The sequence below is a fragment of the Schistocerca serialis genome, chromosome 3 (genome assembly GCF_023864345.2).
Source record: "Schistocerca serialis cubense isolate TAMUIC-IGC-003099 chromosome 3, iqSchSeri2.2, whole genome shotgun sequence".
Classification (NCBI taxonomy): Eukaryota; Metazoa; Arthropoda; class Insecta; order Orthoptera; family Acrididae; genus Schistocerca; species Schistocerca serialis.
Window position 1 is genome coordinate 1,009,434,407 of NC_064640.1, and position 130,331 is coordinate 1,009,564,737.

The 130,331-nt window shown below is 42.5% G+C and overlaps 1 protein-coding gene across 2 annotated transcripts; it reads left to right on the forward strand.

Moving 5' to 3' along the window:
- Positions 1-20,239: 20,239 nt before the first annotated feature.
- Positions 20,240-120,389, forward strand: LOC126471465 (uncharacterized). 2 transcript variants are annotated; one of them, XM_050099658.1, is made up of 8 exons: positions 20,240-20,464; positions 20,606-20,977; positions 34,510-34,785; positions 73,973-74,061; positions 74,154-74,310; positions 94,526-94,593; positions 107,345-107,414; positions 119,935-120,389. In XM_050099658.1, exons 1-8 carry the CDS (start codon positions 20,387-20,389, stop codon positions 120,001-120,003), a joined length of 1,179 nt encoding a protein of 392 aa, XP_049955615.1. In that variant the 5' UTR covers positions 20,240-20,386; the 3' UTR covers positions 120,004-120,389. The 2 variants fall into 2 exon arrangements, with proteins under 2 accessions (XP_049955615.1, XP_049955616.1); XM_050099659.1 differs by lacking the exon at positions 107,345-107,414.
- Positions 120,390-130,331: the final 9,942 nt, after the last annotated feature.

The window sequence follows — 130,331 nt, forward strand, 5'->3', positions numbered from 1 at the left end:
ACAAGTAGTATATATATATATATAAAATTGGAAGGGAGACTGAATCTGTATTGTGTTGCTGGCTGATGTAGCAAGGTGGCACAAACAAAGTAATGCTGAGAGAATCTCTATACTGATATCTGAGTATTTAAAGTATTCACAAATCAGTAAAAATGGTTCCACACTAGCTACAGCAATTCTGATTACACAATAAAACGACGATTCCCGTAAAATTTTCACAACCATGTGATACCATATTAATAATAAAAATATTCATGATGTACATACTTTTGATTCACAAATGAAATCCCGTATAAAACAGAACAAGGACAACTATAGAGTAAGCCTTTGTGACATAGTATTACACAAAGGAGGAATTGTTATAAACAAAACACTGTAATACTGTTAAGTAGAGGCGAAACAGAAAGTTCTCCACAGTTACACAAAAGGTTAGCCTTAGCATAAATTATTGGTACCATTATATTATATTTTTTATGTGTATCAATAAGAAAATTTGGTTAAATAGTTTTTGTTTCTACTATAAACCAAGTGGTGCATTACATTTGGTTCACTTTTGTCAGAAAATATAGCATTAATAGCATACATGAAGTTGCCTCTGTATGCCATGCATTTAAATGCATTTGCTATGTTATCAGTTCATTAATCTTTAACTGACGAAGGTCATGAATATTTAGAATGTACATCTACAACACTTAATATATATTTGTAACCTTTGTTAATTTCTGATATACATTTTAAGCAGCTTGATTCCATTCCAACTAAATGAACTTTCCGTAAATCAACAGTCCCATATGTTACAACCTATTTCTATTCTATGTTCATCTCACATGCTTATATACTTCATTTCTAATATTTTCTCTGCTAGTAAACCCCAAAAGTATCTCTTTTTAAAAATTTACTTTTCTTATATTTACATATTGCACATAAATCCTAATCTCTACTTTGACCTAATTAATTGTTATTCAGTATTGATTATATGATTCATTACATTTTTTTGCATTTTATACACCAGATATGACTATTAAATTATATAGATTAAAAATGGTTAGTAAATCATGTCAGCAAACATATAAAATTTATTTCTAAATTAATTATATTTCTTATCCTTTATAGCGACACAAAATCTCCCAGAATTAGGTATCAAATGAGGAAGTTTAGTGACAAGTATAAACTCTTCCATTGAAAATGTACGTTTTGCAAAATCATTTAGATGTTATGGTAAATCACTATCAATATATACATTTGAAGAATTCTCTTAATGTTAATACCAAATAGAAATAGCTGTTTACAGTCACCATATTTATCACCAGAGAACTCAAATTCTATTTTATGATTTAATTTAACATTATTTTCTATCTCTTTCTTTAATTTTGTTTTGTTTACGTAGTTATTGAGCAGTGTTAGAATGATTGTGTGTTCAGTTTTTCTAAAAAACATGCATTAATTTCTTTTTAAGAGTCAAGTACAATTTTTGTGTTAAGTATTTTATAGTAACAAATTTAATGTGTGCCATTATGATTTGAATTTCCTAAATTAAGAACTACACATTCATATTCTCAAAGATTAAAAGGTAATTCATCAATTATGTAAACAACATGAAAGTGTTTAATTATTAATTTCTTAGTAACTGCTTCTATATCGAAATTACTTAATGCATTACAGTACACATCAGTTAATTTTTGCAATTATTTTTTTTACTTCTTTGTCCTTCTATTCCAATGCTAGGTAATGGCTCTTTGATCTTCTAACTCTGCATTTTATCTTTGTTTCTTATGGACTGCACTTGAAATTAAAACAGCTGCAGCACCTTATGAACCCCATGCACTTAATGCAGCAAAGAGCAGTGTCAAAATCCACCTTCATGCTATTTTAGTGGGTTAGTCTACTGCCTTCTTTCTTTTTCATGAGATATTCAATAATCTTTTTCACAACAGGTATGTGTAATGAATTGAGTAAACTTACACCTTTACTCTTACCTCTGTTTCTCTTCAGAGCATCAGTTAAATATTCAACAGTACTATGTAATTTCTCCTTATTGAGTTTAAGTTTCATCGCTCTAGTTTTAGGGTTACCACAAAGCAACACACTGTAATCAATGCTAAATTTATTCTTTTATACACATGGAAAGTACTATAATGTCTACCCCTTGTCATCAACATCATCACCCAAACCAAGTTTTCTCTTTCTATTAATTACACCTCTAACTAATGTTGCAGCTAATTTTTCACCAAAAGTTGTATTGTTACCGTGCATTCATTCTTTTTCACTTTTAGAAGGCCTTTATCTCCTTAATGCCTATGTTCTTATGGCATCTGTCTGAAATATCATGCCTTTTACATACTTCAGCTAATGGATTGATACATTGAACTCCTTGTGCTAATCTCTCCTCTAACTTGGTACCAGGGATACAGTAGGAATGTCAAAGTCAATACATTTAAACTGCTGATTTCTTAATTAAGGTTTGTGCAATTACTTTTCCATATTTTCCATTCCTCCAAAATGTAAATGGTAAATTATTTAGAAATTTAATTAAATAAAGTGTGTCTTTTAGGATTCTTGATCAAAAAGTCATTTAATTTAAATTCATTTAGTTTACTTGTTAGCATATATATCATACAAAACCTTCTCAATGTGAAAATTATTGTTACCTGCCATTTCCTCACCATGATATACCATTAACCTGTAAATTAATTGTCATTCATTATTTAACCAAACAATTCAACAGGTTTATCACTGCACTTTTTAATAAATCTGTTTACTCTGAATCCTTTGTCTTCTATCCTCTCTTTGCAAATTGGTTTTATAATGTACATTCATTGTGTACATGAACTGTATCTTACACAGTTGGTATCAGACTCACAATTTTTATAAATAAAATTTGTATTCTTAACTGTTTGCTTATAATTTTTGGGCTCATCGGCTATATATATACTAAGTAATTCACCTTACTCTTCTTTGCTAATGATGTCAATAAACCATTTATGCTATTTATCTTTTACTATTTACAATAAGATCATCATCACTGAAATCAACTTTTGAATTCCCAATGCAGTACTGGTCATCTGCTGGTCTTAGGGCAAATGTCTTATATTTTCCACTTGTGAGACTTAAGTTATGAGGTCATCAGTCCCCTAGAACTTAGAACTACTTAAACCTAACCAACCTACGGACATCACACACATCCATGCCCGAGGCAGGATTCGAACCTGAGGCCGTAGCGGTCGCGCGGTTCCAGACTGTAGCGCCTAGAACCGCTCAGCCACTTCGGCTGGCATAATATGTTATATTTGTATGAACTTGAATGACAGATGTAGGCGCATGCAATACTCCATTTATAATCATTCACTCTCTTTCTCTGCTTCTATTACTGAGGCAAGGTAATAGCAGCCCACACACTCTTTGTCATTCGCGCAGGTCACTTTTGCCTTGCCCTCCACTGAGCTGCCCTGTTGTCATATTGATGCTGGCAAATTTTAAAGATTGAGGCACTTCTTCTTTACCTTTTGCTCACCATAACACTGACGACATTCTCTGAATAGTAACTTTTGACTAGGAGCAATGGGTATGCCTATGATCTTTTTACGTTGTTCACCTGATGATGTGGCCTAAAGCCATGAGACTGGTAGTGTTCTAATAAACAAAAATTTTACCAGCTGTGAGCGGAATTATCCCTTACAACATGCCTTTCAACAGCTGTGATTGCCCAGAATATAAAATAGTTTGTGAATTTAATTTTAGATGATAGAATTAATGAATATACACCTGTTTCATTTATAAATACAGTATGTGATTGTAGGGTGAAATGGTAGATTACCCCTAATGAATCTTCTTCAAACTTTTTTGCGTTTTCATATTCCACGATTTCAACTACATCCTTGCATTATGCTTATCGTCAACAGTAACTATAATTGTATGTAAATCTGTTCTTGAATGGCTCCATTATTATTCAGGTAATATAATATACTGGTCATATATAAAGGTTGACATCGACATATATGTCACCTTTAAATTCACACTCTCACATCTTCAGACCATTCTGCATCAAAATTATTACCCTCCATACTTTCTTTTATCAGGTTGTGTAAGTTAATTGAATACGAATGAAGCAATCGCCACACTAACATGGCAGAAATCAAACCACAGCCACCGTGATTTGCCTCATTTTTACAAGACATATCACATAATAGGGCTGTCCACATGCAGGCAGCTGACCACCACATGGTGCCACCATGGTTTCACAACTGTGCAACATCTCCTGCCACACCACCATGCTGCCATGCCATTGCACTGTGTATGTGTTTTAGATGCACACATAGGAACTAAATATTTTGACGAAAATGTCCAGTTAAAAAATTTGATACTTTCATATCACGTCATTGGTTAGCTGTCAACTACCAATATTTCATTATTGATCATAGCTAATATGATGTTTCCAATTTAACTAACCCATTAGTCAGATATACAATGAAAAATGTAGTCAGTGACTAATTTACCTCTAGTTCATTTTAGCATATACATTGTTGCATAAGAAATGCAGCTAACATATTGAAGTTACATTTAAAACAGAAAGCAGTTATGATATCTTTCCAGTCTAGACGATTTTTAATTGTGCAGGAATGGCGCACCACACTGTGATAGTCCTGTAGACACCTATATAGCGCGGTGTATTTGTCTGTATGAGAGGTATTCCATCTTATTGTCTGCAGTGTGAAATCCTTATCCACAAAACAATATTTGGTAACTGTTCCTGTTAGCGATACATGAACAGTAATTTTGAAAAAGACTTCCATAGTGTTCAATACAAGCAGTGTATAATCTGAAAGGGAAAAGTAACATTAAAAGATGGGAACATGAGCACCTTTTCTTCTTTTTATTAATGTAATTTACAAGGGATCAATCCAGCTTTCTACTAAGAGATTAAAAAGAAATTTCGTATTCTGTTTAGAAAGTTTCTAACAAGATACCAAGGTGAAGTAAAATAATCACAAGTCGTTCTAAAGTGGGTATAAAACTGTTTCTCACCATGACAATGTGTTCTCCACATTAACGTGACACAAATACCGCTGCCGCCTTAGCGATATGACTGAGATTTTTGTGACTTGTGTTGGGCAGTTGATTGCGGACACTGGTCTACTAGGTGGTGTCGCTGTGGTGTCGCAGCATTTTCTGCCACCAAGCCTCCTGTTTGCTGTAGATCTCGTATTCTATTGCACCGCCTCAGAATCGGACCAGGTACTGCCTGTACCCACGTCATATGGACGTGTGTACAGGGTGGAGATAAATTGTGTCATGAAATTTAACCCTGGATAGCTGATGCCAGTAGGAACTAAAATTACTAATGTTGTGTAGGTCGATAACGCACAATTTTTAAACTATGGAAACTGGCCATAGTGCTGCCCATCAATGAACGAACGGCAACAGGACAATCCCACAGCCAATTGGGGCGCGTGGCGCCTAGTTTCCGTAGTATAAAAATTGTGTGTTGTCAACCTACACAACATTAGTAATTTTGGTTCCTACTGGCATCAGCTATCCAGGGTTAAAATTTTATCACACAATTTTTCTCCACTCTGTAAAGATAATCTTATTGCAGCAGTGAAGCGTTTTCTGTTCGATATGTCAAACAGTAACTATAAAAATACCAGGAAGAATAACGATATATGGAATGTAGCAGCGAATCAACTATGAAGCAACAGCGGTATATGCAGAACATAAGTGCAATATGTAGATGCAAAAACCATCAGTCATTCGAAAAATAGCTTGAAATATCTGTCAACCACCAAATCAAATTTTATTGCCAAATAGTAGGCTAATCATTTCTTCTCTAGAAGTCCTGTCGTGTACACAAATTTTTACTTTAAAACTAGTGGCATTTGTAATACTTCTGACGTTACATTTTAAAATATTATATAATTAGCATGTGTAACATGAATAGAGTAAGATGTTAACTTCTGCATTAATAACAGCACAGTAGTATCGACTATCAATGTTTTCACCTTCATTATAAACATACAAACATGTATCCTGTGCCTGTAAACTGCCTCGCTCCACATAATTTTGATACAGGTAGCACAAACTATTTATGTTATGTGGAATTAACCAACTAACTGAGATCAAAAACCGATTTCAGACTTGCAAATCAGTGATTTTAATGGTGACACATATATTGTAGAAAAATAATAGTAATAGGATATGATAATACAGAAATATGTGAAAAATAAAGTCTATATAATTTTTAACACGTAAATATTGTCAACAGAAAGTTCTTAAAGAATGAAATAATTCACAAACTTTTCCCTACTAGCAACTGGTACTGTGATAGCCCATTCTAAATTTCCAAAGGCTTCTAGTTCTAGATTTGGAGAGTCTAAAATTCAAAACATGAACCATCTTTATAAGCTGAATTGTGATAGATACTGCTGTTTCTACTGGTCAACAGAATTTTCCATACTTATGAACTAGTGCACCGAAGGCATTTTCAAATATCCTTCTAACAATACCCAGTCTTGTATTGTACTTTCCATTTCAAGGATCATTTTTAGAAGTCCCCCATTCGGATCTCAGGGCGGGGACTGCTCAGGAGGAAGTCATTATCAGGAAAAAGAAAACTGGCGCTCTACATTTCGGAGTGTGGAATGTCAGATCCCTTAATCGAGCAGGTAGATTAGAAAATTTAAAAAGGGAAATGCATAGGTTAAAGTTAGATATAGTGGGAATTAGTGAAGTTCGGTGGCAGGAGGAACAAGACTTTTGGTCAGGTGAATACAGGGTTATAAATACAAAATCAAATAGGGGTAATGCAGGAGTAGGTTTAATAATGAATAAAAAAGATCGGGGTGAGGGTCAGCTACTACAAACAGCATAGTGAATGCATTATTGTAGCCAAGATAGACACGAAGCCCACGCCTACTACAGTACTACAACTTTATATGCCAACTAGCTCTGCAGATGATGAAGAAATTGGTGAAATGTATGATAAGATAAAAGAAATTATTCAGGTAGTGAAGGGAGACGAAAATTTAATAGTTATGGGTGACTGGAATTCGAGAGTAGGAAAAGGGAGAGAAGGAAACATAGTAGCTGAATACGGATTGGGGGTAAGAAATGAAAGAGGAAGCCATCTGGTAGAATTTTGCACAGAGCATAAATTAATCACAGCTAAAACTTGGTTCAAGAATCATGAAAAAAGGTTGTATACATGGAAGAACCCTGGAGATACTAAAAGGTATCAGATAGATTATATAATGGTAAGACAGAGATTTAGGAACCAGGTTTTAAACTGTAAGACATTTCCAGGGGCTGATGTGGGCTCTGACCACAATCTATTGGTTATGAACTGTAGATTAAAACTGAAGAACCTGCAAAAAGGTGGCAATTTAAGGAGATGGGACCTGGATAAACTGACTAAACCAGAGGTTGTACAGAGTTTCAGGGAGAGTATAAGAGAAAAATTGACAGGAATGGGGGAAATAAATACAGTAGAAGAAGAATGGGTAGCTTTGAGGGATGAAATAGTGAAGGCAGAAGACCATCAAGTAGGTAAAAAGACGAGGGCTCGTAGAAATCCTTGGGTAACAGAAGAAATATTGAATTTAATTGATGAAAGGAGAAGATATAAAAATGCAGTAAATGAAGCAGGCAAAAAGGAATACAAACGTCTCAAAAATGAGATTGACAGGAAGTGCAAAACTGCTAAGCAGGGATGGCTAGAGCACAAATGTAAGGATGTAGAGGCTTATCTCACTAGGGGTAAGATATATACTGCCTACAGGAAAATTAAAGAGACCTTTGGAGAAAAGAGAACCACTTGTATGAATATCAAGACCTCAGATAGAAACTTAATCTAAGCAAAGAAGGGAAAGCAGAAAGGTGGAAGGAGTATATAGAGGGTCTATACAAGGGCGATGTACTTGAGGACAGTATTATGGAAATGGAAGAGGATGTAGATGGAGATGAAATGGGAGATACGATACTGCGTGAAGAGTTTGACAGAGCACTGAAAGACCTGAGTCAAAACAAGGCCCCGGGAGTAGACAACATTCCATTAGAACTACAGACGGCCTTGCGAGAGCCAGTCCTGACGAAACTCTACCATCTGGTGAGCAAGACGTATGAGACAGGCGAAATACCCTCAGACTTCAAGAATAATATCATAAGTCCAATCCCAAAGAAAGCAGGTGTTCACAGATGTGAAAATTACCGAAATATCAGTTTAATAAGTCACAACTGCAAAATACTAACGCGAATTATTTACAGACGAATAGAGAAACTGGTAGAAGTCGACCTCGGGGAAGCTCAGTTTGGATTCCGTAGAAATATTGGAACACGTGAGGCAATACTGACCTTATGCATTATTTTAGAAGAAAGATTAAGGAAAGGCAAACCCACGTTTCTAGCATTTGTAGAATTAGAGAAAGCTTTTGACAATGTTGACTGGAATACTTTCTTTCAAATTCTTAAGGTGGCAGGGGTAAAATACAGGGAGCGAAAGGCTATTTACAATTTGTACAGAAACCAGATGGCAGTTATGAGAGGTGAGGGGCATGAAAGGGAATCAGTGTTTGGGAAGGGAGTAAGACAGGGTTGTAACCTATCCCCGATGTTATTCAATCTGTATATTGAGCATGCAGTAAAGGAAACGAAAGAAAAATTCGGAGTAGGTATTAAAATCCATGGAGAAGAAATAAAAACTTGGAGGTTCGCCGATGACATTGTAATTCTGTCAGAGACAGCAAAGGACTTGGAAGAGCAGTTGAACGGAATGGATAGTGTCTTGAAAGGAGGATATAAGATGAACATCAACAAAAGCAATACGAGGGTCATGGAATGTAGTGGAATTAAGTTGGGTGATGCTGAGGGAATTAGATTAGGAAATGAGACACTTAAAGTAAAGGAGTTTTGCGATTTGGGGAGCAAAATAACTGATGATGGTCGAAGTAGAGAGGATATAAAATGTAGACTGGCAATGGCAAGGAAAGCGTTTCTGAAGAAGAGAAATTTGTTAACATCGAGTATAGATTTAAGTGTCAGGAAGTCGTTTCTGAAAGTATTTGTATGGAGTGTAGCAATGTATGGAAGTGAAACATGGACGATAAATAGTTTGGACAAGAAGAGAATAGAAGCTTTCGAAATGTGGTACTACAGAAGAATGCTGAAAATTAGATGTGTAGTTCACGTAACTAATGAGGAGGTATTGAATAGAATAGGGGAGAAGAGGAGTTTGTGGCACAACTTGACAAGAAGAAGGGACCGGTTGGTAGGGCATGTTCTGAGGCATCAAGGGATCACAGATTTAGCATTGGAGGGCAGCGTGGAGGGTAAAAATCGTAAAAGGAGACCAAGAGATGAACACACTAAGCAGATTCAGAAGGATGTAGGTTGCAGTAAGTACTGGGAGATGAAGAAGCTTGCACAGGATAGAGTAGCATGGAGAGCTGCGTCAAACCAGTCTCAGGACTGAAGACCACAACAACAACTGTGAAATGGGTACATAGGTATGGCTTAAGAGTGAAGCCTTTGTCACCAATCAGTAGGAAAGGGTAAGGGGTTTTCTACCTGGGAAGAGAAGATTTTCAGGAGCTGGAACATTAATAGAATTCTCTTAGAATCTATGACCCATGTTAGATCCCTCCTAAATACCGCTGTCACTTTCTGTTTCGTAACCACCTATACTGACACAAATAAATTTGTAATCTTGTCTAAAAACGTCAAAGAGCACAAAGCAAATTTGTTTAAGTAGCATCAATAATTTGACCACTTTTTCACAGATGTGTGATACTAACATGTGTCCAGCAAATACTACTGATACAATTTGGAATTCCCCTAAAATATTCAAATCTTTCAACAGTTTTCCAGATTTCAACATTGGGTTCTCTCAAATGTATGGGCTTCGTTTATTTGACAGTTTTCTTACAGACTTGCGCAACAATTGCATCCACAGTTGAAAATCCCACTTTAAAATGGTAATCTATGGTATAAAACGTATCACCTGTAGTGAGATACCCCCAGAACAAAGCATTAATAGAAAGGAATATTAGTGATGTATGTTACTGATAATCAGAATACCAATAAAATTAATAGCATCTGCGAAGCAGTAATGTTTCATAATATATGGCTCATTCTTACTTTCAGGGCAAGAACTTCAAAAAAGAGATGGAAAAGTTTGACACCTATCATAAATTCTTAAGATGCAAAAAAAAGACTGTCTAATGTAAATAACAAATGGTATGTGCTAAACAAATGAAGATTTTCTACCCCTTTTTGTCATTTGCATTAACCACTAGTAACATATTGGCCCCTCAAATCGAAACACCTTCAGTTACTGCAGACTGGAAAGACTGTATACCTGCACCAGCACCTTTGACATGTATAAAGAAATAACAAAGGGATTAGAAAGCTGACTTTCTTCCCCAAAATGCGAGTTAACAGTCTGTGACACAGAAAACAGAAGAAGTGAAATGCCTACTGTACCTGCATGAGCAGTATCAAGAGAATCACCACTATAAGAAACAACTGGCAAAGATTGCATGCCACATATCACTAAGAAAAGGAGTTTGAGAGTGTCAACAGAATCGTCTGTTTTTATAAAAGGTGTCTTATTTTTTCGGCATATGCCAAAACAGTGAAGACATTTTCATGAACGAAACAGGACTGAAAAAATAAAAATGCCACAGCTAACAGCTGAACAAGAGTTCTTACATCAGGAGGAAACCAAGGAAATGACAGTACATATTAGTAATGTCGCCACACAGTCAACTTCAAATAATGATGCAAAGGATATGCTCTCAACATTTCCCATCAGGAGTGTGAAACCATACAGTTGAGTAGCGCAATGTCTGCTGCAAAGTATGTATAGTCATTCCTAAGTAATAACATTCCACAATACATCTCTGTCATTTAAAAAATCAGTTTGTTATTTTTGTTTTCTGTATAGTTCATTTGTAACTGTATAAATAAAAAAGTGTTTCTATGCATATCTGGTTGTAGTACTACTTACCATAAAGTAATGACCAACGGTTCCTCAGGGGCACTTGGTCCATGAAAAGATGTGTCCTGTTTTCCAACAGGATCTTTAATGAGATCTGGAATGTAACTGAAACATTCACTGGTCATTCTAAAGTACCTGATATACCTTTCCTTGACTAGACAGAGCTGTGGCATCCGCATGTGATATTTATCACACTTGTATCTTTCCAAATTGATATTATACTCCCATTTCAGTTTCCTGGAAGAGTTTCAACGGTAACAAGCAAGACTTACTGTTTCTGATTTGGAATAGTTTCAACAGTAATAAGCAAGACTTACTGTTTTTGACAACCTAATGTATTTAGTTTCTAAATGAATGTTTACCCAATTTTCGCACATTTTCTATGATAGCTAGTAACAGAAGTTCCTCTTCTTCATCAAACACCATTTCTTTGGCTGGCTGCAGAGAACTACATCATGCCACTGTAGCAGACTTTGCACTAGTGTGGACAGACGAGAGAAAACACTTTGCTGACGGTCTGGTGCCGCCAGGGCATCGCTTCGAAGCCTCCATGATAATGCTGCGGCAAATATCGCTTTATAGTAAAGTGTGAGAAGTATTTCCATTATAGGGTAAGCTTATTGACGCTCATTTATTCACTGAGCATTTCTGACATCTGATATCGTCGAGGTTTCCCCACAAATGACTTTCCTTTATCAAAATGAACTCCTGATATTTATCTGAGTAATGTATAGATGGTGCCGCATACCTTTAATTATTTTTTCTAGTTCATTAATGATAACCCCTACAGTATTGTTAGTATATTTCGTACTTTCTGTCTTATCATACAAGTCACCTATAATTGGTTCATACTTTAGTTTATTTTCACATTTACCATCTTTACGAATTGATAGTAACATAATTTTATAATCCCAGTCTTGACAATCTTCTGTAAAAGGCATATTCGAATTAATTACAAAACAAGGGTTATTGGTTAATGTTGTGCGAAGATGCAGCACTAAAATGGCGGTGTTGAAGTTTTCATACTTCTTACAATATTTTTTTTTATCATGATCATTAAGTGCATTCCTAGGAGGAAAATATGCTAAAATATCAGCAAATCGACTAGCATAAAACCACGGACTATTTTTCTCATCCATTAGCACCAACACCCGATTCATTGCATGTAGGCTTGTTGTTGATGACACCTATGGATGGGCTGGCCGCAGTGGCCGTGCGGTTCTAGGCGCTGCAGTCTGGAGCCGAGCGACCGCTACGGTTGCAGGTTCGAATCCTGCCTCGGGCATGGATGTGTGTGATATCCTTAGGTTAGTTAGGTTTAATTAGTTCTAAGTTCTAGGCGACTGATGACCTCGGGAGTTAAGTCGCATAGTGCTCAGAGCCCTTTGAACACCTATGAATGTCTCCATTTACTTAAATAATTGTTATTCATATTAGGAGTAGAATGCATTTATTACCATATATAGTAATTTTTTTATAGACATAACAGTATTGGAACCCATAGATGAAGAGCGAGATTTGTACACTACTGGCCATTAAAACTGCTACACCATGAAGATGACGAGCTACAGACGCGAAATTTAACTGGCAGGAATAAAATGCTGTGATATGCAGATGATTAGCTTTTCAGAGCATTCACACAAGGTTGGCGCCGGTGGCGACACCTTCAACGTGCTAACATGAGAAAAGTTTCCGACCGATTTCTCATACACAAAAAGCAGTTGACAGACGTTGCCTGGTGAGATGTTGTTGTGATGCCTCGTGTAAGGAGGAGAAATGCGTACCATCACGTTTCCGACTTTGATAAAGGTCGGATTGTAGCCTATCGCGATTGCGGTTTATCGTATCGTGACATTGCTGCTCGCATTGGTCGAGATCCAATGAATGTTAGCGGAATATGGAATCGGTGGGTTCAGGAGGGTAATACGGAACCCCATGCTGGATCGCAATGGCCTCGTATCACTTGCAGTCGAGATGACAGGCACCTTATCCGCATGACAGTAACAGATCGTGCAGCCATGTCTCGATCCCTGAGTCAAGAGATGGGGACGTTTCCAAGACAACAACCACCTGCACGAGCAGTTCGACGACGTTTGCAGTAGCATGGACTATCAGCTTGGAGACCACAGCTGCGATTACCCTTGACACTGCACCACAAACAGGAGCGCCTGTGTTGGTGTATTCAACGACGAACCTGGGTGCACAAGTGGCACAACGTCATTTTTTCGGATGAATCCAGGTTCTGTTTACAGTATCATGATGGTCGCATCCGTGTTTGGCCACATCGCAGTGAACGCACATTGGCAGTGTGTATTCGTCATCAGCATACTGGCGTATCACCCGGCGTGATGGTATGGGGTGCCATTGGTTACACGTCTCGGTCACCTCTTGTTCACATTGACGGCACTTTGAACAGTGGACGTTACATTTCAGATGTGTTATGACCCGTGGCTCTACCCTTCATTCGATCCCTGCGAAACCCTACATTTCAGCAGGATAAGCATGGCCGCATGTTGCAGGTCCTGTACGGGCCTTTCTGGATACTGAAAATATTCGACTGTTGCCCCGGCCAGCACATTCTCCAGATCTCTCATCAATTGGAAACATCTGGTCAATGCTGGCCGAGCAACTGGCTTGTCCCAATACGCCAGTCACTACACTTGATGAACTGTGGTATCATGTTGAAGCTGCATGGGCAGCTGTACCTGTGCACACCATCCAAGCTCTGTTTGACTCAATGCCCAGGCACATCAAGGTTGTTATTATGACCAGAGGTGGTTGTTCTGGGTACTGATTTCTCAGGATCTATGCACCCAATTTGCGTGAAAATGTAATCACATGTCAGTTCTAGTATAATATATTTGTCCAATGAATACCCGTTTACCATCTGCATTTATTCTTGGTGTAGCAATTTTAATGGCCGGTAATGTATATTTCATTATTTATTACTTTTATTATTATTATTCACATTATGATCAGGAAGTTAATAAAATTAGATTCATTTTATTCATATTTTTAGATGTGTAATAGGATGACTGGAGTGGATGACATGGTCGAGGTTGTAGGGCGTGGCTGGGTAGAAGAAGGTGGCTGTTTATAGCAATCTTCCTCTTTATTGTTGGTTCTTCCAATACATTTTCCGGTAGCTCAGCCCCACCGATCGTGTCACGATGTAAACGTGCTGATGTGCGCAGCCCGGGGAACGCGACGCCATGCTCGGTCAGTGGCAACGCCCTCCACCGGCCGGTCCTCGGGACAGCGTCACTGATGACGACGACGTAACAGCGACCGAACGCCCAATCGGTCGAACCGATGCCGACGCCTACCTCTGATGCCTTTAAATAGTGCAGACTGCTGCTGAATTCGCCGGTTACGCGGCGCCGTGTTTATTAGAATGTTCTCGATGAGTTGGCTAACGCAACCGCGCCACACGCGGCCCGCGCCTGCGTAATTCTGCTAATGCAGCGGTCTGGCTGTTGATGGCTGCCGCGCACATACACACATACCGACGCTCGTTGCAAAACTGTGTCACCTGCATAACGCGCTGGCCAGCCTTCGTCCTCCAGCTGCTGTGAGGCTGGCACATTGCGCACTGAAATACACTAAATCACAATATCCTAAAGATAACCCCTTGTCCTCTACAGATGGCACTGAAATGGTTTTATTGAAATTCCGTATCCTTTGCAATATTTTTGTTTAATGTGATCTTAGATTACTTATATATATGGCGTTTATCTCTAGCATTATCTAAAAGTATCTAATTCCAGTGTGTAAGCTATATGTATTACTCTTTCAATCAATAATCATTGTGTGACTACATTTATATTATTCGATGATATTTTAAAAATATTACATTATTTATTAAATTTGTTGTTATTATCATTTTTATTTATATTATGATTAGGAAATTAATGCAATTAGATTCAATTTAATCATGTTTTCAGATAGCACTGTAATGGTTCTATTGAAATTTCTTATCTTTTACAATATTTTTGCTTAACATGATCTCAAAATTGCCTAATTCCAATATCTTACCTACATGGTTTATTCTCTTTAATCGTTGTTATTAGTTGACTCTATTTGTTTACATACACACACAAACATATACACACACCATTCATATCTATATTTTTCAAAATACCTTGATATTACATTCCTCCATCTTTAGCTTTCGACCAAAGATAGTTTTTTTCCTTCAGTTATTACTAATATTTGATTACCATTATATGAAAGATTTTTTAGACTTACTCTATTTACATATATAATTATTGTTCAGATAATTTATCTCAGGAAGCAAATGTTTTTATTAACATATATAAATGTTATGGAAGTGTACTTTTTGTGGATTTATTTATATGAAGAGGAGATCTGTGTATTACGATTTGTTATTATTATTATTGTTATTACAGGTTGGAGCATGAAATTTTAGATCCTTTAAATGGAAAGTTAGGATTGAGAATTTAAAATGGGAAATATTTAGTGTAAAGTTAGAAATACGGGCAGTTGGTGAAGCATGGTGGCAGGAAGAATAGCTTAAGATCTGGTGATTATAGGGTCATAAATAAAAAATCGAATAGGGATATGCAGAGATAGATCTAATAATGACTGATAAAATAGAAGTGCCAGTAACCTACTATTAATAGCATGGTGAAAGTATCATTATAGCCAAGACAAACAGACATCAGTAGTACAAGTTTATAAGCCTACTAGCTCTGCAGAAGATGAAGAGATTGGAATAATGTATGATGAAACAAAAGAAATAATTCATATTGTTAAGGAAGACGAAAATGTGATTGTCGACCAGAATTCGATAGTAACAAATGAAAGAGAAAGGAAAGTATTATTGAGAAAATGGACTGGAGGAAAGGAATGAAAGACAAAGCTGCTTAGCAGAATTCTGCACTAAGATTAATTTAATCATTGCTAGTATTTGGTTAAAGAACTGTGTAAGATGGTTGTATATGTGGATGATCTAGAGACATTAGAATGTTTTAACAGTAAGACAAAGATTTCGAAACCACGTTTTAAACTGTAGGACACTTCCAAGGTCAGATGTGAACTTTGACCATAATTTATTGATTATGAACTGCAGATTAAACATCAAGAAATTGCAAAGGGATATGCAACTTAGGAAATGGAACATGATTAAATAGAAAGAACGAGAGATTGTCGGCAGTTTCAGGGGGAGCATTAGACAATGAATGACTGGAAAGGGGAAAGGAATATAACAGAAGACAAATAGGTAGCTTTGAGAGATTATATTGGGAAGGCAGCAGAGGCTCAAATAGATGAAAGGATTAGGAATGTTAGAAGTTCTTGGATAACACTGAGGATATCTAATTTAGTTGACAAAAGAGGAAACTATAAAAATGCAGTGAATGAATCAGGTGAAACGCAACACAGATGTCTATAAAACGAGATTGATGAAAGTGCAAAATGGCTGAAGAGGAATGGCTAGAGGACAAATACAAGGCTGTTTAAGAATGTATAACTAGGGAAAATACACCCATAGCAACATTAGAGAGAGTATTGGAGAAAAACCAGTACCAGCACTAATCAAAAATGGAAAGCTGAAAGGCAGAAGGAAAACATATAATAGCTATATAAAGGAAATGAAGTTGAAGACAATATTGTAGAAAGGGAAGAGGATGTAGATGAAGACGAGATGAGAGATATGATACTGCTAGAAGAATGTGTCAAAGCTATGAAAGACCAAAGTCGAGAAAAAGCTCTCCTAGAATTATTGATATTTACACGAGCCAGCAATGAAAATCCAGATCGTATGCAACTATATGATGTAACTGTAATAATCCTAGACACAAAAAGAATTTAATGATTCCAGTTCCAATCAAGGCAGGTGAGGACAGGTGTGAATGTTACCAAACTATCTGTTTAGTAAGCTATGGTTGCAAAATACTGACATGAACTATTTAGAGAGGAATGCAAAAACTGGTAGAAATTGACATCAGGAAAAATCAGTTAGTGTTCTGGAGAAATATAGAAACACATGACGCAATACTGACCCTGCGACTCACCTAGAAGATGGGTTGAAGGAAGGAAAGTCGACATTTATAGCATTTGTAAAATTAGAGATACCTTTTGATAATGTAGACTGGTGTGCCTCTCCTTTTGTCCAGTAACACACTCTTGGGATCAGGAGTAGCTGTCATTCATGACATTAAATGAAATGTCTAAAAAAGTTTTTTCATATTTAGCTCACATTTGAAAAAAGATCAGCACCTTTATACATACAAAGAATACAGTGTAAATTCAATTAATGGAAAATTAGGTTGTAGTCTATATGATTAGATTAGATTCAGTTTTCGCTCCATAGACCCAAAAATGAGATGATTCTCGTGGGTGTGGGACATGGCAGAAAGAATAACATAAAAAACATAAAACATTTGAATACAGTACTTTTTACCCTGAGCATTTATCAGGAGATTGACAGAATAGGTGAATATGTTACAGTAAACTATAACCGCTAACAGAATGAGATTTTCACTCTGCAGCAGAGTGTGCGCTGATATGAAACTTCCTGGCAGATTAAAACTGTGTGCCAGACCAAGACTCGAACTTGGGACCTTTGCCTTTCATGGGCACTTGCCCGTGAAAGGCAAAGGTCCCGAGTTCGAGACTCAGTCCGGCACACAGTTTTAATCTGCCAGGAAGTTTTATAACTGCTAACATTTACCTCTACACCTACATGGATACTCTGCAAATTACATTTAACTACCTGGCAGAGGGTTTACTGAACCACCTTCACAATTCTCATTATCCCAATCTCATATATGCCACGGAAAGAATTAACACCTACATCTTTCCGTACAAGCTCTGATTTCCCTTATTTTATCATGGTGATCGTTTCTCCCTATGTAGATCGGCATCACTGGCCGCTGTGGCCGAATGGTTCTAGGCACTACAGTCCAGAACCACGTCGCTGCTACGGTCGCAGGTTCGAATCCTGCCTCGGGCATGGATGTGTGTGATGTCCTTAGGTTAGTTAGGTTTAAGTAGTTCTAAGTCTAGGGGACTGATGACCTCAGATGTTAAGTCCCATAGTGCTTAGAGCCATTTGAACCATTTTTTCTAGGTCGGCACCAATAAAATATTTTCACATTTGGAGGAGAAAGCTGATGATTGGAATTTCGTGATGAGATTCCTCTACAACAAAAAACGCCTTTGTGTTAATGATGTCCATCCCAAATCCTGTATCATTTCGGTGACACTCTCCCATATTTCGCGATAATACAAAACGTGCTGTCCTCCTTTGAACTTTTTCGATGTACTTCCTCAATCCTATCTGGTAATGATCCCACACTCCACAGCAGTATTCTAAACGAGGATGGACAAGCATAGTGTAGGCAGTCTCCTTAGTAGATCTGTTACATTTTCTAAGTGCCCTGACAATAAAACGCAGTCTTTGGTTAGCGTTACCCACAACATTTACTATGTGTTCCTTCCAATTTAAGTTGTTCATAATTGTAATTCCTAGGTAGTTGAATTTACAGCTTTTAGGTTTGAGTGATTTACTGTGTAACCAAAGTTTAATGGATTCCTTTTAACACTCATGTGAATGACCTCACACTTTTCGTTATTTAGGGTCAATTGCCAATTTTCGCACCATACATATATCTTTTTTAAATCGTTTTGCAGTTTATTTTGGTCTTCTGCCGACTATACTAGACGATAAATGACAGCGTCATCTGGAAACAACCTAAGATAGCTTCTCAGATTGTCTCCCAAATCGTTTATATAGATAAGGAACTCCAAAGGGCTTATAACACTACACTTACAGAATTAATACACCGTCAGAATGAAACAATGTTATACACTTTTAATAAATTTATCATACACAACACACCTAATCTTGACTGTTGTGACAAATTGCTGTCAAAACTGAAATATAACAGACATTTTTACTTAAGCTGGTCTGACAGTCCATGTTAATATATTCATCTATAGAGTAAAAAGAGTTGCCTATCAAAAAGTCTTTCAGTCTCTGATAAACTGTGCTTTATTCAAAACCAAGTAATTAATGGTTGCTGGCAATTTATTGAAAATGTGTGTTCCTGAATATTGGACCCCTTTTTGGACCAAGGTAAGTAATTTTAGATCTTTACGTAGATTGTTCTTATTCCTAGTAGTGATAATATGTATTGAGCTATTGGTTGGAAATAGAGATGTATTACTTACAACAAATTTCATTAAGGACTAAATACACTGAAAAGCAGTCGTTAGAATTAATAATTCCTTGAACAGGTTTCTATGTGATGTTCTTGAATTTACACCACAAATGATTCTTGTTACGCGCTTTTGCATACTAAAAACTTTTTCTCGGTTTGATGAGTTACCCCAGAATATGATGCAATATGACGTAATACAATGGAAGTAAGCAAAGTATGCAAGCTTTTTTTATATTTATGTTATCTACATCTGACATCATTCTCACTGCAAATACAGACTTGTTTAGGAGCTTCAGAAATTCTGTGGTATTCCCTGTTCAACTGAATGTATTATCGAGTTGTAATCCCAGAATTTTGACACCGTAAACCTCTTAGCTCTGCATATGGTGTAACATGACATGTTGCCAATAATAATTCTTTTACTATCGTTATGTTTGAATCTGGACCCCCACTGTTATTACATGGCATGTTAAACAGCATAAGTAATACTGTTATTGTCAGGGCATGTTTTCTATAAAAATGTACATGGATTTAGGTTATATGACGAAGAGGCAGAAAACCAGTTAACAATAATAATAATAGATATGAATCTCTGCATTCTTTCAGAGATACCTTTGTCTACTCTGAACACCTTCCAGTCTGTCAAAACTTATTCTAGAGTTTCTGCCTATTTCAATGGTTTTTTTTTTCTCCACCATAACAGCCCTGTGAGACTGCAAATTATATATTTGACACATGTCTCCAGCGCAGCGTCAGTTACATCTCCTACATAATAGAGTTTTACAATATAAGATGCTCGCCACGACGCACAAATTTCCTTTTTTATACTTTAAACATTTACCTCTAAATTCTGACATTATGTTCCAAATTTAGTAACAATTTTAATAGAAATCTTAGTATTCCTGAGATTATGCATTTTATATTTATATAACGCAATACTTTAATTAACTAATTCTTGACGAATTTTTGATTTCATAGAATGTTCTCTTCAAATAATAGTCTTCGTGGCTGTTCCCACGCCCAAACAAGTAGTAAACTAACTTGTCTTTCAAGTGGAGATCTTTGATTGTAGAAGCGATCTGAGCAGTAGTCTGCTTGAGGCGGTGAGAATGGGCTATTGAGTTTGTTTGCTGTAGGTTAACGTGATGTACGCAGATTTTATGAGTGTGACTGTTCTTTGTAAAGAGCCCTGGTTATAGGGTATGCAATAACAATGTCGCAGAAGCAAATCACTTCTGCGGCATTTGCGAAAAGGCTAATGACGCTCTTGTCGGGATCACGATTTGGAGAGGTTTGTTTGAAATTTGTGAATGAAGCTGGTACAGTGGAGTCTCTGTTTGTAACTTATTCTTTATTAAATCGTCATAGCATATAAAAACGTTGTTCTGTAGGTGATAGTTGTGTTGGTAAACAATTTAGCCGTCTGTTACAGGTGATGTGGACCCGGTGCAGTACAAGCGCTCTTGCTAGTGGTCAACTAGTCGTGTATGAGCCCGTCTCTGATTTTGTTAGACATGTTAAGAGAGCGTTGCAGTTAAAGGAACGTGTTGTACCACAATTTGAGAAAAATTACTGCTTGCTTTGCGAGACTAGTATTACCCACAGATCTCCATGGGTCAGATCGCATTTAGAAGAAAATGACAAGACGAGAAATCGTAACGATGTGCCAGGGTGTACTGCCAATTATGAATTTAAAATTTCGAGGAGTGTTAGAAATTTTACGAAGAAACTTGAGTTATTTTCCAGTGATGGCCTAGGGATTATGATTTTGAAACGCAGTATGAGTAGTGCTGTGGCACGAGCTGTGAGTATAGAATTATATTCTTAGATTTGTGTGTCAAGGTGTTATGGACATTTCAGAATTGTCACTATTTTTTATCAAACTAGAAGCAAATATGTTCGTAGCAGTCATACACTGCATCATAACTTACGTAAATATCTAACACCAGTGCAGTATTACTGTGTCCAGTTTGATTTTTCTGTTACTATTTAGTATTATTGTAGTAAATCCAGTTTTCGCAAACTGTAAATTTTCTCACGAAAAATCATGTAGGCCCTAATGCCTAAAGTATTCTCTGCATAAAGATATGGAAATGTGCACAAGAACGTAGATTAATATAATTTACTATTTTGAGGATGTAGTTACAAAGTTTATTCATATTTAGGTCATTCAGTAGAACAGTATAGGACATGCCAGACATATTACAGTAATAATATATAGGCTACATAGAGAGAAAACTTATACATAGTAGGATAGCATTAGTTAAGGATAGAGCAGGATACTACTTATGTTTTATGATTTGAATAGTTAATTTGGAAAGTTAAGATGATCAGTATCATTTTAGCTACACGGGATACCATTTGTATATAGGTGTTGTTAAAGATTTTGATTATATTTGTATTAAGTGACTTTTCTGTTGACAGAATTAGGAACTTTCAAACAATACCTACAAACGATTAAAATATATAAGAAAAACAATTCAGTTCAAGATCGTCCGTGGCAGGTTACACTCAATGTTGTTATCTGCTCCTACCCTAAAATAGGCTACTGAAAAGGTCAAAGGTTTTACAACTACTTCAGAGTAGGCTACTTTTAATGTGAACATATATTTTACATACATTTCCTATAAATATTTTGTGCTGTGTATGTATGGCTACTAATGAGCTGTAATGTTTGTTAGAATGCGTCAACACATCACTCGTCAAATGATGTTGCATGGCCCAGTAAAACGTATTGATAATTTGACAGTTTTTAATAAACTCCAAGTAACAAATAGTGCAGAAAATGTCAAAAATCTGCTTGGTTTAAGTATTTATATTTTGTCAAAATCTGACTTGGTGAAAATGTGTCGGAGCAAAAATACAGTAAAAAAACCACTAGTGATATTGGTGTTTATTACAGACATATTACTACTACTGCCTGTTTTTGAAAAGAAAGATTAAATCCTCACTGTATACTTTTGTGAGAATTAACCTGTGTTTAAAGGTTGTGCTTGACTTTGAAACACTTTTATTTTCCCCCAGTGTGAAGAAGGGTTTGTTCCTTGCTAAGTTTGTGCACTAAAAACATATGTATTGCTGTACAGTTTATACAATTGAGAGCAGATTTTTGTGTGTTTAAAAGATTTATATTGGTCATTCCATGTCAATTCAACCAATTTGAGAAAATGTTCCAGCTGATAATCTTAGGTTTGGCTGAAATTAATGCACCAATGCTACCAATTGTGGAACACTCATGTACAAAATTTTAAGTTCCCCTGCCAATTAGTTCCAGAAGTATGACTTGTGAAAGAAGGTGGCGTGACCCAGAAATTGCAACCTGCATCTGGCAATCTATCTTCAGATCCAACTTCAGGTCTTAATAACTTCGGAACTATTTTGCACAGCCCAGTGAAATTTTTACAACCCAGTAACATCCACTTAGAGAACACACTCTATGAATCAAAACACCAACAACATATTTCTGAGGGAAAATAAAAAATTCCAAAATGTGATTAAAAAAGTGTAATACGTTAAAAGGTACATATTGTAGGTGCCCTCTATGCCAAATATAATTCACTCAAAAAGGGTATAATTTTTTTGTGGTAAGCTTAGTGTGGCCTAAACACACACAGAACGCATCTTGCCCATATCAGTCGCACAAACAGAGGTACATGCACACAAAAATACAAAAATTTGAAAAATTACCTGAAAAACGTGGATTTTCGGAGTGTGGTAGCACAAAAGGGAGAAGTGATATCCAAGCCAAATTTCAAACACTGCATAAGTAGACACATAATATAATATGTGGCAAAATTTAAACTTGTTATTGCAAGGCATTTGTGTACAATAAAAGTTGACAGAGATGTATTTGGTTAAGTTTCTTTTAACACGATTTAGCAAGGAATAGTGATGATGCAGGCAGCTTGTTTCAGATAAAGCTCAAGCAATTGTTGAGAACCATTAGGCAAGAGAAAGTTAAACAATGGTAGTTATCAGGGACAGAATGAGTCATTGTTAGGCAGGAACAACAAAGGAAACAAGCAACCATTACAGGTTACTCATGTTTTTTAAGATTCTAGTTCAGACTGGTCAGTACTGTTGTGGGAAGTCAGTATGGAGGCAGAAGAGTGTACTAGTGGTGCTTTTGTTCAAACAAATTGCAGTATTGGTAGAGCAGTAGCATCTGAATGTCATAAAACAACATACGGAACAAAATGTGGCGTTCACTTTGTACTGTATGATCTGGATGAATTGGACCAAGATTTGTTGCTATGGAGATCCGAGATACACCTTGTGGGCACAAGAAGTACAGTTCCAGGAAACTTTAGTGTTTGTTATCATCATATGCAAGTGTTTCTGGATAATTATTCTTTCCTACAAAGAAGTTGTTTCGATCCATTTCGGATTCATAAGAAGACAGTGAAGTGTAGCCTCAGAGAAACTGATATAAAATCAGTATTGAAAGTGAATCAGTGCATGGGACTTATCATGAAACCATGACAAAAGTTATGTTCCAGGTGTGTTACACTGTTTAAAAAATGAAGAATATTCTGATAATTTACATGACAGTGACGAAGAGTATCAGCCACCTACAACCACAGCGAATGAGCAATTAAAATACATCAGTGACTGCTCTTGTCTCCCATGAAGACACACAAAGTTGGGAAAAGACAGGCCCAGCTATGGTAGAAGAAAACTACAAGAAGCTCTAATGGAATTAAAACACAAAATAGCTGACACACTAATGGTGGAAGAAGAAGAACTATCTGATCCAAAGGAACAGAAATCATGCCAGAAATGCTCTGATTTGGACAAAATTGTGCATGATTTGAAAGAAAAATGTGCCATATTCACACGCCAGAAAAAAGTAGCTATTCTTACCCTTGCACCTTCCAGCTGGTCTATTGACTACACTGCAAAGGAATTAAGTGTTTCTTCATGTATGGTAAAGCAAGCTAGGAAAATAGAAGCAGTCCAAGGAGTGCTTCTGCAACTTCAGCAGGCTCAGGGTGAGCAATTGAGTTCAGAAATAAAGGTACTAGTGTCGGAGTTTTATGAAAATAATGACTAGAGCTGAATAATGCCTGGAAAAAAAGACTATGTAATGGTGAAAATGGCAAATGTATGTGTACAGATGCAAAAAACTGTTGCTATGCAACGTATCAGAACTATATGTAGAATTCAAGGAAAAGTATCCCAATACCAAAGTAGGTTTATCACCTTCTTTCAATCTTTGGCCAAAATGCGTTGTGCCTGTACGTACAAGGGCACACACAATGTTTGTGTATGCGAGACCCATCAAAATGCTAAGCTGATGTTTGCTGCTATAAAGGATTCTGGTCTGGATTACAAAGGTGCAATGGAAACTGCTAGTGTGTGACATCAGTTCCTACCAGTGCATGATATACAGGCATGAAAAGTGTCCTGGTAAGGCAAATCTTGCAGAACACATGAATAACAAACTGTATGGTGAACTCCTTATAGATGACGATAAACTTGTTTGTTATAAACAATGCACACACATGGATCACGCAAGTCTTGAAGCAAAGCAAAGTACAGTGAAAGATTTTGTTGAAATGTGTTGTCAAAAAACGGACAAACCGACCACACACAGCTTTACAGCAACAGCACAATTGGCTTATCTCCAGTTTTGAGAGGATGAGTTGAAACAAGATGAAATTATAGTAATACTAGACTTTTCTGAAAATTATGCATTTTTAGTTCAAGATGCCATCCAAGGATATCATTGGGACAACAGCCAAGCAACTCTCCAGCCATTTGCGATTTACTATAGAGGTGAATCAAGTGATGTGTCTGTCATGAACCTGTGCATTTTTAGTGACTGTTTCTAATTCATGATGCCATTGCAGTTCATGCCCACATTCGCACTGTCATGGCATATGTGAAAAACAAGCTGCCTCACATACATTTTGCAAAATACTTCAGTGATGGGGCAGCTAGTCAGTACAAAAACTGTAAAAATCTCAAAAATTTATGCATGCATTACCATGATTTTCAGATTCATGCAGAATGGAATTTTTTCACAAGAAGTCATGGTAGAAATGTATGTGATGGTATTGGTGCTACCATTAAGCGCATGGCATCACGAGCTAGTCCGCAGCACCCTACAGAAGGTCACATTCTAACACCTCTTCAATTATTTACCGGGGTACAGAAAAATATCTCTGGCATACAATCATTCTATGTTTCGAAAGATGAGGTGAAATCAGTCGAAGAGTAGCTAAAAAAGCAGACTAGAACACATTAAAACTGTTGTAGGCACAAGGAGCCATCATCACTTCTCTCCAGTGGACTCTGACAATGTGCAGATGAGCAGACTGTCCGGTTATAACTATAGGTTCATGCACAACATGTCTTCAGTGTGTCTGACTCAGGATTCGGAAGCAAAAGCAGCAATATACAGCCAGTTTGCTATGTTATTGCTGTTTATGATGACAAATGGTACTTAGGATGTGTTGCAGAGTGCTGTGAAGCAGAAGGTGATGCATTTGTGAACTTCATGGCACCAGCTGGACCAGCAAGATCATTTCATTGACCACGTTTGGCAGACAGGTGTTGGATTCCTTTTGAACATAACCTTATGACAGTTCCAGTTCCTACCACAGTGTTAGGAAGACAGTACAATTTGCCACTCAATGTACAGAGTACAGTAGCTAAAGTGTGGGAGAACTTCTGTTTGAAGCACAATCGACTGGTTTTTAGCAGCTGAGGTGCAGTAAACATTAATGATAGGTTGTGTTAATCTGTCTATATGTTGTTGCTTGCCGGCCGCGGTGATCTAGCGGTTGTAGGCGCTCAGTCCGGAACCGTGCGACTGCTACGGTCGCAGGTTTGAATCCTGCCTCGGGCATGGATGTGTGTGATGTCCTTAGGTTAGTTAGGTTTAAGTAGTTCTAAGTTCTAGGGGACTGATGACCACAGATGTTAAATCCAATAGTGCTCGGAGCCATTTGTTGTTGCTTAGTTAGTAAACAATTGTGGGAGAGGATAAGAAGAGGCAGAACAGTTTACGATATGTTTTTACAAAATTGTGTTGTGGAACAATGGCCACATCACCAAATACATCTGTCAACTTCCATTGTACACAAATGTCTTTCAATAACATGCTGAAATTTTGAGATATATATCATTATGGTCTACTTATGCAGTGTGTGAAATTTGGCTTGCATACCACTTGTCCCTTTTGTGCTACCACACTTAGAAAATACATGTTTTTTCCAGAAATTTTTCAAGTTTTTGTATTTTCGTGTCCATGTAACTCAGTTTTTGCAACTGATATGGGCATGATGAGTTCTGTGTGTGTTTAGGCCACATTAAGCTTCCCACAAAGTTTTTTTACGCTTTTTGAGTGAGTTATATTTGGCATAGAGGGCACCTACAATATGTCCCTTTTAACGTATTACATTTTTTAATCACATTTTGGAATTTTTTATTTTCCCACAGAAATATGTTGTTGGTGTTTTGATTCATGGAGTGTGTTCTCTAAATGGATGTTACTGGGTTGTAAAAATGTCACTAGACTGTGTGGAATAATTCCAAAGTTATTAAGACCTGAAGTTGGATCTGAAGATAGATTGCCAGATGCGGGTTGCAATTTATGGGTCACACCACCTTCTTTCACAAGTCATAATCCTGGAACGAACTGGCAGGGGAAACTAATACTTTGTACACAAGTGTTCCACACATGATAGAATTAGTGTACTGAATTTCATTCCAATCTGAGACTATGAGCTGGAGCTCCAGGTTGATCTGACATGGAATGAGCCATATAGCTACAGTGTCCTTTCAGACAAGTCACTACAAAACCACAGATTCATTGGAAATATGCCAACAAATTGTTAGCCACTTGCTACACTGAATTAAATAAGGGTGGTTGAATCACTTAAAATTGTCTGTACCAGAAGTTCTGATTCCACCCTTCCGCTGTGACCCATGACATCGCTAGAAGGCGCACACTACTATTCCAAGCATATACAATATGTCAATAATAATCTGAATAAATTTATATGTGATAAAGATAAAAAAATATGAAATATGTAACTCCAGGATTAAAATGAAACTAAGGGGTCCCCACGGGAAGTAGAGGGTTTGGTGTGTGGGGGAGTGCTAAGTGTAAGACAGTACAAGTAATGGGACCATGTGAAAACAATTGTAATCCACAAAATAAAGCACAAAAAATCCTCAACATTCCACACAACGTTACAAAGACAAAAACCATGGGAATCATATATTTCATTCACCTGTATAGCTCAAATGAGGCCAACCAAAAAACCCCACACCCAACTCAATAACCTCGTACCTAAATGTGACTTGATCTCAATGAGGCTGTACCGATATTCACTATACGTTCAGAAATGAATACCAGAAAACACTACCAAGCAGTTGTGACTATTGCTCATTTTCATTTGTAGGGCTTAGAAGAGCCAGTAAACTTCATAGCAAAATTGCTCTGAATTGCAATTTAACTACACCATTTCAGTGACTTTACTGGTCTGACACTGATATGGTTTTATGTATACAGACTGAAACAGCGTATGAAAATTTGTACCAATGCCGAGAATTGAACCCAGGCCTCTTGCTTATTATGCAGGTGCTTTAATCACTAAGACACATTGGCACAGTGGTTGTTATATAACCTTAATTTATGTCAGACTGCTTAAAAACCACTAGAAAAAAGTAAATATTCTAATTATACAGTTATAAATATAGGCCTAATCCAAAAAATACTGTAGATAGTAATAAAGTATATACAGAAGTGAACTTGTGTGTGTGTGTGTGTGTGTGTGTGTGTGTGTGTGTGTGTGTGTGTGTGTGTGTGTGTGTAATATTATAGGTGGTTGATGTGTGCCTAATTGCTTCATTTCTAGCTTCTCTTCAATATCGAATAAATTAAAGAGCATTTTTAGCAAACTATCTACTTCACTGTAGGAAAGGGGGTATGTGTGAGCTGGTCTGTCCAGCAACCTCACCCAAGATGGCCTACACTATGCTATGGGAGGACAAAGTAGAGAAAGGGGAACTGCATGGTCACATCAGTGTGACTGTAGTTCTATGAGTTGAGGGTATAGAGGGAGTATGGGCCCCTGGCACTGGTCGAATGGCCCGGCTAGCGGGAGCTCAGGATTATGTCATGTCTCTGTAACGGAGCGGTGGAAACTGGTCCTGATTACCTCTGGTCTGTCACTCATACTACATCAAAGTCATGATGTACTCGCGGGCTGTTTTATAACCCTAGGTAAAGACTCCAAATCAAATTATATCGCAAAATTTCTGGAGGGGCAGGTCCCCTGTGGCGCTTAGGCCAGTATTACACTATCAAATTTCTTTGTCAAAGATTTGGTCAACGATGTGATCAAATATTCCATCAAATATATTTGACAAAGATCTTTGACGTAGCGCTAGAAGGAGTATTACACTGTCATCAAATTTTTCGTCAAAGTTCAAGATGGCTGACAACAACTTGTTATTAACCGCAGCAGTTGCACGTACCCCAGTTGCATTGTGTGCACATGCGGAAAAGAAGTGGGGGAAAAAATGGAACCATACATACGAGGTTGAGAGTCTTAAATTCGTGGGATTACAACTTGATAATAAATTCAGTTGGGAGGAGCACACCACAGAACTGCAGAAACGCCTTAACAGATCTGTATGTGCAATTCAAGTGTTAGCAGACATAGGCAACATAATAATGAAAAGGCTTGCATACTTTCATTCCATAATGTTGTATGGTATAATATTTTGGGGTAAATCTTCAAGTCAAACAAAAGTTTTCAGAGTCCAAAAGCGTGTAATACGTATTATTTGTGGAGTAAATTCACGGACGTCCTGCTGAAACCTCTTCAAAGACCTGGGTATACTGCCTCTCAGTATATTTACTCCGTAATGAAATTTGTTGTAAATAATATATTTCTTTTTCCAACAAACAACTCAGTTCATACATACAATACCAGGAACAAAAATGATCTGCACAAGGACTTAAACGCACTTACTTTAGTTCAAAAAGGGTTCCACTACTCAGGAACACTCATCTTCAATAATTTGCCAGCAAACATAAAAAATTTAGTTACAAATAAAGATCAGTTTAAACGGAGCCTGAAAGTCCTACTAGTGGCCAACTCCTTTTACTCCATTGACGAAATTTTTAATAGAAACAAATGATGTATTGTATTTATTCATACTATTAGTATTGTTATTTCAGCTTAAAAAAATTGACATGTTCCACATCCACGAGGATCTCCTCAGCACGGATCTATGGAACGAAAAACTAATCCAATCTGGGTGAAGCCGTGGGTTTTACGACGACACAATAAAAGCATTCAACAAAACTTGTTACGTGAGCTTACAGTGGAAGACGTCAAGTCGTACATCAATTACTTAAGAATGGATGAGCATACATTTCCATATGTGCTCAGTGAAGTGTAGCCTCATATCACAAAGGCACAATATTCACTTAAGAACTGCTACATCTTCAGAAGACAGGCTCACTGTTAACACTCAGATTCCTTGCTGCAGGAGAGGGTAGGGTTAGGTTAGGTTAGGTTAGGTTAGGTCAGGTCTCGTCTCCAATCTCCTTAATCTATTTTTGTATTCAGGGTGCCTCACATTGTAAAGCGCCTCATCAGTTTCATACATCTCTATTAATTTTGTAGTTGTCAGCACACACCAACTGTATTTACCGGCATGTTTATAAAAACACTACAGATGACAAAATGCTGCAGCGATGCTAGCACTCCATGTGGTAACATGTCACATTGCAGTGAACAGAAGACAAGCGATTTCTTTGATCAAATCTACAGCGAGGCCCTAGATTTGATCAAATATTGGACGACATTTGACAAAGTTCCTATTACACCATCAAATATCTTTGACAAAGATTTTGGACAAAGATATTTGACAAAGAAATTTGATAGTGTAATACCGGCCTTAGGAACTGGGTCTTCCTGCTACCAAGATAACGTATAAAACTTGCACCATGACCAATTACAATATGCACAAACAACTATAAATGTAAACACATGTACAGTACATACTGCGATAAAAAATGAATAAATAAGAAAAATACACAAACTTAAACCAGCACCATCTAAAACTAGCCCCCCCCCCCCCCCCACACACACACACACACCTAAAAAATCAAATAAATATCCTCAAAACCACCCATATCTCCCAAACCCCCCACAACGAACCAGCCCCACCCAAAACCTACCCCATCCTCCACTAACCACACGAGCATTTTTGGGCCCCTTTTTGATTAAAAGCTGACCTGGCTGTCCCATATTTACCGTCCAAAGACTACCTGCATGCAGAAACTTAATGCTCTCTGCTACCTTGCTAACACATCTTTGGTGCAGATTGTGCTACTCTTATCCATATTTACTGGGGTGTGGTATTGTTTCATCTGGACTATGATTGCCAGATATATGGCTTGGCAGCTCCTTCAGTTTTAAAACAGTTAGACCCAGTCAACTATCATGGCATGTCTGGCCCTCCGGTGCCTTTCAGACTAGTCTTGTAGTAGACAGTCTCCTTGTTGAAGTGGGTATCTTCCCTCTCCAGATTCGACAGTACCAGCTCTTGGTCTCCTATGCAATTCCCATTCAAAAATTTCCTTACCATCTCACGTATCCTATTCTCTTTACATGTGAGGGGTGTCATCATCCTGATTCAGTTGGGATATCCCTTGCTTCCCTCTGCTGAGACCTCTATCTCCCCTCCCTGAACTGTGCTCCCAATGTTTTCTTGTGCACACGTGTGCCCCCCCCCCCCCCCCTCCCTCCTATAGGTACGTCCTTCCAGCCACTGCAGTGGCTTGAAGTGACTCAGCCTGGTCTAAAATAAAATGGTGTGTGCTGATAAATGGATTCCTTTTGTTGCACATTTTAGTTGACTTATCATTTGACAGGGGCAGCTGCCAGATTACCACCTGGTCTGTTCTCTATACCTTGAGTGAGTGTGTACATTTTACACTATTATTTATTGTTTTAACTCTCTTCTGATTAAGGAAATATATTTTAATGAATGTTCTTTGGTGTTTGGTTTATTTGATGAGTGGTCTGCCAGCTATAGTATCTTGATCTATGTTATTTCATCCCTGCTGGATCTTGGAAACTCTGCAGCCATCAGTGATTGTTATTGAATAATACAGCCAACCACAAATACTTTTAAATTGCTTCTATTTCTGAGCCATAACTGGTTTTGGGCATTCATGCCCATCTTCGGATGGCTAACATTAATGTAACTGGAAATGTTCGTCAACTGAAGATGGGTATGAATGCCTGAAACTGGTTATGGTTCTGAAGTAAAAGCATTTTAAAAGTATTTGTGACTGGCTGCATTACTCACTGGCCATCTCGATCTATTATTTTAGACTAACTTTGTTTTATTTTACGTTTTAAAAAAGAGACTGATAAACTAATTTAAATTTTTGATGAATGAAAAGTGCTATGTGAGATGAAGGCCTTGTAAGCCGAAAACCGATTAACACAATAAATCAGTACTGCAGAACAAAAGCAAACTAGTACTTTTAGTGTATTTTGATATTGTTCTACCAGGAAGCAACAGAATATTCAGTTGACATTAATTTTTTTGGTTGAATTCAAAAGTAGGGTAGAATGTAAATGGGTGAGAGAAAATTATCCAAGTTTATTCTGTCTTCGAAGTCTTAAGTTTTAGAACTTGTAGCTGCCTGTGCCTCTGATTATTTTAACAAGGCCACTGATAATTGACATTTATTTTAGTAGCAGTCTTTATCTATAATCCTTATTTTGCCAGCAAAAGGAAAGCTGTAGAAGTATTCATTACTCCATTGGACTTTTGTTGTTAAGAGGCTTGTAAGGGTGCTGTTTGCGATACTTGGACCAGCGATTGCCACAGCTGCTCACTTCTAAAATGTTCTAGACAGTTGTACTTTGCATGAACTGCAGCTTTTTCTGGATGTCATCAACAAAAGGTTCTGGACTTTCTATGGAGGAAGAGTCCCCGATGGGACCTTGTCCAGGGCAGAAATGTCATCTGTACGTGTGCAGTGGTAATTAATGGGCAGAAATGATTTCAGTGAATTATTCTTAAGTGTTGAAGACTGTGACAGGATACATAGTAATTTTTGAGAATATTGATTGCATCGTTATGGTGGCTTTAAGGGGGACATTCAGTAAGTAATTCAATACTTTTTTTTCCTAAAAGAAAGTTAGTTTCATTCAGAATTCCAATGCATCATGTTATTCCCCATTCTTCTGGTTACAAAATTTTTATGTTATCTTCATTCAGTGCAACGGACTTGCACCACCATACTGATAGGGCCTTTGTGCCGTATGGTACCACTCTACTGCCCGATGTGTCTGAGCCATCGTCTTGCTGCATCAATAACCTCCCCATCAAGTATTGCTTCCCATGCAGTGCTTCCTCCATTGGGCCAGACAGATGGAAGTCAGAAAGTGTGAGATCCAGGCTGTAGGGTTGATGAGGAAGACTAATCCAATGAAATTTTGTGAACAGCTCTTCATTGTGCAGACTTGAGTGAGGCCTTGCAGTGTCATGGTGAAGGAGAAGATTACATTTTTCTGGTGATGAACATGTTGAATTAGTTTCTTCAATTTCCTGACTTTAGCACTATAAACTCCAGAGTTGATTATTGCACCATGAGGGAGGACATCAAACAGAATAACCCCTTCAGAGTCCCGGAAGACTGTTGCCATGACCTTACTGGCTAAGAGTATGGCTTTGAGCTTTTTCTTCGGAAGGGAGGTGGTGTGGCGGGGCACCACCCTGTGAATTGCAGTTTTGTTTCAGGTGCGAAGTGATGAACCCACGTTTCATTGCCTGTAATGATGTTCAACAAAAAAATTGTCAGCCTTGTAACGATCAAGCAATTCCATGCTGATGGTCCTTTGTTACTCTTTATGGTCTGTTAGGTGGCAAGGAACCCAGCGGGCGCACACCTTTGAGTACCCCAAATGGCGGACGAATGTGTCAGCATTACCAGCAGAGACTTCCAGTTGTGCATTGAGGTGTTTGATTCACCTCAAATGTGTGTGTCCACATGTTCCAACATTGCTGAGGTCACAACTGTGTGCAGCCGTCTGGCATGTGGGAGATCAGACGGATTTGTGTGATCTGGTTGCAATGATGATCCATACCTTGCCCAATGGCACACCATGCTTTTGTTCACTGCCAGGTCTCTGTAGACATTCTGCAAGCACTGATGAATATCTGCTTGGAACCATTTTCATCAGAACTTCATGAAACTATAGGGACTGAAGTGGAAATTTTCCACAATGTCCCACAACAAATTCCACATTTTTTCAACCGAAATTGGCTGAGAAAAAATGTGTTGCATTACTTATTGAAACTCCTTGTATTACTCTCAAGAATTTTTACAGCATAGTGAACATTTTATGAATTGCTCTAAGTGGCTGTTATATAAATGTGAAGTATGTTACCTTCTCTTACATCAGCCAGTGAGACATAAACCTCCCTCCTTCTGACTCCCTTTCCTATTACGAAGCAGAAATCATGTTAATTGTCCATATTACATAACCTATTTCATGTAAATTTTGTGAGGGCTTTCCTTACAAATTGTTTTAATTTAAATTACATTAAACAACTACTTTCAATATAATGCAAGCTCCTGAACAGACACGATTAAAAATGCCATTTTATCGTTCTGAAGATACATTGGTAGATGCCTTCAGAGGCGCATATTCATGACCACCAGCAGAAATGAAAAAAGGGGGTTAGGGGGGGGGACGTTTATGATCAGAACAGTTGGCCAAAGTGATAATTAATCTGGTTAACTGAATATACTTTCATTCTTTGATGTTATACTTTGTTTTCCACATGTCTGCAAGAATAAATGGTTCTTAGTTGATAAACTGCATGCTTTTAACCTGAAGTTAAAGCTTCTCTGCTGTTAAACTCATATTTTCAGAAGGTGTACCAAATATGTATTTAACTGTGATTGCTACTATGGTGAGTAGAATTTAGGTGTTATTGTTTCGTAATGAGGAATCCAGTTTTTATCTGGTTCAGCAATTGTGTGTTTTTCCTCCACATGAATTGCCCAATTCATTCTAGTCAAAGGCTGAAATGGAATAATCAAATAAAGATTATTTCTTATGTATTCGATATTAATAGATGGGCAGTATTTGCTTGCTGCTAGCTTAATATTTAGAAACATTATTTATTTTAGTTTGGTGATTATTGCATTTATTTACCTATTTATTTTGTTTTCATGATGACTCGAAGATTCAGATAATATAAAACTCCATAAACTGTAAATTTCATTAAAATTTGATGTTACATACTGCCTTGTTACCCATTTATGATCTTTTTCAGCCGCTAGCAACAGAAGTTACTTGTTCATCAGTATTGAGTGTGGTTGAGCCACAAACACCTAATGAAGAAAGTGGGAATTTTTCATACAAGAATAATGGTGAAAAACTTGAAAATGAATTAGTAATGTTACAAAATGAGAATTATGCTCATGCTACCTTAATTCCTGAACGCATTCTAAGATCTGTTGACCAACCTACCACAGACTCAGGAAAGCCAACAAATGAGAAACCTACAAAAGAGCAGCAGCAGCATGTTTATGAGACACTGAAAAATACAGTAAGCACTAGTGTAACTATGTAAAACATTTATTTCATCATACTGAAGTATTATTTTTGTGTGTTGGTTTAACATTGTGAGTATTGACTTTTTCCATATTTCATTGCAATCTCCCTGCCAACAGCAGGTATATAAAAATTTCGCAGGTGGTTAGTGGCTCTTGCATGAATTTCTGAATCATATTATCTACCTGTGCGTAAACTATTCTTCCATTGTTCCTTCTTTCTCCATTCTACTGCTGTACTATTACTATTATCCTGGAGCACTTTTCTATTGGACTGTTTCTTGCATAGTTTTTCTTCCACTTCCTATCTTATGCAGTGCAGCCAAGGAGCCAGCCATGTGTCCTGCTTTCGCCCCCCCCCCCCCCCCCCCCCCAAAACATATGTAATTGGCATATACAATTAAAAATCGTAGTCCTCTCCAGTACACTGTAAAAAATCTGTGTAAGTGAAGAAAATTAAATGTGCTATACAATGTTTATTCAATAATTAGTGGTTATGAATTTCGTCAGTTCTTAAAAAATCATGCATGTGTAACAGCGAGTAAAAAACTTGTCAAAAAATGGAAGTTGGTATCTGGATACAAGGTAATCAAGCTATTGTCTGACCTGTTACAGTCACAAATTACAAATCAAATGTTTTTAAGAGATATTTCCTTTGTACTCACCCAGAAAAATGCAAAGATTGATAAACTTTGTGAGTTAAATTGAAAACTCTGAAGTATGGTGAAAGGTGTTTGAATATAACATCTTGGGTATGTGTTTCCTTCTCGTGATGATAGAAACGGAAGTGAAAAAATGAATTTACTTCACCAATTGACGTTAAAAACTATTAAGTCATCTCAGTGAATTCCTGTATACTATGTAACATGTAAATTCAAAAGAACACTTAGGTGCTGCAGTTTTACTTCATGGGGCTATGAATTTATCGTGTAGAAATGCCAAAAACTTGAAATCAGAGAACATAAAATTGAAGTACCAGTGTACTGTACTGACTGTCAGTCAGGCTCCAGCTATCAGCTGTGATGAGAGTACGTCTGGAGTGCAGCAAGTTAAGTGTTTATCCTTTGCTGTGTTTTCCATGTAATATATTTATTAAATTTCATGCATGTTTCTCTGTCCAAGAGTGTTAATCTCGCATTTTTGTAAGTAAATTCATGCAGTTGTTAGTGCAATTGTTGCTCACAGAACAGCCAGCTACATAGCTCTTTAATGCATCACCGTCCTTTGGTGACACATCAGGAGGATAACAAGTCACATATCTAGGATTGTATCCTTTTATGGTTAACTTCTTCAGTTAGTCTTAATAGGCTGGATAGGATGTGCACATGCTGTCTGCAGATGCAGGAGGAGCTGTCTGCAGTTCACAAACAGCTAAACATGCTGTTGGCTACAGTCAGTCACCTTCAGGCTGCTACCTCAGGGTGTAGGAGGGGCTGAGAATCGGGCACATCGCAAGGGACACCTGAGGTGTCACTTGTTTTATCCATGGGCTCTGCTTCCGAGGTGCCTCATGTGCAGTGGATCCGCCCTCGCAGCAGGGCGAGTGGTGAGTGGTAATGCATTCGCGTCACTCGAGGCAGAGGGCCAATGTGGAGACTAACCGCCTGGCCTCCCATTCACCCTGTGAATGCACAGGTGGTTGCTCCTTCAACAGGCTCTGAACAGGTACATAGGGAGAGGGGTTTACTGGTTATTGGTAGCTCCAGTGTCAGGTGCATTATGGAGCACCTTAGGCAGATAGTGTTCAGGGCTAGGAAGAAAGCAAATGTGCACTCGGTACGTCGAGATGTGGAGGCGGTCTTGTCTGTGGTTATTGAGCATGCAGAGGGCAGTTGTCTGCATGTTGTGGCTCACGTCAGCACCAACAATGCTTGTCACATGGGTTCTGGGTGGTCCTCAATTTGTACAGGCAGCTGGCCACACACACGGGGTGCAAGCAGAGATCACAATTTGCTGCATCATTCCCAGTGTTGATCGGGGTCCTTTGGTTTAGAGCCAAGTGGAGGGTCTTAGCTAAATGCTTCATTGGCTGTGTGACAGTCTTGCCTGCAGATTTCTAGACCTGTGTTACCATGTGTGGACTTGTAGGACTCCCCTTGATAGGTCAGGGGTGCACTACACAAAGGAAGCAGCTACTCAGGTAGCAGAGTACTTGTACAGTGCACACGAGGGTTTCGTAGGCTAGGTGAGGTGCTCTAATGAACACTCACCAGTTGGTTCACAGCAAAGGAAGTCAAATGGTGTAACTCTTCAGGCTTTCCCGGCAAGATCTTGACATTTGGAATAATTGGGTCTACTGCCAGATGTTAGTGTCGCTCTGGCACAATATTTCGGCCACGTAACTCGTTGCCTTCTTCAGATGCTACCTGAGACTGCTGTATTGGAGGATCTTGCCCAGTGCGAAGACAGGAACTACATCCCCCTCTCGGCATCTCAGAAGAAAACTGCGAGAACTCAGCATCCTCAGGCGAACACAGGAACTACATCCCCCTCTCGGCATCTGGACAAGATCCTCCAGTACGGCAGTCTCGGGTAGCACGTGAAGAAGGCAACGAGTTACGTGGCCGAAACATTGTGCCACAGCGACACAAACATCTGGCAGTAGACCTGATTATTCACATGTCAAGTCAAATGGTGTTCAGAATAAAGACGTTTTGTCACAATTTTATCAGTAAACTGTCAAAGTATTTGTAATAAAGTTCCCGAATTTACTGCCCTCCGGGGAAGTTCTTTGTGCTCAAATTATTCTTGGGACTGAGAGCTGACTGAAGCCCAAAGTGGAAAGCTCTGAGATATTTAGCGAGTCATGGAACATGTATTGGAAAGACAGATTTAGAGGCCATAGGAGGAGTGTTCATTGCAATTGACAAAAAATATTGTCTGTATTGAGGTCGAAGTTGATTGTGACAGTGAAGTCATCTGGTCATGTATAATAGGTGTAGGTGAAACTAAGTGAATTGTTGGCTGTTTTTACACACTTTTACTGGCCACCCAATTTGCTGTGACAGCTCTGGAGTCATTCTAGGAAAGTCTACAATCAGTAGCTCGTAAATACCAAGATCATAGACTACTAGTTGGAGGCGACTTTAGCCTGTCGAGTATAGACTTGAATGTCTATGGATTCATTTCTGGGGTGTACAGGCAGCCATGCAAAATACTTTTGAACACACTTTCAGAAAATTGTATTGAACAGCTAGCTCAGTAGCCCACACACAATGGGAATATCTTATACCTTGTAGCTACAGATAGGCCAGACCTTATCAACAGTGTCAGTGTAGAAACAGGGTTTAACGATCGTCATTATAGCAACTATGATTATGAAAGTTAATAAATCAGTCAAGAAGGTTAGGACAGTGTTTCTGCTAGATAGAGCTGATAAGCAGTTACTAGCATCTCACTTAGACATTGAATTGGCATCACTTAGTTCCAGTAACATGGATGTAGAGGAATTATGGGCAAAGTTGAAGCAGATTGTCACTCATGGTCTGGAGAGTTATGTGCCCAGTAAGTGGGATAAAGGATGGAAAAGAACCACCATGGTTTAATAACAAAATTCGGCGGATGCTGAGGAAGCAGAGGCTGTTGTGTTCTAGGTTCCAAAGGGGACGCATAAATGATGACAAGCAAAGGTTAATAGAGATCTATGCATCTGTGGAAAGAGCTATGCGCGAAGCATACAACTATCACCACTGTCACACCTTAGCGAAAGATCTGGCTGAGAACCTGAGAAAATTCTGGTCATATGTAAAATTGCTAAGCAGGTGTAAGGCTTCCATTCAGTCCCTTCTTCACCAGTCGGGTGTGGCAGTTGAAGATAGCAAAACAAAAGCCAAAGTTTTAAATTTCATGTTCAAGAAATCGTTCTCACAGGAGAACTGTAAAAACATACTGTCATTTGATCACTGGACAGACTCCCGCGTGGATGACATAGTAATAAGCATCCCTGCAAAGAGAAACAACTGAAAGGTTTGAAAACAAATAAATCACCAGGTCTGTATGGAATCCCAATTCGATTTCGCAAAGAGTAATCTACAGCATTGGCCCCTTACCTAGCTTGCATTTGTCGAGAATCTGTCACCCAGCATAAAGTCCCAAACAACTGAAAAAAATGCAGGTGACTCGAGTTTATGAGAAAAGTAAAAGAAAGGATCCACAAAATTACAGACCAATATCCCTAACTTCTGTTTGCTGCAGAATCCTTCAACATATTCTCAGTTCAAATACAATAAACTCTCTTGAGACTAAGCAGCTTTTGTCCATGAATCAGCATGGATTTAGAAATCATTGTTCGTGCAAAACTCAGCTTGCCCTTTCCTCACATGATATACTGAGAACTATGGACAAAGGGTAACAGGCTGGTTCCTTATTTCTAGAGTCCTGGAAAGCATTTGACCCTGTGGCCCATTGCAGGCTATTAACTGAGGTACAAGCATGTGAAATAAGTTCACAAATAGGTGAGTGGGTTGAAGACTTCTTAAAAAATAGAGCCCAGTATGTTGTCCTCAATGGCAAGTGTTCATCAGTAGAAGTGTGAGAAGACTACTGTTGTTCTCTGTATACATAAATGATTTGACGGGCATGGTGGGCAGCAGTCTGCAGTTGTTTGCTGATGATGTGGTGCACAGTGAGGTGTCAAAGTTGATTGACTGCTGGAAGATACAAGATGACTTTGACAAAATTTCCGGTTGTTGTGATGAATGACAGCTAGCCCTAAATGTGTAAAAATGTAAGTTAATGCAGGTGATTAGGAAGAACCAGCTGTAATGTTCAGATACAGTATTACTAGCGTCCAGCTTGACACAGTCAAGTCGTTTAAATATTGGGGCGTAATGTTGCGAAGTGATATGAGGTGGAAGGAGCATGTGAGAACTGTGGTAGGGAAGCCAAATGGTCAACTTTGGTGTATTGGTAGAATTTTAAGACAGAGTGGTTCACTTGTAAAGGAGATTGCATATAGGATGCAGTTGCAATCTATTCTTGAGTACTGCTAAAGTGTTTGGGACCTGTACCAGGTCGGATTGGAGGAAGACATTGAAGCAATTCAGAGGTGGGCTGCTAGATTTGTTACCGGTAGGTTCAAACACCACCTAAGTGTTATGGAGATGCTTCAGGAACTCAAATGGGAATCCCTGAGTAGAAGGCAACATTCTTTTCGAGAAATAATATTGAGAAAATTTAGAGAACTGGCATTTGAAGCTGACTGCCAAACGATTCTACTGCCCCCACCATACATCTTGCTTAAGGACCAAGAAGATAAGATACAAGAAATTAGGGCTCATATGGAAGTGAACAGGTCATTTTTCCCTCACTCTATTTGCGATTGGTTCAGGAGGGGAAATGACAAGTAGTAATAGGGGTTACCCTCTGCCACGCAACGTACGGTGGCTTGTGGTGTATCTGCGTAAATGTAGATGTAGAAAGAAAATCACTAGTAAATTCATTATTATTTTTTTCCCTTTAGTTAGAGATGCTACAGTGTGATGAATTTCATTCTGCACCTTTATGCACTCTGCAGTAACTTTGCTAGCACAATACAAATTTTTGTGATTTATTTTCGCACTAAGTCCATATACTTGTAGATTCACGTGTCACACTCCCACATCCAGTAAATCAGATCCATTATTGCCCCCAAACTGGCTATACAACACTAATATTTCCTTTAACTCTATTGGCTGTAACAATTGAGTCTATGTTTATATCTGATTAAAAAGTCAACACTTATTAACATGTTCATAATAAGAAAGTGATGTTCAAATTCTGTCTTTGCAGTTCTTAAGGTAAACAATGCTTGATATCACTATTGTTGATAGTTTATTAGCCCAAACGGTTTGTCCCCATAATGGGATTTTAACTATTTTGCTTCCTTCTGGTAGTGATTTGAAAAATGTTTGTACAGTAGCTGAAATTTTGGCACAGTAGCTGAAATTTTGGCCGCATTATCTGCCAAAGCATGTGCCTTTATGATGCCAGTTTGAATAACTGTTAAGGTGTGAGCAGTCTTTCCTAGTCACCTCATCGTCTTCTAGCAGGTCACTTATTATGACTGGATGACTAAACTTGCTATTACAGCAACCCTACACATTGTGGTGTTATTACACATAGTGCCTCCTACCTTGGGTTTGTCAGGTGTTAAATCAATAAAGTTGTGACTGGGTAACTGTAGGACTGTATTGATTAGTCATCAGTTGATCCCTAGCTGAGGCAAGATTTCTTGATGTCTATTACTGCTTTTCAGATCGTTGTCCCGTTTATTACCTTCTAACAGACCACCAGACTCATTACAGTTACTTCATCATTGTGTCAAAGTAATTTAACTTAGTCCACCTGTACTCCCAAAAACTCATGAGCCTCACTTGAATTCATACCTATACCCACCCACTCCAGAATCACAAGTATCTTTTTTACATATCTTTTGATCTGTATTCACAAAGATATTTGTATGGAAAACCCTGTACAGTGCTACAAGAATCAGCAGTGTGAAAGTACCCACCTGACTGCACCGCCTATTAAATGACTTATAATAAATGAAATTTGTTCCTTGTGGTTTCAAGTTACAAGTAATACACCAGCAAATTCTTGTGTATGAGAGCCTCTGGATGAGCTGTACCCCAGAGTTTCAAATTGATTAAACTTTTTGCATCTGATGAAAGGAGCTTCTGCTGATGCATTATGCACTGTCTACAGGATGAGAACTCTTTAATATTGTCATTAAAACATTTTTGGGGGGTTTCTCACTCCCCCACAGTGACACAATTTATTTCTTGCTAATTACTCGTCATAACTCCTTGCTCCTACATAATTACATCCTGCACCTTTAGAAGCTGGTCTGAGTCAGGAGCTTTGTGCTGTAACAGCCGAGCATATGCAGCAGAGGAACAATTTTGGAAGGAGCTGTTATGAATTTCCAGCTCTTTTGTTACTTTTCCCTGTACTTCTTGCTTAAGTCACACATTCCTGGTAGGCATTTAATTTACTATCAAATCTTGAGTTGAGACTGGCAACTTTTGATCTCAAAAGTGTATCAAAAATTTATACTTGTTTAGTTACCTATCCTTTCACAACAATAATATCACGGCATGTATCAGACATTTATCTTTGTGAACTAGATACTGACACTGACACTTCAGATTCAGAATACGACAGCCCATTAGTGGTTTACAGTAACAGTTTGATCAGTCTTCAGAACCAATGCTTTCTAATTTTTTGAAGTTATTTCCTCCCCAACAATATTAGTTGATTATGTATGACCATCTTATTCAGTACCTCAGTTCACAAATTTTTTTCTATAATTCTGAAACTTGCTCTTCGTTCACTTTAACAGCTGGAGGTTGGGCCTACTTGGATTGCTTTATCTGCCCTTGCCAGTTGTTTCCTTGCAGCTGTGTCAAGCAGCTGCAGGAAGAAATACCTAGCTTGGCTGATGGTGCTGCACAATGTGGCATCTATTTTCTTACAGCTATGCCAAGCAGCTGCAGGAAGAAACACCTTTCTTTGCTGATTGATACTGCACAGTGTGGTGTGGAATAGTGATGTCATTGCATTGTAGTGGCAGCGGTGTCTGACCTGCAGCCAAAACAACTGTTCGACTTCAGCTAGCAAGTTGCCTCTGCCATCTGCTGCAGGTCTGCTACCTGCTGGTGCGGGTGTGTGAACAGTGTGCAAACTGCCCAATGTCACAGGTGCTGAATTGCTGATCTGAAATGCTCAATTTGGGGCCTCCCGGCAGTCTGCCAGAAAATGTCACCATGATGTGAATGCACCTCACTGTGGAATAGCTGTCAGTCCCCCCCTCCAAAATCTTCTTCTTAACAACCAGCGTCTTCCAGTCTGTTCACCATCATACTGGGTCTTCTAGAGTGGTTGAGTGCTGACTCTACTCACTGTCCATTTTTATTTTTATACGAGTGTCAAGCTCATTCTCTAAGTGATTTATTAAATCGAACAAATTCCCCAACCAGTGCACCACTTGTAATGTACCCACTCGTTCTCCCCCCCCAGGGGGTCCACAACTCTTTTGTGGACACGTGCGTAGCGAGCACGGGACCCCGAGCTAATGTGGTCCTCCTTCCTTTCCGGGCTGCATACCTTCCCTTCCCTTTCCGCATCCCTCCCCGTCCCCCATCTTCGCCCCCCCCTCACCTCTGGCTCTTTCCTTCCCTTTCTCCCCCTCTGGGAGTATGGTTTGTGCCTACGTCCGGAGACGGACGCTTGAAACTGTTCCAAATTCCTTGCTTTTACACTTGCAAGTCCTCGTCCTTCCTCTGTCCTTCTCTTTTCCTTCCCTCTTCTCCTTGCCCTTTTCTCCGCTGCGGCGTTTGAGACCCCCTTTTCTTTCCTTTCCCTTTCTCTTTTTTCCTCCCTGTGCATGTCTGAAGGCCGACCCACGCACTTCCATGCGTAGCCGGTGACGGGGTAACGCGTAATTCCCTGCCCCGGGTAGACAGGTAGGACACGTACGTACCCCCTGGTAACGGCCAGGCCCAGGGAGGGGTGATTACCCGAGCTGATACCTTCCGAAAGTGCCGATTGGTCCCTCCGTCCGTTTGTCGGGAGGTGTGACCTGAGGTGTGAACAATCACCTAAGGCGGGTGTGCCCTCAGTGAGGGCCCCCACAAGGGAGGACCGCGCCATCGGAGACGCCGGTAATCATGGGGGATTCTTCCGCAATGGTTTCCTCACCTTCCACTATGTCTGCTCACAAACGTAAGTTCACTGAGTCTCAGCCACAGACGGTTCTTCCATCGTTGCCACAGTTCCTTGTTGTTTCTCGGTCTGACGAAGGTCACGACTTTTCCACGGTCAACCCTTTCATTATTCAGAAAGGTGTCGACGCAATTACGGGTCCTGTAAAGTCTTGTTCCAGATTACGGAATGGCACCCTGTTGTTAGAAACACACAGTGCCCTCCAGGCTCAAAAATTGCTGCGTACTTCTCTGCTCCATACCTTCCCTGTCCGGGTGGAACCGCACCGTACCTTAAATTCCTCGCGTGGAGTCGTTTATACACGCTCCCTCGATGGATTGTCTGACGAAGAAATTCAGCACTATCTGTCTGACTAGGGCGTCACGGCTGTTCATCGGGTTATGAAAAGGGTTGACTCGAACATCATTCCAACCCGCACTGTATTCTTGACATTTGACAAAGTTCAACTCCCATCAAAAATCAAAGCAGGCTATGAGATAATTTCCGTTCGCCCTTATGTCCCAAACCCTACGCGTTGCTATCGATGTCAGCGGTTCAATCACACCAGCCAGTCCTGTTCCAGTCCGGCCAAATGTGTTACGTGTGGCAAGGATGCCCATGAGGGTGCTTTTCCACCTCCAACCCCTCGCTGCATCAACTGTATGGGTGACCACGCTGCTTCCTCTCGAGATTGCCCCGTTTTTAAGGACGAAAAGCTGATCCAGGAAATAAGAGTGAAGGAAAAGGTGTCGACCTTTGCTGCTCGAAAGTTACTCGCCAGTCGACAGCCCACCGTGCCTCAGAAAGGAAAATACAGCACTGTCCTTGCTTCTCCTCGGCCAACAAAGGAGGCGGCCACGCAGACTTGCGACCTCACATTTAGTACCACGGTCGTCAGATCGGCCAGCGCAAAGATCGCCCGTTCAACCTCACCACTTTCGCCTGCCCACTCTATGGCTCACCCTTCGTCGGGTTCTGCTAAATCTCGAGCCCAAAAGTCAGACGCCAAGTCTTCGAAAAAAGAGCATTCTCGTGAAGAGTTTTTACGTACTGCAACTTCACAACCATCGGTTCCTCCTTCATCTAAACATCATACCTCCAAGAAGGCTACGAAGAAACACAGTTCCTCTCCTTCTCCGCCAAGGCGTGTCCCATCTACAGCACCACCTGGCGGAAATCGCCCTCGGCCATCTTCTGTGTCGCCGAGGCGCACTGCTGGTGGCCGGTCAACTGGCCGATCGTTGGTGGCAGGAGCTGCTCCTGACCAACCTATGGATCAGGATCTTCTGCCTTCGACTGAATGCCATTCCATGCTGTCGGTCGCTAGCTCTGAGCAGTCGTTGAGTTGACAGCACCCTTGGTCACGTTCCTCCATTTTCTGTTCACCCTATGTCCATTATCCACTGGAATATCCGCGGCATTCGAGCCAATAGGGATGAATTGTCGATCCTCCTACGATCCTACTCGCCGGTCATCTTCTGTCTTCAGGAAACAAAGCTGCGTCCCCATGACCGCTTTGTTCTCCCTCATTTTCAGTCCGTCCGATATGACCTCCCCTCTGTTGAAGGCACTCCAGCCCATGGAGGACTCATGATTCTGCTCCATGATACTCTCCATTATCACCCAATCCCCTTAAACACTTCCTTCCAAGCTGTCGCCGTCCGTCTTTCCCTTTCTGGATACACGTTCTCTCTTTGTACGGTATACATTCCATCGTCTACACCAATGGCACGAGCTGATCTCCTTCATCTTCTTGATCAGCTTCCACCCCCCTATTTGCTGGTTGGGGACTTCAATGCCCACCACCCGCTTTGGGGATCTCCACATCCTTGTCCACGTGGCTCACTATTGCTAGACGTCTTCCACCAGGCGGATCTAGTCTGCCTCAACACTGGGGTCCCCACATTTTTGTCTGCCTCCACGGCAAATTTATCCCATTTGGACCTTGCGGTCGGTACTGTTCCGCTAGCTCGGCGCTTCGAATGGTTCGCCCTTGATGATACACACTCGAGTGACCACTTTCCATGTGTTCTTCGACTGCAGCCTCAACTGCCATATATGCGCTCGCGACGCTGGAAGTTTGCCCAAGCCGATTGGACACTTTTTTCGTCTCTAGCGACATTCGATGACCGTCGCTTTCCCAGCGTCGACGATGAGGTCACTCATTTTACCGACGTTATTCTCACAGCTGCGGAACGTTCAATACCATGCACCTCCGAATTGCCCCGGCGCCCTCCAGTTCCTTGGTGGAACGAGGCATGCCGTGACGCAATACGTGAGCGGCGACGTGCTCTTCGCATTTTCCGTCACCATCCCACTTTGGCCAACTGTATCCGATATAAGCAGCTCCGTGCGCGATGCCGTCGCGTCATCCGCGATAGCAAGAAGGCAAGCTGGAAATTCTTTATTAGCTCATTTAACACCTTCACTCCCTCCTCGGAAGTTTGGAGTCGGCTTCGACGGTTTTCAGGCGCGCCTAGTTTCTCCCCGGTCTCTGGGCACACTGTCGCGCGTGATACCTTAGTGGATCCCATCGCAATTTCTAACTCATTGGGTCAGCACTTTACTGAGATTTCGAGCTCTTCAAATTACCCGCCAGCGTTTCTCCCGAAGAAACGTGCAGCGGAAGTGCGACATCTTGCTTTCTCCTCTCAAAATCGCGAAAGCTACAATACTGTTTTCTCCATGCGCGAACTCCAACATGCACTCTCTTCTTCTTGCTCCTCCGCCCCAGGACCAGATGGTATCCATGTCCAAATGTTGCTGCATTTATCAACCCATAGCCTGCGTTACCTCCTTCGCCTTTATAATCGAATTTGGACCGACAGTACCTTTCCCAGGCGATGGCGGGAAGCTATTGTCGTTCCCGTTCCGAAACCTGGAAAGGACAAACATCTCCCCTCTAGCTATCGCCCCATTTCTCTCACGAGTAGTGTCTGTAAGGTTTTGAAGCGTATGGTGAATTACCGTTTAGCTTGGTGGCTGGAGTCCCGCAGTCTTTTAACACCAGCCCAATGCGGATTCCGAAAGCATCGTTCTGCCGTTGACCATCTTGTTGCTCTCTCCACTTATATCATGATCAATTTTCTCCAGAAACGCCAAACGGTAGCAATATTTTTTGATCTGGAGAGAGCATACGATACCTGTTGGAGGACAGGCATCCTCCGCACACTGTTCTCTTGGGGCTTTAGAGGCCGGCTGCCCCTTTTTCTTCGCGAATTTATGGCAGAGCGCACATTTAGGGTGCGGGTGAACACTACTCTCTCCCGTACTTTCTCCCAAGAAAACGGGGTACCCCAGGGCTCTGTGCTGAGTGTTGTACTGTTTGCCATCGCCATTAATCCAATTATGGATTGTCTCCTTCCTGATGTCTCGGGCTCCCTCTTTGTGGACGATTTTGCGATCTACTACAGCTCTCAACGGACCAGCCTTCTTGAAAGACGTCTTCAAGGATGTCTCGATCGCCTCCACTCGTGGAGCATCGAAACCGGCTTCCGTTTCTCACCCAGTAAGACCGTTTGTGTTAATTTTTGGCGATGTAAGGAGTTTCTTCCGCCCTCCTTACATCTAGGTCCTGTCAACCTTCCGTTTTTCCGACGTCGCTAAATTCTTGGGTCTTATGTTTGACAGAAAACTGTGCTGGTCCTCCCACGTTTCCTATCTTTCGGCTCGCTGTCTGCGTTCCCTTAACACCCTCCGTGTCCTGAATGGTACCTCTTGGGGAGCGGACCGAGTGGTCCTTCTCCGCCTCTATCGCGCCTTAGTGCGCTCGAAATTGGATTATGGAAGCATAGTCTACTCCTCTGCTCGGCCATCTATTCTTCGGCGTCTGGACTCTATCCACCACCGTGGATTACGTTTAGTGTCTGGAGCTTTTTACACCAGCCCTGTGGAAAGCCTTTATGCTGAGACTGCTGAACCTCCGCTGTCCAATCGGCGGGCAGTCCTTCTGAGTCGTTATGCTAGCCATCTGTCTTCCATGCCTGCTAATCCAGCCCATGACCTTTTTTTCGACGCCTCCTTTGATGTCGGGTATGCAGGCCGCTCCTCCTCCCTACTACCCCCGGGAGTCCGCTTCCGTCAACTGCTCCATTCTCTTTCCTTCCGCTTTCCTAAAACCTTCTTGACAACTTGGGGTACAGCACCGCCTTGGCTCCGTCTCCGGATCGACTTGCTCAGAGACCTATGTCAATTTCCCAAGGATGGTACCCCTACACTTGTTTACCGTCGGGCATTTGCTGCTCTATGTGCACAAATGACGGAAGCCACATTTATTTACACCGATGGCTCGAAAACATCGTTAGGTGTAGGGAGTGCCTATATTGTTGGCGACACCCCAAATCGCTTTCGGCTTCCCGACCAGTGTTCGGTTTATACTGCGGAGCTTTACGCTGTTCTCCAGGCTGTCCACTACATCCGCCGCCATCAGCGGATACAGTACGTAATCTGCTCAGATTCTCTCAGCTCTCTCCTAAGTCTCCAAGCTCTTTACCCTGTGCACCCTCTGGTCCACCGGATTCAGGACTGTCTGCGCTTGCTCCACCTGGGGGATGTCTCAGTGGCGTTCCTCTGGCTCCCGGGACACGCTGGTATCTGTGGAAATGAGGCGGCCGATATAGCGGCCAAGGCTGCAGTCTCTCTTCCTCGGCCAGCTATTCAGTCTCTTCCGTTTACCGATCTACGGAGTGGTTTATGTCGCCAAGTTGCTCATTTATGGCATGCGCATTGGTCAACACTTCCCCACAATAAATTGCGGGAAGTGAAAGCCCTTCCTTGTGCTTGGACCTCTTCCTCCCGAACGCGTCGTCGGGAGGAGGTAATTTTAACTAGACTCCGGATAGGGCACTGTCTTTTTAGTCATCGACATCTTTTAAGCGGTGATCCTCCCCCACTCTGTCCCCACTGCTCTCAGCTGTGGACGGTCAGACACCTTTTAATTGAATGCCCCTATTTTAATCCGTTACGCTCCCGTCTACAGCTATCGCCTGATCTATCGTCGATTTTAGCAGATGACACGCGCTCAGCTGACCGCGTTCTACAGTTTAATAGTGACAGTGAAATGACGTCAGTCATTTGACGCTTTTTTTGGGGGACAACCAACCCCTTTCTATAGTGGATTTTTAAGCATTCCGTCTGCCTTTAGTTTCTCAAATTTTATGACTTTGTTCCCATTGCTGCTGATTTTAAATTTCGTTTTTTCCCTGTTTTCTACGTCACGGGCTGGGCGCTAATGACCATAGAAGTTTTGCGCCCTAAAACCACAAAAAAAAAAAAAAAAAAAAAAAAAAAAAAAAAAAACCACTCGTTCTCCAATGTTGAGATGCCTCACATGCAACAGGCACACATCACTTTCAGTGGCAGAATGATTTACGCCAGAGTTTAATATTAATTTCAGTGTATTAAAGATTTTAGTACAACATAATCAAGGAGCACTTAAGTCATACAGGTCACAAAAACACGAAAAAATGCTATGACAATTCATAGCCACCTATCCTATTGGTGACATTGCTCTCCACCACTCAACAGGCAGCTGCTGTCCATCTGAAGGTAGGCTGTGGTTCAGGTGGTGTGCTAACACACATCCAGAGACACTGACCCATTTCCAGCTTGCCAACTTTTCAGGTTCCAACCTGATAAGTTTCACTGTTATATGGTTTTGAACAGAAATGTGTCAAAGGAAGTGTTCAACTTACCAGGTTTTTCAATGCAATCAGTAGTACAACATTCATGATAGGAAGACTGTGCAGTGTGACATGCTCATGGACATTGTGTCTTACTTCTGTAAGACTGACATATTCCTGAAATTCTTAAAAGTGCTTGTTATGAATGAAACTAGATCGATTACTGTAATATTTTAAGCCATATTTCTGTATATATGGCCATTTCTTGCTGACAGAGCATATTTTAGTAAGTAAGTGGTCATATTCGTAATATTTGTGCCCACTAAAGAACTTTTCTTATGAAATTTCTTTCTTCCATGTTACATTTTGCAGAATTGCATTTCTCCCTTTGTTTCCTGGAAAGTGGCAAATATCTACCTTCCTCCCACATTTTGTTTGACTGAACAATATGGAGTAGGTAGTCTATGAGCAAGTAGTTGCTTAAGCCATTCTGGACTCTGGACTGCAGACAAGTCTCTCAATGTGTTATTCAATCTTGTTGAAGTCAAAAGTAAGAGTAGTAGAGTCCAGTAAAAAGGCCTAAAGTAAAATTTGAAAGAGTGATTCAAATGAAAACCTTAAAGGTTCCCTAAAATTTCGAAAAGTGTGTGATTGAGTGGGTAAGTGGCAGTAGTGTTCCTTGAGGTTCAAGAAGTGACAGGCAGAGTGATGCTATAACGCAGAGGAAGGCAGCTGCATCCACAACAAGATGTCTGCCCTGCTGTTAATGTGCACCACGATTGAGCGAGGATCTGTGATGCGTTTTTTGTGTAGTGAAGGTGTCGAACCAATCGAAATTCGTCCCAGAGTGACAGCGCAGTATGGTGATTTGTTTGTCATTTCAGCAAGTGTACGAGTGGTGTAGGAAGTTTAAAAGTGGTATAACTGTATGTGGAGGATGCCCTAAGACCAGGGCAGGATCAGGGCGTAATGACAGACGAGAACATTGCGTTAGTGGAGGAGCATGTAAAGGAGAACAGACGTGTAACTTTTAATGAAATAATTGTAAGTTTGAATATTAGTATTGATTCAGTGTACAGTATTGTACACAATATACTGCAGTTCAATAAGGTGTCTGCGATACGGGCTCCACATCAGTTGACTGCCAAATTGAAAAACTGTGACATCAATGTCGATGAAGGACTTTTGCATCATTTCCACATCGAAGGTGATGCATTTCTGGAAAAAATTCTTTCAGGCGATGAGACGTGGGTTCACTGTCACCAACCAGAAACAAAAAGGTCATACAAGGAATGACACCACAGCTCATCACTGAAACAAAAAAGAATTATGCACTCAACTGTCTGGTGGAAAGGTTCTGCTCATTCTTTTCTGGGATGCAAATGGAGTAATTTTGGAGCAATACATGGATAATGGAGTGACGGTAACCAGTACTTCTAATTCAGAAATGCAGAAAAATTAACTTCACTCTGCAGTCAGGAGCAAATGAGTCTTCTGATTTAAGGAGTATTGCTACAGCATGTCAGTGCCCGACTGCGTACAGCCCATAAGACTGTTGGGACTATTCAGGAAATTAAATTTGAATGGCTGGTACACCCTCCTTATTCACCAGACCTCACACCTCGTGATTTTCATCTGTTAGGTGCACACAAAGGAGCAATGGAAGGCATAAATTTCAGAAGTGATGAAGAGATGAAAACCGCAGTGCACGACTGGCTACACACACAAACAAAAGAATTCTTTCATCGAGGTACCTATTTACTTCTGAAGCAGTGGAAACCTGCTCTGAGCATCGGGGTGGTGACATCGAAAAATGACATGTAAGTTTTTTGTTCATTGTTACAATTAAAAGTACTGTAGCTCTTATAAGGTTTTCATTTGAATTGCCCTCGTATAACAGTTCATGTCTCAGCAGGGTGAGAAAGTATTATCGACTTACAGTAAAATATTGTATTGCAAGCTGTGTGATGCCCCCATGAACTGTGGACTTTGGTGTTGGTGGGGAGGCTTGCAAGCCTCAGCAATACAGACAGCCATACCATAGGTGCAACCACAACAGAGGGGTATGTGTTGAGAGACCAGACGAACGTGTGGTTCCTGAAGAGGGACAGCAGCCTTTTCAGTAGTTGCAGGGCCAACAGTCTGGATGATTGACTGATGTGGCCTTGTAATATAAACCAAAATGGCCTTGCTGTGCTGGTACTGCGAATGGCTGGAAGCAAGAGGAAACTACAGCTGTAATTTTTCACAAGGACATGCAGCTTTACTTTATGGTTAAATTATGATGGCATCCTCATGGGTAAAATATTCCGGAGGTAAATATAGTCCCCCATTTGGATCACTGGGCAGGTACTACTCAAGAGGATGCCATTATCGGGAGAAACAAAACTGGTGTTCTATGGATTGGAGCATGTAATGTCAGATCCTTTAATTCGGCAGGTAGGTTAGAAAATTTAGAAAGGGAATGGGATAGGTTAAAGTTAGATATATTGGGAATTAGTGAAGTTCGGTGGCAGGAGGAACAAGACTTCTGGTCAGGTGAGTATAAGGATCCAAAAGCTGCATCTTCCTCCGTGCCTGACACTACCTCAGAGAAGTCCTCCCAGCAAGCCCCTAAAGAGAAGCAAGAGGGCAAACAAAGAAGTCTGTTAAGAAAAAGGACCCTCAGGTGGCCCCAACAGCTCCACTCCCTACCAATTCTGCAACTGCGGATGAGGTGGAGATCTTAGTGTCCCCTGAGGACATGGATCTCACTGATGCCTCATCCACAATAGGAATGGATACAAATACTCAATCATTGGCAGCAGGTGACCCTGCCTCCTTGCATGCTTCATGTTCCCAGCCTCACAATAACGTCATCCTCCAGTGGAATTGCTGCGGTTTTTCCCACCACCTGGCTGAGCTATGGCAACTGTTAAGCTTTACACTTGATTTCTCCATTGACTTGCAGGAAAGCTGGTTCCCGGCAATGCAGACCACTGCCCTCCGCGGCTATAGGGGATATTACAAGAACCGTAACAGCTATAATAGTGTCAGGTGGAGTTTTTGTGTATGTCCTGAACTCAGTGTGCAGTGAACCTGTGCCCCTACAAACCCCTCTTGAAGCTGTGGCTGTCAGGATAAGGATGATGCAGGAAATAACTGTCCAGACGGTGCTGTACCCCTGAACGCATTGGCTGCACTTATTCATCAACTCCCTAAACCTTTCCTACTTTCAGGAGATTTTAACATCAATAACCCATTGTGGGGTGACACCGTGCTTACTGGCCGAGGTAGAGATGTCGAAACTTTCTTGTCTCAACTCGACCTCTGCCTGTTAAATACTGGGGCCCCCACATTTCAGTGTGGCTCATGGCACTTACTCGGTCATTGATTTATCCCTCTGCAGCCCAAGACTTTCCCATCTGTCCACTGGAGAGCCCATGATGACTTGTGTGACAGTGACCACTTTCCCATTTTCCTGTCACTCCCACAGTGCCATTCCCCTGAACATCTACCAAAATGGGATTTAAACAAGGCAGACTGGGAAGCTTTTGCCTCTGCTGTCGCCGTTGAATCCCCCCCACATGGTACCATCAATGTGGTAGTTGAGCGGATCACTAGAACGATCATTTCTGCGCTGGAAAACACTATCCCTTGTTCTTTAGGGTGCCCTCGGCGAAAGTCATTACATTGGTGGTCGCTGGAAATCGCTGAGGCCATTAAAGAGCATCGTCGAGCTCTACAGCAACGTAAGCGGCACCATTCCCTAGAGCACCTAATAGCTTTTAAATGTCTCTGCGCCCGCATTCGCCAGGTTATAAAAAGACAGAAACAGAAATGTTGGAAGAGGTACGTCTTGACCATTGGATGCCATACATCACCTTCCCAAGTTTTCACGAAGATCAGATGTGTTTGTGGGTACCAGACCCAGACAGGTGTCCCTGGTATTAACGTCAATGGTGTGTTATCTACCAACGCAAACACAATTGCCAATCACTTTGCTGACCTCTATGTTCGAGCCTCCATGTCGCAGAATTATCCCCCAGCATTTCGCACCCTCAAACGGCAGATGGGAAGGAAAGCCCTCTCATTCACTGAATGTCACAGTGAACCCTATAATACTCCATTTAGAGTGGGAGCTCCTCAGCATCCTTGCACATTGCCCCGACACAGCTCCTGGGCTAGATCGGATCCACAGTCAGATGATCTAACATCTCTCGTCCAACTAGAAGCGATATTTCATCATCATCTTCTACCGAATTGGGTGCGATGGCGTCTTTTGATCGCAATGGTGAGAGAGCACCATCATTCCAGTGCTTGAACCCAGCAAATACCTGCTTGATGTGGATAGTTATCGGCACATCAGCCTCACCAGTGATCTTTGTAAGCTGTGAGAACGTATGGCAAGTTGGGGGTTGTGTTTGCTCCTGGAGTCACGTGGCCTACTGGCTCCATGTCAGGGTGGCTTCCGCCAGGTTTGCTCTACCACTGATAATCTTGTGTCCCTCGAGTCTGTCATCTGAACAGCCTTTTCTAGGCACCAACACCCGGTTGCTATCTTCTTTGACTTATGAAAAGCTTACGACATGACCTGGCGACACCATATTCTTGCCACATTATATGGTTGGGGTCTCCGGGACACGCTCCTGATTTTTATCAAAAATTTCCTCTTACTCCGTACTTTCTGTGTCCAAGTTGGTGCCTCCCATAGTTCCCCCTCATATCCATGAAAATGGGGTCCTGCAGGGCTCTGTATTGAGTGTATCTCTATTTTTAGTGGCCATTAACAGTCTAGCAGCAGCTGTCAGGCCATCCATCTCACCTTCTCTGTATGCAGATGACTTCTGCATTTTGTACTGCTCCTCCAGTACTGGTGTTGCTGTGTGGTGTCTACGGGGAGCCATCCACAAGGTGCAGTCATGGGCACTAGCCCACGGCTTCCAATTTTCAACTGCGAAGTCGTGTGTCATGCACTTCTGTCGGTGTCGTACCATTCATCTGGAACCAGAACTTTACATTAATGATGATCCACTTTCTGTAGTGGAGACATATCGATTCTTAGGACTGGTTTTGACATTTGATTGACGCGGCTTTCTCATCTTCATCAGCTGAAGTGGAAGTGCTGGCAGCACTGTTCAGTCCTGCCTTGACTATGGACGTCCAGTTTATGGTTTGGCGGCACCCTTGGCGTTGCATTTACTTGACCCAGTGCACCACTGTAGCGTTTGACTGGCAATGGGAACTTTCAGGACGAGTCCAGTGACCAGTGTTCTGGTGGAGGCCGGAGTCCCTCCCTTGAAGGTTAGACATACAAAATTGCTCACCAGTTATGTTACCCACATTCGTAGTTCTCCTGAGCATCCGAATTGCCGTCTCCTTTTCCCACCCACGGTGGTTAATCTCCCACATCGGAGGACCAGGTCAGGGCTTACGATTGCGGTTCGTGTCCGATCTCTTCTGTCTGAAGTGGAGTCCTTGCCTTTACCACCTATACTCGAGGTCCATTCATGTACACCTCCATGGTGTACACCTAGGCCGAAGCTTTGCCTGGACCTTTCATATGGTGCTAAGGACTCAGTTAACCCCAAAGCTCTCCGCTGTCACTTCCTCTAGATTCCTGACGTGTATCGGTACCATGGAGTAGTTTACACCTACTGCTCGATGGCTGATGGTCACATTGGCTTCGCGTGTGTACATGGAGGACATATTGAACAGCACTCCTTGCCAGATGGCTGAAGTGTTTTCACTGCAGAGCTGGTGGCCATTTCTTGTGCTCATGAGCGCATCCGATCATGCCCTTGCAAGTCGTTTCTTCTATGACTCCTTGAGCAGCTTACAAGCTTTCAACCGGTACTACCCCTGCCATCCTTTGGTTCCATCTGTGCCCTGAGGTGTTTGTGTGGACTCCAGACCACGTTGGAATCACAGGAAATGAACTTGCTGACAGGCTGCATGGAAACCACTTCTGGAAATTGACATATCCGTAACTGACCTGCGATCATTATTACACTGCAAGGTTTTTAAGCTTTGGAAGACAGAATGGCATAATCTCAGTACGCACAACAAACTGCCTGCCATTAAGGAGACTACGAATGTGTGGAAGTCCTCCATGTGGGCCTCTCGCAGGGACTCTGTGGTTCTCTGCTGGCTCCGCATTGACCATACGTGGCTAACACAGGGCTACCTCCTCTGTCGTGAGGATCCACCTCGGTGTCACTGTGGCTCACATGTGACTGTCATCCACATCTTGCTGGATTGTCCACTTTTATCCCCTCTGTGGTGGACTTTTAACCTTCCCAGCACCCTACCTTCAGTGTTGGGCAACAATGCCTCAACAGCAGATTTAATTTTACATTATATTTCTGAAGGGTTTTTTATCGTACCATCTAAAGGTGGGTATTTAGCTTTCTCTCTGAGGCCGCCACCCTCCCTCCATTTTAACTCTGTTGCACTTTCTTTGCATTTGTTTGCACTGGTGGTCATCTTTTCCGTACATGAGTTCATCTCGCCTTGTCTTTTTGGGGTGGACGTTTTAATGTGTTGCAGAGTGGCTGGCTCACCCTCTTTTATTGTTGTGATCAGCCAGCCCAGACCATCTGCTCTAAGGTTTTAATACCGTCTTCTACTTCTTCTTGTGGTGTATGTTTTCCCTATTTTTGTTCATTCCATTCATTGTCCCCCCCCTGCGGGTTCGGGGGTTAGAATAGGCCCGCGGTATTCCTGCCTGTCGTAAGAGGCGACTAAAAGGAGTCTCACATGTTTCGGCCTTATGTGATGGTCCCCTCTCGGGTTTGACCTCCATCTTTCTAAATTTATCCGAAGAGCGAGCCAATTGGGGGAAGGGCGCCTTACATGGTGCACTGTATCCGTCGTGCAATTAGACCTTTAGCCAGATTTCTCGTCGTTGCAATGGTGTTCCGCTCGTTTTCGATCTCTTGGGCGAGGATACGTCCCTGGGTGCGATTACCACGCTGCCCTCTGCAGTGTTTCTTTTCACTGCGATGACGATCTTGGACATTTTTGCACCTAAGATCCAGCACGGTAGCCAGCCCGTTGTGGTGGGGCCGCCATGTACCCTCTTGGTTGTAGCCCCCTGACAACACAGGCATCGCTCTACTGATGCCTGCGCCGTTAACTCCCCACGTATGCCAAGGAGTAGATGCCTATCCTCCTGGGGTATCGGGACTCCCGGCAACGGCCATCCTGCCAGGTGGCCTTTGCTGTGGCTGGGTGGCGCCCGTGGGGAGGGCCCTTGGTCGGAGTAGGTGGCATCAGGGCGGATGACCCGCAATGAAGCGTGGTACATCATCTCTCGCTGGCGGCCAGCCGCCAGCAGTCTCTAAGCGTTCTCGGGCTCAATTTAATGCTCAGAAGTACGATCCGAAAACGTTCCCCTCCCTGGCCACGCCGTGGGAAGAGCGTAAGTCTCAGGATGGAGGTAACAGTTATTCGCCCCGATTCTTAGTTTGTACGAGAGCTGATGGGGAGTCTTTTCTCTCCACAAAGCCTCAGTTCTTCGTCGAGCATTTAGAGGACAAGTTTGGGGAGGTGGAGGGCTTGTCCAAAATGCGCTCTGGGTCAGTACTGATACAAACGGCATCCTCCGCCCAGTCACGCAGGTTGCTTGCTTGTGACAAGTTGGGGGATGTTAACGTTACTATTACACCACATAAGAGTTTAAATATGGTCCAGGGTGTTATTTTCCATAGGGACCTCCTTTTGCAGTCTGATGACGAGCTGCGCGCCAACTTAGAACGTAGAGGTGTTCATTTCGTCCGGCGCGTTCATCGGGGTCCGAGGCACAATCAGGTTGCTACCGGTGCCTTCATCTTGGCCTTCGAGGGTGATACGTTACCGGAAAAGGTCAAGGTGATGGTCTACCGATGTGACGTCAAACCCTATATCCCTCCCCCGATGCGGTGCTTCAGGTGCTGGAAGTTCGGCCATATGTCTTCCCGCTGCACTTCCAGCCTCACATGTCGAGATTGCGGATGCCCATCTCATCCCGATACTCCATGTGCCCCGCCTCCCATCTCCGTCAACTGCGGGGAGCACCATTCAACTTGCTCGCCAGACTGCAAAGTCTTTCAGAAAGAGTGCAAAATCATGGAATATAAGACCCTGGACCGGCTGACCTATACTGAGGCCAAGAGGAAATATGACAGACTCCATCCTGTGAGAATGACATCTTCTTATGCAGCTGCTACAACACCTGTGCTAGCCCCATCAGTTTCGAGACTTCCAGCCAGCTCGATAAGCAGTAAGACTCCTCCTGCCCCCTTGCCAGTGGGGGGCTCTACCCACCGGGTTGCTCCTGCGCCACCTACCTCAGGGGCAACAGCATCCCCCCCCATCAGGGACGTCCGTCCCTGCTTCTAAGCCGGAGAAGTGTCCAACTTCTTCGGCTTCTCACGCTCACAAGGGGTCCCTCGGGTCCCTCCCTTCCCAGGTTTCCACCAGTGGGAAGGCTGACGACTGACAGTGGCGTAAGTGCCCGCAATCAGCTGGTCGACGGGCTTCACGATCCTCCTCAGTTCCGGAGACTGAATCGGTGAAGCCCTCCCAGCTAGTTAAACCCAAGGAGCAGCGTGAGAAATCAAAGAAGAAGAGCGCTAAGCCCAAGGAACTCGCGGTGGCAGCCACCCCACCACCACCTTCCAGATCTGCGTCTGAGGACGAGGTGGAGATCCTGGCGTCCGCTGAGGACCTCGATCTCGCCGGTCCCTCAGACGCCATGGATAGCGCTAGCACGGGTGCTCAATCGGAGGCAGCAGGTGACCCAGCGGCGTAATCTGCCTTCCCAGTCCCGTCACGCCTTTCTCCGCCATGGACAATACCATCCTCCAGTGGAACTGCAGCGGTTTCTTCCACCATTTAGCTGAGCTCCGCCAACTTCTCAGCCTTCGCCCTTTCTTCTGCATTGCTCTCCAGGAAACTTGGTTTCCAGCGATGCGAACCCCTGCCCTCCGTGGCTATCGGGGTTATTATAAGAACTGAGCAGCTTATGAAAGGGTGTCAGGTGGCGTCTGCATATATGTCCTTCACACTCTGCACAGCGAGTCTGTCCCTCTCCAGACGCCTTTAGAGGCTGTCGCTGTACGCGTGTGGACGCCACAGGCTGTTACCGTCTGCAGTCTTTACATTCCACCGGATGGTGATGTCTCGCAGCCTGTCCTGGCTGCACTGGTCGCCCAATTGCCGCCACCTTTCTTGCTATTGGGCGACTTCAATGCCGATAACCCTCTGTGGGGTGGGTCAGTGGCCACAGGTTGGGGCGCCATCGTTGAGCATTTATTGTCGCAGCTCGATCTCTCGCTGTTAAATGATGGTGCCTTCACACACTTCAGTGTGGCGCATGGCACCTACTCTGCCATTGACCTTTCCATCTGTAGCCATAGCCTCTTACCATCTGTCCAATGGAGTGTGCATGACGACCTGTGTGGTAGTGACCACTTTCCGCTCTTTGTGTCACTACCACAGCGTCACTCTTCTGGGCGCCCTAGCAGATGGGCTATGAATAAGGCTGACTGGGATTTGTTCTCCTCCACTGCCGCTTTTGAGCCTCTCTCTACTGATGACATTGATGCGGTGGTTCAATCGGTCACCACCGGCATCGTTACTGCCGCCGAATCTGCCATTCCCCGTTCTTCTGGGTCTCCTCGGCGGAAGGCTGTGCCTTGGTGGTCGCCTGAGATCGCTGAAGCGATTAAAGATCGCCGGCGGGCGCTCCAGCGTCACAAGCGACATCCCTCCTTAGCGCACCTTATCGCCTTCAAACGGCTGCGTGCGCGGGCCCGCCTCCTTATCCGCCAAGGCAAGAAGGAGTGTTTGGGAGCGGTATGTGTCCACCATTGGCCTCCATGTCACTCCCTCGCAGGTCTGGGCCAAGATTCGACGCGTCTACGGCTATCGGACCCCTGCCAGCGTCCCTGCGCTCTCACTGAATGGAGCCGTGTGTACTGACTCCGACGTCATTGCAAATCACTTAGCAGAGCATTTTGCTATGAGTTCCGCTTCTGCGAATTACCCCCAGGCCTTCCGCTCCATTAAAGAGCGGCTGGAACGTCGGAGCCTTTCGTTTCGCACCAACCACCCGGAATCTTACAACGCTCCATTCAGTGAGTGGGAATTTCGCAGTGCCCTAGCTGCTTGCCCTGATACCGCTCCTGGGCCAGATGGCATCCACTGTCAGATGCTGAAACACCTTTCAGTGGACTGCCAGCGGCGCCTTCTCGATCTTTACAACCTTCTTTGGGTCGAGGGGGAGTTTCCGTCGCAATGGCGGGAAGGCATTGTCATCCCCGTTTTGAAACCTGGAAAGACCCCTCTGGAGGTGGACAGCTACCGTCCCATTAGCCTCACCAATGTTCTTTGTAAGTTGCTTGAACGGATGGTGAGCCGGCACTTGCATTGGGTACTGGAGTCTCGGGGCCTTCTGGCTCCGTCTCAGGGTGGGTTCCGTAAAGGCCGCTCCGCCACCGACAATCTGGTGAGCCTGGAGTCGGCCATCCGTACTGCTTTTGCCCGCCGTCAGCACCTGGTCGCTGTCTTTTTCGACATGCGGAAGGCGTACAATACGACATGGCGTCATCTGATTCTTTCTACGCTTCATGGATGGGGTCTTCGGGGTCCTCTGCCGATTTTTATCCGCAATTTTCTGTCGTGTCGTACCTTCCGCGTGCAAGTCGCGGCCTCGTATAGTTCCTCCCACGTCCAGGAGAACGGTGTGCCACAGGGCTCTGTTTTAAGTGTCTGTCTGTTTTTAATAGCCATTAACGGGCTTGCTGCGGCCGTGGGAAATTCTGTCTCCGCTTCCCTGTATGCTGACGACTTCTGCCTTTACTACAGCTCTACTGGCATTGCAGCTGTTGAACGTCAGCTACAGGGCGCTATCCGTAAGGCGCAGTCTTGGGCTGTAGCGCATGGGTTTCAGTTTTCGGCAGCCAAGACCCGCGTTATGCATTTCTGCCGGCGCCGAACAGTCCATCCTGAGCCGCGGCTTTATCTTGCCGACGAACTCCTTGCTGTGGTGGAGACCTACAGGTTTTTGCGGGTGGTTTTCGATGCCCGGTTGACTTCGCTGCCTCATATCCGGCAACTTAAACAGACGTGTTGGCGGCATCTAAACGCTCTGAGATGCTTGAGCCACACCCGCTGGGGCGCCGACCGCTCCACCCTGTTGCGTCTCTACCAGGCGTTAATCCAGTCCCGTCTGGATTATGGGAGCCTGGCTTATGGCTCAGCATCCCCATCTGCGTTACGGGTGCTGGACCCAATTCTCCACAGCGGGATACGCCTTGCCACTGGTGCTTTCCGCACCAGCCCTGTGGACAGCGTACTAGTGGAGGCAGGTGTACCTCCACTGCGGGTACGATGCCAACAATTACTGGCTGCTTATGCTGCCCATGTTTTTAGTTTGCCCAGGCATCCAAATTACCGTGTCCTGTTCCCTCAGTCGGTCGTCCATCTGCCGGACCGTCGGCCCCCGGTCGGGTTGTCCGATCGCCGTATGCGTCAAGGAGCTTCTCTGCGGGCTTGGGTTTTTCCCTGTTCCACCTCCTTTCCAGGCGCCTCTGCGTACACACCCGTGGTGTGTTCCTCGCCCTTGCCTTCGGCTCGACTTGGCACAGGGCTCGAAGGACTCGGTCCCTCCAGAGGCCTTCCGCCGCCGCTTTTATTCCATCCTTGCCACGTGTCAGGGCTCTGGAATTGTTTACACCGACGGTTCGATGGTTGCTGGTCGTGTCGGGTATGCGCTAACTCTAGGGGACCATTCCGAACAACGGTCCTTGGCGGCTGGCTGCAGCGTTTACACTGCTGAGCTAGTCGCCATCTTTCGAGCCCTAGAGTATATCCGCTCCTGCTCAGGTGAGTCCTTCATGATCTGTAGCGATTCCCTGAGCGGTTTACGAGCTCTCGACCAGTGTTTTCCTCGTTCTCGTCTGGTGATGGCTATCCATGAGTCCCTGCATACTCTTGCGCGTTGCGGCCGCTCTGTGGTCTTTGTGTGGACCCCCGGTCATGTCGGTATCCCGGGCAATGAACATGTTGACCGCCTGGCGAAAGAGGCCACGTGTAAACCATCTCTGGATGTTGGCCTCCCAGAGACTGATTTGCGGGCAGTCCTCCGCCGAAAAGTTTTTGCGCTTTGGGACGCTGAATGGCGCGATCGGATTACACCCAATAAACTCCGTGCCATTAAGGAGACGACGACTGTGTGGCAGTCATCCCTGCGAGCCAACCGCAGGGACTCCGTCGTCCTTTGTCGGCTCCGCATTGGCCACTCCCGGCTAACACACAGTTATTTACTGCGCCGGGAGGACCCTCCTCTGTGTCGCTGTGGGGCAGCTTTGACAGTGGCCCACATTCTGTTGGCCTGCCCCCGTTTAGCTGTGGTCAGGCAGACATTTGCGCTGCCTGATACGCTCCCTGCCCTTTTAACAGATGACTCCACTATGGCTGACTTAGTTTTACGTTTTATTCGGGCAGGGGGATTTTATCATTTAATCTGAGTGTTTCTGTTTTATTTTATTGTTTTGTGTTGATTCTGGCCTTTGGCCTATGATTTTCAACTGTTTTTTTTTTTTTTAATGTGTTTCTAAGTGGTTGGCTTTTCCTTTTTTATTTCTATGGTCGGCCAACCACCGTCACACTCTGTGTGGTTTTAGTTCGTTTTGTCTTGTCCTTGTCTCAGTTTCTCTTGTTCTGTATCGTCTGTGATCTCTTCTGTTCCTCGTTTTTATTCTCTGTGGGTGTTCTTTGTCTTTGGAAAAAGGGACCGATGACCATAGCAGTCTGGTCCCTTTACTCCCCCCAAACCAACCAACCAACCATTCATTTTCTTTTTAGGTGTGGATCCCCACTCCTTTTTCCCCTTTTACTTTTTCAAACGTACTTTGGCTGTTTTGTACCTTGGGCCATGCTTGCGTCAGGAAAAAGGCACTGATGATCCTGTAGTTTGGTCCCTTTATACCCCAAACCAACCTGGATAAACTGAAAGAAGCAGAGGTTGTAGAGAGTTTCAGAGGGAACATTAGGGAACGATTGACAAGAACAGCGGAAAGAAATACAGCAGAAGAAGAATGAGTAGCTTTGAGAGATGAAATATTGAAGACATCAGATGATCAAGTAGATAAAAAGACAAGGGCTAGTAGAAATTCTTGGGTCACACGAGATATTGAAATTAATTGATGAAAGGAGAAAATATAAAAATGCAGTAAATGAAGCAGGTGAAAAGGAATACGAATGTCTCAAAAATGAGATCGACAGGAAGTGCAAAATGGCTAAGCAGGAATGGCTAGAGGAAAAATGTAGGGATGTAGAAGCATGCATCAGTAGGAGTAAAATTAGACACACCTTGATATGAATATCAAGAACTCAGATAGAAAACTAGCCTTAAGCAAAGCAGGGAAAACAGAAAGGTGGAAGGAGTATATAGAGGGTCTGTACAAGGGCGACGTACTTGATGACAGTGTTATGGAAATGAAGATGAAATTTGAGATATGATACTGCGTGAAGAATTTGACAGAATGCTGAAAGGCCTAAGTCGAAACAAGGCCCCTAGAGTAGAAAACATTCCATTACAACTACTGGTAGCCTTGGGAGAGCCAGCCATGACAAAACTCTTCTGTCAGGTGAACAAGATGTATTAGACAGGCAAAAATACTCTGACTTCCAGAATAATATAATTATTCCAATTCCAAAGAAAGCAGGTGCTGACAAGTCTGAAAATTACTGAACTATCAGTTTAATAAGTCACGGTTGCAAAATACTAACACACATTCTTTACAGACAAATGGATAAACTGGTAGAAGCTGACCTCGGGGAAGATCAGTTGGAATCCATAGAAATGTTGGAACACGTGAGGCAATAATGACCCTACAACTAAACTTAGAAGATAGTTAAGGAAAGGCAAAACTACGTTGGAGCATTTGTAGATGTTGAGAAAGCTTTTGAATGTTGACTGGAATACTCTTTTTTTAAATTCTGAAGGTGGCAGGTGTAAATACAGGGAAGGAAAGACTATGAACAATTTGTACAGAAACCAGATGGCAGCTATAAGAGTTGAGGGGCATGAAAGGGAAGCAGTGGTTGAGAAGGAACTGAGACAGGGTTGTAGCCTATCCTTGATGTTATTCAATCTGTATATTGAGCAAGCAGTAAAGGAAACAAAAGAAAAATTTTGAGTAGGAATTAAAATCCACGGAGAAGAAATAAAAACCTTTGAGGTTTGATGACAACATTTTAATTCCATCAGAGACGGCAAAGGAGCTGGAAGAGCAGCTGAACAGAATGGACAGTGTCTTGAAAGGAGGATATTAGATGAACATCAACAAAAGCAAAATGAGGATAATGAAATGTAGTCCAATTATATCAGGTAATGCTGAGGGAATTAGATTAGGAAATGTGACTCTTAAAATAGTAAATAAGTTTTGCTATTTAGGGAGCAAAATAACTGATGATGGTCGAAGTAGAGGATATAAAATGTAGACTGGCTATGGCAAGGAAAGTGTTTCTGAAGAAGAGAAATTTGTTAACATAAAGTATAGAATTAGGTGTCAGGAAGTATTTTCTGAAAGTATTTGTATGGAATGTGGCCTTGTATGGAAGTGAAACATACGCTAAACAGTGTAGACAAGAAGAGAATAGAAGCTTTTGAAATGTGGTGCTATAGAAGAATGCTGAAGATTAGGTGGGTAGATCATGTAACTAATGAGGAGGTGCTGAATAGAATTGGGGAGAAGAGGAATTTATGGCACAACTTGACTAGAAGAAGGGATCAGTTGGTAGGACATGTTCTGAGGTATCAAGAGATCACCAATTTAGTATTGGAGGGAAGTGTGGAGGGTAAAAATCATAGAGGGAGACCAAGAGATGAATACACTAAGCAGATTCAGAAGGGTGTAGGCTGCAAAGGTTATTCGGAGATGAAGAGGCTTGCTGAGGATAGAGTAGCACGGAGAGCTGCATCAAACCATTCAGTCTCTGGACTGAAGACCACAGCAGCAAGAAGCTGTGTGATGTAAGAGTAACTGAAGAGAAGTCATTTAATGGTCAGCGGCATGTGGCAACAGAAAAACACGAACGTGGAGTACAACAGTTTGAAAACGGAAAGACACCACAGCAAATGCTCCTAGGGGAATCCTGTGTATTAACTCTCCATTCTGTGAAAAACTTTGTACTGCTTTCCTTCATGCTGACATTCCTTAAGTAGGCTAGATCTCTTCGTGATTCTTCTATGTTAAGAAGGGACAATGTCAGCGTGAGCTTTTTTTTCTTTTAAAAGAGAGAGAAGTACCATTGTCGGAACTTTGGAAGAAGACAGTCCAGGTGAAATGTTCACTAGAAACTATGAACATTTAGAAAAAATAAATTATTCCACTATTGGCAACTTGTTAGACATTTCTGTGGCTGCCATATGAACCAAAGTTGTTGAGCATGACAATGTAGTAGTTTCTGCAAGAAATGCTGTGCTTGCTATGGTGAAATCTGCCAATTCACTAAGAGAATTGTACAGTAAAATAGTACATGTGACTTCTTTAGCTCATGCCTTACAAAGTTCCAGAAGTGGTTTGTAGTAAATTCAGTTATATTGACAGATTTATTGGGCGTATCAAAAAGGTGTTTTTGAAAATCCTACATGTGTTGCAGCATTTAAGTTGTTAGCTCCAAGAATTTCCCTATAAAAAAATTTCCATTTTGACAAGATGGTGGTTCAGGATTGATGCCTGCAACTGTAACTGCCAGAACTTTCAACGTTGTCTTGGTCTAAGAATGAATGTCTAATGCTGAAATTTCAGGAAAACTTTGATACATAAAATCAGATTTTTGATTTATTCTGCTGCCATAAATGCTTTAGAGCAATCAGAAGTGCCACTAGCGAATCAGATAGAACAATTGCTGCTTTTGGTTAAATGGACAAAGAAGTGTAACAATATTACGAAATGGAAAGTTGCTACTCACCATATAGCCTAGATGCTGAATCGCAGATAGGCATATTTTTGGATTTTCCATTGTTGGACAAAGAAATGTCAAAGAAAATGGAAAAAATTTTAGAAGAAAACAAAGTATATCATACACTTTGCTCCATTTCAGTAGTTTTGTTGTGTGAAAAGTCCTCTCTTAATCATTTAGATTTAGATTTAAATGTTACTGTCAGTTTTATATATACTTCCCATGTCAGCTGAAGTAGAAAGAAATGTTCGAAAGTACTAGACTTTGTTGGCTTACAGGAGGAAATCATTTTTTTTTCTTTGAAAATATGCACAAGGTATTCATTGTGTATTGCAACTTACAGCTCATAAATTGAAGTAAAATGAGAATGTAAAAAAAAAAAAAAAAAAAAAAAAAAAATAGGTTAACAATGGTCTGACAGTACTTCTGAAGAGCACAAATTGTCAAATTCCGTAGTTAAGCTTTCTTCTTTGGTGCATTTTATTCTTAAATAAATAGTTCATTGTCATAAATTGACGTACAAATTTATTTTACATTAGGAATTTTACCTTGTTTTAATATTGTTAGGTCATTTTTATGTTGTTGTGCATATGTTTTGTAAATTTTTGGTCTTATGGTCTTAACAGAATATTTCTTTGTGCTTATTATGGCGATTTTTAAGTCATAAAAATCCTAGCCCTAATTATAAGCTTAGGATTTCTGGACCAGCATGACCTTTAATGTTCAAGTAACTCCTCTGGACAAAATTTTAGTTACCCTCTTAAAAGATCACACTGGTTTCTTTAGAGTGCTGTAGATGGATTAGAACTGGTGCCAGGCAATGACAATGTAGTGATGTGTATGTGCCAATCATTTGTAGGTGATCAGTGCCGTTATATGAGTTGGCTTGGAGACGTGATCAGATGCGAGAAAGGAGTCTTGTATGTGGATGTGCCCATGATTATGCCATGAACCAAGTTAAGGCTATTATTAAGATGAGAGGTAGTGTTGCCTGGTATTAGCAAGATGTCTCCTGGTGGTGACTAGTATTTTGTCTGGTATGTTTTCACCATGAATGCCATCTACCAGGAGGGAAAGTGATATTGCCAAGGGTGTTTACAGAACCAGATTAATAGCCAAGCTTTATGCTATGTGGGAGTGCTACCATTAACCATTCTGCATCAGCACCTCATTCATTTTCTTGTGTTGTCTAGTTACTGGTATTCCACAGTACTGGCCAAGTGGACATAAAATGTTGTTTGCATATTGCCCATGAGCTGTAGGGTATATTTGTTCGAGAAATTTGTCACTGATCACATCATAATATTCTGTTGTGATTGGTAACTGTTATTAAAATTGTTTACTGTTGATCCTTTCATTGAAATATGTATCACCAGCTCTAAATAAGAGAATGTTATGTTGAGTGACTGTTTTATTACAACTCTGAATCTTTGATAAAAGATTTTGTTGTATTCGTAATAGATAGCTATTTCAACTTCAACACTTTCTTACAATATTTTGTTTCAAATATTATATAGAGATTTTGCTTTGCCCTGTAAGGAGCACATGAAACTGTTACTTAGCACTGGCTTTCTTGTTCTTATATTCCCAAAAGTGCCTCATCCTTTCACTTTGGCCATGTCTTCTTTCTCGCATCCACACATTTTTAAATTTGTATTATTATTAAAGCGAGGCATTTGAACTATGAGGATGAAAAGGTCTTACGTCACCAGGTATATATTCTCCCCCTAATTTCCAGAAGTTAGGAACACTGCATCAGAATCACTGAATATCCCTCATCTCCCTTCTAATGAGAGATGATGTGGCCATTGTGTTTCCAAGTTGTCTTTAGTATCATCACCCTGGCCACTTGAAGTGACCCGTAGTTCATTTCTGTCCAACACATCAAAGCATTTAACCTCAGAAATTGTAGTACAATTTTTGACATAACCTGAACACAAGTCAGTTGCCACAGTGTGTAATCGTAGGCTATCACCAACTCTGCAGTAAACTGGTAGGTTTATTAAGCCCAGCAATCCACACAAGTGGCCAACACAGTAGGTGGCAGCAGTCTGTAGAATAGTTTCCTAACATTTAAGTAGTTTTACTGTATATACCCATGGTTTACTGGTAAATGGCATGCATGATTAAACACACCATTCCAATGTTTGGGACCACCTGCTCTTTAATATTTGCATAAGATATTTAATGTGTTTCCTCAACACGTACAGTCATTATTTGCTTCCCATCCTCACATTTAAATAATAGCAGTTCCATCCAGACATGTTTCCATAACAGATGTCTTGGCCGGCAGCTTGTTCCGAACACCTCATATCAGAGCTGTCCGGGACATCCATCGGCATTGGAATCGTCTGCTGTGCCTACCTCTGATTCACCTGTTCCTCTTCGTGCTCATACTTTGTCGAGTATAAAGTGATTTGTTGTGTGGCGATTTATCATTAAAATTATCAACAGACCAAAAGTGAAACAGGAACTGTTAATGTAGGTTTTATACAAACCTAGTTGTTTGGAAGGTATGTAGTGCAGAAGGGTGTGAGAAATTGATAGCTGCTAACACCATTGTGGAGCAAGTTGACACACACAAGTGGAACATTTACTAGTAATTAGTAAGATAAATTTAAAATTATATAATGAGCCTGGCAAAACAGCTGCTCTGTGGCTGCAATTGCTTCAGCTGCACTCTTATGTAGTGCACCAAGCTGGTAGGATGAAGAGAGAAAAAGTAGGTTGCAGCCTGACACCTAGACCAGGACAGTTAGCCTGATAGATGTACTCCCCAATCTTGTCATACGCCCACCAGTTAACATGCAATGAGAGTTGTGTTAAACAAGATTTATGTTCTTTGTTAGGTATACTGTGTTGTATTAGCATTTGCCCAAAAATGGAGAAATGGAGAAGCCACCTAGTCAGTGTGCTCTGAGGATTGCTTTACTTTCCATATTGTTTGAAGAGGTGGTGACTAGCAATTGCGAAGCATTGCCGGATTTGCTGGTTAGATATGCAAATGTATAGGAAACAGAATGAGAAAGTGAAAAAAAAATTAGTTATTCGTGGGAGCAGAAAACATAACAGATGGATGAGATTCCAGCTTGCTATGTTTCAGTCTTCTGGAACATTAGAACGAGCTGAGTTTCATAAGATAGCTGTTTGTTTACTCCATTTTCAGGGTACAGTGGGTATGTTGGGTCTTCTAAAATTATTAAAATTATTCTTCTCTCCATGCTTCTCAGAAAAAAGCCATCATACTGTGCTGACTGCATATCGGCTACACCAGACTTATCTGTGAGTTCCTTTTGCATCAAGAGGATTCCCCTCATTGCAGCTTTGATAGTCCCCTCACGATCATCCATATTCTCATAGTGTATATGCAGTGCTGGCTGCTCTGAGATAAAGCAGTCAACCTGTCTATCTCACTACCTCAGATACTTGCAGACAGAGGGTTAGCAGCTACCAAAGTCGGATGTTTCCAGAGGGAAAGCAGATTTTATAACAAAATGTAATGCACCTCCACATTCGATGTCTGTTATGGTTGTGGAGAGACTACCCCTTGCTGCAGAATGTGCCCAGAGTGGCTTTAGGTTACTCCCCCCCCCCCCCCCCTCCTCCTCCACTGTTGTACCTTTTTAAACTTTTATGTATGTATTTTATTTATCTGTTTAAGCTAATTAACTCTAGTCTGTATAAGCTGCATTTTCTCACCATATTTCCATTTTCCAGCTCATTTTAGCTGTACTATGATGACCCTTTATAGTGTATCCTTCAGTGAACCTGCTACAGTTTATAGATGCCTAGGTTTATCTCATTTTTAACTATCTGATTAAAGTCGTGCACATTTTCAATCATGACAACATCGTCACAGATCTTGGAGCTGACAACTCTCCTTTTCTCTTTTCATATCTTTTTACCTCATTTTCATGTTAATTGAGGGACTGATAATGAAGTAGTTTAGTCCCTTTAAACCCATAATTATCCCAGCCAAATGAAGGCTTGTGTGTCCAGTCCTCCTGATACAGGGATTATTCCCCACAGTTCACGTTATAGTAACAAAACACATGATACTGCTGTGCAGAATGTGTTTTTAATGACTAAGCAGAAGAGGGCAGCTTTGAGAAAGTTTCACCTTTCTATGCTTGAAAGGGTTTAGAGGGCATTCCTGGCACCTTAAAATCTATAAAGAGATAAATGAATGGGGCACTTTTGGTTGAAACATCCAGTTCCCACCAAGCATCAAATCTCCAGACAGCAAAATGTGTTGGGGAATATGCCATAGAGCCACATACTACCTGGAATTATAAGAAAGATGTTTTCATGCAGAAATATTGATGAAATTTGCAAAGAACAGCTGAAAGATTAGTGGGCTCAGGAAGGTGTGACTGATGTGCCAGATATGATGAAAAGGTGAAAAGGGTAGATGGCGAGCTGATTAAATCAAACTGCTTTATCCTTACATTCAGTAGCACAACTCTCCCAGAGCATATCAAGGTAGTTTTCCTTCAGTTAACTGTGAGGCTTATATACCAAACCCAATGTGCTGTTTTAAAGGCCAGTGCTTTGGAAACAACACTCAAGCATGTAAGGTAAGAACCACTTGCAGCAAGTGTGGTAAGGCCACTTACGAGGAGTCATTTGTTCTTCCCCACCAAAGTATGTTTTGGGATCACTCTGTCTGGAATAGAAACTGCACTGTCTACCTTAAATAAAGATGGTACAGGAGCTCAAAAGAAATTGGCATATTTTATAGGGTGAGGCAAAAGATGTATAAAGCAATGCAACCTCCAGCTTTCACTACTTCGTTTGCTTCCACTCTCAGAAAGCCTGTTCAGAAGCTGGTGCCTCTACACAAATGGAGGTTAATAGTGTTAGCACTAATCCCTGTGTTTGCAAGTGCAGTTGCAATGGTGGTGTTGGTATGCAGCCTATGCCACCACCCCTCCCTGTGTCAGAAATTCAGGAAAAGCCACAGTAGCTTACATTGCCGAGCTTCCAGCAGTTCAACAGGCACACTCTAGTAAACAGGCTGGCACTGTTGCTGCCACTGGCAATACTGTTGCTCCATATTTTCCTCTGCCAGCCAAGCCTAAAGGGAAGTGCCGGTATCAGAAGAAAAGTCATAAGCTGTCATACCAGATGTCATTCTATCTGACAATTCTAATTATTCTGCTTTGGAGACAGTGAACTACAATGTCTGCCTGAGGCAACCATCTAGCCCCCAGACTAAGCCTCCATCCAGTGCAGGATTTCCATCCAATGGAGACACACAATGAAAGAAAAATCTCACCTAAACAATGTCTCCCATACTGCAGTGGATCATTAGTGGGTTCAGGAAAAATGTGAAGAAACTGAAACTCCTAATGCACAAGTATCTCCTGTGCTTCTGTTTACAAGATACACATTTGAAACTTACTGATGCCCCTGTGCTTTGGGGCTATACCCTCCACAGCAAGGATGACCTGAGGGGGAACATGGATGGGTTGTGTTTGTCCCTAACACAGGCAACTGCCATGCTCTATACTTAGTTATCAACCTGCAAGCATTTGGAGTTCATGTGAGTCAGATGATCACTATATGCTCACTGTATTCACCTCCACAAGATGCAATAGATTCTGGGGCTCTCTCAGATCTTATTGATCAACTTCCCAATAATGTCTCCCACTGGGAGACTTCAGTACCTGTAATGTATTATGGGGCTCCCACTCTTTTTGCCCCGGTGGTAGAGTTTTAGAAAGTGATGTTGTAGCAGGAGCTGTGATTCCTCAGCACGGGCTCTTCCACTCATTTCACTAGTACTGCTGGGTCATCCTCAGCCATAGACCTCTTTTTCTGCTCTGCAGCCCTCACAGACTTTGCTCAGTGGGAGGTTACTGGTGACCTTCATTCCAATAACCACGTCTCACTCTGGATCAATCTACCAGATGGAGCAGTACTGGAAGGGAAGCAGTGTAGAGGATGCTTCAGCCAGCTGGCAGTGTTTGAACACCGAGGTAGCATTCAGGAATAGGTGACCGAACATGCTACTGACTTAACAATCCCGAAGTCCTCAGGTCATCTTAGACACTTTCAGTAGACTGGGGAATGCCACTCACCATATCCAAGTCAGGTGTATGGCTCTGCGACTGTTTAAGTAATGCCCAACTGCAGCAAACCAAGCCGTCTATGAAGTAGTGAGTCAGAGCTTGACGCATAATCAAGGAGAACGAGAAAAGGTCGTGACACTCATTCCCGAACTTTATCAATTGTGCCACTTGTTCTATGTAAGGAAGGGAAGCCATCATGATGATTTCTGGTAAAAAGCAGTCATTTACCTATCCTAACAGTGCGGAGGCAGGGGTGCCTCCGAACAATGCTTGGAGATATCACTCAATGATAGAGCACTTTGCTATGGCTACTGCCATTGACAGCCAGGGTCCAGCATTCCACTGCTATTGTGTGACCATGAAGAGGGATAAGTTGGACTTCAGATCCAACAATTCCGAGTCTTACAATTGCCCTTTCTCCATGTGGGACCTGTATTGGGCACTGTCTGCAGCTACTATGCCTGGTCACAACCAAATCTGATACACCATACTGTGAAACTTGCAAACAGTTTCAAAGGGATTCCTCTTAGATTGTTTTAATTGAGTTAATTGAATATGGTGAACAGTACAATTTCCCAACTTGTGGAGCAGGCAGTTTTGATACCTCACCTCAAACCAGAAAGGGATTGAACACGTCCCAGCAATGGCCGGAATGTCACCGTAATGAGCTGTGAGGGAACCTTGTAGTGAATGGTCAACCCTCGAATGGTCTGAGTGTTCAGACTAGGCAGTTCTGTAGCTGCTCTCAGTCTGGACTCTGGAGATATTGATCCACTTTTGACACTCTTAACCAGCTAGAAACAGCTATACAACAGGCTTTCCTCTGTAAACATCGTTGTATTGGGATTTATATATTACTCAATTCTGTCAGAGACAGCAAAGGACTTGGAAGAGCAGTTGAATGGAATTGACAGTGTCTTGAAAGGAGGGTATAAGATGAACATCAACAAAAGCAAAATGATGATAATGGAATGTAGCCAAATTAAGTCGGGTGATGCTGAGGGAATTAGATTAGGAAGTGAGTCACTACAAGTAGTAAAGGAGTTTTGCTATTTGGGGAGCAAAATAACTGATGGTCGAAGTAGAGAGGATATAATATATAGACTGGCAATGGCAAGGAAAGCGTTTCTGAAGAAGAGAAATTTGCTAACATCGAGTATAGATTTAAGTGTCAGGAAGTCGTCTCTGAAAGTATTTGTATGGAGTGCAGCCATGTATGGAAGTGAAACGTGGACGATAAATAGTTAGACAAGAAGAGAATAGAAGCTTTCGAAATGTGGTGCTACGGAAGAATGCTGAAGATTAGATGGGTAGATCACGTAACTAATGAGGAGGTATTGAATAGAATTGGGGAGAAGAGGAGCTTGTGGCACAACTTGACTAGAAGAAGGGATCGGTTGGTAGGACATGTTCTGAGGCATCAAGGGATCACCAATTTAGTATTGGACGGCAGCGTGGAGGGTAAAAATCATAGAGGGAGACCAAGAGATGAATACACTAAGCAGATTCAGAAGGATGTAGGCTGCAGTAGGTACTGGAAGATGAAGAAACTTGCACAGGATAGAGTAGCATGGAGAGCTGCATCAAACCAGTCTCAGGACTGAAGACCACAACACCACCACTCAGTTTTATGACACTACTTGGAGGCACAATATTCTTGGACAGCTCCGCCAGTAGGGCTTTGATGGCCACCTCCTTATATTCATTTGGTTCTTCTTATCAATTTTTTTAATAACTATAGGAAAAAATACTCTGATAAATCACTCCTTGTTTGTTATTTTTGGGCCTAAAAAGTGGAGTTTTGAAAATTTGGATACCAATCTTTGGAGGTCATTTTGACTGGTTATTTTTGAATTCAAGGTATTTTGTCTAATAGACAATGCTGTAGAGGACACTTTTCTAAAAACAATCATGTCAATTGCAATTTTTTAACTTAACACAGTGCAGAGGTATTCAAATTTTTGCTAACGTCTCTAAACTGAAACATCATCGTGAACTTACAAACGAAAATAATTTTTTTTAAAAAACTATTTGAACTTCTCAATTATAGGGTAATCACATGTAAAAAAAAAAATTAAAATATTTAAAAATGGTGAAGCAACCAACTTAACTTTTATTGGACAACTTCATTTGGATTGATCCAAATCCTCTATTTGTATGACTCTGGTGTGCACTTGCTACTCTAAAACCCTGTACCCAAACACATAGCTCATTACAAGAGTCTTTCCCTGATGTGGGGGGCACCATCCTGCTCACTCCAGATATTACTGCTACATGGTGCAGTTTTCTACCGAGTATGGCTAGTAGCTTGTCATGAAATACTTTGGCGTGCATGATTACTGACCCAAGTCTCACCACACTGCACTTACTGACCAATGGTTGTTACTGCAATACTTTATGAAGACTTTTTCCAAATTACTCCCAAGTTCTAGTAAAACCATTTACATTTTCTGCTGGTGTGTGTGTGTGTGTGTGTGTGTGTGTGTGTGAGAGAGAGAGAGAGAGAGAGAGAGAGAGAGAGAGAGAGAGAGAGAGAGAATATTTTAATCATTCTTATTGTCTTTTTACTTTACCTGACTTGCATATGAGGGCATATGTTATAGCCACATTCATTTCTACTAATTTTTGTAAGGGCGCCAATACCCATTGTCGTTGTTATCCGCGAGCGCGCGTGCACACACACACACACACACACACACACACACACACACACGTGTAATAGAGCTTTATGCTTTCTTTCTTCTTGCATGTCTCAGTGTCATAGTTGTCGTATTTCTATAGCGTTTTAAACAATGAAAGGCTTGTGTAATAATTTTTATTTACGTTGTTTTTATATGCTTCTGCACAAGTTAATTCTACCTGAATTGCAGCTCCCAAAACTGTTTGTTCAGCCAATGGACTATAGTATTTACCATCCAGAGATAATCTTCGAAAACAACATAAGAGGAACAATAACTCAGTGAGTAACTGTTCAAATTTCACATTGGTCAAACGTATTTTATTAAGTTATTTTATTTGTCAGATCATGAGTACAACTTTATGAATTTTCAGAGGGATTGTGCCATATGTTTGTCAGATAGCTGCTGTAAGAGTAGTTGGGCACCTCAAATTTGCATTCGTTAAAATGGATGTGTTGAAGATAACACTCCACGTTAAAGAAAAAATGGTAAAAGTTCGCTGGAGGATTAGAGGAATTTCTGGGTCAAAGGTAAGTGACTCAAGATTTGATAAAAAAAATTGTAGTTCTCAAATTAGAAATTTCATATATTACCAGCTACCCATATCCTCCCCACCCCTCCACCTCTGAAGACCACAGAAGGGGAAGGTGATAGCTAGAGGTAAACCAAAGTCTAAGAACATCAAGTGAAAGGCGTGTGATCAGAAAAATCTAACAGTCTTCTGTAGAGTTGGCAGAGGTATTCATACACAGACTGGCACTGCTCTCAGGGAGCAGTGAGACTGACAGCTGGAAGGAGAAAAATCCGTTCTCCTTGCCTTCAACTTGGGCCAACAGCCTTGCCACAATGGTAACACCAGTTCCTGTCAGATCACCGAAGTTAAGCACTGTCGGGCTGGCTAGCACTTCGATGGGTGACCATCTGGTCTGCCGAGCGCTGTTGGCAAGTGGTGTGCACTCAGCCCTTGTGAGGCAAACTGAGGCGCTACTTGATTGAGAAGTAGTGGCTCTGGTCTCGGAAATTGCCATACGGCCAAGAGAGTGGTGTGCTGACCAAGTGCCCCTCCATATCCGCATCTGGTGATGCCTGTGGGCTGAGGATGACATGGCGACCAGTTGGTAGTGTTGGGCCTTCATGGCCTGTTCGGCCAGAGTTTAGTTTTAGTTTTTGCATTAATCTTCATTTGTAATTGCCAGTGAGAAGCCTTTGTGTTAATCTGGCTTGGTCCCTGGCTTTAAGCACACACTGCTTCCACAGTATCATTTCTGCCACAGCTGTTGTTAAGATGTCATCATAATATGAAGGGACTACCAAACAGGTGCCTATTATTGGCAGGTTTCACATGGCTTCATTCGTACTGCCACTGGCACATCTTTGTCACTTAGCTGCAGCTGATCATTTGCTTGTGTGTTTGCCTTGGGGAAGTTGTCTTCATTTGCAAAGAGTTCTGTGATCTTCATATGGTGAGCATCCCACAAGGCAAAAAGTGTCAGATGTCTTACATGACAAGACTGTTTCACAGTGGTTTCTGTTTGATTTGAAGAAGTCTGTAATATTTGTGCTTCAGATACAGAAAATTTTAAACAGAACACACATTCTTATACTATAGTAGCTTTATGTACTTTTCTGAGAAAAATACATATCTGAAAAGAAATTTGTTACCTTATAATGAGGATCATTCAGTAAATCATTAGAAAAACAAATTATTTCAGCCCCCCCTCCCCTCCCCCCCGCCCTGCCCAAAAAAAAAATAAACATAATTCCCTGTTAACTCTGTGGACTTCTCCAAATGTTGCTCTAACTCTTTTGAGCTATCTAAAAACTAGGATTTCAGAAGTTATGCAAAGTAGGCATTTGTTTCGGTGATGACATACTCATTCAGTGTGAACCGTCATTTGTTGAACAATTTTTTCAAGCTTGGAAATAAAAATCACTGGGGGCCAAATCCAGTGAATATGACGCATGTTGCAGTAATTCAGTCTTTAATTCCATAATTTTGGCCATTGAAACTGCACAGGTTTGCATCTGTGCATTGTCGTGATGGAAGTGGACCTTTTTATTATTCATATGAAGATTTTTGCTTGATTTCTTCAATCAACTGGTTTAGTGACTATGCATAATAGTCTCCAGTTGTTGTTTTGCCCCCTTTTTCATGTGATCAACATAGATGATTCTGCATGCATTCCAAAAACCAGTGGCAATCAGCTTTCTGGCATATTTCACCACCTTTGCCTCCTTCGGAGCCTGTTTGCCTTCAAAAACACACTGTTTTGGTTGTTCACATGTCTCTGGAGTGTAACAGTGTATCCATGTTTCATCCGCATTTATGTATTTGGTCAGAAACCCAATAGGATCTTGGCAGAAAGTGCCAAAATTGCCTGAGTGTCAACCACATGGTTGCTATTTCTCACTGAGAGCAAATTCAGCACCCATATTGCTTTGATTTTTTACCCACACCCAATTTTCCATGCAGAATTGAAAACACTGTACCTTGTGACAAGCCTGCAGCCTCACTCACACTCAGACAAAAAAGGATGCACCACAAAGGGCAGATTTGTCCCAAATTGATATTTATACAGGTGTTGATGGAAAATGCAAAATTGTAAATTTGTGATGGCCGACAGATGAATGTGTGATGCTGCAGCAGAGTTTCAACACGTAGCTGACAAGGTTAGTAAACATGGGATATGTCGCTACCAGGGCATAAAACCTTTGTGAATTTCATTCCGTGTACTCAGTTGGACAGTAACTATGTCTCACAGACAGGAGCTTGAACAATATATGCAAATGGCAGCATCTGAAAGACGACATGTAGTTGGGCTCAAAGAAGCTGGTTGGAGTAATCGGCGAATTCCTTGGCAGTTGAACAGGAGCAATGCCACTATCTGATTTTGTTGGCAGAAGTGGCTGAACCGTGGAACAGCATCAGGAAGGAAGTGGTTGACCTAGAGAGACAACAGGTTAGGACTGAGCAATCATCAGAGAGGCACTCGGAGCCTCAGATTTATCATTATCATTGGTCCAATATGCAGCTGGTGCTTCAGTGACCACAAGAACCATTAATAGGCACCTCGCACAAAGGGGGCTGAGCTCACGGTGCCCCTTGTATGACTACCATTTACCTCTGTACACCAGAAACCCCATTCGCAGTGGCGTCAGGCACATTCAGTTTGAAATATCATTGACTGGAGTAGAACTGTCTTCAGTCATGACTCCTGTTTCGAAATGAGCCTCAGTGACTAGTGGAGACATGTCTGGAAATGCCTCAGACAATGGTGGAACCTGACTGTCTGCTGCCAGGGACACCATTTCATTTCATAGGAGATGACTCCTTTGGTTGTCGTCCATGTCACCCTTACAGCACAGGGAAACATTGTCGATATTCTGTGCCCCGTTTTGTTGTCCTTCATGGCAAGACATCTTCGGCTTACATTCCAACATAATGATGCCTGCATGCACAGAGAGAAAGCTTGTAATGATTGCCAAACCCTATGTGGACAGAAAGGTTGCCAGATTTGTCCTCACTTGACCTCCTCCCCCCCCCCCCCCCCTCCCCACTTGGTGCCTCGAGGTAATTTGGCCCAATCTTCCTTCCCAGGCTGCATTTCGTTTCCAGTGCCCCTGCCTCCCTGTTCTTGTTCCTTCACCCCTGTGTGTTCTTACTTATGTCGACCTGGCTATCCACCTGAGTTTTCGTATTCCTTCCGGTTTTTGTTCCCGTTTTCGTCCTTCCTATTTGGCACTTTTGGTCCTCCTTTGGTGTCTGACCACCTCTTCTAAATTTTATCTTCATAGTGTGAGCTATTTGAGTAACAACTCACTCCCTAGCATCTACGGCATGGGTACCTCTCCTTCCGCTCTTCCTTTCCCGCTGTAGCCCCACTCCACCCTGCTGGGTCACCAGCACATGTACCCAGTCTGTGTGGTTAGGCTTTTATGTACCCATCTGGCTGAGCCCCAACAACACAGGTATCATACTTCTAATACCTGAGCTGCCCCCCCCCCCCCCCCCCTGTCCCTGTCCCCTCTCCCATGTGTGCCAAGGAATCAAGGAATGGTTGCTTGTCTTTCTGGTGCATTGGGACTTCTGGCAATGACTGCCGTGCCAAACTTCCATTGCTGTGGCTGGGTGATGCCCACAGGAGAGCCTGTGATTGTAGTGGGTGATATCGGAGCAGATGCTTTGCGTATGAAATGTATCAAGCTGCAAAAAACTGGCTGTTCTATGTCTATAAATAATTTAATGCTGCTGCTTTTGATCCTGTGACAATCCATTCCCTGGCTACACCCTGGAAGGAGAACCAGGCTCGCCAGCTTCTGGTAATACACTTCCCCCACTATTTGGTCTGCACTCACTGATGAGGACATGTTAACCACTATCAAGTCATTATCTTTTGTGGAAGATAAAAAAGACAAATTTGGTGAAGTGGTGTCACACAATAAGATGGGTCGGGTTCGCTGTTGATCAAAATTTCTGCCATCCAGTCCACAGCCCTTTGTGTTCATGACCACCGTGGCTACATGCCTGTATACCAGTCTTTGAATATGGTTCAGGGAGTCGTTTTTCATTGGGACCTCGTCCTTCAAACTGAAGAGGAACTCTGGGCCATTCTGAAACACCAGGGTGTTCATTTTGTTTGGTGTGTTCAGAAATGTCGTAAGTACAATCACACCGATACTGACACATTTATTCTGGCATTTGATAAAGATACCCTCTCAGAGGTGGTCAAGGTTATGTGTAATCGATGTGATGTAAAACCGCACATCCCGCCACCCATGTGATGTTTGGTGCTTCCATGCCGGACACTGTACAGCGGAATCTCTGTGGGGTGAACGTGGACACCCACTCCATGACGGGAGCACCTGTATGCCACTGCCTGTGTGTGTTAATTGTCATGACCGTCATCTCTCACTCACCAGATTGCCCAGTTTATAAGAAGGAAAAGAAAATACAAGGGACTTACACTCGAAAGTCCCTTAATCATTTATCCTACCGTGGGGCACATTTGAAATATGACCGACTTCACCCTGTGTCGAAGATTTCTAACTTCGCCTCTGTTACGTTTTTCCCCCCCTCCTCCTTACCACAACTTGTCTGCGACACACACACACACACACACACACACACACACACACACACACACACACACAGTCTTTGGGCCCCAAGGCACCTCTTTCAGTTCAGGATCTTGCAGAAGCCTGCTCTCTCCTCCACGCCCTGTCGTCCTTGACCTATGAAAGAGAAGAAGAAGAAACATAAATCCCATCACAAGGATGCTCCAGTGCCCACAGAGGTGCTTACACCGCTTTCACAACCTGAGTCTCACTTGTTATTTATGGATGTCACCCCATCCTTGTTGTTGACGAATGGTGACCCGGTTGCGTGATTGGCTCCAGCTCGTTCACCTCCCATTTGCATCCCTGTTCCATGCTTATTCAATGGAACAGTAATGGTGTGTCTTTCTCCAAGAATCTCATTTAACCTTCGTTGGTTCAGTGCCTTCTGTTGGAACTGGTTTGGCCCTTAGAGGGCTTCCAGTGGAGTTGACCAATTGACCAATTTCTTGTGGACCATGACCTGTGCCTTCTTAATAATGTTCCCCTACTCATTTTAGTGCTGCATATGGCACTTTCTGTGCCATTGATACTTCGCTCACTCCCCCTCAGCTTCCGCCTTCCTTACACTGCTCATCACACACAATATCCCATGTGATAGTAACCACTTTCCATTGATCCTCTCATGCCCTTCCTGCCTCCCGATGGCCAGGTAACCCCTCTGGGCTTTCTGTCATGCTGATTGGCCTCTATATACCAGCCAGGTTGTGTTTACACCTTCTTTATTAGGTTTTATTGATGAAGTCATTCATGATATGTCCAATAAGATAATTCATGCTGCTGACATTGCCATTCCCCACTCGAAGGGCCCTGTTTGCCTTCAGCCAGTTCAGTGCTGAAGCACAGTCATTGTCACAGATGTCTGTGATCATTGTTGCACCTTGCAATGTCTAAGGCGACACCCGTCCTCCACTGGTCTTATTACTTTCAATTGAAACATCTTCATGCCAAAGCCCGTTGCTTAGTAAAACAGAGCAAGTAGGTGTATTTGTGATGAAGCAAGCTGGGATATTTTTACTTCTCCTCTTGTTTTGCCATCTGCCTCCTTAAATTCATTTTTTCTCTTTTAACTAAGCACCATTAACATGCATGAGCATAATTCGCTTTTTCATAAAAGAGAAAGGTTCGCCTTCAGTTTTAAAGAACATAACAACAGACCTAATTTTGTGCTTAGTTTCATGTATGTAATTGATTTTCTAATTTATCTAGACTATTTCTACTTAATATCTTTTGTTATAGTGTGAAATCAATAATTGTTTCATAACTTAAATTCTATTGTTGTCTTATAAACAAATATAAATTCTGTATAGTATTGTTTTCGTAACTATATTTGTTAATTTTACGATTTAAACAAATAATTCGGCTTAACCCTTGTTGTAGAAGAAACTGTTAAAGAGAACAAATGTTTTGATGTATTTAGTTAAATTAATGAGTTAAGTTTTAATTGTAATTTCTGTACATTTAACTTCGAACAATGTGTAGTTTCAGCACCTATTATTGTGATGATATATAAGGGCCCGATTTTTGGTCACAAGTCAGTCAGTCCATGGCAGAGTTTCAGATGAGAAACCTATGTTGATTAGAACAACAATAATGCTTCAACTTAACTGTGGAATAAGTGTTAAACAATTAGGCCATGTGTACAAACAATGACAGTGTCTGCTCCATATGTACCTGATTATTCTTCAAAAACTGTGAACTTCGTGGCTAGGTTTTACTGCTCATAGATGTTCAACAGAAAACTATTGTAGCAGTATGTGGAGGTTTGCCTGCAAGCTATTAACGAGGCTTATCTAAAGTTTAACAATAGTGCCCTGGCTATATACACGGTGATTCAAAAAGAATACCACAACTTTAGGAATTTAAAACTCTGCAACGACAAAAGGCAGAGCTAAGCACTATCTGTCGGCGAATTAAGGGAGCTATAAAGTTTCATTTAGCTGTACATTTGTTCGCTTGAGGCGCTGTTGACTAGGCGTCAGCGTCAGTTGATGCTAAGATGGCGACCGCTCAACAGAAAGCTTTTTGTGTTATTGAGTACGGCAGAAGTGAATCGACGACAGTTGTTCAGCGTGCATTTCGAACGAAGTATGGTGTTAAACCTCCTGATAGGTGGTGTATTAAACGTTGGTATAAACAGTTTACAGAGAATGGGTGTTTGTGCAAAGGGAAAAGTTCTGGACGGCCGAGAACGAGTGATGAATATGTAGCACGCATCCAGCAAGCATTTGTTCGTAGCCCAGGAAAATCGACTCGCAGAGCTAGTAGAGAGCTGCAAATTCCACAATCAACTGTATGGAGAGTCCTACGAAAAAGGTTAGTTATGAAACCTGAACGTCAACTACCCGAGGCGATGGATCGGCCGCCAGGCAGCCCGTGACAGAGCACTTCATCACTGGCCTCCAAGAAGCTCTGATCTTACCCCCTGTGATTTTTTTATTATGGGGGTATGTTAAGGATATGGTGTTTCGGCCACCTCTCCCAGCCACCATTGATGATTTGAAACGAGAAATAACAACAGCTATCCAAACTGTTACGCCTGATATGCTACAGAGAGTGTGGAACGAGTTGGAGTATCAGGTTGATATTGCTCGTGTGTCTGGAGGGGGCCATATTGAACATCTCTGAACTTGTTTTTGAGTGAAAAAAAAATCTTTTTAAATACTCTTTGTAATGATGTATAACAGAAGGTTATATTATGTTTCTTTCATTAAATACACATTTTTAAAGTTGTAGTATTCTTTTTGAATCACCCTGTATAACTGTGTATTATTGTGGCGGGAGGGGTGAAATTAAAAGACTGTGAAATGCAACTGAGCATCTGTCAGCTACATCATTTCCCCCCAGGGGGTCCACAACTCTTTTGTGGACACGTGCGTAGCGAGCACGGGACCCCGAGCTAATGTGGCCCTCCTTCCTTTCCGGGCTGCATACCTTCCCTTTCCTCATCCTTCCCCGTCCCCCATCTTCGCCCCCCCCCCCCCCCTCACCTCTGGCTCTTTCCTTCCCTTTCTCCCCCTCTGGGAGTATGGTTTGTACCTACGTCCGGAGACGGACGCTCGAAACTGATACAAATTCCTTGCTTTCTACACTTGCAAGTCTTTGTCCTTCTTCTGTCCTTCTCTTTTCCTTCCCTCTTCTCTTTGCCCTTTTCTCCGCTGCGGCGTTTGAGACCCCTCTTCTTTCCTTTCCCTTTCTCTTTTTTCCTCCCTGTGCGTGTCTGAAGGCCGACCCACGCACTTCCATGTGTAGCCGGTGACGGGGTAACGCGTAATTCCCCGCCCCGGGTAGACAGGTAGGACACGTACGTACCCCCTGGTAACGGCCAGGCCCAGGGAGGGGTGATTACCCGAGCTGATACCTTCCGAAAGTGCCGATTGGTCCCTCCGTCCGTTTGTCGGGAGGTGTGACCTGAGGTGTGAACAATCACCTAAGGCGGGAGTGCCCTCAGTGAGGGCCCCCACAAGGGAGGAGCGCGCCATTGGAGACGCCGGTAATCATGGGGGATTCTTCTGCAAGGGTTTCCTCACCTTCCACTATGTCTGCTCACAAACGTAAGTTCACTGAGTCTCAGCCACAGACGGTTCTTCCATCGTTGCCACAGTTCCTTGTTGTTTCTCGGTCTGACGACGGTCACGTCTTCTCCACGGTTAACCCTTTCATTATTCAGAAAGGTGTCGACGCAATTGCAGGTCCTGTAAAGTCTTGTTCCCGATTACGGAATGGCACCCTGTTGTTAGAAACAGTCAGTGTCCTCCAGGCACAAAAATTGCTGCGTACTTCTCTGCTCCACACCTTCCCTGTCCGGGTGGAACCGCACCGTACCTTAAATTCCTCGCGTGGAGTTGTTTATACACGCTGCCTCGATGGATTGTCTGACGAAGAAATTCAGCACTACCTGTCTGACCAGGGCGTAACAGCTGTTCATAGAGTCATGAAAAAGGGTTGACACGAACATCATTCCAACCCGCGCTGTCTTCTTGACATTTGACAAAGTTCAACTCCCATCGAAAATCAAAGCAGGCTATGAGATAATTTCCGTTCGCCCTTACGTCCCAAACCCTACGCCTTGCTATCGGTGTCAGCAGTTCAATCACACCAGCCAGTCCTGTTCCAATTCGGCCAAATGTGTTACGTGTGGCTAGGATGCCCATGAGGGTGCTTGTCCACCTCCATCCCCTCGCTGCATCAACTGTATGGGTGACCACGCTGCTTCCTCTCGAGATTGCCCTGTTTTTAAGGACGAAAAGCTGATCCAGGAAATTAGAGTGAAGGAAAAGGTGTCGACCTTTGCTGCTCGAAAATTATTCGCCAGTCGACAGCCCACCATGCCTCAGACAGGAAAATACAGCCCTGTCCTTGCTTCTCCTCGGCCAACAAAGGAGGCGGCCACGCAGACTTGCGACCTCAACTTTAGTGCCACGGTCGTCAGATCGGCCAGCGCAAAGATCGCCCGTTCAACCTCACCACTTTCGCCTGCCCACTCTATGGCTCACCCTTCGTCGGGTTCTGCTAAATCTCGAGCCCAAAAGTCAGACACCAAGATCTCCAAAAAAGAGCATACTCGTGAAGAGTTTTTACGTACCGCAACTTCACAACCATCGGTTCCTCCTTCATCTAAACATCATACTTCCAAGAAGGCTACAAAGAAACCCAGTTCCTCTCCTTCTCCGCCAAGGCGTGTCCCATCTACAGCACCACCTGGCGGAAATCGCCCTTGGCCGTCTTCTGTGTCGCCGAGGCGCACTGCTGGTGGCCGGTCAACCGGCCGATCGCTGGTGGCAGGAGCTGCTCCTGAACAACCTATGGATCAGGATCTTCTGCCTTCGGCTGAATGCCATTCCATGCTGTCGGTCGCTAACTCCGAGCAGTCTTTGAGTTGACAGCAACTTTGGTCATATTCCTCCATTTTCTGTTCACCCCATGTCCATTATCCACTGGAATATCCGCGGCATTCGAGCCAATAGGGATGAATTGTCGATCCTCTTACGATCCTACTCGCCGGTCATCTTCTGTCTTCAGGAAACAAAGCTGCGTCCCCATGACCGCTTTGTTCTCCCTCATTTTCAGTCCGTCCGATATGATCTCCCCTCTGTTGAAGGCACTCCATCCCATGGAGGACTCATGATTCTTCTCCATGAAACTCTCCATTATTACCCAATCCATTTAAACACTTCTTTCCAAGCTGTCGCCGTCCGTCTTTCCCTTTCCGGATACACGTTATCTCTTTGTACTGTATACATTCCATCGTCCACACCAATGGCAAGAGCTGATCTCCTTCATCTTCTTGGTCAGCTTCCACCCCCCTATTTGCTGGTTGGGGACTTAAATGCCCACCACTCGCTTTGGGGATCTCCACATCCTTGTCCACGTGGCTCACTATTGCTAGACGTCTTCCACCAAGTGGATCTAGTTTGCCTCAACACTGGGGTCCCTACATTTTTATCTGCCTCCACGACAAATTTATCTCATTTGGACCTTGCGGTCGGTACTGTTCCGCTAGCTCGGCGCTTCGAATGGTTCGCCCTTGATGATACACACTTGAGTGACCACTTTCCATGTGTCCTTAGACTGCAGCCTCAACTGCCATACATGCGCGCACGACGCTGGAAGTTTGCCCAAGCTGATTGGACACTTTTTTCGTCCCTAGCGGCATTCGATGACCGTCACTTTCCCAGCGTCGACGATGAGGTCACCCATATTACCGACGTTATTCTTACAGCTGCGAAACATTCAATACCATGCACTTCGGAATTGCCCCGGCGTCCCCCAGTTCCTCGGTGGAACAAGGCATGCCGTGATGCAATACGTGAGCGGCGACGTGCTCTCCGCGTTTTCCGCCACCATCCTACTTTGGCCAACTGTATCCGCTATAAGCAGTTCAGTGCGCGATGCCGTCGCGTCATCCGCGATAGCAAGAAGGCAAGCTGGAAATTCTTTATTAGCTCATTTGACACCTTCACTCACTCCTCGGAAGTTTGGAGTCGGCTTCGACAGTTCTCAGGCGCGCCTAGTTTCTCCCCGGTCTCTGGGCTCACTGTCGCGCATGATACATTCGTGGACCCCGTCGCAATTTCTAACTCGTTGGGTCAGCACTTTGCTGAGATTTCGAGCTCTTCCAATTACCCGCCAGCGTTTCTCCTGAAGAAACGTGCAGCGGAAGTGCGACCTCTTGCTTTCTCCTCTCAAAATCGCGAAAGCTATAATACTGTTTTCTCCATGCGGGAACTCCAACATGCACACTCTTCTTCTTGCTCCTCAGCCCCAGGACCGGATGGTATCCACGTCCAAATGTTGCTGCATTTATCAACCCATAGTCTGCATTACCTCCTTCGCCTTTATAATCGAATTTGGACCGACAGTACTTTTCCCAGACGATGGCGGGAAGCTATCGTCGTTCCCGTTCCAAAACCTGGAAAGGACAAAAATCTCCCCTCTAGCTATCGCCCCATTTCTCTCACGAGTAGTGTCTGTAAGGTTTTGGAGCGTATGGTGAATTACCGTCTAGCGTGGTGGCTGGAATCCCGCAGTCTTTTAACACCTGCCCAATGCGGATTCCGAAAGCATCGTTCTGCCGTTGACCATCTTGTTGCTCTCTCCACTTATATCATGAACAATTTTGTCTGGAAACGCCAAACAGTAGCAATATTTTTTGATCTGGAGAGAGCATACGATACCTGTTGGAGGACAGGCATCCTCCGCACACTGTTCTCTTGGGGCTTTCAAGGTCGGCTACCCCTTTTTCTTCGCGAATTTATGGCAGAGCACACATTTAGGGTGCGGGTGAACACTACTCTCTCCCGTACTTTCTCCCAAGAAAACGGGGTGCCCCAGGGCTCAGTGCTGAGTGTTGTACTGTTTGCCATTGCCATCAATCCAATTATGGATTGTCTCCTTCCTGATGTCTCGGGCTCCCTCTTTGTGGACGATTTTGCGATCTACTACAGCTCTCAACGGACCAGCCTTCTTGAACGACGTCTTCAAGGATGTCTCGATCGCCTCCACTCTTGGAGCATCAAAACCGGCTTCCGTTTTTCTCCCAGTAAGACCGTTTGTGTTAATTTTTGGCGACGTAAGGAGTTTCTTCCGCCCTCCTAGGTCCCTCTAGGTCCTGTCAACCTTCCGTTTTCAGATGTCGCTAAATTCTTGGGTCTTATGTTTGACAGAAAACTGTGCTGGTCCTCCCACGTTTCCTATCTTTCGGCTCGCTGTCTACGATCCCTTAACACCCTCCATGTCCTGAATGGTACCCCGTGGGGAGCAGACCGAGTGGTCCTTCTCCGCCTCTATCGCGCCTTAGTGCGCTCAAAATTGGATTATGGAAGCATAGTCTACTCCTCTGCTCGGCCGTCTATTCTTCGGCGTCTCGACTCTATCCACCACCGTGGATTACGTTTAGTGTCTGGAGCTTTTTACACCAGCCCTGTGGAAAGCCTTTATGCTGAGACTGCTGAACCTCTGCTGTCCAATCGGCGGGCAGTCCTTCTGAGTCGTTATGCTAGCCATCTGTCTTCCATGCCTGCTAATCCAGCCCATGACCTTTTTTTCGACGCCTCCTTTGATGTCGGGTATGCAGGCCGCTCCTCCTCCCTACTACCCCCGGGAGTCCGCTTCCGTCAACTGCTCCATTCTCTTTCCTTCCGCTTTCCTAAAACCTTCTTGACAACTTGGGGTACAGCACCGCCTTGGCTCCGTCCCCGGATCGACTTGCTCAGAGACCTATGTCAATTTCCCAAGGATGGTACCCCTACACTTGTTTACCGTCGGGCATTTGCTGCTCTATGTGCACAAATGACGGAAGCCACATTTATTTACACCGACGGCTCGAAAACTTCGTTAGGTGTAGGGAGTGCCTATATTGTTGGCGACACCCCAAATCACTTTCGGCATCCCGACCAGTGTTCGGTTTATACTGCGGAGCTTTACGCTGTTCTCCAGGCTGTCCACTACATCCGCCGCCATCAGCGGATACAGTACGTAATCTGCTCAGATTCTCTCAGCTCTCTCCTAAGTCTCCAAGCTCTTTACCCTGTGCACCCTCTGGTCCGCCGGATTCAGGACTGTCTGCGCTTGCTCCACCTGGGGGGCGTCTCAGTGGCGTTCCTCTGGCTCCCGGGACACGCTGGTATCTGTGGGAATGAGGCTGCCGATATAGCGGCCAAGGCTGCAGTCTCTCTTCCTCGGCCAGCTATTCAGTCTCTTCCGTTTACCGATCTACGGAGCGGTTTATGTCGCCAAGTTGCTCATTTATGGCATGCGCATTGGTCAACACTTCCCCATAATAAATTGCGGGAAGTGAAAGCTCTTCCTTGTGCTTGGACCTCTTCCTCCCGAACGCGTCGTCGGGAGGAGGTAATTTTAACTAGACTCAGGATAGGGCCCTGTCTTTTTAGCCATAGACATCTTTTAAGCGGCGATCCTCCCCCACTCTGTCCCCACTGCTCTCAGCTGTGGACGGTAAGACACCTTTTAATTGAGTGCCCCTATTTTAATCCGTTACGCTCCCGTCTACAGCTATCGCCTGATGTATCATCGATTTTAGCAGATGACACGCGCTCAGCCGACCGCGTTCTCCAGTTTATTAGTGCCAGTGAAATGACGTCAGTCATTTGAAGCTTTTTTTGGGGACAACCAACCCCTTTCTGTAGTGGATTTTTAAGCCTTCCTTCTGCTTTTAGTTTCTCCAATTTTATGACTTTGTTCCCATTGCTGCTGGTTGTCAATTTCGGTTTTTTACTGTTTCCTAAGTCACGGGCTGGGCGCTAATGACCATAGCAGTTTTGCGCCCTAAAAAAAAAAAAGCTACATCATTTAAAGTAGACCGTATTTGACTTCCACACCCCATTTTTCAGCCAGTATATTGGCACTGAGGACAACAAACAAAGAAAATAAAAGTAGATGAACTGCTACATGTGGTGCTCCAGGTGAAGAATGAACTCACGACCTTAAGATTGATATGTGTAAAATAGGGGAAGGGTTGCATGTGACTTGAGGTGGCTCTACAGTTTTAATGAGAGTAAGTGTTGCCACTGGGCCTCAGAAAAGCTAAAAAGGAGTACTTCTTACATCCTTTGTACTGAATTGAAAAAAGAAATGAAAAGGCGATTATCTACAGATGAAACGAGAAGCTACTGACGTGTGGTCTCTGTGTGAACTGTAGTTCACCTGCTGATGCTCGAAAGTACATTCCGCAACTAATTGTTCTCATGCATAGTCTATTTCAGGATTGAAAAACTTATGAAATTATATCAGATGGAAAATATACATGAGAAAATTATAAGAACACGGAGACAGAATTGCAGGTCAGTGCTTAGCACAATGAGGTAAAAATTCAGTGCTGCCAGTAGTCTCGAAACAAAATGACACTGTCTATACTAATTTTCAAAATTAGTCTTTCCTCCCTGAGGAAGCAACAAATAGTTCTGAATGTATGTGTATTGGCATTACTTAACATTTTGCCTCCTACGAAGAAAAGTACGTATATCATTCTTTGAAAGACTAGCTAATGTCTGTCGTCAAAAGGAGCGAAGCTTTCTTTTTGTGGTACATATTTTTTTTTTTCTCTTTCATTTTGTTGGTCTGCTGTTTCCTTCCTTTTATTATACATATTTACACTTGTGGCTAGTCCTCAAGTGTCTCTCTGGAGTAATTCCTGTGAAACTCATTACTATAAGCTATGAAACTCACATCTCATCTGTTACATCTGTTTGCATTTAACATGTTGCCTGCTTCTTTCTATCATTCCTCCTAACTTTCTCCCATCTGAAAAAGCAGTCTTGAGTTTTAAAAACTTGTAATTCAGCCAACAGATGCTCAGTTGTGTTTCTCAGTCAATTTCACTTTTCACAACCCCCCAAATAATACACAGTTCTATATGGCCAGTGCGCTATTGTTAAACTTTCGATAAACCTCATTAATAGCTTGCAGGCAAACCTCCACATACTGCTACAATAGTTTTCTGTTGAACATCTACGAGCAGTAAAACCTAACCTGAAAGTTCACAGTTCTTGAAGAACAATTAGGTACATATGGAGCAGACATTGTCATGGTTTTTACACACGGCCTAATTGTTTTAACACTTATTCCACAGTCAAGTTGAAGCATTGTTGTTGTTCTAATCAACACAGCTTCCTTGTCTGAAACTGTGCCGTGGACTGACTATCTCACAACCAAAAATTGGGCCCTTTTATATCGTCACAATAATAGGTGCTGAAACTACACATTGTTCGAAGTTAAATGTACAGAAATTACAATTAAAACTTAACTCATTAATTTAACTAAATACATTGAAAAATTTGTTCTCTTTAACAGTTTCTTCTACAACAAGGGTTAAGCCGAATAATTTGTTAAAACCATGAAATTAATAAATATAGTTATGTAAACAATACTTTTGACAAAACTGTTAATTACTTTGGAATTAATTAAAGGCTGGCTTTGCTAGCATGTTTTCGAAGAGAGCCAAATAGATACTTTAAGATTACTAGCATTTCGTCTTCCAAAAGTTTACAGTTATTACAGAATTTTTATTTGTTTATAAGTCAACAATAGAATTTAAGTTACGAAACAATTATTGATTTCACACTATAACAAAAGATACTAACTAGGAATAGTCTAAATAAATTAGAAAATCAATTACATACATAAAACTAAGCACAAAATTAGATCTGGTGGCATGTTCTTTAAAACTGAGGCCTAACCTTCTCTTTAATGAAAATGGGAATTATGCTCACGTATGTTAATGGTAGTCAGTTAAAAGTGAAAAAATGAATTTAAGGAGGCAGATGGCAAAACAAGAGGGGAAGTTAAAAATATCCCAGATTGCTTCACACATACTTTGTCTCCTCCCTTGGTTCTTTTGTCCCTTCATCATGGGTGTCGGCTATGCTTCGCACTTTCCATTGTTGTCAGCATCAGTCTTCCATTCTGGACCTTGCCCTTCCACATGGCCTCTGTACAGGTCGATCAGTTCTAGTGGAATACCTCATGACTGATTTTGCGATGGTGTCGACATCAGCGTCCTATCCAGCTGTCTTCCTGCTTTAGAAACAGCAGGCTGAAGCCTCCCATTTCTGTTTTACCTCTTATCAGGCAGACTCCTACAGTGAAACTTGTATTGAAAGGGAGCTTCTGCTGACCCTCTCTTCTTCCTATGATTCAGCCCATGGCCCTGATTCCATCCATAACTAATTGCTTCAAAATCTCAGTCCTCCACAATGACAGTATCTCCTCCACTTGTTTAACCATATTTGGCTCCAAAGCATTTTCCCCCCTCAATGGAGAGACAGGATTGTGGTTCCTGTTCTTAAGTTAGCAAGGGTCTATAGTCTCTTGATAGTCACCAGCTAGTCAGCATGACCAGAGTCCCCTGCAAGTTACTTGAACATATGGTTGCTTGTCGGTGCAGTTGGGTCCTCGACTCTCAGGATCTTTTATCTTCATACCAGTGTGGATTTCAGGATGGATGGTCTCCGATAGATCATCTGCTTCAATTGGAAACTGCAGTTAAGCTGGTCTTATCTCAGTGTTGTTATCTTTTCGCAGTTTTCTTCAATCTTGGTAAGGCCTATGACACAGCTTGGTGCCATCACATCCTACTTATGCCTTGTAAGTGGGGTCTTCAAGGCCCCCTCCTGATTTTTATCGGTCAGTTCCTGTTCCACTGGTCGTTCAGAGTTCGGGTTGGCACTGTTCTCAACTCTCTGCAGACACAGGAGAGTGGCATTCCACAGGCCTCTGTATTAATTGTCCTTCTTTGTCTCATCACTGTTAATGGCCTCTGTCAAGCTGTTGGTCGCTCTTGCTCTGCATGTGGATGATTTCAGTATTTGGGCTACTCCCACTCGGTGGCCACTGCAGAACAACAGCTCCAGGGTGCCATCCTGCATCCTTCCGCATGGACACTCTCGTATGGCATTGAGGGTGGTGCATTTCCGTTGCCTTACTGTGGTTTATCCTGATCCAGAGCTCTACGTTGATGCTCAATGCCTGACCAAGTTCCCCCAGTTCCATTTGTGGGTCTTCTTTTTGACAGCAAGCTTACTTGATTGCCCTATTCCATCATCTGAAGGTTGACTTTTTTCATAAACACAATGTCCTCCGCTTCATTGCTCCCACCTCTTGGGGCATAGATTGCTCGACCCTTCTCTACAGTTATTGGGCATTAGTTCTGTCTCATCTGGACTATGTTTGTCAAGTTTATGGATCAGCTGCCCCTTCTACACCGCTCCCCATGGACCCGGTTCACTATCATGGTATCCATTTAGCCATTGGTGCCTTTCACACTGGCCCTGTTAAGTGTCTGGATGCCACCTCTTTGGTTTGGTGGTCCCAGCTCCTGGTTTGCTACGCCATCATTACCTGCTTTTTCCTTACTCACACCTCTTAGTCTATTCTTTTCAAGGCTTTAGAACATCATCAACCCGCTTCCTGCCTTTGAGTGGTTTTACTGGTAGGGTTTCACCTCACTTCTCTCCGTGGTGATTTCCATCTCTCCTCCTTGTCCTCTGCCCCATGTTCTCTCCTGACCACCCCTCCTTGTTAGTTCTTTGGCCCGAATTCAGATGGATGTCTTCCAGGTTCCGAAAACCCACATTGATGCAGTGGTGTTCCATTGTTTGTTCTGAACACTCTTACAGGAGTTTCAGGATGCCATTGTTTTTTTGTACCAAAGACTGTAAATCCGTCAATCACTTGGTGTACGCCTTCATGTCTTCTTTTGGCATGGAACACAATCTCTTGCCTGCCAGTTGTGGGGGTGTGGGGTGTTTACTGCTTAATTGATGACCATTTGTCAGGCTGTCTGCTATTATTAAATGGTCCTCCCTCACCCAACTTCTATTATGTATGGACTCAGAGTGGCCTTCAGGCTATCGCTCGGTGTTTTTTCCACAACCCACATAGTGTCAGCCATTGATGACCTCGCTGCTCTTGACGATGCTGCTTGTTTGGTTGACTTCCTTTGTGTTCCTGGATAATGAACTTGCTGATTGGCTGTGTGTGTGTGTGTGTGGGGGGGGGGGGGGGCTGCGCTGCGCTAGCTTCATCCCATTCTCCATGACCCCTCCAGGGGTAGATTTGTGGCGTCAAGGAAAATCCCTTTTTGCTCAGTCGTGGGCCGACTCTTATGAGGCTATCCACATGTAATGAACTTTGCACAATCAAGGAGACTCTCACCAGGTGGTGTTCTTCCCTGTGCCTCTCCTGGCAGGACTACTATCCTCGTCTGTCTTTGTGTCGGCCATACTATTTTGACTCATGGTTTTTACTCCACACTGAGCTGCTGCCCCACCCCCTTTTTTTGCAGTTGGGGGGGCTCCTTCATGGTGATCCATATTTTGATGGACTGCCCCCATCTTTTGTACCATACCAATAAATACGCCCTCCCATCTTCCTTGTCCCAGGTGCTAGCACACCATCACGTGGTTACGTCTGTCCTCTGCTTTCTTTGTTTGTCCTCCCAGGCTTAAGTCTTTGCATTTCCCTCTGGAATTGGAGTACCTTAGTTAATGTTGGCATTGGTTATGGAGGCCTTGGCCTTGCCTCCACACTGGCCAGGTTCTCCCTCCCCTTTTACCGTACATTTTGTCTGGTCTTTTGTGCAGTTTTTCACATCCTTCCCCTGGTGTTGACCGTATCGTTTTGTGATTGGCAGCATTGCAGGTGCCCCAACACATGTAGCATCTCTGGGGCATCCCAGCTCTAGCTCTCCCTCCCCCCCCTGCCCCCCTCCAGACTGTGTTGTTGTTTGTGGTGTTCCTCCCTTGGTTTTTGCCACCTTAGATAATAGGACCAATGACCTCACTGTGTGGTCCCTCTCCCACCAACTGATCAACCAGCCAACCATCTCTCCCCATCTCAGAACATTTGGAGCATTAAGGGCAGGGCCCTCCAACCAGCTGCGGATTTAGACAATCTAACATGTAAGTAGGACAGAAATTGGCATGTTATCCCTTGGGAGGACACCCAACAACTATTCCTATCAATCCCAAGTTTGATAACTGCTTACGTAAGGGCCAGAGGTGGATCAACAAATTACTGACTTGTTCAATTAGTGAAGTTCTTTCTCTTGAATAAATCACCCAATTGTTTTTTGAAAGTGTAATAATTTGTTTGTACACATAGATCACATCTACCGATTTGTCACATTGACATAATTCCTGCCGGCCGCGGTGGTCTAGCGGTTCTAGGCACGCAGTCCGGAACCGCGCGACTGCTACGGTCGCAGGTTCGAATCCTGCCTCGGGCATGGATGTGTGTGATGTCCTTAGGTTAGTTAGGTTTAAGAAGTTCTAAGTTCTAGGGGACTGATGACCACAGTAGTTAAGTCCCATAGTGCTCAGAGCCATTTGAACATAATTCCTTTGTGGTGCCATCCTCTTCCCCCATCCTCCTCCGCCCTCTACATATAGTGTATTTCGTGCACATTAATTTGTTGATCACTCAAAACTATACGGCGGATTGTATCAAACGTTCCACGGGTGGTCACCTCCACCAGACATCCTGAATGCTATTCATCTTTTGTCGATGTACAGCCACGTTTAAACTTATTTACCCAAATGTAAACAGTTGCAAACACAGGAGCAGATGTACTGTGAACTTCATTCAGCTTGGCTTGGATCTGTTTTGGTATAACACCAAATCACCCAATTGTTTTTTTGAAAGTGTAATAATTTGTTTGTACACATACATCACATTTAGCGATTTCTGTCCCATTGACATAATTCCTTCGTGGTGCCATCCTCCCCCCCCCCCCTCTCTCTCCTCTCTCCCCCCCCCCCTCTCCCCCCCCCCCCTCCCCCCCCCTTTCCCCCCTTTTAAACAGATGCTTTTAGTTGCTACTCAAAACGCACTGTTTTTGATGCTATGAAATAAACGTAAGCTTGTTGCTTCAATCAACTGGAGCAATTAAACCATGTTATGGATACAGCTGCAACTTTTCCTGCTCTCTAGCGACAGATGATGTTTACTACCAGCAAACTGTTTTGATACTACGATTGTCACCCCTTTGATTTTCTAAGGACCACCTTTGTATTTACCTTCATCAGGCCTGGCTCAATCTAAATCATGCAAGGAATCATGTGACAGGATTTGCACGGTGGCTTCGGAGTGCTGGCCGATAAAGGAAACTTAATTTGTTTGCTATGTGGGATTATCAGTATATCATCTGGAGAACATAACTAATATATACATCCAGTGAATGTAGCAATTATGAGGTGACCAAATGATGATGTATTTGAACACTGGTTTTTGGATTGATTAGATGGTATGGAGAAGAGTTATGTGACAGTTGTGCATAATGTAACTTACCTTTTTGATAGTGAGACTGCCTGTCCTATTCTCCTAAAGCATGCTATGTTTGCTGTGTGTTGTATATTTTGATCTATTATTTGCATTGTATTACCTAGACAAATCCTATATAATTGTGAGATGGTCCTTGTATGAAGATAGATGAATAAAAGTAAAATGATGGTATGCCATTGCTTTCCTCCCTGTGCAGTGTTCATACATTCTACAACGTGTATTTATTGCATGTGATAGATTTGTTTCATCGCTTACGTTGTTCTGTATTATATTTTACAGGATTTTTTAAATATTTTGTTTCTAGTAATAAGAGCTTGTGTTGTTTTTCAGGTGTTTTTGTATTTTTGGAAGTACAAAATATGGAATATGGATGGTGTTATGGAGGAATTCCAAGATACGTAAGTGACAACAATAACTTTATATGTACTTCTTCCAGGACAATGCAAAGAAAATATTTTACTTAAAAAAATTAATAAATAAGACATACAAGAAACATTGGGAAATGAATTGCCTTTCACGTGTTATGTAGAACAGTGATATCACATTGCACATATTCTCAAGTGAAAAGTTGGGCATATTTCTTGTCTTTTGGGCACAATGAAGCTTTTTGTTTTGCAAGAATATTGTTCCTCAAAATCAGTATATATACACACCTAGAAATTAGCTCATACCATGAATTATCTAAGGGTGAGACACAAACATTAAGATGAAACTATCAATGGGAAAATCAGTAACAAAATGAGATACAGCGAGTCTTGAATAATGACATGATGTTGAAATAGTACTTCTTGTGTAATGTTTACAATACTGCTTTGGTGACAATGATCAGCCCAAAGACAACTGTCAGCCAAGGCACATAGCTTTATTTTTAACTTATTTTCTCTACTGTTTACATCATCTTTATATTTCACTTTCGAATTTCATGCAAAGATTGGCCCTTTATTTAGCCACAGAGGAAAACTTACCTCAGTTTGATGGGGCTAGAGGAGCCTGCCCATTTGAATGGGGAAATATTTTGAATATTTCATAACACAAAAATTTGTACAAAACGTGGGTTTGAACCCAAAAGCTCTTATGCTGGTCAATATTATTTGTCACAATTTATTCATTTCAGGTTCATCGATTGCATCCTAATTGACTTCATTTGTTCATTCCATTTCAATGAATTTCTTTAAATTGAGAAAAGTTAAAATTACTTGGTTCTTAAAATTGGTGGGGGGCTAGGTGTCTGTGAACACAGGACAACAGCTTTTATCCCAGTGTAAGACCAAACATGACGAACATTATTTAGGAAAATAGTACATGTAAAAGAATGCATCGTTGAGTAGTAGTGAAGGAATAAACAAACAAAATGCAAGTTATGTCATTGAACATTGGTAAACTGAACATCCCATTAACTAAACCAGTTGGGATGACATACATGTTGAAGGTTTTTGAACAATGTGAACTTGGACCATCATGGAGTATTACAAATATACAAGGGGTGTACCCCTTATTAAGGTTTACTCAGTTATTTGAAATGATTATTAGTGGGAAGTTAAATGTGTGTAGGCCATGGTTATTGTCCTTATGTACACAGTCATTGTCAAAAAGTACTTCATGGCATTCCCAGAATTCAAATTTTGTTTCCGTTGGTAGTAAGTACACTTCTGCAATATAAATGTGGTGGTGAGTGGGGAAGAAATGGCAGATTTCTGTAACAGAATGTCAATTCAATGTCTAGGAAGAATTGAAAGGGCTCTACACAGTCCATTAGGATTATTACAGTGTATTTGAACAGTGCAAGGCTGCTGTAGAATAACTTGAGATGTTGAAGTTGTACTCTTCATTTAAAGATAATGGAAGAAATCTTGGTGTGTTAATATTGTCATAGTAATTTATCCCCAAACAACCGTTGGCAAACTGCAGAACACTTTTTTTGAGTTTCTAGATGCAGTCACCAAGCCGGTCAAACAATGGCCCAATGTTCTTTTCACAGACAAGTCCTGATTTGGTTGGGAGAGTGATTCTCAACGGATTCATATCTGGTGGGAATGTGGAACAAGATTTCGAGACCCAAACATTTGGGAAAGAGACCAGTATCTAGGAGGATCCCTAATGGTGTGGGCAGGGATTATATTGAACACTCGAACACCTCTTCATGAGATTGTATGGGTGGATTGCCAAGATTTAACTACTGTCAGGTATCATGAACAGATCTTTGGACCTTGTGTGCGGCTGTTGCAAGGTGCTGTGGGCCCAGACTTTGTACTGATGGACAGTAATGCTAGACATCATAGAGCACAGGTGGCTGATATTTTCTTGGAAACAGAAGGCATTGCACATATGGCACGGCTTGCTCGCTTTCCCAATTTGAATCCCATAGAGCATGGCTGGGATGCACTAGGGAGATGGGTTGCATCACGTCAGTTTATACCAACTACTCTCCACAGCAGACTGACCCCAAAAAAGTGTCAAATGCAGGAAAGTGTAAAATACGGGAAAGCATAGGAAACACAAGAAGCAAAAATAAATAAATTACACTTACTGTCATTCTCTTTGTATTGTTCAAAATATGAAATTAAAATAATTTAAATTTTGCCTATTCAATAAAATCTACAACGTGTACAACTTTGCTTCCGCTGTTTGCCAATAGGTGGTGACAGTGGTAAGTAGCAGTCGAAAGAAACAGATCGCAGACGTCAGGCAGTTAGCTTGGACCTCGGTCAACATAACCTCATTCAAACATTAGTCGATTTGTGTCTGCATCATAAAGTTGTTCTTGATTGAAAATGTCGGTTTATGAGCCTAATTCTTGTTATTTGCAGGAGGTGTTACTGTTTTGTTTCAATATGAAGGAAACAGCAGCTGGGTCTCATCGAATGCTCTCAAGTATGTATGGTAAGGACACTATTAGTGAAAGAACGTGCCGTGAGTGGTTTCAACGCTTCAGGAATGGTGATTTTAACGTTGTAGCTGGCATAGTGGTGGGAGAGAGACTGTTTTCGAAGCTGCAGAACTGGAGAAATTGCCAAGTGAAGACTCTTGTCAAACTCGAGAAGAATTGGCACAATTAGTGGGAGTGACACAGCAAGCCATTTCGAAACGTCTCAAGGCTAAGGGCATGATTCAGAAAGAAGGAAACTGGATCCCGTGTGAGCTGAAACCAAGAGATGTTGAACAGCATTTGTGTGTATGTGAACAGTTGGTTCAGAGGCAAAAATGAAAGGGATTTGTGCATTGCATTGTGACCGGGGATGAAAAATGGGTTCATTACGATAACCCTAAATGCAAAAAATCATGGGGATATCTTGGCCATGCTTCCACTTCGACGGCCAAACCGAATATTCACGGCTCCAAGCTCATACTCTGCATTTGGTGGGACCAGCTTGGCGTCATATACTATGAGGTGTTAAAACCAAGTGAAACAATCACAAGTCCCCCCTGCGGGTCCACGGGTTAGAATAGGCCTGCGGTATTCCTGCCTGTCGTAAGAGGCGACTAAAAGGAGTCTCACATGTTTTGGCCTTTGTGTTGGTCCCCTGTAGGGTTTGACTTCCATTCTTCAAAATTTTTCTGAAGAGCGAGCCAATTGGGGAAGGGCGCCTTACAGTGTCTATAGTGCGTTGAGATCTTTAGCGCCCTTTCTCATCGTTGCATTGCAGCCCTGCTCATTCTCCATCTCTTGAGTGGGGATATCTTCCTGGCTGCAGTTTCCCCCCATGCGCTGTGCAGTGTTGCTTTCTGCACCGACGACGACCCTGGACTCCTTTACACCTGACATCCAGCACGATAGCCAGTCTGTTGTGGTGAGGCCACCATGTACCCTGTTGGTTGTACTCCCCACATATGCCAAGAAATAGAGGCCTATCTCCCTGGGGCATCGGGATTCCTGGCAATGGCCATCCTGCTACGTGGCCCTTGCTGAGGCTGGGTGGCACCTGTGGGGAGGGCTCTTGATCGAAGTGGGTGGCATCAGGGCGGATGACCTGCAATGAAGCGTGGCACATCATCTCTTGCTAGTGGCCAGCCACCAGCAGTCTCTAAGTGTTCCAGGGCTCAATTCAACACGCAGAAGTACAACCCCAAATTGTCCCCCTCCCTGGCCACACCATGGGATGAGCGAAAGGCTAAGGATGATAGCAAGACTTACTCACCCTGGCACCTGGTTTATACGAGAGCTGATGGGGAGTCTTTCACGACAATGAAGCCTCAGTTCTTTGTGAAGCATTTAGAGGACAAGTTTGGGGAGGTGGAAGTCTTGTCCTAAATGTGCCCTGGGGCAGTTTTGATAAAAACAGCATCCTCCTCCCAGTCACGGACATTACTCGCTTGTGACAGGTTGGGGGATGTTTCTGTTACCATCACGCCACATAAGAGCTTAAATATGGTCCAGGGGGACCTTCTTTTGCAGTGTGATGAAGAGCTGGATGCCAATTTGGAGCGATGAGGTGTTCATTTCGTCTGGTTCCTTCATCGGGGTCCGAGGGATAATCAGGTTGCTACCAGTGCCTTCATCTTGGCCTCTGAGGGTGATACATTGCCTGAGAAGGTCAAGGCTGCGACATCAAGCCCTATATCCCTCTCCCAATGCAGTGCTTTAAGTTTGGCCATATGTCTTCTCGCTGTATTTCCAGCCTCACATGTCGAGATTGCAGACACCCATCACATCCCAATACTCCATGTGCCCTGCCTCCCATCTGTGTCATCTGAGGAGAGCATCATTCACCTTGCTCGCCAGACTGCTGGATTTTACGAAAAGAAAGAAAACTCATGGAGTACAAGACCCTGGACCGACTGACCTACACTGAGGCTAAGAGGAAATTTGAACGACTCCGTCCTGTGCGAATGACTTCCTCTTACCATGGGGGCACTACCCTCCCTGTTGTTCCTGCACCACCTACTTCGGGAGCACCCCCCACCCCCCAACCAACCATCGGGGATGTCTGTCCCACTTCTGAGCCGGAGAAGCGTACTTCTTCTTCGGCTCCTCTCGCTAGGAAGGGGTCCCTTGGGTCACTCCCTTCCCAGGTTCTTCCAAGTGTTACAGCTGGCACCCACCAGTGACTGAAGCAACCACTGGTAGCTGGTAGTAGGGCTTCACAGTCCTCCTCAGTCCGTGAGACTGAATCAGTGAAGCCCTCTCAGCGGGACAAACCTAAGGGGCAGTGAGAGAAACAAAAAATTCAAAAGTCCCCCAAGAGCCGAGGCACTGCGGTGGCACCCACATCACTGCTACCTACAAGCTCTGTCTCTGAGGATGAGGTGGAGATTCTGGTGTCCACTGAGGACCTAGATCTCACTGGACCCTCAGACGCAATAGATAGAAACTGCTCAGGCAATAAGTCGGTGGCAGCAGGTGACCCTGAGGCATAAACTGCCTCATTGAATGTTCAGTGCTTTCAGAGCCTCACGATCCTATTATTCTCCAGTGGAATTGCGGTAGTTTTTTCCACCACCTTGCTGTGCTCTGACAAATTATCAGCCTTCACCCTTTCTTCTGCATTGCTCGGCAGGAAACTTGGTTTCTGGCGATGTGAACCCCCGCCCTCCGTGGATATCGGGGTTGTTATATGAATCAAGCAGCTTATGAGAGGGTATCTGGTGGAGTCTGCGTCTACGTCCTTAACTCTTTTTACAGCATGTGTGTCCCTCTTCAAACACCTTTAGAGGCTGTCACTGTTAGGGTGTGGACGCCTCGGGCTGTTACTGCCTGCAGTCGCTATCTTCCACCAGATGGGATGTCCCACAGCATGTATTGGCTGTGCTGATAGCCCAACTGCTGCCACCTTTTTCTGTTACTGGGTGACTTCAATGCCCATAATCCTTTGTGGGGTGGACTGGTGGCAATAGGCCGAGGCACTGTCGTTGAGCAAGTACTGGCACAGCTCGACCTTTCTCTCTTAAATAACGGTGCCTCCACACATTTCAGTGTGGCTCATGGCACACTCAGCCATCGACCTTTTGGTCTGCAGCCCTGGCATTCTACCATTCGTCCACTGGCATGTGCATGACAACTTGTGTGGTAGTGACCACTTTCCGATCTTTCTGTCACTGCCACGGTGTCGCTCTTCTAGGTGCCTCCCAAGATGGGCTTTGAATAAGGCTGATTGGGACTCGTTCACCTCCATTGTCACTATTGAGCCTCTTTCTCATGCCACCATTGATGTGGTGGTTCACAGAGTCACCACTGGCATCATTTTTGCAGCGGAATCTGAAATTCCCCATTCCTGTGGGTCCCCTCGGCGGAGGACTGTGCCTTGGTGGTCACCAGAGATCACTGCAAGTTGCTCGAATGCATGGTGAGCCAGAGACTGAGTTGGCTACTTGAGTCTCGGGGCCTTCTGGCACCGTCCCAGGGTGGGTTCCTTAAGGGCCGCTCTGCCACCGATAGTCTGGTGTGCCTGGAGTCTGCTATCCGTACGGCCCTTGCCCGCTGTCAGCATCTGGTTGCCATCTTTTTTGACATGCGGAAGGCATACGATACAACATGGCGACATTGTATCCTCACCACACTTCATGAGTGGGCTCGTAGGGGCCGGCTTACAGTTTTTATTCAAAATTTTCTGTTGCTCCAATTCTTCCGCATGCAAGTTGGTGCCTCCCATAGTTCCTCCCAAGTCCAGGAGAATGGGGTCCTGCAAGGCTCTGTCTTGAGTGTCAGCCTCTTTTTAGTTGCTATGAATGGGCTTGCTGCAGCTGTGGGAATGTCCGTATTGGCTTCTTTGTATGCTGGTGACTTTTACCTGTACTATAGTTCCACTGGCATTGTGGTTGCTGAATGGCAGATATCATGCAGCTTCCAGTTTCTGGCCACCCAGACTTGTCGTGCAGTTCTGCTGGTGTCGCACTGTTCACCCTGAGCCATGACTTTATCTTGACGGCGAACCTCTTGCTATGGTGGAGACACATTGGTTTTTGGGATTGCTTTTTGATGCCCAGCTGACTTGGCTCCCTCATATTCGGAAGCTTAAACAAACGTGCTGGTGGCATCTTAATGCTCTACGTTGCTTGGGTCACACCAGCTGGATGCCGATCAGTCTACCCTCCTACGACTTTATCAGACGTTGATTCAGTCCCGTCTCAATTATGGGAGCCTGGCTTATGGCTCGGCATCGCTTTCCGCATTGCAGTTGCTTGACCCCATACTTCTCTGCGGGATCTGACTCGCAACCGGCGCTTTCCGTACAAGCCCTGTAAACAGCGTCCTTGTGGAGCTTGGTGTCCCTCCATTGCGGATCCGATGCCAATGACTACTAGCCAGTTATGCTGGACATGTTTGTAACTTGCTCGGGCATCCAAATTACCATCTCTTGTTCCCCAACTCGGTTGTCCATTTTCCAGAACGACCGCCCCAGTTAGGGTGTACAATTGCGGTTCGCATCCGGGCTCTTCCCTCTGGGCTTGAGTTTTCCCCTCTCCCACCTCTTTGCTGGGACTATCTATGCCTACCCTCGTGGTGTGTGGCCCGCCCTTGCCTTCAGCTGGATTTGGCACAAGGCCCGAAAGACTCAGTCCCTCCTGAGTCCCTCCGCCGATGCTTTCTTTCCATCCTTGCCATGTTTCCCGGCTCTGCTGTAGAGTATACCGATGGTTCGATGGTTGCTGGTAGACTTGGGTATGTTTTTACTCTTGGGGAACAATCTGAACAATGCTCATTGCCGGATGGATGCAGTGTTCCCACTGCAGAGCTCATCGCCATCCTTCACGCCCTAGGGTATATCTGCTCCTGCTCAGGTGAGTCCTTCGTTATCTGTAGTGACTCCCTGAGCGGCTTATGAGCTATCGACCAGTGTTTTCCTCACTCTCGTCTGGTCATGGCTATCCAGGAGTCCCTCCATACTCTTGACCGTTCCGGCCTCTCCATCGTCTTTGTGTGGACACGGGTCATGTTGGCATCCCGAGTAATGAATGGGTTGACATGCTGGCCAAACAGATTGTTGATGCACTGGCCCTGGAGATTGGTCTTTCGGAGTGTGATCTCCAGTCAGTTTTGCGGCAGAAGGTCCTTGGTACCTGGAGTGATGAATGGCGCACCCTGCCTTCACACAACAAACTTCGGGTCATCAAGGAGACTACCAGTGTGTGGCGGTCCTCCTTGCAGGCCTTTCGCAAGGACTCCATTGTACTCTGCCAGCTACGCATTGGCCACACCTGGCTGATGCACGTTATTTATTGCGCCGCGAGGACCCACCTATCTGTCGCTGTGGTTCAGTGTTGACAGTGGTCCACATTTTGTTGAACTGTCCGCTTTTAACTGCAGTCAGGCAGACGTTTGCACTTCCTGATACGCTCCCTGCACTTTTAAAGGATGACGCTGCAATGATAGGCTTAGTTTTGAGTTTTATTCAAGCAGGGGGCTTTTATGGCTCAATCTGAGGGTTTGTCCCTTTTGTGTGTTGCGTCTGGCCTGTGGCCTATGGTTTTAGATTGGGTTTTTTTAGTGTGTCTCTTGGGGGTTGGCTTTTCCTTTTTTTGTTTACATGGTCGGCTAACTACTGTACAACTGTGTGTGCTTTTAATTCCTTGTTTTCTGGTCTTTGTTTGTGTCTTTCTTGTTCTGTGTCATCCCTTGTTACGTCCGTTGCTTGTTTTTATTCCTTGTGGGTTTTCATGATCGTGGAACAAGGGACTGATGGCCTTTGTAGTCTGGTCCCTTCAGCCCCCACAAACCCACCATCCAGCCATCACAGGTGCTCGTTATTGAACGCAATTAATGCGTTTGAGCAGAGCATTAAAAGACAAACAGCCGCAATACAGCAAGAAGCACGATAAAGTGATTTTGCAGCATGACAACGCTTGACCCCTCTTTGCAAAAGAGGTAAAAACGTACTTGGAAACGTTAAAATGGGAAGTCCTACACCAGCCACCATATTCTCCAGACATTGCTCATCTGAATATCACCTGTTTAGATCAATGGCGCATGGCCTGGCTGACCAACACTTCCGATCTCATGAAGAAGTTACAAATTGGATCGATTTGTGGATTGCTTCAAAAGATTAAAAATTTGTTGTGATGCGGGATTTGTAAACTGCCTGAAAGATGGGAGAAAGTAGTGGCCAGCAATGGAAAATACGTTGAATGATTCATTAAAGTCTCAAATGTTGGGGAGAAAATGGTGGAAGCAAAGGTGTACACCTTGTAACATAATTAATTATTTTTGTTTCTCTCTAACAGGAATTGGCTTGATTTCTCTCTTTTGTGTGTGGATTTAGTCTTTCATGAAACCACACTGGAAAGATATTCATGTTCTAATGTGAGACTTATAATTGATAATCACAGTAAAATTATAGTAAATAAAAGTTGTAGCACAATATTGGTTTAAACACTAAAGTTGGCAATCTTTGAAATTGAGAATAATAGGCATTAAATCTGCAGTTTATTTACAACTAGTAAGTTGCTCTGTTCAAGGACATCCTGGGTGAGAGAGAGAGAGAGAGAGAGAGAGAGAGAGAGAGAGAGAGAGAGGAAATTGGGATATTGATGTTACATAGCATCTTGAGGAGGACTGTTTACATCTGATGTCAGGGCAGACCAACATAAAACAGCACGCCTAGTACAGATTTGTGTATTTCGCACAGAAGTAACAATAATTCATTAAAGCCCATTGTAGAAATGGCTGTCTTCAAAATTGATGTTTATTTCTATAAGTGACACTGAAATTGAATTAAAACTGTTTTAATACAGTGCAATGAGCACTAAGAAGGTTGCTACTAGTCACTGTTGCCAGATAATGATTATCATTAAGGCAGTGACTCAGCATACTTTCCCACCCTTTCAAACACAGCGAACCTATAATACAGGTGGCCATGAACCAACATACAAACAATGAAAGCCTTGCTTACAGCACTAACGCTGTGTTACATGATCAATAACATTGCGTAAAGTCTGCATTTTTTTGCTTTGTTCCAAGGTTTACTTTGATTAGGAATCTGATGCACTTTCTGCAGAAATCAGTATGAAAATCAATGTTAAAGGTCTTGCTAATGTTAAAGAGAACTTAAGATGCGGGAAATGTTTTAACGTGGAATCGTTAATGCTAGGAAAGTATTGTATTGAGGGAACAGGACTTCTGTTGGGACTGATAAAAACGACTGTAAAAAGCAGGAAAACATAAAATGGAGGAACATAAAAACGAGGTTTTACTACTACATAATATATATTCTGCAGTGTGTGTGTGTTGTTGTTAACACAGGGACTGGTCTCTTAAATTCATTTGTCATTTAATGTACGTGAAGTTATAGCAGAGGTAGGTAAATAAGGAAATAATTAGATAAGAATATTGCAAGGAAAACCAGTCTAGTGAGTACTATACCGTATGTAAAGTGATGTAAGCAAAAGGTTGCATACATAAAAAAAAAAAAAAAAACTTCAACTGAAGAAAATAAAATACTGTCATTATTTGTTGTACTTGCACTGGTAACATACAAGGACCATTCAATAAATAATGCCCCAAATGCTTTTTACAGCCATTAATGTACATAGGAAAACATTCTTCTGATGCCTAAAATTTTATGTTTCTCGCCCACGTGTCCAAAATTTCGAACAATTCTGACAGCTGCCAGAGCTGTAATGAACTGTAAAAGTTGTCTACATAAGGCTCTCGTTACAGGCAACACTGTAATTGAATTCTTGGTTGAGGAAAATGAAACTGTGGTGAACATCCATTAATGTTTGTGTGTAGTATGTGGTACTGATGTAGTTGATAGGAGTGTTGTTGGGCAGTGGGTAACGAGAGTCAAAGCATCAGTACATGCAGAAACTGAGCTCCATGATTGGCCAAATTTGTGTCATCCTGTTACAGACACTGCTCCCGACATAGTGAATTGTATGAGTGCCATTATTTATGCAGACGAGCACATTGTAACTCAACAATTGGCTCTACAGCTATCAGTGAGCATTGCACCTGCATGTGCAGTAATTGAGACTCTTGGGCTGTGTACTGAAGATGGGTTCCACAAATGCTTACGGCAGACCACAAGATTAAAAGAAAAGACATTTCATCTGAAATGTTAGAGCAGTTTGAGGCCAGTGGAGACGCATTTCTATCAGAGACTGTTACAGCTAAAGAAACCTGGGTGCATCAGTTTGAGCTGAAAACAAAAATGCAGTCACTTATGTGGCACCTCATGCATTCACAGAGAAAAGAGGAATTCAAGGCAGCTCCCTCTGCTGTATTATGAGAAATGCATAGAGAAGTTTTGAACATCCTGAGATATGCACTCTCATTTTCAGTCCATCCTTTCTAGACATGGATTATCCTCTGTAAAATCTCCATGAAAATGTTGGTACTGAAAGGCCCTTTTTAGTTGCTTGCAGTCATGGTCTTATTGCATTCATAACTCCAACAACAAAGAAGTTAATGACTTGCAGAAGAAATAGGGGATCAGGTCAGTGTAAAATATACAAAATTTGTCAAAGTGCAGTGAAGTTCTAGATATTGTAGAATGTCATCATGGGAGAAAGTAGCATTGTTTTGCAGTTTTTAGTGGGATTTGTAGAATAGGTTGGTATGTTAGAGTTTGGGTACACATTTGTGAGTGATATGATTTATGCATGTAGGAGTATTAATAATCTCCGTTAAAACTCTACCCTTGATAGTGCCAGGTGCTCATAAACTTTTATGACAAATAAGGTAAATTGTCCTCACTTCCCTTTCAATTTAAAAATTATTCAAGAGGTGTGAATAATTTTAATGAATAGAAAAACTTTGGTGTAGTATTAGAGCAAGTGCTGACTGTGTGTTTATCAAAATTAGAAACTCTAATATAATATTAGTTTCATTAACATTACACAGTTTGGGCAATGTGCTTCGATCTCCTGTGTTTATCAAGCCCAATAGTACAGGAGTAAGACACTGGACTCATAATCAGGACAGTGCTTAAAATCAATTTCCAAATTGTTTTTCTGTAGTTCACCTAAATCACTTGAAACAAATGCCAGGATGATCCCTTTCAAAAGGATGTAGCTGATTACTTCCCCTTCCAAGCTCGTGCTCCATCTCCAGTGACCTCATCATCACTTAATTAGGACAGTTTAATTTCCATGATGTTCCTGGAAACATAAAATAAATATATTTAATTTGTTCTTGAGTACTGAAATAGCTGACCACACAGTGTGTATTTGCTGGCCTTTGGCATTGGGTCCATAATTGGACTGGCAGTTCAGTTTATCTTTGTAGGGATTTTGTTAGGCTACACTTAAAGCAGATAAAATGTGCGTGTTGTAAGGGACTGATGAAAAATCTCTTGCCCCCAAGTAATAATGCAGTGATGATATCTGTAGTCATGCGAGTGACATCATGCCCTGTCATGGACAGTTTAATCTACGTTAATGAGTTTTGATTGTTTTAGTTGTGTCAGTTGCTAAAAAGGAAGTTACAAGTAATGGTTCTCTTTTGCTTTGATGGCAGAGCATTTATTCTTTAGATGTGATTCAATCTCTTTTGAAGTGATATGATTTATGCATGTAGGAGTATTAATAATCTCCGTTAAAACTCTACCCTTGATATGATTGTATAGAACTGTTAGAATGAACATCTGAGCTTGGTATTTTGTGCTGTCGGGCAAAATGGTTATGCAACTATTCAGAAAAATTTTGATTTCCTACCACTTAGCTTCTACACATGGAACACTAAAACTGTGTAGGTAAGGAATGATCACAGAAAGGATGCCTACAGCGGTGGACAACCTATTTTGCCACTTTTGAATGCTGTACAACTAGATGTAAAAATGTCACTATATACAACAATGGGTTACTATTCTAGAAACTGCTACATTCATTCCACAAATTTCTTATGACAATGCGTGTGTCATTGTTTTAGCAGTTAGAAACTGTAACAAAATTTATTCATGTCATTTTTATAGATTTTGATATGAACTATTTTACACACTTTTAGCTGTTGTTAACCAGTGCTTTTCTGGGGCAGACTGTATAACTTCTCATGCTGTTGTATGTTGAAATTAACATTTTCTGTTGGGTTTCAGTTTGTGTTTTATTCTCCCATTTCCAGTCGCATGAGCTTTTAATGGCAGATAAGTAGTGATAATGTTTTGAAATATCTTACCAGTTTCCATTCTGTAGTTATGCTCATAGCATGATACTCTTTTGATTGTAAAATTGTAATCAACTGTAGTATGGGTAGTTCAATAATTAATGATTCCTTTTTAGGTGGTATGATGGGTTTTCCATTTATTGTATTGGTGAGGATGGAAGAGTAATAAAACATATTGTTGATAAGGTATGTACAAAGTAGTCTAGTGTTGTTTATCAACAACTTTTGTGATTACTATCTCGTCTGGTAACTAGCAACATTAAATTGTGTAGCATGTTATAGAAGAGGAGAAAACTAGAATAGCATGAAAAAGAGTGATCATAGGTTTCCTACAAAAATTTATTCACAATGTATTCATGTAGCTGGCACTGAATATAGTTTGAAATGTTTTAACAAATTGATCATTATACATTTTGTTAGTTGGCTAAAACTTAAACAAATTGATTGTAAACTTGACAAAAATGGGACTCTTTTCAGGATAAAAGTACACCTTACTTTATTGATTTTGTGTGTGTGTGTGTGTGTGTGTGTGTGTGTGTGTGTGTGTGTGTGTGTGTGTGTGTGTGTGTGTGTGTGTTGGTAAACTGCATCATCACCAGATCACTCTCACTCAAGTGTCAGGCTTCTCATATGACCTTGTTGTTCATCCATTCAGATGAAATCAACACCCCCTGCGGGTCCGGGGGTTAGAATAGGCCCGAGGTCTTCCTGCCTGTCGTAAGAGGCGACTAAAAGGAGTCCATCCCCCTCAAGGGGGTAGTTAGCGCCTGTGTCCGGAGACGGACGGTCCCACAACCTATATTTGTGGTCTTTTTGGTTTTTTACTTCTCGTTTCTTCCTTCTTTGGTTGGTTCCTTTCTTTGTTCTTCTCCATCTCACTGTCTTCCTTACTCTTTCCCTTGCCTTCTTCTCCTTGCCTTCTTCTCCTTGCCTTCTCTGGTCTCCGCTTCAGCGTTTGAGTCAGTCTGTCCTCTCTCTTCCTTTTCCTCTTCTTCCTTCCTCCCTGTGCGCGCCTGAAGGCTGACCCACACGTCCGCACGCGTAGCCGGTGACGGAGTAACGTGTAATTCCCCGCCCTGGGTAGACAAGTAAGGCACGCACATACCCCCTGGTAAAGGCCAGGCCCAGGGAGGGGTGATTGCCTGAGCTGATACCTTCTGACCATGCCGATTGGTCCCTCCATCTGTTTCTCGGGAGGTGTGACCTGAGGTGTAAACATTCACCTAAGGCGGGAGTGCCCTCTGAGAGGGTCCCCATAAGGAAGGAGTGCGCCATCGGAGATGCTGGCAATCATGGGGGTTTCCTCCGCAATGGATTTCTCTTCTTCTCTCTCGACTTCTGCCCACAAACGGAAACATGACCACCCCCCAGTAACAAAAGTACTACCGCCTACCCCACAGTTCCTCGTCATTTCTCTATCTGAGGACGGAAAGGATTTTTCCTCTGTCAACCCTTTCGTTATCCAGAAGGGCGTAGATGCCATAGCCGGTACTGTTAAGTCTTGTACGAGGTTGCGTAATGGTACCTTGTTACTCGAAACTGAGAGCGCCTTTCAGGCACAGAAACTGCTTCGAGCCACACTCCTGTACACGTTCCCTGTCCGGGTGGAGGCTCACCGAACTTTAAATTCGTCTCGTGGTGTGGTCTATACTAGATCCCTCGACGGATTGACTGACGAGGAGATTCAGTCTTTCCTCGCTGAGCAGGGCGTGATGGCTGTCCATAGGGTCATGAAAAAGGTCAACAATGACCTTGTACCGACCCGGACACTTTTCTTGACCTTTGATAGTGTTAAGCTGCCATCGCGTATCAAAGTGGGCTACGAGGTTATTTCTGTTCGCCCCTATGTCCCGACACCTACGCGCTGCTACCAGTGTCAGCGTTTCAATCACACTCGACAGTCTTGTTCCAATGCGGCTAAATGTGTCACTTGTGGCAGGGATGCCCATGAGGGTGACAGTCCACCTCCGTCTCCTCGTTGTGTGAACTGTCAGGGTGACCATGCAGCATCCTCCCGTGACTGTCCCGTCTATAAGGAAGAACGCTGTATCCAAGAAATTCGGGTCAAAGAGAAAGTGTCCACCTCGGCTGCTCGCAAGCTATTGGCTAGTAGGAAGCCCACACTGCTCCCAGCGGGGAAATACAGTACTGTCCTCGCCTCTCCTCGGACTACCAGGGAGGTGGCAACCCAGACATGCGATCTGACCTTCAGCAGCACGGTCGTCCGTTCGGCCAGTGCTAAGATCGCGCGGTCGACGTCTCCTCTTCCTCCCATCACCCCACAGACACCAGCCCCTTCATTAGCTTCTGCTAAGATGAAGACCCAGAAGTCAGATGCATGGGCCTCCAAGAAGGAACCGTCCCGTGCAGACTTCCTCCGTACTTCGACCTCCCAGCCATCGACCGGTACTTCCACCAAATGACCTTCCAAGAAGGCTCATAGGAAGCACAGTTCTCCTTCTCCGCCACGGCGCATTTCTTCTCCTGCACCACCCAGTGGTTGCCACCCCAGGCCGTCATCCGTTTCGCCTGGCCGCACTGCTGGTAGCCGAACATCTGGCCGTTCACCGGCGGAGGAAGCTCCCCCTCCCGGCCATCTTACCAAGATGGCCGATGAACCTATAGAACCAATGGACGATGACTGTCCGCCTACTGATAGTGGCGGCAGTGCTCGCTCGAAGCCAGGCCCTCGGCGGCCTTCGAGGTGACCCCTTCTTTCATCTTCCTTTTCTTCTTACGATGGCACTTATTCACTGGAATATTCGCAGCATTCGCTCCAACCGAGAGGACTTGAAGTTGCTGCTCCGCTTGCACCGTCCGCTCGTCGTAGCCCTCCAGGAAACGAAGCTACGCCCATGCGATCAAATTGCCTTGGCACACTACACCTCTGTGCGTTTTGACCTATCCTCTGTGGTAGGTATCCCGGCTCATGGAGGGGTTATGTTGCTGGTCTGGGATGATATTTACTACGATCCCATCATGTTGCACACCGGCCTGCAGGCAGTTGCCATCCGAATTACTCTCCCCACTCTTACATTTTCCATTTGTACCGTTTACACTCCATCGTCGTCTGCCGTTACCAGGGCAGACATGATGCAAATTATTGCTCAGTTACCTGCACCATTTTTGTTAACTGGAGACTTCAATGCCCACCATCCCCTTTGGGGCTCTCCAGCATCCTGCCCGAGAGGCTCCCTGTTAGCGGACCTTTTCAACCAGCTCAATCTTGTCTGCCTCAATACTGGCGACCCTACTTTTCTTTCGGACACATCTCACACCTATTCCCATTTAGACCTCTCTATATGTACTACCCAACTTGCACGCCGGTTTGAGTGGTATGCACTTTCTGATACATATTCGAGCGACCACTTCTCGTCTGTTATCCATCTCCTGCAGCATACCCCCTCTCCGTGCTCATCTAGTTGGACCATCTCCAAAGCAGACTGGGGGCTCTTCTCTTCCAGGGCGACCTTTCAGGATCAAACCTTCACAAGCTACGATCGTCAGGTTGCACACCTCACGGAAGTCATTCTCACTGCTGCTGAATATTCCATCCCTCACCCTACTTCTTCTCCACGTCGCGTACCGGTCCCCTGGTGGACCGCAGCATGTAGAGACGCTTTATGTGCTCGTCGACGTGCTTTACGCACCTTTAAATGCCACCCTACAGTGGTGAATTGTATCAATTATAAACGATTACGTGCACAGTGTCGTCATATTATTAAAGAAAGCAAGAAAGCCAGCTGGGCTGCTTTCACAAGCACCTTCAACAGTTTTACTCCTCCTGCTGTTGTCTGGGGTAGCCTGCGCCGGCTATCTGGCACTAAGGTCCACTCACCAGTTTCTGGCTTTACGGTCGCGAATAACGTCCTTGTGGCCCCTGAGGATGTCTCTAATGCCTTCGGCCGCTTTTTCGCAGAGGTTTCGAGCTCCGCTCATTACCACCCTGCCTTCCTCCCCCGCAAACAGGCAGAGGAGGCTAGGCCACCTAACTTCCGCTCCTCGAATCGTGAAAGTTATAATGCCCCATTCACCATGCGGGAACTCGAAAAAATGCACTTGCCCGGTCACGGTCCTCCGCTCCAGGGCCTGATTCTATTCATATTCAGATGCTGAAGAACCTTTCTCCTGCGGGTAAAGGTTTTCTTCTTCGTACTTACAATTGCATCTGGATTGAGGGACATGTTCCCTCATGCTGGCGCGAGTCTATTGTTGTCCCGATCCCTAAGCCGGGGAAGGACAAGCACTTGCCTTCCAGTTATCGACCCATCTCGCTTACCAGCTGTGTCTGTAAAGTGATGGAGCGAATGGTTAACTCTCGTTTGGTTTGGCTGCTCGAGTCTCGACGCCTACTTACCAATGTACAATGCGGATTTCGTAGGCGCCACTCTGCTGTTGACCATCTGGTTACCTTGTCGACCTTCATTATGAATAACTTCTTGCGGAAGCGCCCGACCGCGGCTGTTTTCTTTGATTTGGAGAAGGCTTACGACACCTGTTGGAGGGCGGGCGTTCTCCGCACCATGCATACATGGGGCCTTCGTGGTCGCCTCCCTCTTTTTATTCGTTCCTTTTTAATGGATCGACAGTTCAGGGTACGTGTGGGTTCTGTCCTGTCAGACACCTTTCGCCAGGGGAATGGGGTGCCACAGGGCTCAGTTTTGAGCGTCGCTCTCTTCGCCATAGCGATCAATCCAATAATGGATTGCCTCCCAGCTGATGTATCAGGCTCCCTTTTCGTGGACGATTTTACCATCTATTGCAGCGCGCAGCGTACATGTTTCCTGGAGCGCTGTCTTCAGCGTTCTCTTGACCGTCTTTACTCCTGGAGTGTCGCCAATGGCTTCCGTTTTTCTGCCGAGAAGACGGTCTGTATTAACTTCTGGCGCTACAAACAGTTTCTCCCACCGTCCTTACGACTCGGTCCCGTTGCTTTCCCATTCGTGGAGACAACAAAATTTTTAGGTTTTACATTTGACAGGAAACTTAGCTGGTCTCCACATGTCATATTTGGCTGCCCGTTGTACCCGTTCTCTAAATGTCCTCCGTGTTCTCAGTGGTACGTCGTGAGGAGCGGATCGAACCGTCCTACTTCGCCTATATCGGTCGATCGTCCGCTCCAAGCTGGAGTATGGGAGCTTTGTATACTCCTCTGCACGGCCATCCATCTTACGCCACCTCAACTCCATACAACATCGGGGTTTACGACTTGCGATTGGAGCATTTTATACTAGTCCCGTAGAGAGTCTTCATGCTGATGCTGGTGAATTGCCACTCACTTATCGGCGCGATTTACTGCTTTGTCGGTATGCCTGTCGGCTACTGGCAATGCCCGACCACCCGTCTCATCGTTCCTTTTTTGACGATTCTCTCGACCGTCAATACGGGTTGTATGTCTCTGCCCTGCTACCCCCTGGAGTTCGCTTTCGTCGCCTCCTTCAACACCTTAATTTTTCACTCCCTGCAACCTTTCGAGTGGGGGAGAGCCACACGCCACCTTGGCTCTAGGCTCAGGTTCGCGTTCACCTTGACCTCAGCTCGCTCCCAAAGGAGGTTACCCCCGGTTCAGTCTACCACTCCCGTTTTGTCGAACTTTGTTCGAAGTTCATTAATATGACCTTCATTTATACAGATGGCTCTAAGACCAATGACGGGGTCGGGTGTTCTTTTATTGTCGGGGCACAAAGTTTCAAATACCGGCTCCATGGCCATTGTTCGGTCTTCACAGCTGAGCTCTTTGCCCTCTACCAGGCTGTTCTTTACATCTGCCGCCACCGACATTCTGCTTATGTCATCTGCTCCGATTCCCTGAGCGCCATCCAGAGCCTCAGTGATCCGTACCCGGTTCACCCTTTCGTGCACCGGATCCAATGCTCTCTTCAGCAGCTGGTGGACGTTGGTTCTCCGGTTAGCTTTATGTGGGTTCCTCGCCATGTCGGTATCCCTGGGAACGAAGCTGCAGATGCCGTGGCCAAGGCTGCGGTCCTCCAGCCTCGGACAGCTTCTTGTTGTGTCCCTTCGTCAGATTGTAGCAGGGTCATTTGTCGGCGCATTTTATCGCTGTGGCATGCTGAATGGGCTGCACTTACAGACAACAAGCTTCGGGCCTTGAAACCTCTTCCCGCGGCTTGGACGTCCTCCTCACGTCCTTCTCGGCGGGAGGAGGTAGTTTTGGCCCGGTTACGAATTGGACACTGCCGGTTCAGCCATCGCCATCTGCTGACGGCTGCGCCGGCGCCGTTCTGCCCATGTGGGCAATTGCTGACGGTCCGCCACATTTTAACGTCCTGTCCGGATTTTAACACACTGCGTCTTGATCTTGGCCTGCCATGTACTCTAGATGCCATTTTAGCGGATGACCCACGAGCAGCTGCTCACGTTCTTCATTTTATCAACTTGACAACCCTCTCTAAGGACATTTGATTATGCTGTTTTTTTAATCCTATGTCTGTCAGTCTGTCTTTTATCGTGTTTTCCGTTTCGTTGCTGTTTTAAACTTGTGACTCGTGGTGCATTCCTAATATAGTCTGGGCGCTAATGACCGTTGAAGTTGTGCGCCCTAAAACCACAAAAAAAAGATGAAATCAACTCACTGCTTGGGTACGAGTGCATTTTGTATGTATTACTTTAGTGTCTTTGTGCCGAATGACCATTGTGATCTGTTATGTTGCAAGATGGAGAAAATTATCAATTTGCTGGTATGTCTTGACTAAACATACCCTGCTCATTGAAGCCTCACTTACATGAAGATGAATTAATATGTTTTCTTTTCAGGATGGAGGTTAGCTTGCTTAGTCTCAAAGAATACCTTGCAGAAGGCAGATGCACCTGTTTGAAGAAGATATAAGATTTCATCTAAAAGTTGTGATATAAAAGTGCTGAGTCAATCCAATATTGAAATCATGTGTACCGGTCAGGATGATGCATTGGCCAAGACACTGGATCCTTAATTTGGAAAGCAGTTCAAATACACATCTGGTCACACCAACTAACATTTATGTTGGTTTCCATAAATGGGTTTAGGCAGATGGTTCCTTGGAAAAGAATATGGCTTTTTTCCCATTTTTGTCCAACACAAGCATCTGTTCATACATTGATAACTTTGTTGATGGAATTTTAAACTGTAATCTTCAGTTGTTTCTTTTGAAAAGTTTTACGCATTCATATCACCTGGCACGGCTTGTGTTATTCTCGATCATAGTACAGTGAACCAACACAGCCCTTGATTTTATTTCCATTGTTGACTAGTCAGAGCCTGGCACTTAATGCAGTTCATGCCTCAGAGTCCACCACTGTGCTAGATGTCGGGATGGAAATACAACTCTCGACCCAGAAGACCAACAATTAGATCACGTGCTACTAAAAAGGATCTATGTGTGCGTAACAACATAAAGGTATTGAGTTGAAAGAAACAGGAGCTTTATTGGATTATAAAAAAATAAGAACTTTGTAAAAAAAATCGTTAAAATGTACAATGAAGGTGTGTGTGTGTGTGTGTGTGTGTGTGTGTGTGTGTGTGTGTGTGTGTGTGTGTGTGTGTGTATGGGGGGGGGGGGTGCGCGCGACGCGTGTGTGACAAAAGAAGTAAATTGGAACATACGCTGCCTAAAAAAAAAAAATGAAGTAGCCAGAAGACATGATCAGATGTCAATGTATCTTTGTTTCCTTCATGATGAACCATACCATTTGAACTAGACAATTAGAATTACCATTCTCTCTGACAGAGAGAACAGGCACCAGAGTGCATTAGGGTTGTTCAGATATGTGTGAATTCCTAAGGGACCAAACTGCTGAGGTCATCGGTTCCTTGTCTTACACACTACTTAAACTAATTTATGCTAAGAACACACACAGCCATGCCCGAGGGAGCACTTGAACTCCCGGAGGGAGGGGGCACGCAATTCGTGATTTAGCACCTCAAACCGCGCGGCAGTTGTTCATGTTTAGTGTTATTACCAGTATTGGTAGGGAGTGTAAAGGGCATGATCACTGTCTGATGGTGAGTGATCATAGTGAAGGACATGGAGGTGCTGTGTACTTGTGTGGGACCATCATCAGCACCTGATACAGCCTGGAGTAGGCCTCATTGTGAGTCTCCATTTGGCCAGCTGGTCGAATCCTGCAATATCCAGATTTGTGGGGCATTCAGATGTGACAGTGGTATGATGTTGGACTGCATGGGAATCGGAGCAGGCGTAATTGGTGTCAAGGTTCCAATTGGTCACGTCTCATCGCCACAAGGGAGGATCAGCATATTGTGCACTAAGCACATTGTTACCTCTTCACACCTGTTCATGCCATTTGAGAACATTTCATGGATTCCCTGCAACACTGTGTGTGATCCTGCTCCATTGGTCAGAGAAGTGGCTGTTGAACTAGGGAATTGCCATTTCGTGCGTAAGTTGCCATTAACACAACACCACAGATAGCTGCATTTGGAGTGGTACTTTGACCAGGAAGCATGGACTGTTCACGAATGGATGTACATTTTGTTTGGTGAGTATGGTGGTGACCTGTGCATAGGTTCTGTTGTGGTTGGCAGGAGAGCCAACACCGTGTTACTAGAGGAGGCCGAAAGGCACGTGTTTTAGCTCACGCAGGCTGGTGTGAGGTCTGGAACAGGACAAGGAAATTAGAATTTAGAAAAACAGACGTAGCTGGTGGAATACTTAACTTTAATCCATTAATGATGAACGTTGTTCTTGACGGTACAGGATTCACAATATCAATAGTAACTGATAATGGTGCCTTGCTAGGTCGTAGCAAATGATGTAGCTGAAGGCTATGCTAAACTATCGTCTCGGCAAATGAGAACGTAAGTAGGCAGTGAACCATCGCTAGCAAAGTCGGCTGTACAACTGGGGCGAGTGCTAGGAAGTCTCTCTAGACCTGCCGTGTGGCGGCGCTCGGTCTGCAATCACTGATAGTGGCGACACGTGGGTCCGACGTATACTACCGGACCGCGGCCGATTTAAAGGCTACCACCTAGCAAGTGTGGTGTCTGGCAGTGACACCACATGTCCCATCCTTCCAGTGTTTTGGAGAATCACAGTGGTATTACTCCTGGCGTCATGATGTGAAGATCTGTCAGCTACAGTTTCATCATGAGTGGTAGTGATTGGGGGAACTTTGCTGGCACAACAGTACAACTTGTGTCCTCACGTGTTACCTCTCGTGTGACATTATCCTCATGGCACTTATCAACAGGACAATGCTCATATGCTCGTGGCATGTGTGTGTATTAGCTGTCAGTGTGATAGTGAGTTAATCCTTTAGCCAGTAGGACGCCCAATTGGTCCCTGGAACACGCTCAGGTTGTCAACTCTATCCCCATGCCAGTATCTGGAATATCAAGGACCAGTTACAGCAGTTGTGGACCAGCTTACTTCAGGAGAGCATACAACAAATCAGTGCATGCATCCAGGACAGATAGGATGCAATACCTCACTGATACGTGGGCTCATTCTGCCAAGTAAATTTGACTCGATGTTGTAACCACTGAAATAATATCACATAGACTCTCAACACATGAATTTTCATTTCCCCTTCTGTATGCTTCACATTTTGGTAGACATTTTAGTTCAAATGATAAGGTCCATCATGAAGGAAACAGCTGAAGGCAAAAGAGGGAAAATGAAAATGTTGGTCACAATTATAATAATGATTAATCAGTATGTGCATTTCATAGGCAAATTAAATCAGAACATTGTAGAGCCAAGCAACTGTATAGGAGGTTAGTAGTAGCTTTTAAAATGCCTTTGAGAGTGGTGACACCATCGTAATAATGGTTCTCCACAGAACTGAAGAAGTATATCATCTGACTTGGCCTGGCAATAGCTTTATGTAGGGCAGTGGAATGGATGGATGGATGAATTTTTATGCAAATTGTGCCATTTGAAACATTCGTTAGTTTTTGGTGGAGGAAATTGCAGTGTGCACCAACTTCTCTTCACTGCAGATATGAATGCCATACCACGTAAAATATTTTGAACAGAATAGCGAGTAATTAAGATGTAGCATTGTATAGCACCACAAATTATACAAAATAAGAAAATTAAATAATGGTTTTCTCTACATGTTTGCTACACATAGTGACATGGGTCTCTGCCACATACATGACAACTTCTTTCTCCATTGTGTTTCTGGTCTAGCAGGATTTTAATTTGTAATACTGTACATATCTCATTTGTGTTCTTAACCTCAAATAATGTTTAAACAGTCACATGTATGAACTAGTTCATCACTTTATTATACATTTACGTAGACAAGAATATGAGTCTCCTTCCTTCCTTCCGTCTCTGTTGTTGGCAATCTGTCATACGTCTCAGTAATTCATGTCTGAATTAAGTTAACTGAAAGAAGATCTCTCTGACACAATAACTATAAGAAATGTACCTTGTAAGGACTTATACATTTTTCTCCAGTTCCATTTATTTTGCTTCTCTGATCCATAGTGATCCCACAGCCTGCCTAAGATGTCTGTCTGACTACCTGGTTTGAGGTCATTCTGTGTTCAACTTTTTATTTCTTGGGCACCATTCAGTCAATACCTACATCCATTTTAGCCTTATTTACTACCCAGCTACAAATGTTTGTTGTTTCCTCCTTGGATGTATGTTCTGTTGTTCAAACAATGGAAAGCCCAGGATGGAATAACAATAATATTATGAAAAGGGTACATTGCTACTCACCATATAGAGGAGACACACGTGTGTCACTGAGATTCTCTGTCAAACATGCAGTAAGCTCCTCTGTAGCTTTCTCTGGCACTTATGTTTCTCTCTCCCTTATTGATAAAGTTGTGAAAGGACTGACAGACTAGGTTAAGTATCTAACATGAACCGCTTTTAAAGCCCTTCATATCGTACGAAACAGGAAATGTCGTGAAGCTTTTTTTTTAATACTATCAGGCATAAATCTTTGAGGAGGCAAATAGAGTGAGTCTTCAGTGAAATAGTGGTGAGGGAGAGGGGATGAGGCACATTTCTGGTTTGTTACCTTAGTATTATTTGTTTCCATTTTGTAAACAAAAAAATGAAATCATCTTAGTTACTTTAGGCTGAAATGTGTCTCCAAGGAAGTGGAATGCAAATGTTAGAATTTCTATACATGTAGAAACCTGTGAAATGAATATGTAAGTGGGCTGTAGAATGTTAAATTATTAGGTTGGTGCATAAGTTTGTTGCATTTTTGTTTTGAATGTTAGTGTCCTGGGTGCTGTGGGTTTATTTATCAATTGTCATTTTTATTTGTAGTTCACTGTTGCTGTTTGAGTTCACAAATTGTGATTTTGTCATTTGAAGATAGTGAGGGGAGCTGTGGAGAAATCTGAACATTTAGGAGTTATTCCTCTGTCTGAGTGCAACATAGTGGTGACAGCAGTGGGGACAACCAGAGACATTTGAGTTGTGTATGAGAATAACACCATAGGACAGAGCATGGCAAGAAAATGGTTTTTATTTTAAGGAGGATAGGATAGTTTTGTTAGTGACTCTTCATGGTCAGGAAGATCTTCAGGGTTTGATGGAGATTGGTTAAATGCATTAATCCACAATGATTCATGTCACTGTACTCGAGAACTGGCAAGTGAATTGAACTGTGATCGTTCCACCATTGTGCAACATTTGAGTGCAGTGGGGAAGGTTCAAAAATTGGGTGTATGGGTACTGCATGCTCTAAACCAAAATCACAAAACTCAGCAGGCAGCCAAATGTGCATCTCTGCTTGCTAATCATTAATTGGCTTGTGAAAAACACTGACCATTCCTATCCTGTATCATTACTGGTGATGAGAAATGGTGTCTTTATGCTAACATAAGGAAAAGAAGGGAATTGTTGAGCCCAGTTAAAGCAGCAACTCCTCGTACAAAGACCTGCACACATCCACAAAAGATAATGTTATGCATCTGGTGGAACAGCAATGATGTGATGTAATATGAATTGCTTCCCCATGCTCTAAAAATCACTGCTGATATTTATTGGTCAACAACTGAGACAGCTTGTAGATGCAATCCAAGAACAATGACCAGAAAGACTGCATGAAGTGACGTTCCTGCACCCACCCCCATTCTGCTAGACTTTCAAAAAACACTATACAGGAATTTAGTTGGGAAGTCATTCCATACCCACCTTATTCACCTGATCTTGAATGGTCAGGTTTTCACCTTTTGCATGCTCTATCGAACAACCTTCAAGGAACTTCCTTTCCAGATGAAAATGACTCCAAACATGACTCAAGAAGTTTCTCACCTCAAAACCATGTAATTTCTAGTCACGGAATCAAGAAGTTACTCTACCATTGACGACTTTTAAGTTGTGAATGAAAATATATTATTGATGACTAAAGTCTCTGTTTCGGTTGTGTTTATTAAACTTACGGAAAAACTTTATGAACTTATGCACCAACCCAATATTTATAAACTTGGTCCTGGATGAACTAAAACTGGTGTCTCACTTTATTATTTACACACCTTCACTTCTCCAATCTGGCACAAATTTCACAATAATTTTAACAATATTTTCATAATCATTTGTTAAATGTGCCAACTTTTTGTAATTAACTTTCTTTATACTGTAAATATTAAAGACAGTGATACCTTTGCAGTAACGTTCTGTACCAGTGTATTGCAGTGCAGAATATAGCATGCCTTTGTTACATTTAAAGTATAACATGAAAAATATAAAAATTTCCCCATTGTATTTTCCAGGTAATGCCAGATGATGACACTTGTCCTGCTAATATTCAGAATCCATCACCCTTGACAGCAAACAGCTGAATGTAACTAGTTTCATATGAGTAATCAGCCGCACGCAGTCTTCAAGACACCAGCATTTTGTGCATTTTGTGATGAGTTGTTAGACAAATGTGTACATATGAGCTAGCTGTGATACAAATTATAAATTGTCAGTTTCTACATGCTCCATTGTGTGTTGTTACAGATTATGGTTCTATAAATGTTTGCCACACTTTCATGTCCTTCTCAAATGGAATGAAGCCCAAGCATTTATCACAGTCATAATTTGAATGCCTGTTGAATGAGGCATGTGACAAGTTATTTATTAAACACAATATGAAAGTTTTGTTTCATTATTAATGTCACAGACAGATGTATTGTTCAAAATTTCATATTAAGTTTGTGAAAATATATGGCTCATTTGCAAACTTTTTGAGTTTGTGTAATCCTTTCTCCTTGTATCTGCTGTCATTATTGATCAATGTGATGTTTTTTGTATTGTAAACCTCGAATTATGAAGTTCCATGAAAGATTTTTCATTCTGTAGTACACAATTTTGGAAGTATTCCACATTTACTCTCTAGTATACTATGTTCAGTGTCAGTTGCAGCTAAACTGAATTCACTCAGTGTAAATAAGTAAACTCTCAAAGAAATGCAGAAGTTACATTTGAATGTTTAAGGGATGTGGAATGCCCAGAAGCAAAGAAATTGGGAAAAGAAAATTTCTTGTAAATCCCCAACATGACTGTTTTGCCCCCTCAAACACACACACATTCACTAAAACATTACATAATCAGTACTGTTGTTAGATTTCTCTCTCATTAGCCATTTTGATTATAAATGATAAATACCATTTGTTGCAATTTACTTACACACACATACCTACCTTTCCTAATGCAGTAGAGGATGCTGAGACCATATCAAAAAGATTGCTTCATTCTATTGGTGTATCTTATATAATAACAGTTCTGCTGTGCTGTGCTTTAGTTAGTATTATAAACCATCAAAAAGGATTACTTGGGCCATGGACTATTATTTGATCCAGCCACAATAATTGTACGCGTTTTACCACTAATGACATTGAAGTTAGCAACTGACACCTCCCAGAATACACAGTCCCATATAGCCTCTGTGACTTAACGTGTGCCTACTTGTATCTAGTGAAGTGTTGAAGATGTGCGTTTGCAGACAGAAGAAGGATTTAGATTTCAGCCTGCTCAGAAAATCAGAGTATGCCTCAATTACTGATGTGGACAGGGAGCATCCTACACTGGGTAACATTACATCTTCGATTGTATGAGAACACAGATAGGCATTGCAAATACTTTCAGAATGTTATCGACCTCCCCTCCAGGGACAGAAATGGCATCTCTTGCAGAGGTTGGCGTGTAAAATGGCTCACGAACTCTCCCAAGGTCTATACACAAGCAGTCCAGGTTTGTCACTAAATGTTACATGTCTCCAGTCATAGTTTTCATTAGGTATGGCAAAAGTATGATAGTATACTGTGTGGTCATATGAAGAGGCTCATCTTGTTTGCGATACGGGATTGATGAGAGCAACGTCAGGTGATGGCAGGAAAGCATTTAGTGGGCCAAAGTGTGGCCGATATCATGCACTAGAAGTGATTTTAAATGAATTTGTTAAGAAACATAGTCAGAAATTCCTGCCTGTGAATGCCAAAATTTTAAAAATTAAGGCACATGAAATTGCTAGAGATAAAAAAAAAAAAAAAAAAAAAAAAAATCGAAAATTTTAAGGCTAGTCGCAGCTGGGCTGATCTGTTTGTGAAGCGCTGGAGTTTTTCGCTTTGGAGGCGAATTTAAGTTGCACAGAAGCTGCCGAAAAACTTCAGGAATTTCAGCGCTTCATAATTAGGCGGCGCACAGAAAAGCAATATCTTCTTGGTCAGATAGGAAATGCTGACCAAACTCCCGTATATTTTGACATGCCGTCAAATTATGCGATTGACGCCAAAGGAAAGAAAGACATAAGTGTTCTTACATCAGTGGGTGAAAAACAGCGGATGCCCGTCATGCTTGCTTGCACAACAGATGGACATAAATTACCGCCATTCATAGTTTTCAAGCAAAAGACTTTACCGAAATCGGAAGTGTTTCTAAAAATTGTAATTGTACGAGCAAACGAAACTGGGTGGTTTTCGGAGGACATGGTGCTGGAATGGATTGGGTGTGTGCGGAATCGTCGTCCTGACGCAATGCTTGGTTTTTCGCAGTCTGTTGGTATTAGATGCGTACGCAGACCATACAACACCTGCAGTAAAATGAAAATTAAAGGAAAGCATAACGGACTTGGCAGTAATTCCAGGCGAGATGACGTCAATTCTGCAACCACTTGAAGTCTGTCTGAAAAAACCATTTAAGGACAAGCTTAAACGCATGGATACAGACTGGCTTTCGAAAAGCGACAGACAACTGACACCAACAGGACGTGTAAAATGCACAAATTTGTCGCAAGTGTGACAATGGATTTATGATGCATAGAAGTGTGTTCCAAATCAGACTGTGCAACAAGCATTTAAAAAATGTTCAATATCCAATGCACTAGATTGTACGCTCTATATGAAGAAATGAGCAACAAAGAATAGAGTGATTGTGATTCAGAATCATGACTGACATTTTAAACATTTCGTATAAGATGTATTACAAATCTAATAAAATTTTGTTTTAAATTTCAGCGTTTAATTTCTAAGTTATTTCCATTCTTATTTTATAAGTCTTGCAATCTGCACAGGATAGAAAAGCGTGGAGAGCTGCATCAAACCAGTCTACGGACTGAAGACGACGACGACGACGACGACGACGACGACGACACACTCAGCATTTGAACTCATCACTAAAAATCTGCTACAAAAATCCGACTGGCAAGACTGTTTGGGATTTATGTCAATATGGCCAACTCTATGTTCTGAATTTTTTCCTACCTGTGACAAGAGATGGTTGCTAATACTGCATGTGATTCACGATTCATAATTTTCTTCACCATAAGAATAATACGAATGTAAACATTATGCCATGTATTCTTTCCTGTTTGCTATTATCACATTTAAATCCTGTCTGCCTTATAAACTACGAAACTAGAGTGAGACAACAGCAAACGCAGAAGAATATACATATCATGTCATGTTTATATTCGTATTATTCTTACGCTGAATAGTGATACAGTCAGAAATGAATCACGACAAGGGCACTTTCCTAAAGTTATCGCATCTGGCCATCCTGATTTAGGTTTTCCGTGATTTCCCTAAAACGCTCCAGGCAAATGCCGGGATGGTTCCTTTGAAAGGGCACGGCCGACTTCCTTCCCCGTCCTTCCCCAATCCGATGAGACCGATGACCTCGCTGTCTGGTCTTCCCCAAACAACCCAACCCCAACCCCTAAAGTTATCTCAATAAACCAAAGTAGACCATTTGTCTTCCACTCTATAATCCTTACATGCTTGTTCCATTTCAGATTGCTTTGTAGTGTTACGCCTGGATATTTAACCCTTGAGCAGGTGCGCCGATTGTCACAACATAAGTGGATGCATGGCATACTTTGTACATGTATAAACAATAGCTGTCTTTATGTTACCAAGATAAACATGTAAGAGCAAAATCATAATTTAATCTTAGTTTAATGAAACAATGATAAAATAAACTTACATAATATGAGCTAAAGCCCTGTTTAATAAAACAACAATGAAATAAACTTTCATTACACTATTCTGTTTCCACAGACATGATACCCCATAGTAATGACCCACTCAAAGCATCAAACAGCGCAGTAGCATCAGACCCCAGCCAACTCCATATTCAATACTCATTATCTCGTAGATAACTGCCTCATTGTGGGATTGTGCTTCTAGTTCATAATGTGGGTCACTTTCTTGTATGGATCATAATTTTTTTCTGACCTAGCTCACTGTCTATTTCAATTACTACTGCTTAGTTGGGTGTATGACAACACAATTTATTGCTGTGTTAGTGGAAGCAATAATGAAGGAATAGGTATGGGCTCGCAGTTGTGAAACAACAATGGAATGGTGGAAAACAGTTTTCCACAATTTATACATAGGCATGCCTGATCAAGGGTTAATCAACCTGACTTGGTCAAGTTGCACAATACGAAAACTGTATTCAAACATTATGGTTAGCTGCCATTCATCACACCAACTAGTAATTTTGTTTAACAAGGTGTGGCCACGATATTTGGATAATGGATTTACCTCAAAATTTGCACACTTTTAATAGTTCCTTAGAAAAACATAATGTGTAAGTAGTAAGGCATACTGCTTAGAGAATTTCGAGAAAATTGCAAGAGACATTTTACGTGTCAGTGATGTACTGGCGCATTGCAACCCTAAGCTAGAGATGGCAGTGGTAATATGGTTAGTGTTAAAGCTCTGTAATAGGTGAATGGTTGGATTGGGTCCAACTCATATTCTTTTTTTCCCCTTTTTTTTTAAAAAAAAACTTTTCGTATAATTTTGTACATATTACATCTGAGCAGTAATACGATGAAAAGGTGTGTATTTGTGTGGACTTAATTAAATTTCCAGTGTTAATAGATTGTTCACTAATTTTTATTATTATAACAAATATTATGTGACTTATTTGGATAGTAAAATTCAAAATATTATCAAGGTTCTTCAAACTTGTTCTTATTTGATTGACAGCGAACAAGAAATTGTTTCTCGTGAAGATGCTACTAAAATGTTCAGTCATACATCACCAATTTGCGGCACCGATATCTGCGAGAAAATATTGCGTTATGCATGGTTTGCATCCAAATTTTCGGAAGAAAGAGAAATTTTCCAAAATGTCAACAAGCTTTGTTTTTCCTTAGAAACTGAACAAAAGTGCATTCTTCGGTGTAGTAGATGCCATTTTAATTTGTTTTCCAATTATGTATGAACAAGTCATCCTGTGACTTTTAATGTCAAAAGCACATCTGACAGTCGAATATTGCCCTAATATTCTGGCATATTGTAACTCATTGTCTTATTGAATAAAGTTATTTACACCATTATTTATTGATATGAAGATGGTACCTGTTCTTTCGGACATGTCCTAACCACACAATTGCCGCCACCTCATGCTCAGGGTCCACAACACGTCGATACATCACTGACGTGTAAAACTTCTTTTGTGATTTTCTAGAAGTTGCCTAAGTACTACACCTTACTACTCGCACGTGTTTTCCTAATGAACTGCTGAAAGTGTACAAAGTTTGAAGTAAATTTGTGATCCGAACATCATGGCCTCTTCTTGTAAGCTATCTTGTATCCTCCTAGTCATTCAAGGACACCACCATCCTGTACACTACAGGATCATCAGCAAACAGCTGCAGGTTGCTACTCACCCTGTCTGTCAGATCCTTTATGTATATAGACAATAATAGTGGGCCTATCACACTGGGGTGCTCCTGACAATATCCTTGTCTCTGATGAACACTCAACATTGAGAGGACAATGTAGTAGGTCTGATTACTTAAGAATTCTTCAAGCCATTCACATATCTGGAAGTCTATTCCGTACGCTCATATCTTCATCGACAGTCTGCAGTGTGGCACCATATCAAATGCTTTTCAAAAATCTAGGAATCTGCTTGTAGCCCTTCATCTTTTAACTGAGAATATGTTCAAGAATTCTGCAGTAAACTGATGTTAAGGATATTGGTCTGTAATTTTGCGTGTCCATTCTTTCACCCTTCTTATGTGCTGGAGACACCTGCACTTCCCCCCCCCCCCCCCCCCCCCCCCCCCCCCCCCCCCCCCCCCCCGGTCCATTGGGACTGCACTGGGAGAGGGATCTGCAATAAATGCAGGCTAAGGAGCCAATACTCTTTGTAAAACTGAATTTGGATTCCATCGAGACCTGGTGACTGGTGCTTCATTTGTTTTCAACTGTTTCAAATGCCTACCACCGTACCCTCCATATGGGAGTCTTGGCTCTGAGCACTATGGCACTTAACTTCTGTGGTCATCAGTCCCCTAGAACTTAGAACTACTTAAACCTAACTAACCTAAGGACTTCAGACTTCAAGAACAATATAATAATTCCAATCCTAAAGAAAGCAGGTGTTGACAGATGTGAAAATTACCGAACTATCAGTTTAATAAGTCACAGTTGCAAAATACTAATGCGCATTCTTTACAGACGAATGGAAAAACTGGTAGAAGCGGACCTCGGGGAAGATCAGTTTGGATTCCGTAGAAATGTTGGAACAAGTGAGGCAATACTAACCTTACGACTTCTCTTAGAAGAAAGATTAAGAAAAGGCAAACCTATGTTTCTAGCATTTGTAGACTTAGAGAAAGCTTTTGACAATGTTAATTGGAATACTCTCTTTCAAATTCTGAAGGTGGCAGGGGTAAAATACAGGGAGCGGAAGGCTATTTACAATTTGTACAGAAACCAGATGGCAGTTATAAGAGTCGAGGGGCATGAAAGGCAAGCAGTGGTTGGGAAAGAAGTGAGACAGGGTTGTAGCCTCTCCCCGATGTTATTCAATCTGTATATTGAGCAAGCAGTAAAGGAAACAAAAGAAAAATTCGGAGCAGGTATTAAAATCCATGGAGAAGAAATAAAAACTTTGAGGTTCACCAATGACATTGTAATTCTATCAGAGACAGCAAAGGACTTGGAAGAGCAGTTGAACGGAATGGACAGTGTCTTGAAAGGAGGATATAAGATGAACATCAACAAAAGCAAAACGAGGATAATGGAATGTAGTCAAATTAAATCTGGTGATGCTGAGGGAATTAGATTAGGAAATGAGACACTTAAAGTAGTAAAGGAGTTTTGCTATTTAGGGAGTAAAATAACTGATGATGGTCGAAGTAGAGAGGATATAAAATGTAGACTGGCAATGGCAAGGAAATCGTTTCTGAAGAAGAGAAATTTGTTAACATCGAGTATAGATTTAAGTGTCAGGAAGTCGTTTCTGAAAGTATTTGTATGGAGTGTAGCCATGTATGGAAGTGAAACATGGACGATAACTAGTTTGGACAAGAAGAGAATAGAAGCTTTCGAAATGTGGTGCTACAGAAGAATGATGAAGATAAGGTGGATAGATCACATAACTAATGAGGAGGTACTGAATAGGATTGGGGAGAAGAGAAGTTTGTGGCACAACTTGACTAGAAGAAGGGATCGGTTGGTAGGACATGTTTTGAGGCATCAAGGGATCACAAATTTAGCATTGGAGGGCAGCGTGGAGGGTAAAAATCGTAGAGAGAGACCAAGAGATGAATACACTAAGCAGATTCAGAAGGATGTAGGTTGCAGTAGGTACTGGGAGATGAAGAAGCTTGCACAGGATAGAGTAGCATGGAGAGCTGCATCAAACCAGTCTCAGGACTGAAGACCACAACAACAAAAACAATTCACTTACTCCCAAGCACGATTTGCGATGTGATTAAACTTTGTCCACAATTCCTCTAACTCCATCATTGTTGTTGTTGTGGTCTTCAGTCCTGAGACTGGTTTGATGCAGCTCTCCATGCTACTCTATCCTGTGCAAGCTTTTTCATCTCCCAGTACCTACTGCAACCTACATCCTTCTGAATCTGCTTAGTGTATTCATCTCTTGGTCTCCCTCTACGAGTTTTACCCTCCACGCTGCCCTCCAATACTAAATTGGTGATCCCTTGATGCCTCAGAACATGTCCTACCAACCGATCCCTTCTTCTGGTCAAGTTGTGCCACAAACTTCTCTTCTCCCCAATCCTATTCAATACTTCCTCATTAGTTATGTGATCTACCCATCTAATCTTCAGCATTTTTCTGTAGCACCACATTTCGAAAGCTTCTATTCTCTTCTTGTCCAAACTATTTATCGTCCATGTTTCACTTCCATACATGGCTACACTCCATACGAATACTTTCAGAAATGACTTCCTGACACTTAAATCAATACTGGATGTTAACAAATTTCTCTTCTTCAGAAACGCTTTCCTTGCCATTGCCAGCCTACATTTTATATCCTCTCTACTTCGACCATCATCAGTTATTTTGCTCCCCAAATAGCAAAACTCCTTTACTACTTTAAGTGCCTCATTTCCTAATCTAATTCCCTCAGCATCACCCGACTTAATTAGACTACATTCCATTATCCTTGTTTTGCTTTTGTTGATGTTCATCTTATATCCTCCTTTCAAGACACTGTCCATTCCATTCAACTGCTCTTCCAAGTCCTTTGCTGTCTCTGACAGAATTACAATGTCATCGGCGAACCTCAAAGTTTTTATTTCTTCTCCATGAATTTCAATATCTACTCCAAATTTTTCTTTTGTTTCCTTTACTGCTTGCTCAATATACAGATTGAACAACATCGGGGAGAGGCTACAACCCTGTCTTACTCCCTTCCCAACCACTGCTTCCCTTTCATGTCCCTCGACTCTTATAACTGCCATCTGGTTTCTGTACAAATTGTAAATAGCCTTTCGCTCCCTGTATTTTACCCCTGCCACCTTTAGAATTAGAAAGAGAGTATTCCAGTCAACATTGTCAAAAGCTTTCTCTAAGTCTACAAATGCTAGAAACGTAGGTTTGCCTTTCCTTAATCTTTCTTCTAAGATAAGTCGTAAGGTCAGTATTGCCTCACGTGTTCCAGTGTTTCTACGGAATCCAAACTGATCTTCCTCGAGGTTGGCTTCTACTAGTTTTTCCATTCGTCTGTAAAGAATTCGTGTTAGTATTTTGCAGCTGTGACTTATTAAGCTGATAGTTCGGTAATTTTCACATCTGTCAACACCTGCTTTCTTTGGGATTGGAATTATTATATTCTTCTTGAAGTCTGAGGGTATTTCACCTGTTTCATACATCTTGCTCACCAGATGGTAGAGTTTTGTCAGGACTGGCTCTCCCACGGCCGTCAGTAGTTCCAATGGAATATTGTCTACTCCGGGGGCCTTGTTTCGACTCAGGTCTTTCATCATATTGAAACTAAATGTTTGCCATTCATTGTCTAAGTGGGATGCTAGCAACATGCTTATCTGCCCTTTCTAGCAAAACTACTTTCCTAGTCTTCTTGATTAATTTATTAACATAGTAACCATTGTCGCTATGATATCATGATCACTCATTCTTGTCTCCATACTGGCACCATTGATAAGGTTCAGCCTGTTTGTAGTTACAAGGTCTGAAACTGTTTATGGGATGTTGAATTAGCTGCTCAAGACAAGTTTTTCGAAAACTTGTTCAAAAGTACTTCGCAAGAAGACCTGTGCATATCCACTGCAACGAATTCATAGATGCCCCAGTGTATACTCAGTAGGTTAAAGGGCTCCAAGCCAGCTCTCAGTTCTGAGAATAATTTGAGCATCACAAATTTACTGGAGGGCAGTAAATTCGGGAACTTCCTTATGAATACTTTGACAATTTACTGATAAAATTTTGACAGTCAATGTGTATTTACTCTTAGTTAAAATTCTATAGTACACAGGAAATTGAATTTCAAGTACATTAAATAGGTGCAATATTCACAAATTCTTATTTAAAATTAGAAGATGAATTTTATTTTATTTTATTTTATTTTTTTTTTTTAATAGATACGAAGAGTTTAGTTGTTAAACTCAGATTCTTCACTCACTAAATTTTAGGAAAAATGGTCGAAAATTTTGCGTTTCCTGCTTATTTGAAACTCTGTGGATTTTGCTACTGTGTGCTTTGTGGTGGTTTCAAGTCTCCAAAGATGTGAATTTAATCATGCTATATAAATATGGAGTCAAAATTTTGATCTAAACTTGAGAGTATAATGCGACATATGGGACGAAGATGGACTTAAAAAGTCAGTGGTCTGTTGGAAAATGATTTTTACAGGATTTCGAATTAGGGATGGGCTATGATCGCGCACGAGATGGCAATTTCTCGAGAATGTCTTGGGTACGCTCGAGAAGTTGACAGTGCTGCGCTCTCTGAGAAATTGCGCAAACCTTCAGTACACGAAGCACTGAGCCGCAGTGGTCGTACTCGTCGTAGTACGTGCACGGAAAACTTTGAAATTCTATGATTGATATCAACTGTACTACCGTTACTAATGTGTACTGAAGTATTAGCATATATCCCATAAGACAAAAATCATAGAATTTTTTTTTTTTTTTTTTTTTTTTAAAAAACAGCACAGAATTCGCATAAAACAGAAGCTTTATTCTTACAAAATAAATTACCTTGTACATTCTGCATGTACGCATGCATGCTTAAACGTAAAAGTGCTATAGCCTTTTATATACAGAAACTGCGTACATGCGTTTACTTACTGAAGAAAGAAAAGCAACAAAAGTTGTTCAGCAGAAGGCATTTTTACATCCCATTGCTGCACTGTCGTCGATTTTTGTTTAGAAATATGATTTTATTAACCAATT

Excerpts from the sequence above, each read along its gene's own strand:
- LOC126471465 (XM_050099658.1), top strand. The coding sequence starts at position 20,387 with ATGTCGCAGAAGCAAATCACTTCTGCGGCATTTGCGAAAAGGCTAATG. Across the intron at positions 74,311-94,525 it reads GAGGAATTTCTGGGTCAAAG|GTGTTTTTGTATTTTTGGAA; the intron begins GTAAGTGACTCA and ends GTTGTTTTTCAG. Across the intron at positions 94,594-107,344 it reads ATGGAGGAATTCCAAGATAC|GTGGTATGATGGGTTTTCCA; the intron begins GTAAGTGACAAC and ends ATTCCTTTTTAG.